Source organism: Gorilla gorilla, chromosome 6, assembly GCF_029281585.2.
Source record: "Gorilla gorilla gorilla isolate KB3781 chromosome 6, NHGRI_mGorGor1-v2.1_pri, whole genome shotgun sequence".
NCBI lineage: Eukaryota > Metazoa > Chordata > Mammalia > Primates > Hominidae > Gorilla > Gorilla gorilla.
The window spans coordinates 137584298-137692767 of NC_073230.2; the positions used below are offsets into that span (position 1 = coordinate 137584298).

At 44.3% G+C, this 108470-nt stretch overlaps 1 protein-coding gene across 1 annotated transcript; it reads left to right on the forward strand.

The window, feature by feature from the left end:
• Positions 1 to 8283: 8283 nt before the first annotated feature.
• On the forward strand, positions 8284 to 107754 carry LOC129534624 (collagen alpha-1(III) chain-like). The gene is made up of 14 exons (XM_063708071.1): positions 8284 to 8337; positions 11382 to 11446; positions 21619 to 22232; positions 22473 to 22910; positions 24746 to 24831; positions 66180 to 66251; positions 67599 to 67679; positions 68538 to 68581; positions 69647 to 69742; positions 78688 to 78855; positions 99966 to 100061; positions 100345 to 100382; positions 101342 to 101434; positions 107712 to 107754. Exons 1-10 carry the CDS (start codon positions 8284 to 8286, stop codon positions 78695 to 78697), a joined length of 1560 nt encoding a protein of 519 aa, XP_063564141.1. The 3' UTR covers positions 78698 to 78855; positions 99966 to 100061; positions 100345 to 100382; positions 101342 to 101434; positions 107712 to 107754.
• Positions 107755 to 108470: the final 716 nt, after the last annotated feature.

The window sequence follows — 108470 nt, forward strand, 5'->3', positions numbered from 1 at the left end:
TCCAAAGCAGGCAGATCACCTGAGGTCAGGAGTTCAAGACCAGCCTGGACACCATGGTGAAACCCCGTCTCTACTGAAAATACAAAAATTAGCTGGGCATAGTGATGCGCATCTGTAATCCCAGCTACTCGGGAGACTAAGGCAGGAGAATAGCTTCAACCTGGAAGGTGGAGGTTACAGTGAGCCGAGATCAAGCCATTGTGTTCCAGTCTGAGTGACAAGAGTGAGACTCCATCTCAAATAAATAAATAAATAAATAAATAAATAAATAAATTGTGAATTTCTTGGGGGACCGTTGTATTCTAAACACAGCAGACTACCAAAGCCCCTGGCCCATGGTCAGTGCCCAGTAAGTGGGGACTGAATGCCTGAATAGCTTCTTCCTACTCTGCCCACTGCCCCCCACCACTGCACAGACACCCCGGATACACAGTTTGTATTTAACTTAAAAACAAAATCATACAAGGTTGCAACTATCAACAGCTCAAGGTGGCTTAAACAAAAAACAACAGTAGAAGGGCACAGGGCGCCTCCTGGACCCCATGCTGGGAGGTGTGTGGTTGCCCTCACTCCTGCAGCCTCTTTAAGGACCACTTCTCTGCTCCTTAGTGCACTTGTGGGAGGCAGCTGTAACCAAGCTCCTGAGGTTTGATGTCTCTGTAAAATGGGTGTGCAGCATGTGCGTGTGTGTGTGTCTAGGCAGGCAGTTCCCACAATGGCAGGCAGAATCCCCAAAAAGGCATCCGTAAGAGCACGATTTCCTAGACTTCAGCTGGTTTATTTCATCTTCCCAAATATTGATATCCGAGTAGACCATTATGGAATCCTTTTACATTATATTTTTGGCCAGGCACAGTGGCTCACACCTGTAATCCCAGCACTTTGGAGGCCAAAGCAGGCATATCACCTAAGGCCAGACCAGCCTGGCCAACATAGTGAAACCCCATCTCTACTAAAAAAAAAAAAAAAAAAAATACAAAAACCAGCTGGGGGTGGTGGTGCTTGCCTGTAGTCCCAGCTACTCAGGAGGCTGAGGCAGGAGAATCGCTTGAACCCAGGAGGTGGAGGTTGCAGTGAGATTGTGCCACTGCACTCCAGCCTGAGTGACAGAGTGGGACTCTATCTCAAAAAACAAAAAAATTTTTTAAAAATTTATATTTTTACTTAAATGTGTTTATTTATTTGTTTTTATTATTATTTTTTGAGATGGAGTCTTGCTCTGTCACCCAGGCTGGAGTGCAGTAGCACGATCTCGGCTCACTGCAACCTCCGCCTCCCAGTTCAAGTGATTCTCCTGCCTCAGCCTCTTGAGTAGCTTGGGACTACAGGTGCGTGCCACCACGCCCAGCTAATTTTTTGTATTTTTAGTAGAGACAGGGTTTCACCATGTTGGACAGGATGGTCTCAATCTCTTGATCTCGTGATCTGCCCACCTCAGCCTCCCGAAGTGCTGGGATTACAAGCGTGAGCCACTGTGCCCAGCCTTAAATTTATTTTTAAGGGATTTTTTTAAAATCACTGCTATAAAGGTAAAGTAAGTATTAGTTGCCAAGAATTGAAAGTATTTTTGGGCCATGTGCAGTGGCTAACCCCTGTAATCTTAACGCTTTGGGGGGCCGAGGTGTGAGGATCACTTGAACCCAGGATGGCTTAAACCATTTGAGGAGTTTGAGGCAAGCCTGGGCAAGATAGTGAGGCCCCATCTCTATTTAAAAATAAATAAATAAAAATAAAAATGTATTTTAAAGATAAATACAATGAAAACAAAACGATATCTTAAGTTCCAGCTGGATGCCTTTGGGGCCAAAGACTTGGAGCACTAGGTCTGGAAACAGGAGTGAACACATCAGTCACACCTTTCCTGGAGCTGTCAAATTTGGACGAGGAGATTCCAACAATAAACCCATAAATCCTCTAACACGTGGGCATGTGCCAGGAAGAACCAAGCAAGCTAGGGAAAATAGAGAGGTGGCAGGGATCAGGAAAAAGGCACACTCTGAGGTTGGGAGTGGGGACAAGGAAGGCCTCCTGGAGAAGGTCACATCTCTCATGGAACATCTTCTCTGTGGAAGGAACAGCCAGTGCAAAGGCCTGAGGCTCATGGTGGATTCTCCACCCACCCAGTGTGGGGAACGCTGCATCATGAATCTTAAGCTTGGTACCATTGCTCACTCTCGTAATGAATGTATCTGCCTCAAGCACATTTTTTTTTTTTCAGACAGAGTCTTGCTCTGTCACCCAGGCTGGAGTGCAGTGGTGCAATCTCGGCTCACTGCAGCCTCAACCTCCTGGGTTCAAGCAATTCTCGTGCCTCAGCCTCCCTAGTAGCTGGGATTACAGGCATGCGCTACCACACTTGGCTAATTTTTTTGTATTTTTTGTAGAGACAGGGTTTGGCCATGCTGGTCTCAAACCCATGGCCTCAAGTGATCCTCCTGCCTTGGCCTCCCAAAGTGCTTGGATTACAGGCCTGAGCCACCACACCCAGCCCTAGCACAGTTTAATGAGTACTACCCAAGTGCATTAGGTACTGAGAAATGAGTGAGAATGATTGCCGGCTTCCAGTCAACCCTCGTGTGCAGGGTCTGGATTCTTCTCAGTTCATTTAGGAACTGTTAAAGCTATGAGGTCAGCCCCGCTCACAAGGGTCTGGATTATACAGCAAGATTATTTTGCTCTTCTTTATTTTTCCCCACCCCACTAATTGTGCTCCTAAAGCAAGATTATTGATCTGTAATCTGAAACGTAACTGACAAGCTGAGGGGATCTCCCCAGGAAGGGAAGCTACTTGAGAAACTGAATTTAGATCAGAAGTTGATTGTTCAGAATACAACTGAGCCCAGAGATTGGATGGCACCAAGGGAGGTTTCTGTCAAGCCGTCCCGTTCCGAGATGCCCCATCGCACCCACGAAGCAACTGCTGAGCAGGTTTGCACTAACACGAGCTGGCGTTTGTCCAGACCTTAAGACTCTTTAAATAGCTTTTCATATATTTAATCCTCACATTGCCTCTGTGAATATAAGCGTAATTATCTCCATTTTACAGATGAGGAAATCCGAAGTTCAAGGGGGGGTAAATGGTTTACCAAGGTCAGACTACCAGTGTTAATCGTGAGGTAATTAGCCTTAGATTAGGGAGAGGTAGTTTGATAGAAATGATATCTGACATAATATACGGGTTTAGACATTTTTGGCTCCAACCAATGATGCCAGTCCAGGAAAATGTTACACCTGCTCAGATGTTAACGCTGCTGCGGGCTGGAGGAGAAGGCACCCTCACCCCAACCCTCCCCAGGAGAAGAAAACCCTGCAGCTATCAGAAGTTTTAGTAAAAGAACTATCAACAGTCCATGCAATTGTCTACATAATTTGTGTTTGTGTTGCAACACTGTCCAAATTGCAACATTTTCATCAAAATAGAAAACTGAAATCCCCCATCTTTACCCTATGGGCCAGATCCTCCTGGGGTGAAGGGGGAGCTGGGATTTTTTTTTTTTTTTTTTTTTTTTTTTTGAGATGGAGTCTTGCTCTGTCACCCAGACTGGAGTGCAATGGCGTGATCTCGGCTTACTGCAAGCTCCGCCTCCCGGGTTCACGCCATTCTTGTGCCTCAGCCTCCCAACCCCCAACCAGTAGCTGGAACTACAGCTACCACGCCCGGCTAATTTTTTGAATTTTTAGTAGAGAAGGGGTTTCACCGTGTTAGCCAGGATGGTCTCGATCTCCTGACCTCGTGATCCGCCCACCTCGGCCTCCCAAAGTGCTGGGATTACAGACGTGAGCCACCGCACCTGGCCAGGGGGTGCTGGGATTCTAATCCCTCATGTTCAAGGGGTTCCGTGGAGGCTTCACAGACTGTGGCCTGTTGAGTTACAGAAGGGCCCATGCTTGATTTCATGCCCTTCCATTGCTGTCTTGAGATTCCTTCTCCTTGCTTCTTTCTTTTCCTTTTTTTTTTTTTTTCCGGTTGGTTGGTTTGTTTTTGAGACAGAGTCTCCAGTCTCACTCTGTTGCCCAGGCTGGAGTGCAGTAGCACGATCTCGGCTCACTGCAACCTCTGCCTCCTGGGTTCAAGCGATTCTCCTGCCTCAGCCTCCCGAGTAGCTGGGATTAGCCCGGCAAGAATTCATTTTCTTCTTTTCTTTTTCTTTTTCTTTCTTTTTCTTTTTCTTTTTTTTTTTTTTTTTTTTCAGACAGAGTGTCGCTCTGTCACCCAGACTGGAGCGCAGTGGTGCGATCTGGGCTCACTGCAACCTCTGTCTCCTGGGTTCAAGCAATTCTTCTGCCTCAGCTTCCCAAGTAGCTGAGACTACAGGTGCCCGCCACCACGCCTGGCTAATTTTTGTATTTTTGTTTTGTTTTGTTTTGTTTTGAGACAGGGTCTTGTTTTGTCGCCCAGGCTGGAGTGCAGTGGCAGAATCTTGGCTCACTGCAACCTCTGCCTCCTGGGTTCAAGTGGTTCTCCTGCCTCAGCCTCCAGAATAGCTGGGATTACAGGTGCCCGCCACCATGCCTGGCTAATTTTTGTATTTTTAGTAGAGATGGGGTTTCACCATGTTGGTCAGGCTGGTCTCGAACTCCTGACCTCATGATCCACCCGCCTTGGCCTCCCAAAGTGCTGGGATTACAGGCATGAGCTACCACACCCAGCCTAATTTTTGCATTTTTAGTACAGATGGGGTTTCACCATGTTGGCCAGGCTGGTCTTGAACTCCTGACCTCAAGTGATTCCACCCACCTCGGCCACCCAAAGTGCTGGGATTACAGGTGTGAGCCACCACACCCAGCCCAGAATTATTAATAATTATTTTTAACGAGGGGCCCAGCATTTTCATTTTACACTGGGTCTCGCAAAGAACCCAGCCAGTCCTGCTGCTGCCTCTTTCTTGCTCCTTCTTCCTCCTTTTTCTTCTCCTTCACAAAGAGCTGTCTGCTCTTGCCTTTTTTTTTTTCCTTCCTTCCTTCTTTCTTTTCTTTTTTTTTCTTTTCTTTCTTTCTTTTGACAGAGTCTGGCTCTGTTACCCAGACTGGAGGTGCAGTGGCACAGTCATAGGTCACTGCAATTTTAATTTTGAACTTCTGGGCTCAAGCAATCCTCCCCGCCTGAGGCTCCCAAGTAACTGGAATTACAGGTGTGTGCCACCATGCCTGTCTAATTTTTTTAAGAGACGAGAGACTGCGGTCTCACCATGTTGCTCAGGCTGATCTCAAAGTCCTGGGCTCTAGTGATCCTCCCGCCTCAGCCTCCCAAAGTGCTGGGATTATAGGTGTGAGCTGTAAGCCACTGTGCCCAGCTCTCTTGACTTTTTTTTTTTTTTTTAGACGAAGATCACTGCACAATCTTGGTTCACTGCAACCTCCTCCTCCTGGGTTCAAGCGATTCTCCTACCTAAGCCTCCCGAGTAGCTGGGATTACAGGCACCCGCCACCATGTTTGGCTAATGTTTGCATTTTTAGTATGCCAGGGGGACATTCCCTTCCCTTCTGATCCCCCTCCCTTTCTAAGCCCCTCCTCCACTCTCCTCGACCCCTGGGCACCTTCAAGCAGACCTTCTAGACATGCCAATCCTATACCCTCAGGCCTTGCCCGTCTAACAGTCCTTCCCTGACCTCCCACGACCCCTTGGTCCCACGGCGTCCCAGGGTTTGTCTTTCTTTCTTGATTGTCTCTCTCCCTCTCTCTTTCTTTCTCTTTCTTTCTTTCTCCTCTCTTTTCCTTCCTTCCTTCCTCTTTTCCCTTCCTTCCTCCCCTCCCTCCCTCCTTCTCTTCCTTCCTTCCTTTCTTCCTTAAGACGGAGTTTCACTTTTGTTGCCCAGGCTGGAGTGCAATGGCACAATCTCGACTCACTGCAACCGCCTCCCAGGTTCAAGATTCTCCTGCCTCAGCCTCCCAAGTAGCCGGGATCACAGGCGCCTGCCACCACGCCTGATTAATTTTTGTATTTTTAGTAGAGATGGGGTTTCACTATGTTGGTCAGGCTGGTCTTGAACTCCTGACCTCAGGTGATCCACCCGCCTCAGCCTCCGAAAGTGCTGGGATTACAGGCGTGAGCCACTGTGCCTGGCTTTGCATTTCTTATGACTCCTTAGCAGCATCCTTGTTCCTGCTCACTTCTACCTCCTGCCTCTAGACTATGGGCTTGCCCCTTGGGTCCGGGGACCTGGTCGATTTTGCTCACAGTTGTATCCTCAGTACCTAGATTTGCCTGGCACATGAAGGTGCTCAGTAAATATTTATTGGGTGGGCAAGTGCTTAGAATGTCACCTACAAGCCATGTCCCTAAGAGTGTCAGGCACCAAAGGGAGGAAAGACAAGTTTTGCCACCCGATCCAGCAGGAAACAGCAGGGCTGGAGATGGACCTCAAAACCTGCAGAAAGGAGGGGCTCCCTAAGTGTTCCTTCTAAGCCACGCATTCCTGGGAAAGAGCAGGACAAAAGAGCCAGCCGGGGAGCAAGCCTGTCATGGGGAGGAGGCTGCATCAAGATGGTTTAGATGTGTGGAAACAATTCTAGGCCCCACAAGATGACAAGAGTGAATGAACTGATCGACTTTGAATCTCTAAGTGCTACGAATACAAGAATAATTCCCAAATCTATATCACGAGCTCAGGATCTCTCTTGAGCCTTGAACTAGTTATCTAAATAACTCCTAGACATATCTCTCCCCTAGCAGGGCCCCAGGCACCTCAAACCCAATCTCTCCAAAGCAACCCCTAAGAGCAGGGGCTGGGGTTGAAACCCTGGAGTCACCATTTGTTCTCTCTGCCATATTGGCCAAGTTAAAGTTCTCTCATGCTGTTTTCCTCAACTGAAAATTGAGTATAAACAATAGAATAGGGCCAGGCACGGTGGCTCACGCCTGTAATCCCAGCACTTTGGGAGGCTGAAGTGGGTAGATCACTTGAGGTCAAGAGTTCAAGACCAGCCTGGCCAACATGGTGAAATCCCGTCTCTACCAAAAATACAAAAAATTAACTGGGCGTGGTGGACACGTCTGTAATCCTGGCTACTCAGGAGGCTGAGGCAGGAGAATTGCTTGAACCCGGGGGGTAGAGGTCGCAGTGAACCGAGATCATGTGCCACTGCACTCCAGCCAGGGCGACAGAGCAAGACTCCATCTCTCAAAAACAAAAAAAAAAACACACAAAAATTAGCTGGGTGTGGTGGTGAGCGCCTACAGTCTCAGCTATTCAGGATGCTGAAGCTGGAGAATCGCCTGAACCTGGGAGGTTGCAGTGAGCTGAGATAGAGCCACTGCACTCCAGCCTGGGCGACAAAGTGAGACTCCATCTGAAACAACAACAACAACAACAACAACAAACAATAGAATACAAATAATTAATTAATACAGCAGTCCTAGTGGCCCCCATAGTGAAATTCTAATGCCTTGCAGAGAACAGAATCAAATTGTCAACCTCTGTAGGCTATTCTGTATTCACAGATTCATTTGTAGAAGATGCATTTCATTATACATTGTGTTTTTAGCAGTTACAGTGATGGCATGTTCCTTGGCAACTTCAGCCTGGAGATGAGATTTGTAGCAGAAAGCACTCATCTGCATTTCTTGTCTTCCATCTCAAAGAGCAGTGAAGAGGCTGTAAGGCCGTCTGGTTTCCAAGGAACTTCAGCTTTACCCTCAGGCAGGTTCCACTGCTCCATCAGGCCTATGACACTGTTAGGGGCCCTGGAAACTGTTTTAATTAATTTTAAAATCAGAAGAAAATATGCATATAATAATAACGAATATTATGAGAATGAATCTAGACCAAATGATGATCCCTTACCCCCGCCCTTGTCCAGGTGAATGGAGAAGGCCATGCATGTGTCCTGAGCTGAGCCAGTCAGAGCCCCTGCCCCGGACCCCAGATGGAGAGGACAGCCTGCTCCAGGCAGCAGGATCTGGACAGTGAGCGCTGGGGAGTTCTGGGAGGCCAGGAAGGTGGAGGGGAGGCAGCCACGGGAGATTCCAGGGTGACAGCATGGCAGGCCAGGGTGAAAGCAAGTATAAAATCCCCAGGTAGGAAAATACCCGCATTCAAGCAGCTAAAGGCAGGCCCCGGAGGGTCCCCGGCAAGAATGGTGGAGGAGGCTGGAGATGAGATAGAGGCAGGGTTGGACCACCTGGGCCTTATAAGCCAGAGGGAGCTGAGATTTTTTTTTTACTCCAATGAGCAGCTATTAAAGGGTTTTAAGGGAGGGAGTGACCAGATCTGATTTACATTTTAAAGAGATTAGCACTGTGGAAAGTGTACTGTGGAGGTGGGGCAAGAGCTGAGAGCCGCATGGAGAGCCCTGGATACTTCTGGACTCTGAATGGGGGGCCAGGCTTCAGCGATGTAGGTGAGGATGGAGACGGGTGGGTCCAAGAGGACCTGTGGGTGGAGGGGCTGGAGGGGGAAAGGAAAGGCTGTTATCAAGGATAAATGGTGGTGATGGTCGTGCTGTTCTGCTCCTGAGCTGGGGAAGAAGGGAAGACATGAAGACTTCTGTTTAGACCCATTGAGGTACCCATGGCACACACACATGGAAGTGTGGAGAAGGCAGTGGAACATGTCAGTCTGGAGTGGGGGAGACAGGTCAGGGCTGGATGCCCCTGGATGCTGGAAGTGTGGGTGGCATCAGTGCACAACTGGTGTTTGAAGCCACAAATCTCTGAGTTAGGGAGGAAATGGGAATGTGCTGTGACCCAGAAACTCAGAGGAAACTGCCCTTGTTGAGTCCCTGCTGAAGACAGAGAATGAAGACAAGACAGAGAAGGATCCTTTCTTTTTTTTTTTTTGAGACGGAGTTTCGCTCTTGTTGGCCAGGCTGGAGTACAGTGGTGCCATCTCAGCCCACTGCAACCTCTACCTCCCAGATTCAAGCGATTCTCCTACCTCAGCCTCCTGAATAGCTGGGATTACAGGCGCCCACCATGCCCAGTTAATTTTTGCATTTTTAGTAGAGATGGGGTTTCGCCATGTTGGCCAGGCTGGTCTCTAACTCCTGACCTCAGGTGATCCGCCCTCCCGAAATGCTGGCATTACAGGCGTGAGCCACCGCGCCCAGCGAGAAGGATCCTTTAGATCTGGTAATGCAAGTGGCTCCTGACTTTGACCAGAGCCCTCTGGGTAGAGGGAGGAATCTGGAAGTCAAATTGGGATGGGAAGGAAGAGTAAAACAGCACGATCACCAGTGCCTGGACTCATCCCTGCCTGGGCTCTGGATTAAAAAACAGCTATGAGCCGGGTATAGTCCCAGCTACTTGGAGGCCAAGGCAGGAGGATGGCTTGAGCCCAGGACGTTGAGGCTGTGGGTGAGCTACAATTGCACCACTGCATTCCAGCCTGGGTGACAGAGCAAGACCCTATCTCTGAAAAAAAAATATTTATACTTAAAAAAATAGCTATATAGGACATTTTGGGGGCAAATGGGGAAATTGGAAAATGGACTCCATATTAAATAATACTTTTTTTTGTTGAGACAAGGTCTCACTCTGGCATGCAGGATGGAGTGTAGGGAGCTCACTGCAGCCTCAACTTCCTGGGCTCAAGTGATTCTCCAGCCTCAGCCTCCTAAAGTGCTGGGATTACAGGCGTGAGCCACCATGCCTGGCCTGTATTAGATAATATAGCAGCTCTGAATTTGTTGTGTGTGATAATGGTGTGTGGTAAGAGAGAAACTCTGTAGGAGACACACATTGTAGTATTTAGGGCAGAAAGAGTAGATACTTGAAACTTTCCAGTGCTCCAACAATAACAAAAAATTAAACACATACCCCATACACAGAGAAAGCACAGATGGCAAAATGCTAATTGGAAAAATCTAGGTGAAGAATATTTTAATATTTTTTCAACTCCTCTTTCAGCTTAATTATTTCCTTACAAAGTTGGGTGCAGTGGCTCACTCCTGTAATCCCAGCACTTTGGGAGGCCGAGGCGGGTGGATCACCTGAGGTCAGGAGTTCAAGACTAGCCTGGCTGACATGGTGAAACCCCGTCTCTACTAAAAATACAAAAAAATTAACCAGCTGTGGTGGTGCATACCTGTAATCCCAGCTACGTGGGAGGCTGAGGCAGGAGAATCACTTGAAACCCAGGAGGCAGAGGTTGCAGTGAGCTGAGATTGCGCCATTGCACTCCAGCCTGGGCAACAAGAGCAAAACTCCGTCTCAAAAAAATTTAAATAAATAAATAAATAAATAAATTAGCTGGGTGTGGTTGCGGGCGCCTGCCTGTAATCCCAGCTACTCCGGAGGCTGAGGCAGGAGAGTAGCTTGAACACAGGAGGCGGAAGTTGCAGTGAGCTAGATCTTGCCATTGCACTCCAGCCTAGATGATAGAGTGAGACCCTGTCTCCAAGAAAAAACTAAGTTGAGTGCGGTGGCTCACACCTGTCATCCCAGCACTTTGGAAGGTCGAGGCCGGCAGATCACTTGAGGTCAAGAGTTCAAGACCAGCCTGGCCAACATGGTGAAACCCCATCTCTACTAAAAATACAAAAATTAGCTGGGCTTGCCAGGCACGATGGCTCACGCCTGTAATCCCAGCACTTTGGGAGGCCGAGGCAGGCGGATCGCCTGAGGTCGGGAGTTCAAGACCAGCCTGGCCAGCATGGTGAAACCCTGTCTCTAATAAAAATACAAAAATTAGCCGGGCGTGGTGGCAGGCGCCTGTAATCCCAGCTACTTGGGAGGCTGAGGCAGGAGAATAGCTTGAACCCAGGAGGTGGAGGTTGTGGTGAGCCAGGATCGCACCATTGCACTCCAGCCTCGGCAACAGAGCGAGAATCTGTCTCAAAAAAAAAAAAAAAAAAAAAAAAGAGGCCAGGCGCGGTGGCTCACGCCTGTAATCCCAGCAGTTTGAGAGGCCGAGGCAGGCAGATCACCAGGTCAGGAGATTGAGACCATCCTAACACAGTGAAACCCCGTCTCTACTAAAAATACAAAAAATTAGCTGGGCATGGTGGCGGGCGCCTGTAGTCCCAGCTACTCGGGAGGCTGAGGCAGGAGTGGCATGAACCCGGGAGGCAGATCACGCCACTGCACTCCAGCCTGGGCGACAGTGAGACTCCGCCTCAAAAAAATTTTTTTTTAAATTTTAATTACAAAAAGGAAGGGTGACTAGCAGGGTCAGGAGAAAGTTTCATACAATTGATAAATTTTTTGAAGAATGGGAGCATGAGTGTGTGTTGAAAGCAACGCTCATGGAAGGGAGGAGGAGAAGGTGATTATGTCAGCCAGGGATGAGAGGTGCAGGGCAGAATCCTGGAGGAGCAGGTGGATGGCCCAGAGTGAGGGCCTGGAGGGTGGCCTTTGCCCAGTGTGGGCGGCCACACGTCAGACGGGCAACTTGGTGGAGGGCGTTCCTGTCTGATGACTTCCCCTCTCTCCTCTACGTAGGATATGAGGCTCTCTGCTAAGAAGGGCCCGGAGAGCAATGGGGAGGTTCCCGCAGGGAAAAACTGGTGAGGTTTGTGGGTTTGTGTTGACGATCTGGGTGAAGATTGTTTATTGGTTTAGGGAGGGAGACAAGAGGAAAGGTTAAGTCCCCACACCTCCAAGACTCAGTTTCTCCATCTGTAACATGAGGAGATTGAACTAGGAGATCTCAAAGGACTCTGAACTCCTGTACGCTCGTGGTCCCTTTAGGAAGTGATGGGAAGCATATACTGAATAGCACAAGCCTGGGTTATTTAAGAATTAAGGATAGCGGCTGCTCTGCCTATGGAGTAGCCATTCCTTTTTTTTTTTTTTTTTTTGAGACGGAGTTTTGCTCTTGTCACCCAGGCTGGAGTGCAATAGCGCGATCTCGGCTCACTGCAACCTCCGCCTCCCAGGTTCAAGCGATTCTCTGCCTCAGCCTCCCATGTAGCTGGGATTACAGGCATGCGCCACCACCACGTCTGGCTAATTTTTGTATTTTTAGTAGAGACGAGGTTTCACCATCTTGGCCAGGCTGGTCTTGAACTCCTGACCTTGTGATCCCTCCGCCTCGGCCTTCCAAAGTGCTGGGATTACCGGCGTGAGCCACTGCACCCGGCGGAGTAGCCATTCTTTTATTCCTTTACTTACTTAATAAACTTGATTTCACTTAAAAAAAAAAAAAGAATTAAGGATAGCTAGTAAAAACTAGACAATTGCCTAAGAGGTTTCTAATTGAGGATTAAAACCAATAAATACAAGAAGGCCAGGCATGGTGGCTCATGCCTGTAATCCCAGCACTTGGGGAGGTTGAGGTGGGCAGATCACCCGAGGTCAGGAGTTCGAGACCAGCATGACCAATATGGCGAAACCCTGTATCTAATAAAAATACAAAAATTAGCCGGGTGTGGTGGCATGTGCCTGTAGTCCCAGCTACTCAGGAGGCCAAGGCAGGAGAATTGCTTGAACCCAGGAGGCAGAGACTGCAGTGAGCCAAGATTGTGCCACTGCACTCCAGCATCCTGAGCGACAGAGTGAGACTCTGTCTCCAAAAAAAAAAACCCAAAAAACAAAAACAAACAAACCAATAAATACAAAGAGGCACGTGAAAGGCAGACTGCTGGCAAGGCACGGTGGCTCACGCCTATAATCCCAGCACTTTGGGAGGGCGAGGCAGGCACATCATGAGGTTGGGAGAGTAAGACCATCCTGGCTAACACGGTGAAACCCCGTCTTTACTAAAAATACAAAAAATTAGGTGGGCGTGGTGGTGGGCATCTGTAGTCTCAGCTACTCAGAGGGCTGAGGCAGGAAAATCGCTTGAACCCGGGAGGTGGAGGTTGCAGTGAGCCCAGATCTCGCCACTGCACTCCAGTCTGGGTGACAGAGCAAGAATCCTTCTCAAAAAAAAAAAAAAAAAGAAAAGAAAAAGAAAAAAAAGAGAGGCAGGTGTGGTGGCTCACACCTGTAATCCCAGCACTTTGGGAGGCTGAGGCAGGTGGATCACCTGAGGTCGGGAGTTGGAGACCAGCCTGACCAACATGGAGAAACCCCATTTCTACTAAAAATACAAAATTAGCCAGGCGTGGTGGCGCATGCTTGTAATCCCAGCTACTCGGGAGGCTGAGGCAGGAGAATCGCTTGAACCCGGGAGGCAGAGGTTGCAGTGAGCCAAGATCACACCACTGCACTCCAGCCTGGGCAACAAGAGCGAGGCTCTGTTAAAAAAAAAAAAAAAAAAGAAAGAAAGAAAAGAAAAAGAAAAGCAGACTGCTTAAGGCTTCAGAGCACCCCTGGGGGAGTGAGGTGGCCCAGAGGCCGAGGGCGCTGAGATGCATGACAAGGTGCTGTTTGGGTGAACACGGTGCGGGGTCCTTTTCAGAGTATATACTGCTTTCTCCTTGCTCTAGCTGAAGTTCACATCACACAGCATGAAGTGAAACAGCACATCAATGTGATGAACACGGTTAACACTGAAGAAACCTGTATGTGCGAGCAAATATAGCGTGAAAGGGTTCAGGGATTTCTTTCTTTCTTTCTTTTTTTTTTTTTTTTGAGACTGAGTCTCACTCTATTGCCCAGGCTGGAGTGCAGTGGCACGATCTCCGCTCACTGCAACCTCCCACCTCCCAGGTTCAAGCGATTTTTCCGCCTCAGCCTCCCAAGTAGCTGGGACTATTGGCACGTGCCATGATGCCTGGCTAATTTTTGTAGTTTTAGTAGAGTCAGGGTTTCACCATATTGGCCAGGCTGGTCTCAAACTCCTGACCTCATGATCTGCCCACCTTGGCCTCCCAAAGTGCTGGGATTACAGGCAGGAGCCACTGTGCCCGGCTGTCCTGTTTTTTGGTGTGTGTGTGTGTGTGTGTGTGTGTGTGTGTGTGTGTGTGTGTGTGTGCGCGCGCGCACACGCGCGCACGCGCGTATGAGAGGGAGTCTCCCACTGTGGTCCATGCTGGAGTACAGCAGTGCGATCTCGGCTCACTGCAACCTCTGCCTCCCAGGTTCAAGCAATTCTCCTGCCTCAGCCTCCTGAGTAGCTGGGATTATAGGCATGTGCCACCACGCCTGGCTAATTTTTTGTATTATTAGTAGAGACAGGGTTTCACTCTGTTGGCCAGGCTGGTCTTGAACTCCAGGCCTCAAGTGATCCACCTGCCTCAGCCTCCCAAAGTCCTGGTATTACAGCCGTGAGCCACCATGCCTGGCCAATAGTTTATTTTTATTTTTAAAGGGACGGGGTCTCCCTCTTTCACCCAGGCCGTAACCCTGAACTGCGAGGCTCAAACGATCCTTCTGCCTTAGCCTCCCAACTCCCAAGTAGCTAGGACTACAGGTGCACACCACCATGCCTGGCTAATTTTTAAATTTTCGGTAGAGATGGGATGCTGGTATGTTGCCCAGGCTGGTCTCAAACTTCTGGCCTCAAGTGATCCTTCTGCCTCAGCCTCCCAAAAGTGCTGGGATTACAAGCGTTGTGCCACAGTGCTCGGCCCACAATAGATTTATAATATCACTGAGGGCAGGGATTGTGAGTCATCATCAGCTCCCCAGTGACTGGCAGCATGCCAGGAATGGGGGAGGTGAGAGAAGGAAGGAAGGGAGGCTTCTCGGCCTGACAGTTCAGCCAAGTGCAGGCACTGTCATGTTCATGGCCACCAGGCACCTGCCAACGACCAGGCTCTGTGCTGCCCACTTTATACAGATGGTCTCACTTGGCCTTGATGACAACCTGTGGTGGTTGGTATTTTTTACTCCAAGAGGAAACTAAAGGCAGAGAGTTTAAATAACTTGCCAAAAGTCACATGGCAGAATCAGGATTTGAGCTCAGATATGTTAAACTGAAGCTTGTGCTCTTGACTGCCTGGCTGTGCAGTCTTCCAGAAGAGCACGGCATGGACTTCTGGAATTCTTGCAGCCACTCGACTCAAAAGCAGTTAGCATAGTGCTGAGCACAGGTAATAGGGCATTTGACAAATGCCAGTGACTGTAGACCGAATGATTGACAGTCTGAATGAATGAATGAGTGAAGTGACTTCCTGTCTTGTGAGGTCTTTCTCTTCAAATGGAAGATTTCCGCATAGCCTTTGAATGCTCAAACTAACTAAGGCAAAAAGACATCAGAGAATTGCAGGGCCTTTCCTTTATTAACTGTCAAGTCCAATCTGGAGGCTGTTTACGTGCCAAGGTCAGAGATCAGTCTTTAGCTGCTCTCCTCTCATTCATCTGGCCAACCTCAGAACATAAAGTTTATTGATGCAAAACTGATTGGCAGGCTGGGCTAACGAGCTGGCGGGAACAGGGAGTATCAGAAAGAGTTCTAAGCCAGCGTCGGCTCAGCTCAGCTCCTTTGCTGTCCTAACTTCCCTGTGCTCTAGGTTGCAGGGTTGCACCTTTCAGAAGTGAACCCCAGAAGAGTAGCAAATGCTGCCTGGCCTTTTGGCAGTTCTTATGGAGCACAATCAAGAGCAGGAGGGGAAGCAGTCCTTTTTCCTGGTTTTGTCTATTAATGTGGAAAGAGCGAGGCATGGAAGATTAGGTAGTATAGTCTTTTTTTTTTTTTTTTTTTAAGACAGAGTCTCGCTCTGTCGCCCAGCCCAGGCTGGAGTGCAGAGTGCAGTGGTGTGATTTCGGCTCACTGCAAGTTCTGCCTCCCGGGTTCGTGCCATTCTCCTGCCTCAGCCTCCCAAGTAGCTGGGACTACAGGCGCCCCCCACCACGTCCGGCTAATTTTTTGTGTTTTTAGTACCGACGGGGTTTCACCGTGTTAGCCAGGATGGTCTTGATCTCCTGACCTCGTGATCCGCCCACCTCGGCCTCCCAAAGTGCTGGGATTACAGGCTTGAGCCACCTCGCCTAGCAGTATAGTTTTAAGACTTCACAAATCAAAGCAATTCCCGTGTAAGCCTCGTCAGGCCTGGGGGTCGTGAAGAGGAAGGTAACTGTTATGCCTACAGTTTGCAGCCAACCCATCAGTAAGCAGCGCCTGTCTGTGGGGAGCTCCTGGCAGTGCCTCCTCCTCCATGCCCAGCAGGAAAGAGAGGCTGGGAAGGATGCATGGGCCACATGCCTGGCTCTACTTGCAGTGCCCCCAGGATAAAAGCCAGGAGGCCTGCCGGGCACGGTGGCTCACGCCTGTAATCCCAGCACTTTGGGAGGCCGAGGCGGGCAGATCACGAGGTCGGGAGATCGAGAGCATCCTGGCTAACACAGTGAAACCCCGTCTCTACTAAAAATATAAAAAAATTAGCTGGGCGAGGTGGCGCATGTCTGTAATCCCAGCTCCTCGCTAGGCTGAAGCAGGAGAATCTCTTGAACCCAGGAGGCCCAGGTTGCAGTGAGCTGAGATCGCACCACTGCACTCCAGCCTAGGCAATGGAGCAAGACCCCGTCTCAAAAAAAAAAAAAAGAAAAAGAAAAAGAAAAAGCCAGGAGGTGGGCAGTCAGGAGAGGCAGGTGGACCCGGGAGCTGTGGCTTCTTCTACTCAAGATAGGGAAAGTACAACTCCCCTGGTTATTATCAGGACCAATTGATTTTGCCTGATCTGAGAAAACATCCTGACCACAGGTCACTTGAAATGCCCTGTAATTCAGAAACAGTGGCTGTCCACAGCAGACAGCTATCTGGATTTAAGACCCCAAATTCACACACCACACCACAAATTGTCCACTTACAAGCAAAAAATAACTAACAGCCAAGCCCCCAACCCACTCTCATTTTATTCCCTTGGTTCCAGGTCTCCTCTGAGCAGGTCATGTCTCCCGGTGTGTTTGCGTACAGGCTGTGGGGCTGGGGGGGAGTCCTTTTTCCTCTTACCCCAGGCAGGACTGGCTCCAGGTTGCACAGAGCTCCACAGAGAAAACTGCTCACTGCAGAGAAGGGCAGGGTCCAGCCCAAGCTCTACTCTGATGAGCTCTGAGATCAGGGGTGGTGACTTCATCTTCTATCTATGGCTTGGAACAATGATGATGACCATGACCCTCCGGTTTCAGTTCAGTCAATGAATGGGGAGCAAATTGCTATTGTCAGGCACTAGGCTAGGGAGGTGATTCAGAAAGGCTCCCAGAGACCCACACACCAATCACTAAACTAATATAACACGCTAAATGCTACATCTACAGTAGGGATAAAGTGTTTTAGGTACACAAAGAAGGGAGTTGAGAAAAGCTTCAGAGGTTTTCAAAGTGGTTTCCAGACCATCATCAGCCAGCCTCACCTGGAAAGTTGTTAGAAATACAAATATCAGCCCCACCCCAGACTGGCTGAATCAAAAATTCTGGGGGTGGGGCCCAGCAATCTGCGTTTGAACAAGCCCTCCAGGTGATTATGATGCAACCTAAAGTCTGAGAATCACGTAGAGGTTGGAAAACTACCTTGCAACCAGCAACCTGTTTTTGCAAATAAAGTTTTATTGGAACACAGCCATAATCCATCATTCAGATATTGTTTGTGGCTACTTCCCTTTTAACCAGCAGAGTTGGTAGTTACGACAGAGACAATATGGCCTGCAAAGCCTGATTCTGCCAAATGACTAGACTAGATTTCCCATACTAGGGAGCATAGCCTAGATTTTTTTTCCTTTTCTTTTTTTTTTTTTTTTGAGACAGAATCTCACTGACACGCAGGCTGGAGTACAATGGTGGGTTCTCAGCTCACTGCATCCTCCACCTTCTGGGCTCAAGTGATCTCCCAACCTCAGCCTGCTGAGTAGCTGGGACCACAAGCATATGGCAACATGTGCAACTAACTTTTGTATTTTTTTTTTTTTTTGTTAATTATTATTTTTTGAGACCAAGTCTCGCTCTGTCGTCCAGGCTGGAGTGCAGTGGCGGGACCTTGGCTCACTGCAAGCTCTGCCTCCTGGGTTCACGCCATTCTCCTGCCTCAGCCTCCCCAGCAGCTGGGACTACAGACGCATGCTGCCACGCCTGGCTAATTTTTTGTATTTTTACTAGAGACGGGGTTTCACTGTGTTAGCCAGGATGCTCTCGATCTCCTGACCTCGTGATTCGCCCGCCTCGGCCTCCCAAAGTGCTGGGATTACAGGCATGAGCCACCGCACCCGGCCCTGCATTTTTTTTTAAAGATGTAATTTTTTTTTTTTTTTTTTTTTTTTTTGAGAGGGCGTCTAGCTCTGTTGCCTGGGCTGGAGTGCAGTGGTGCAGTCTTGGCTTACTGCAAACTCCACCTCCTGGGTTCATGCCATTCTCCTGCCTCAGCCTCCCAAGTAGCCGGGACTACAGGCGCCAGCCACCACACCCGGCTAATTTTTTTTTATTTTTAGTAGAGACTGGGTTTCATCTTAGGCAGGATGGTCTCGATCTCCTGACCTCGTGATCTGCCCGCCTCGGCCTACCAAAGTGCTGGTATTACAGGTGTGAGCCACCGCGCCCGGCCTAAAAGACATAAGTTTGCATGTTGCCCAGGCTGGGTCTCCAACTGCTGGTGTCAAGTGATCCACTGCCTCGGCCTCCCAATGTGCTGGGATTACAGGCGTGAGCCACCACACCTGGCCTCTTTTTTTTTTTTTTTTTAAGAGACAAGGTTTCAATATATTGCCCAAGCTAGACTCAAACTCCTGGCCTCAAGCAATCCTCCTGCCTCAGCCTCCTAAGAGGCTGGAACTACAGACAGGTGGACACCACTACGCCTGGCTCCTGTCTATGGCGGAGGTTGCAGTGAGCAGAGATTGTGCCATTGCACTCCATCCTGGGCGATAGAGTCAAACTTTGTCTCAAACAACAACAAAATCCCCTTAAGGCTCTTTCCTAGCAACCAAACGTTTTTCCATTTTGTTAGGAATGGGAAGAAGAGAGGAAATAACTGGGTAAGTAACTACTCTACATCAAGCACGGTTACAAGGCATTTTCCAACATTATTTCAATTTTAATGAAAGCTGCTCATGAAATTAGGTTTACTGGGTCACAGTTTTCAGATGAGGAACCTGGGACAGGTGAAGGGACAGAATTGGAACCCAGTTCTGTCACCACAGATGCCCCACCTGTTCTACACTGGCCTGTCAAGAATAACAATAATTATTATTATTTTAGAGACAGAGTCTTGCTCTGTTGGCCAGGTGGATTGCAGTGGCACGACCTCGGCTCACTGCAACCTTCGACTCCCAGGTTCAAGCGATTCTCCTGCCTCAGTCTCCCGACTAGCTGGGATTACAGGTGCCCGCCGCCAAGCCCAGCTAATTTAAAAAATATTTTTAGTAGAGATGGGGTTTCACCATGTTGGCCAGGCTGGATCTCAATCTCCTGACCTCGTGATCCGCCCGCCTTGGCCTCCCAAAGTGCTAGGATTACAGGTGTGAGCCACCGCGCCAGGCCCAATGATTATTTTAAATAATAATAATTTTTTTTGAGACGGAGTCTCGCTCTGTCACCCAGGCTGGAGTGCAGTGGTGTGATCTCGGCTTACTGCAACCTCCGCCTCCTGGGTTCAAGTGATTCTCCTGCCTCAGCCTCCCGAGTAGCTGGGACTACAGGCACCCGCCACCATGCCTGGCTAATTTTTTTGTATTTTTAGTAGAGACAGGGTTTCACTGTGTTAGACAGGATGGTCTCGACCTCCTGACCTCATGATCCACCCGCCTCAGCCTCCCAAAGTGCTGTGATTACAGGCATGAGCCACCACTCCCAGCCTTAAATAATTACTTTTATTTTATTATCATTATTTTTGAGACAGGGTCTCACTCTGTCACCCAGAATGGAGTGCAGTGGTGCCATCTTGGCTCACTGCAACCTCTGCCTCCCGGGTTCAAGCGAATTCTCCTGCCTCAAGCTCCCAAGTAGCTGAAAGTACAGGTACGTGCCACTATGCCGAGCTAATTTTTGTATTTTTAGTAGACACAGGGTTTCACCATGTTGGCCAGGCTGGTCTCGAACTGCTGGCCTCAAGTGATCCACCTGCCTTGGCCTCCCAGAGTGCTGGGATTACAGGCGTGAGCTACTGCACCCAGCCTAATTACTTTGAAAAATGGGATCACAGGCCAGGCGCGGTGGCTCATGCCTGTAATCACAGCACTTTGGGAGGCCGAGGTGGGCGGATCACGAGGTCAGGAGTTCGAGACCAGTCTGGCCAACATAGTGAAACCCCGTCTCTACTAAAAACACAAAAAATAAGCCAGGTGTGGTGGTGTGCGCCTGTAATCCCAGCTAGTTGGGAGGCTGAGGCAGGAGAATCGCGTGAACCCAGGAGAAAGAGGTTGCAGTGAGCTGAGATTGCGCCACTGCACTTCAGCCCGGGCGACAGTGAGAGACTCCGTCACCAAAAAAAAAAAAAAAAAAAAAAAAAAGATCCTCTAGCCCAAATCCCTCCATCACAGAAGCAGTTGGAGAAGCTTGAAAAGGTTAGATGATAGGCCCATGTAGCTTGTCTGTGGAAAGAGCTAGGCTGCAAGACACCTCTGACTCCGTTGAGTGCTTTCTCTTACTTTCCTTTCCCGATTTAAGACATTAAATCATTTAAGACATTAAATCATTTAAGACAGTGTCATTTGGTCGGGCGCGGTGGCTAACGCTTGAAATCCCAGCACTTTGGGAGGCTGAGATGGGCGGATCACCTGAGGTCAGGAATTCGAGACCAACGTGGCCAACATGGCAAAACCTCGACTCTACCAAAAAAAAAAAAAAAAAAAAAAAAATTAGCCGGGCCTGGTAGCGCGTGCCTGTAATCTCAGCTACTCAGGAGGCTGAGGCAGGGAGAACTGCTTGAACCCGGGTGGCAGAGGTTGCAGTGAGCCAAGATCGCACCACTGCACTCCAGCCTGGGCGACAGAGCGAGACTCTGTCTCAAAAAAAAAATTTTTTTTAAAAAAGACAGTGTCATTTGATGGAGTTGCTTTCTTGATCGCTGGCTGCAATGAAAGACCTAGCCTCACTGTCTTTTGTGTTGCCTTGGACCGGCTCTTAGGTTCTACCGCCCTAACAGGCAGTAGAGGCTGGCCTCGAGTTGTAGTCATCCATCTTGCCCTCTTTTCCTACCCTCTACCCCCAACCCCCGAGCTGCTCTCCTGTCTCCTTCCAACACTGTTCTCTTTGGGAATATGCATGTCCAACTTCCCAAGCAGTCTGGGATCTGGAGGAAGATGACTCTTGGTTTAATGGAGTTTTTCCACAGTGCTTGCATGTGCCCCAAGGGTTTGGAAGGTTGGAGAACTAACAAAAAGCAAAGCGCCATCCTGTGTCGTTTCGGCAGGTCTGTGTTCTGTTAAAATATGGAAGAATTAAGAGAAGAACGAAGAAATAAGGGCAGAAACTCCACTGGGGAGTACTTGTCTAACCCTGAAAAAGTTCAAGGCTGTTGTTCAAGGTCTGAATTTTTCCCTTGAGATTTGCTTGTAGTCCTTAAAGTCATCTTCAGATATCTGATCAAGGCAGCATCCGCGGAAAATTATAAGGTGGGTGGCTGCACTGGAGCCTGTCCTGGCTCAGGGGAGCCGGTGAAGAGTGATTTTTTTCCCTTGGCGTTGGGGGATCAGAGGGGGTGCCCTCTGCTATGCAGGAAGCCCTCCTTGCCCACTACATAGTTCTCATTCCTCAGGAGATACTCTGTGAGGGGCCGGCGTGTTTTCTTCATCTTGGCACTTACCCTCAGACCCTCCTAAATACCCGGGAGGGCCGTGTTTTTCATCGGAGGTTGAAATGGAACCTCCCCCTGGGTGCCCGGGGAGAGTACCTTGGGGGCAGCGCCCCTCCTTCCGGAGGGCAGCATCCCTCCGGAGGGGCGGGGGCTCGGCTTTGATGCCAGGGCACCTTTTGTTCCTGGAGACGCTCTGCCAGCCAGGTGCGTGGAGGGAGTGCAGCCCGCCCTCCGGGGCGACGCGCGGGGCTGGGGCGGGCCGGCGGCTCCGGGGAGTGGCGGCCGGGAGCCCGCGAACGCGGGTGGGCGCCGTCGCCTCACTAACCGGGCGCCTCCGGGAAATCCGGGCGGGGTCCGCCGCTCGCACATAGAATTAGCGTCCTCTAAACTCCATCCCTGGGAAAAGCCGCCGCACTTCTCACCCAAACTCGCGGAGCCGAGGGGTTGGGCAGGGGTTGGGAGGGCGCGGGGGCCGCCGAGGCGGATCCGGGAACGGGTGGACCCGGGCGGCCAAGCCTCTTCAGCGCCGGCCCAACAGCCCCGCCCGGGCCAGTCCAGCGGGGCGGGGGCTGGTGACACAAAGGCGGCGGCGGGTCCTCCGGGCCTCCGACCTCGGGCAGTCGCAGGGCGCCCCGGGCCGCCTGACCTTCCCTGGCGTCGCGGCCCGTCAGCCGGCGCCGCCCGTCGCCCGCCCTCAGCCGTACGGCGAGGCGTGGCCTCCTCAGCCGGCGCGGGGTGCCCTGGTTAACCCCTGCCCGGCAGCGCGGCCGCTGATTGGAGGAGGCGGGGCGCCGGGGCAGCGGGGACCCCCCACTCCCCACCTTCCTCGTCCCCTCCCCCTCCTCTCCCACTGTCGGCGCTTCCCCCACCACCCCAGGACCCCCCTGCCTCCCAGCTGTGCAAATCTCGCGAGGAAACACGCGGTTTCACTAGTGTGTTTACACCGATCACTACTAATCCGGACCGAACCGATCCGGATTAAGGGGCCGGAGGCGGGTCCTGGGCACCAGCGGTTCCGATCCCCCCCCGCCCTCCGCGCCGCACCCGAGTGGCCCCCAGCCGAACGGGCCCCCACCTCCTGGCCCGGCCTGGGCCCTCCTGCGCCTCCCTTGGCCTTTGTCCAGCGCCAGGAGGCCGGTCCCGCGCCGCCCGCGGCCGCCCGGGCCCGCGCCCGCGTCGGGCGCCCGGCTCTGTACGCGAGCCCGGGGATCTGCGGCCTTCGTGCTCCCCCCTCCCCCGCCCGCCCTTTCGTGGAGCCCGGCGCAGGCGGCTGCTGCCCGGGCGGGGGGTTGCGGCGCTCAGGGGAGGCCCCGGCTCCGCCCCGGGCCTGCCCAGGGGGAGAGCGGAGCGGCCCGCAGCCGGGTCGGGTCGGGGCCCCTCCCGGGAGGAGCGTGGAGCGGCGGCGGCGGCGGCGGCGGCAGGTGAGAGGCTGAGCCCCGGGCGGGGGAGGGCGCCAGGCCTGGGGCATTAACCGTCCGGGGGACCCCTTTGGCCTGAGGAGCCTGCGACCTGGGCCCAGCTCGGTGTCGGCTCCGGACCGCAGCTCTTGGGCGCTGAGGCGGAGGGGCTCCCTGAGGGCTGCGGGTCGCTGAGGGGCCGGGCAGAAGATGGGGGAGGCCTAGGCGGCCCCGGCCTGGGATTGGGGCCGGCGGCCGGAGGAGAGACGGGGGCCCCTCGGCAGCTGGAGGCCTCTGCAGCCTCCCGGGCGCCCCCGAGAGCCGGCCCTCCCTTCCTCCGTGACAGGTGGGCCTGGAGTTGGGGAAAGTTTGGAGCCGGCGAGGGGCGCCGGGACCAGGCCCCATCGCTCCTGCTTCCTGGCTGTGGGCTGCAGGGAGGATCCCAGTCCAAGGCCCCGCTGGAATTAGACGGAGTGGCTATTTCCTTAACATGAGTTGACATTAAACGGAATAACCGCCGGGGCGTCATTTTCCGGGCCGGGCCTGGGGAATGGAGGTTTGGGAAGTGTTGCGAGAGACCTTGGGGTTTGGGAGAGACTGCAGCCTCTGCCATTCCGACCTCGACCTCGATTAGGGCAGGGCAAGACGCAAGGAAGGCCACGGGGGAAACTCATTCTCCCAGTCTCTTTTTTTCCTTCTTTTTCTTTTTGTAAAGATGCATTTCAGCCTTTCTGAGAATTTCCTAATTCTCTCTCTAACCTGCACTTGCATGTGTGGGTGAAACTTTAATTTGTCACGTTTTCATTCCCCTTTGCCCCAGGCTCTCAATCCAGGAAGGGAAATGAAACTGAAGGACTTGTAAGGGGGTTGTTACTGGAGATTGTAGAGTTGTTGGATTGCAGAGGAGAATGTTCGATTCATCTTTTCAGTAACTTTAAAATCACACCAACCATTCCAACTACTTAATAATGTGTTCGAAGGGGTTCTGTGTAATGTTTCTTTTCCACTGTTAATATTAAAGAGAGGTTTTCAATGGGTTGTGTAGGAGTTGGTCTTTTGCAAAGGATGGACATATTTGCTGAAAGTAGCCTGTGCGTTAATTGGTTATGGAAGTTTAAAAATGGTGTCCTCCTGCCCCTCCCTGCTTGGAAGAAGGGCTAAAAGCAGATGTCCAGAATCAAGAGAAAACTACTGCAGGGAGTGGTCAGAAAAAGATTTTTTAAAGGGATTGTTATGGAGCTATATTAATTTACTGAGTGAATGGAGGTGGATGGTTTTACCATGGGCTCTCTATTAAATTTGAAATAATTCCTTTTCTCATGAGCTACTGTGAGCTCTTCAGAGAAAGGAGCTGTATAATAGTGTTTTTGCAGTTATTTGTAGCTTCTGATTCATCCTGTATTCTTTTGAAATTATTGTCAATGATTCATATTTTTAGTTTAAGGACTACTTCCTGAGTGGGAAATAAATATCTGAAGATACTTAGCTAGATTCGAAGGCTGATAGAAGGAATTTTCTTTTTGCAGGCTAGTTCTTGTTTTGTTCTTTCCCCTGTGCTCAACTTTTACAGAGATTATGTGAAGGGTTTGAGGGGTTTATTTTTGCTGTTAAAATCAAATCAGAACTAGGGAAGAATAAGTGGCTGTCACAGAAGAGGACTTCTGAGCTGCTTTAAAACTTTTAAATATATTACCGTTTGATGCAGCACATAGTAGTCTACCACTTGTATACTATATTTACTTGAGATTTACCTGCATTTGATCTTTCAGTGAAATAATTACTGTGAGTTTTGTTCTACAAAAAATTGCCTTCTCACATTTTAGTGTTTATGGTTTCACAGCCTACTTTTTCTTTTTCAGTAGAAATGATGGAAGAATTGCATAGCCTGGACCCACGACGGCAGGAATTATTAGAGGCCAGGTTTACTGGAGTAGGTGTTAGTAAGGTGAGTAAAATGATGATAATGAACACTATTCATATTCTAGTTTAAACACATTTTTTAAATGATTAAGAGCAGTTTGGGTAGGCCCTTCTGATAGTTTGCAGGGGACAAGATTTGGGTCTTAATTTCAGTGAACTTTTAGATCCTACTAGTCATTCCAGTAGTCATTTAACATAGTAGGTTTGAAAATGTTCTATATGGGAATATATGTTTCTTCTTCCTTTCTGGTATAGGAGAGGTTTCTCATGGTTCTTGTTACAAGGAAACTAACAGGATGTGTGTATAGATTCTATGCCATATTTTGTTAAAACTTGTCAGCCATTCAGAAAGAAAATTACAAGGCATTGCATAGCTTTGTTACATTGGACTTTGGAGGTAGTTACATGGCAGAGTATTGAAACATTGGCCTCTGTGAAGTCTGCAGACTCTTTACTGGTTGCACCCCCACACTGGTTTGTTGCTCTTCTCATTCTTCCTTCTTAGTTTTTATTTTTGTTGCAGGAGCATAATATTAGATTAGGCCCCCATTAACGGGCACGTATGAAGTTAAGCAATGTTATAGTTTCCTATGCATGTTTATGTACCCACTGGTCCACCCCTCTGCTCTCATAGGATGATTTTACAATGTGTAAAATGTTTGATTTTAATACAGTACGCAAAGTATATTTACAATATTTTATTTAAAAGCTTCATTGGTCCAAGATCATATTACTTGGGCTTGAGATGTGTGAACGTATGAGCTACTGAATTTTTTTTTTATTTTTTTTATTTTTTATTGAATTTTTTTTTTTGAGACAGTTTTCCTCTTGTCACCCAGGCTGGAGTGCAATGGTGTGATCTCGGCTCACTGCAGCCTCCACCTCCTGGGTTCAGGTGATGATTCTCCTGCCTCAGCCTCCTGAGGAGCTGGGATTACAGGCGCCCGCCACCACGCCCAGCTGATTTTTGTATTTTTAGTAGAGACGGGGTTTCACCATACTGGCCAGGCTGGTCTCGAACTCCTGACCTCAGGTGATCCACCTGCCTCGGCCTCCCAAAGTGCTAGGATCACAGGCAGGAGCCACTGTGCCTGGCTGAGCTTTTGATCTTTAACCAATGTGATACAACATTTCTTTCTGTGCTTTTCAAGAAATCCTGTCTCGTGGTAACCTGGGTGTTGATCTCATGCTTTAGTTAGTAGCTTCTCCAAGGAGAAGGCGTGTTGAGGTTTAGTTGGAAAAATGGGCTTCTTTGTTGGGTCTCACAGTTTTGGTGAGCTGGGATAGCTTGATAGGGTTTTTTTTTTTTTTTTTTTTTTGAGACAGCATTGCTCTGTCACCCATGCTGGAGTGCAGTGGCACGATCTCGGCTCACTGCAACCTCTGCCTCCTGGGTTCAAGCGATTCTCTTGCCTCAGCATCCTGAGTAGCTGGGATTACAGGCATGCACCACCATGCCTGGCTAATTTTTTTTATTTTTAGTAGAGGCAGGGTTTCTCCATGTTGGCCAGGCTGGGTCTCGAATCCTGACCTCAAGTGATCTGCCTGTCTTGGCCTTCCGAAGTGCTAGGATTACAGGCATGAGCCACCACGCCCAACCAGCTTGATAGTTTTTGTTTATTCAACAAATATTGAGCACCTGCTGTATGCTAGGCATTGTGCAAGGTGTTAGGGCTGATGCTTGAGTACAGTACCTCCACATCTGCAGTATGGGGAGAGAGAGATGACACCGTGATGAGATCTGTATTAGAGCTGTGACAAGGTGCTGTGGGAACACAGGATTTGTTACATATTCTTAATTTCTTTGGCCACTTAAACAGTTTACTTTTGTGGCACTTTAGAGTGGCTGTGCCCCTGGACGTTGTATATTGAAGTTACATTTACAAATGTAAACTCTCTGATCTAGGTGAAGTAGCTTCAAGTAGAAGTGAGCAATATATTTGAATACTAAATTGATCTATAAATGACCTCTGATATGTCTTTTTAACTTGAAGATTGAGCATAAGGCTAATTCCAGATCTGTCTGTTTAAATGGTCCCCCCACCCCCGCCTCCCGTAAGTCAGTAAGTTTGTATTCAAATTTTACATAGTTTAAGCTCACTGATCTTTGGATTAGGGTTGTTGTTCTGTTTTTAGGTTCGTGATGGCTGTATCCAAGTATACTTTTGATGGAGTAGGGCATAAGTGATAAGAATGAGTGACATTCAACATGTTGCTGTCTAGACCCAACTTAAAGTCATGTAACTAAGGTATCAGAAAACTTTAATGCAGTAACCTATCTGTTTAATAGGAAATTCTACCTTTAACATAGAAAGAAGTTCTCTGTACAGAAAAAGAAATTTACGTATTTCCAGTTTTTTTGTTTGTTTTTGAGAGGGTCTCACTCTCTAGCCTAGGCTGGAGTGCAGTGGCACGATCTCGGCTAACCTCAACCTCCACCTTCCAGTCTCAAGCGATTCTCCTGCCTCAGCCTATAGGTAGCTGGGATTACAGGCGTGCGCCATTACCACCCTGTTAATTTTTGTATTTTTAGTAGAGATGGGGTTTTACCATGTTGGCCAGGCTGGTCTTGAACTCCTGACCTCAAATGATCTACCTGCCTCTGCCTCCCAGAGTGTTGGGATTACAGGCATTAGCCACTGCACCCAGCTTTATTTCCAGTTGTTTTTATTCCATTAGTTTTTTTTTTTTTTTTTTTTTTTTTTTTTTTTTTTGAGACAGAGTTTTGCTCTGTCGACCAGGCTGGAGTGCAGTAGCACAATCTCGGCCCACTGCAATCTCTGCCTCCCGGGTTCAAGCGATTCTCCTGTCTCAGCCTCCTGAGTAGCTGGGACTACAGGCACCTGCTACCATACCCAGCTAATTTTTGTATTTTTAGTAGATGGGGTTTCACCATATTGGCCAGGCTGATCTCGAACTCCCGACCTTGTGATGTGCCTGCCTCGGCCTCCCAAAGTGCTGGGATTATAGGCATGAGCCACTGTGCCCGGCTTAAGTAGTCGTATGTTATTTTGATATTTCCAGTCATGGTAAGTATATTGATTACAATGAATTTGTTATTTGAGGACTAGCAGGAGAGTATTTTTTTTTCCATAACAAAGAAACTTGAAGAAAAAAATTAATTCTGTAGTTTGCAGAGCCGGGAAAAGAAAATCTCCATTTTGTATGACTTTTTTTTTTTTGAGACAAAAAGAGTTTCACTCTTGTTGCCCAGGCTGGAGTGCAATGGCGCGATCTCAGCTCACTGCAACCTCCGCCTCCTGGGTTCAAGCAATTCTCGTGCCTCAGCCTCCCCAGTAGCTGGGATTACAGGCACGTGCCACCACGCCCGGCTAATTTTTTGTATTTTTAGTAGAGATGGAGTTTCACCATGTTGGCCAGGCTGGTCTCGAAATCCTGACCTCAGGTGATCCACCCGCCTCGGCCTCCCGAAGTGCTGGGATTATAGGTGTGAGCCATCGCGCCCAGCCTTTGTATTACTTCTTTTACCAGTAAGACATTGTACCTCTCAGACTATTGATTTGAAATGGGGATGTGGAGGGGATGATGATACTGGGAGAAAAGGGTGCTTTTGGAAAACCGCCTCTCCCTGGCTTTGAATTCTCATTTCGGATCATTATTTCCCAATGAGAATATCACCGTGTTAGGGCCAGGCACGGTGGCTCACGCCTGTAATCCCAGCACTTTGGGAGGCTAAGGCAGGCAGATCACGAGGTCAGGAGATCGAGACCATCCTGGCTAACATGGTGAAACCCCATCTCTACTAAAAAATACAAAAAATTAGCCGGGCTTGGTGGCGGGTGCCTGTAGTCCCAGCTACCCGGGAGGCTGAGGCAGGAGAATGGCTGAGCAGCCCGGGAGGCGGGGCTTGCAGTGAGCCTGGGCGACAGGGCAAGGCTCCGTCTCAAAAAACAAAACAAAACAAAAATAGAATATCACTGTGTTGATGACAGCTTTGTTTTTCAAAGATCAAAAAAGATTTCAGCCCCTGCAGCTCCAAATAAGAGAGCAGAGTGACTTCCCTGTGATGGTGCCATCTAGTGGGACTGGTTCAGCCTCTTGGGCTGTCTCTGGAATTTCTTCTAACTATTCATAACATTTTTCAGTACTTTTTGATGTCCATAGAAGGAAGAAAGTCAGTGCCACTGTGGATTCTTTCCTAGTGGACAAGAGTGTTACAGGTAGCTACAGTCTTTGAACTTTCTGGTTGTTGTAAATCTTCTGTTGTATAACTTTCGAGTTTTTTCCACCTGCAAATTAGATATACAGTCCATTACTTAGACTAAAACAAAATGGCCAAATCTCCACATCTATTACTTATATTTAAGTTGCTCATTACCTATATTTAGGTTTTTAATTTTTTATTTCTAATTTTCTTGCATAGTGCAAATTTTTAATTTTCTTGCATAGTGTGTTTATAGGTAGGTACTCAGTTTCTCAGCATATTTACTTCAAAATAATGGTAAAACAAAAGTCATTTATTTTGGGCTTTGGGATGCACTATTTGGTTTTTGTTTAAAAGAGTGACATTTTCTGTCATGAACTGATGAGGGGAAAGTAGTGTAATGTGCACCCAAAAGTCTATAGCAGGCTCCCTAGTCTAGCTGCCCCTTTTTAGGAGGACCTGGAGCCATCGTCTTAGCAGTTTTGAGGTAATAAGGTTAAACTGGGTTGTGAACCTAGTAATTTTCTGGTTTTTTTTTGAGACAGAATCTCACTCTGTCGCCCAGGCTGGAGTGCAGTGGTGCAGTCTCTACTCACTGCAAGCTCCGCCTCCCAGGTTCACGCCATTCTCCTGCCTCAGCCTCCCGAGTAGCTGGGGCTGCAGGTGCCCGCCACCACGCCCGGCTAATTTTTTGTATTTTTAGTAGAGACAGGGTTTCACCGTGTTAGCCAGGATGGTCTCGATCTCCTGACCTCGTGATCTGCCAGCCTTGGCCTCCCAAAGTGCTGGGATTACTGGTATGAGCCACTGCACCCGGCTGCTAGTTCTTTATGTCTTGTTGACCTGACATGTGAGCTGTCCTACCTCTTTTTTTTTTTTTTTTTTTCTTTGAGATGGGGTCTCGCTCTGTCACCTGGGCTGGAGTGCAGTGGCGCGATCTCGGCTCACTGCAGCCTCTGCCTCCAAGGTTCAAGCGATTCTCTTGCCTCAGCCTCCCCAAGTAGCTAGGACTACAGGCGTGTGCCACTATTCTCAGCTGATTTTTATATTTTTAGTAGAGACGGGTTTTTGCCATGTTAGTTGGCCAGGATGGTCTCTCTCTCGACCTCGTGATCCGCCCGCCTCGGCCTCCCAAATTGCTGTGATGACAGGCGTGAGCCACCCCGCCTGGCCTGTCCTACCTCTTTTTTAAGACCTCTTCCTGTAAGCACTGGATAATCTACTTCTAGTAATGTGAAACTGACTATATCTTGAATTCATATGTTTTCAATCAACCTGTTGCAGTTTATATTTCACACCCTGCTCCCTTTTGACAGTTTAAGTACAGATAGTCTCAGCAGTTCTGGAGACCATGTAAAGTAGGCAGAATTTCACCCTTGCATGCATTGTTACTTGTACCTAGTTGAATATTAATGCTAATACAGTAGCAAATACTTATAATACTGTGTGCCAGGTACTGTTCCAACAGTACAACAAAAGCAATAAGAAGTGAATTTAGATCTTTTATAACAGGGATAATGGTTAACAAATCTGTACGTAATCAACTCACTGGATTAATAGGCATTCTCCATTCTCTCTTTATAAGCCATACTGACTGATGCTTATCACATTGCTCCCACCAGTTGAATTATAGCCATGTCAATGATCATTTTACAATAACTTAACACTTGTGTTGTAATTATTCAATTTAATACACAATTGCATAAAGCAATGAAATATGATTGCAGGCCGGGCGCAGTGGCTTATGCCTGTAATCCCAGCACTTTGGGAGGCCGAGGCGGGCAGATCACGAGGTCAGGAGATCGAGACCGTCCTGGCCAAAATGACGAAACCAGTCCCTACTAAAAATACAAAAAATAAGCTGGGCGTCATGGCATGTGCCTGTAATCCCAGCTACTCAGGAGGCTAAGGCAGGAGAATCACTTGAACCAGGGAGTCGGAGGTTGCAGTTAGCCGAGATCGTGCCACTGCACTCCATCCAGTCTGGGTGACAGAGCGAGACTCTGTCTCAAAAAAAAAAAAAAAAAGAAAGAAAGAAATATGATTGCAAAATGAAAGAATTGTTTCCAAGAGAACTAAGTTAACCGCCCTAGAAAGACCAGATAAGTCAGCACGCGCCTGTAGTCCCAGCTGCTCAGGAGGCTGAGGCAGGAGAATTGCTTGAACCCAGGAGGTGGAGGTTGCAGTGAGCCGAGATTGTGCCACTGCCCTCCGGCATGGGCAACAGGGTGAGACTCTGTCTCAAAAAAAAAAAAAAAAGTAAGTCAGCAAGGAGATATCTGTAAAAATTTATGATATTCTTTTAATCTGCAGGAATTCTTTACTTAAATCCTTGGCAAGTATCTTTTTTTGTTTTTGTTTTTGTTTTTTGAGACAGAGTTTCACTCTTGTTGCCCAGGCTGGAGTGCAATGGCGTGACCTCGGCTCACCGCAACCTCCGCCTCCCAGGTTCAAGTGATTCTCCTGCCTCAGCCTCCCAAGTAGCTGGGATTACAGGCATGCGCCAACACGCCCGGCTAATTTTGTATTTTTATTAGAGATGGGGTTTCTTCATGTTGGTCAGGCTGTTCTTGAACATCCGACCTCAAGTGATCCGCCTACCTCAGCCTCCCAAAGTGCTGGGATTACAGGTGTGAGCCACTGCGCCCGGCGGTAAGTATCTTTTAAGTTCTCACTTTTTTTTTTTTTTTTTTTTGGAGACAGAGTTTCACTCTTGTCGCCCAGGCTGGAGTGCAGTGGCATGATCTCTGCTCACAGCAATCTCCACCTCCCAGGTTCAAGCGATTCTCCTGCCTCAGCCTCCCGAGTAGCTGGGAGGTGCCCGCCACCATGCCCAGCTAATTTTTGTATTTTTAATAGAGACGAGGTTTTACCATGTTGGCCAGGCTGGTCTCGAACTCCTGACCTCAGGCGTTCACCCGCCTTGGCCTCCCAAAGTGCTGGGATTACAGGCGTGAGCCACCGTGCCCGGGCCAAGGAACTCTTTTTCTATCTTTTATAAATTTTTAAGTCTGATACATCACATTATGTAATCAAATTGACTTCTGAAAAGGTATTTAACTAACTGATACCTTTCTTTTCATGTAGTTCATTGCAGCAATTAGAAGCTTTCAGTCATGAATATCTAGTGTCAGCTTTTTCACATACCAAAGTCACTTTCATTTTTTAAAAATGTTTGTATGTCTTAGATTTAATTACATGCCTGACAATGCTCAATAAGTATGAATGCTGAGAAATGGCCTATACTTATACTGATGCATTTTAAGGAACTGTGGATTAATTTACTTTAGTATTTATTTGATTCCCTCCTTATTTCACATGTAGTCAAGTACCAACACGTGCCTCTTTCTCTGAAATTTCTGAAGTGTTTTTCTGCCCCCATTGCTACTGCCTTAATCCAGACTGTTTTTATTCATAACTCGAAATTCTAGTTTGGAAGTCTTGCACCCTTTCTGTTCTTCTATTGGTTACCACAGAAATTACAACACATATTTTTAACTTATAAAGGTTAATGTTAATACCTTTGTCTTCCTCTTGGTCAGTACAAGGGCCTTGAAGATTTTTTTTTTTTTTTTTTTTTTTTTTGAGATGGGGGGTCGCTCTGTCACCCAGGCTGGAGGGAAGTGGCATGATCATGGCTCACTGCAGCCTTGACCTCCTGGGCTCAGGTGCTCCTCCCGCTTCAGCCTCCTGAGTAGCTGGGCCTACAGGCACACATCACCACACTTGAATAATTTTTGTAGTTTTTCTTTTTATAAATTAAAAAAAAAATGCCTCCCATCAGCATCTTGCAAATTTTTGTATTTTTTGTAGAAACTTGGTTTTGCCATGTTGCCCAGACTGGTGACCTTGAAGATTTAACTCCATTTATTCCCCTCACAATTCACATGCTATTGCTGTTCTGTATTTAATTGTACGTGTGTGTGTGTGTGTGTGTGTGTGTGTGTGTGTGTAAATTTTTTTTTTTTTTTTTGAGACATGGTCTCACTGTGTCACCCAGGCTTGAGTGCAGTGGTGCGATCTCGGCTCACTGAAACCTCTGCCTTCTGGGCTCAAGTGATTCTCCTGCCTCAACCTCCTGAGTATCTGGGACTAAAGGCACGTGCCACCATGCCTGGCAAATTTTTCTTTTTTTGTGTTTTTAGTAGAGATGGGGTTTCACCATGTTGGCCAGGCTGATCTCGAACTCCTAACCTCAGGCGATCTGCCAGCCTTGGCCTCCCAAAGTGCTGGGATTACAGGTGTGAGCCACCATGCCCAGTCTGTATATTTTCTAGAGCACTTTTAGGTTTATAGAAAATTGAGCAGCTAATGCAGAGTACCCATATACTTCCTCACCCTACTTTCTCATTATTCACATTTTGCATTATTACAGGTGTGAGCTACCATGCCCAGGCTGTATATTTTCTAGAGCACTTTTAGGTTTATAGAAAATTGAGCAGCTAATACAGAGTTCCCATATACTTCCTTACCCTACTTTCTCATTATTCACATTTTGCATTATTAGTGTCTTTGTTACAATTGATGATACGTTATTAACTAAAGTCCATTGTTCACAGTTGTCTACTGGATTCCATTAGGCTCTGTATTTATTTTTATTTTTATTTTTTTGAGATGGAGTCAACTTGCCCAGGCTGGAGTGTGGTGGCGCGATCTCATCTCACTGCAACCTCTGCCTTCCAGGTTCAAGCAATTCTCCCTGTGTCAGCCTCCTGAGTAGCTGGAATTACAGGCGCCCACCACCACGCCCGGCTGACTTTTGTATTTTTAGTAGAGATGGGTTTCACCATGTTGGCCAGGCTAGTCTTGAACTCCTGACCTCAAGTGATCCACCTGCCTTGGCCTCCAAAAGTGTTGGGATTACAGGCGTGGGCCATCACACCCGGCCAGTTACAGAATATTCTCAGCCGTTATCTTGTCATATGTTGCTTCTGTCTTCTCTGGCATGCTAAACATATACTAGACCTTCTCATTGTGTTTTCTCTGCCTCTTACCCTGTCTCTTGTATTGCTTGTCTTTTTGTTTTCTTATCTAAATACTTGGTAGTTTCTTGTGAGCTATCTTCCACTTGATTAATTTTCTCTTTAGATTTGCCTAATCTACACAAACCTATACGTTGAAATTTTATAAGAGCTGAGTCACTCTTATCCTGAGGGTGTAGCCCATGGGTCTGCTAATGTATGGGGTGGCTTTCCCACACTCCCCTCATTGGGCAGGGCTGGGGCTTTGACTTTCTTCTCTCCCTGTACTCCCAGGCCTCTTAAATTATAGCTTAATTTCATAGATTTTTCTTTTTCTTTTTCTTTTTTTTTTTTTTGAGATGGAGTCTTGCTCTGTCACCAGGCTGGAGTGCAATGGCACGATCTCGGCTCACTGCAACCTCCACCTCCTGGGTTCAAGCGATTCTCCTGCCTCAACCTCCCAAGTAGCTGGGACTGTAGGCACGCGCCACTGCACCCAGCTAATTTTTGTATTTTTAGTATAGACAGGATTTCACCATGTTGGCCGGGCTGGTCTCGATCTCCTGACCTCAGGTGATCCACCTGCCTCGGCCTCCCAAAATGCTGGGATTACAGGCATGAGCCACCACGCCTGGCCTAATTTCAAAAATTTTTCTTTAGAATTTAATCTGCAAATGACTTCAAATTGAAATCATTTTTTATTTTTAAATTTTAACTTTTAGAGACAGGACTTCATCCCCAGGCTGGCCTTGAACTCCTGGGCTCAAGTGATTCTCCCACCTCAGCCTCCTAAGTAGCTGAGACAACAGGCATGTGCCATTGCACCCAGCAGAAGTGATTTTTTTGAGTTCTGGTCTTGTGTCTCTGGATTCTTGACTTCTTACAGAAGTAATTCTTTATTTCATTGCTTTGCACTCAATAATATAAAACTAACACTTAGTGTGTGTGAACTCTTGTGTCACTGTAAAGTTTACCTCCTTGTGACTTTCACTTCTCATCTGCTTCCTTCTTCCTTCCTGCCTATAAGTGGTTGGCATTGGCGTTGTCATCACTCTTGGCCTTTAAAGTCATTTATTTCCTGTCCTCTGTTTACTTTTAGTTAAATTCAGATTAAATGGAAAGATTTCTTAAAATTTTATTTTTAAGAAAGGCCATGAGAGGGAAAACAAATAAGGTATATTATCAGTGGTTTCTTATTTCATACCTGGGTCTAGGGATAATTTGACTTAGTTCTATTCTTCCTCTCTACCTTGTCTGGGTCTTAAATTGTTAGGTTCCTCCTGGTGGTATGTTTCACTTGATCCTGGCTACTACTAGATGTGATGGGATTAGTTTGGAATCTACTTCCTAGTATGTTGGCCATGGTTAGCTAAGTACTTCATATATTTATTTATTTATTTTTGAGACGGAGTCTCGCTCTGTCCCCAGGCTCGAGTGCAGTAGCGTGATCTCGGCTCACTGCAAGCTCCGCTTCCCGGGTTCAAGCAATTCTGCCTCAGCCTCCCTAGTAGCTGGGACTATAGGTGGGTGCCACCATGCCCTGCTAATTTTTGTACTTTTAGTAGAGATGGGGTTTCACCGCGTTGGCCAGGATGGTCTCGATCTCCTGACCTCATGATCCGCCCGTCTTGGCCTCCCAAAGCACTGGGATTACAGGCGTGAGCCCCCACACCCGGCCCCCATATCTTACTCTTAACATATCCTTTTTCTAAAAAACTGCATATATTGCAAAGTATTGGAGTAGGAATAATATAGCTTTGATACTAGAATCTGCTAAGAAGTTAGCTAGCTCTAGTTAACTTAGGAGTCATTTCAATTCTCTGGGCACTTCCAATTTAAGAATTTTATGTTTGATAAACTACAGAAAAAGAGGAAGCCAGATTTGAGATACAGGATAATAAATTCCAAAAATTCCAGTTAAGTATTAATAGTGTGAAAAAATGAGTGGTGGTATTAAAATATAAACCTTCAGGAACAAAGGTTCTATAGGATAAAATCTGCCAAAATTCTTTCCTTCGTTTTGTATATATATAGCCTTTTGGGAACATGGGTTGCATACAATAAAATAATGATATTAGAAAAATACCATAGGAGCAAGAAAAGTACCTTGTTTTGCCCATTAAATATACTTTGAAGACAGCAGTGAGGAAAATAAAGGTGAAACATTTTTCTAAAAATAGTCTCAGAATAAGGATGGTGTCTGTTTTCTAGTCCTAACTAGATGAGGGAGATAGAGATTTGTTATTAAACTGGTTTTTGTTTTGTTTTTTGAGACTCAGTCTTACTCTGTCGCCCAGGCTGGAGTACAGTGGCACGATCTTGGCTCACTGCGATCTCCGCCTCCCAGGTTCAAGTGATTCTCCTGCCTCAGCTTCCCGAGTGAGTAGCTGGGATTACAGGGACCTGCCACCTTGCCCGGCTAATTTTTGTACTTTTAGTAGAGATGGGGTTTCACCATGTTGGCCAGGCTGGTCTTGAACTCCTGACCTCTCAGGTGATCCACCCACCTTGGCCTCCCAAAATGCTGGGATTACAGGCGTGAGCCACTGCGCCTGGCCCAGACCTTTTTCATCTTCCCAAATCGTAACTCCATGACCATTAAATAATAACTCCCAGGCCAGGCACAGTGGTTCAAGCCCATAATTTCACTATTTTGGGAGGCTGAGGTGGGCAGATCACGAAATCAGGAGTTCGAGACCAGCCTGGCCGACATAGTGAAACCCCAACTCTACTAAAAATACGAAAAAATTAGCTGGGCGTGTTGGTGGGCACCTGTAATTCCTTTCTACTTAGGAGGCTGATGCAAGAGAATCACTTGAACCGGGAGGCGGAGGTTGCAGTGAGCCGAGATCATGCCACTGCACTCCAGTCTAGTCGACAGAGCAAGACTCCGTCTCAAAAAACAAAACAATGACAACAAAAAAACCTCCCAATAACTCCCCAGCCCCTGGCAACTATCATTCTGTTTTTCCATCTCTGTGAATTTGACTACTCTAGGTACTAATGTGAATGAAATCATAGCAGTATTTGTCCTTTTGACTGGCTTGTTTCACTTAGCATAGTATCTTCAAGGTTTATCTGTGTTGTAGTATATGTCAAAATTTCATTTCCTTCCTTTTTAAGGCTGAGTAGTATTTCATTGTATGCATATACCACATCTTGTTTATTCATTCATCTGTTGATGGACCCTCGGGTTACTTTTACCGTTTGGCTATTGTGAATAGTGCTATGAAAAAACAAATGCTGCTGCTATGAAAATGGCTGTAGTCTTGCAGTCCCTGCTTTAAATTCTTGTGGCTGCAGACCCAGAAGTTGAATTATTGGATCATATTAAACTGTACTCTTTTGTTGACCTCCTCTCAGGCCTTATTAATAAGGGACAGCTAGAAAATAGTGGTTCTTTTAATTCACATTCTACAAAAGCTTTAGAAGTCTTAGACATCCTATTAACATATGCAGATGAACTAGTAATGACAGTCAAATTGCAACTATTACAAATAGTATTATTGGCCCAGTAAGTAAGAACTAAGCTACCATGTAACTTGGCAAGTTACATAGGATAGCCTTTTTTTTTTTGAGATGGAGTCTTGCTCTGTCACCCAGGCTGGAGTGCAATGGCACAACCTCGGCTCACTGCAACCTCCACCTCCTGGGTTCAAGCGATTCTTCTGCTTCAGCCTTCCAAGTAGCTGGGATTACAGGTGACCACCACCATGCCTGGCTAATTTTTGTATTTTTAGTAGAGACGGGGTTTCACCATGGTGAGCCACTGCGCCCAGCCATAGGATAGACTTTCATGTTAGTCAAACCGTAGGTTACTTTTAGAATATCACACATTTGCTAATTTGCTGTACTAGAATTTTACTGTATTTTATTTTGTTTTGTTGTTGAGACAGGGTCTCACTCTGTTGCCTAGGCTGGAGTGCAGTGGTGTGATCTCAGCTCACTGTAACCTCCGTCTCCTGGGTTCAAGCGATTCTCCTGTCTCAGCCTCTCAAGTAGCTGGGACTACAGGCGTGTGCCGTCACGCCTGGCTAATTTTTGTATTTTTAGTAGATATGGGGTTTCACCATGCTGGCCAGACTGGTCTTGAACTCTTGACCTGAAGTGATCCACCCGCCTTGGCCTCCGAAAGTGCTGGGATTACAAGCATGAGCCACCACACCTAGCCAGAATTTTATTTTAAAATTGAGTATTGAATTTTATTTAATTTAAGAAAATTTTTTCTACAAAGGGAATTTTATTGATGGCCCTAGTTTATTCCCTCCCAAAAGACCAACTGCAACCAGATTAAGTGAACACAACCTCAAGATTTTATTGTCTTCATAATAAAAGATGATGCTTATTACTGGATCGCTTCAGCCCATGGAATGGAGGGAGCAGTGAGTCGAGATGGCCATTGCACTCCAGTCTAGGTGACTGAACGAGACCATCTCAAAAAAAACAAAAATGAGTATGGCCCCAAATAGTATTATAATCAGTCCTTTGAAGACTGGTAATGTTGCCTACGTAAAGATAACAAGGTGCTGGTATCCCTTGTAATGGATGTGATCTGTATGACTGATAACTTTGCTTCTACAAAAGGTATATATGTGACTTTTATTACATAAACTGCTGCCAGAGTTGTTGATCACTTAGTTCCTGTTCTACCTGACTCTAGAAGACTACTAAGGATTGATTGTGGAATTAAAATATAATCTGAAGGTACAGCTGATCTCAGGATCCTCCAATTCAGGATGTCTTCTGTTACTAACTTCAGCAACCACATTTAATGTTCAAATTTAGCAGTAGTTACTAGCATCAAACTAACTTATCCATATTATAGTAACAATTGACCAGCTAGAACAAACCACAGAATACTCAGTTAATTTCTTTTGAAAAGCCATTTGACCTGCTTGTGTCTGGATAAGATGAAGGAAAAGAGACATAATAGCTGTATCAATTTTTTTTTTTTTTTTTTGAGATGGAGTCTCGCTCTTTCACCCAGGCTGGAGTCTAATGGCTTGATTTCAGGTCATTGCAACCTCCGCCTCCCGGGTTCAAGCAATTCACATGCCTCAGCCTCCCGAGTAGCTGGGACTACAGGTGCTCGCCACCACGCCCGGCCATTTTTTGTATTTTAGTAGAGACAGGATTTTGCCATGTTGGCTGGGCTGGTCTCCAACTTCTGACTGCAAGTGATCTGCCTGCCTTGGCTTCCCAAAGTGTTGACATTACAGACATAAGCCACCGCACCTGGCTTACTTTTTGTATTTTTAGTAGAAACAAGGTTTCACCATGTTGGCCAGGCTGGTCTTGAACTCTTGACCTCAGGTGATCTGCCTGCCTCGGCCTCCCAAAGCACTGGAATTACAGGCATGAGCCACTGTGCCTGGCCTGTGTCAAAAGCTTAGTGTCCAAATTTTGCAGCAGTTGAGTTCAGCCAACTTTGATCACATCTATACTGTATTTAGATTGTTAGGGGAATTTAAAAAAATCAACCAGATGTACTGTATACTTTTTTTTTTTTGTGACAAGGTCTTTGTTGCCTAGGCTGGAGTGCAGTGGCACGATCATGGCTCACTGCAGTCTCGACCTCCCGGGCTCAAGTGATCCTCCCACTTCAGCCTCCTGGTACATGGGACTACAGGGACATGGCACCACCACCCCAAGCTAATTTTTTTGTTTGTTTGAGACAGAGTCTTGCTCTGTTGTCCAGGCTGGAGTGCAGTGGCATCATCTTGACGCACTGCAACCACCACCTCCCAGATTCAAGTGATTCTTGTGCCTCAGCCTTCTGAGTAGCTGGGGCTACAGGCGTGCATCACTGTACCTGGCTGATTTTTGTATTTTCAGTAGAGATGGGGTTTCACCTTGTTGGCCAGTCTGATCTCGAACTCCTGACCTCAAGGGATCTGCCTGCCTTGGCCTTTCAAAGTATTGGGATTACAGGCATGAGCCCCTGCGCCTGGCCAATATTTTTGATAGAGAAGGAGTTTCACCACGTTGCCCAGGCTGATCTCGAACCCCTGACCTCAGGTGATCCACCCATCTCAAGTGATTCACCTGCCTCGGCCTCCCAAAGTGCTGGGATTACAGGCGTGAGCCACCGTGCCTGGCCCAGATGCATTGTATAGCCTTGAGGCATTTATAATCAGACAAACAGGGACTCAGATGCCTATGGCACATAGCTGAGGATGGACATGCTGATGAGAAGGTATTATGAGCCCAGAATAAGGGAGTATAATTAACTTGTTCATTGTGTATTGCTCAGAAAGCAGAATTAAGATTACTGTAGTTTGGCTGGGTGTGGTGGCTCATGCCTATCATCCTAGCACTTTGGGAGACCGAGGCAGGTGAATCACTGGAGGTGAGGAGTTTAAGACCAGCCTGGCCAACATGGTGAAACCCCGTCTTTACTAAAAAATACAAAAATTAGCTGGGCATGGTGGTGGGCACTTGTAACCTCAACTACTTGGGAGGCTGAGGCAGGAGGATCACTTGAACACGGGAGGCGGAGGTTGCTGTGAGCCAAGATTGCACCACTGCGCTTCAGCCTGGGTGACAGAGCAAGACCCTATCTCCAAAAAAAAGGGAAACGATTACTGTAGATAAACAACCTCATGGCCGGGCATGAGGTGGTGGTGAGCCAAGATCACACCATTGCAGTCTAGCCTGCGCAACAGGAGGGAAACTCCATCTCAAAAAACAAAAAACTCAGAACAATTTTGATACAATATTATTAGGAATAAATTAAAGAATGATTAGTACAGGATAGCTTGGTTTTGAAGCTTAGCAAAAGAGTTTAGAGTCCAGGGCAGAGGCCTTTTTTATTTATTTTTATTTTTATTTTTAGATAGGGTCTCGCTCTGTCACCCAGGCTGGAGTGCAGTGGCACAGTCTTGGTTCACTGCAACCTCTGCCTCCCAGGCTCAAGTGATCCTCCCGCCTCAGCTTCCCAAAGTGATGGGATTACATGTGTGAGCCACCACGCCTGGCCGAGGCATGTTTTTAAATAATTAATCTTGATTAGTTTCCTTGAAGTCTAGGTATGTGGTAAAAAATTTTAAAAATTATATATATATATATTTTTTTTTTTTTTTTTTTTGGAGACGGAGTCTTACTGTGTCACCCAGGCTGGAGTGCAATGTCATGATCTCGGCTCACTGCAACTTCCACCTCCCAGGTTCAAGCGATTCTCCTGTCTCAGCCTCCCGAGTAGCTGGGATTATGGGCGCACACCGCCATGCCCAGCTAATTTTTTTTTTTTTTTTTTTTAGTAGAGACGGGGTTTCATCGTGTTGTCCAGGCTTTGGTCTCGAACTCCTGAGCTCAAGCAATCCACCCACCTCTGCCTCTCAAAGTGCTGTGATTATAGGCGTGAGCCACCATGCCTGGCCCCAAAATTAAAATTTTTTACTAGTTAATATATAGTACACAATTCAGAATCTTTCACAGATATACAGTGAAACATCTCTTCTACATTTCTCCCTTATCCACCTGGTTTCCTTCCTAGAGACAACTGTTACAAAGTTTCTTATATTTGAGAGATATATCTGCAAATATTTTTGTATATTCAACCCTTCCATTTTTAAAAAATGCAACTATATTATATAAACTATTGTGCATTTTGCTTCTTGTGCTTAAGATATTTCAGGAATTGTTTTACATTCATACATACAGAGCTTCTTTGTTCTGTTTTTCAAGGCTGCTTTGTATTTCATTGTATGGCTGAACCGTTTCCTGTTGATGGACACTTAGATGGACAGCAGTGTTTTGTTGATATAAATAGTGCTATAGTGAATAATCTTGTACATAATGTCATTTAACACACATTCAGATACATTTACGGGATAAATCCCTAGAAGTGGAATTGCTTTTTTCAAGGATATATGCATTTGTAATTTTAGTAGATATGGCCACATTCTTCTCCATGGAGAGGAGGAATTTGTCTCCCATAGTCAAGTATGGCAAGGGGTGGACAGGCATCAGGGTCCTTGAAGTCTGTGAAATGATAGGTAAATATTTGTGTGTGTATATACATGGATGTATATTTTTCTTTAGAAAGAGTCCATGGTTTTATTACGTTCTTAAAAAGTTGTTTGGGGCTGGGCACGGTGGCTCATGCCTGTAATCCCAGCACTTTGGGAGGCCGAGGCAGGTGGATCACGAGGTCAGGAGATTGAGACCATCCTGGCTAACATAGTGAAACCCCGTCTCTACTAAAAGTACAAAAAAAATTAGCTGGGCATGGTGGCGGGCGCCTGTAGTCCCAGCTACTCGGGAGGCTGAGGCAGGAGAATGGTGTGAACCCGGGAGGCAGAACTTGCAGTGAGCCAAGATCGTGCCACTGCACTCCAGCCTGGGCAACACAGCAAGACTCCATCTCAAAAAAAAAAAAAAGTTCTTTGGCCAGGCACAGTGGCGAGGCCCAGCACTTTGGGTGGCCGAGGCAAGAGGACCATTGAGCCTAGGAGTTTGAGACCAGCCTGGGCAAAGTGGTGAAACCCCATCTCTACAAAAAATACAAACAATTAGCCGGGCATGGTGGCATGTGCCTATAGTCCCATCTGCATCTGTCCAGGAGGCTGAAGTGGGAGGATCACCTGAGCCTTGGAGGTTGAGGTCAAGGCTAGAGTGAATTGTATTTGCACTTCTACACTTCAGCCTGGGTAACAGAGGGAGTCCCTGTCTCAGAAAAAAAAAAAAAATTCTGTGACTCAAAATAGGTTAAAGAAACCACTGACTTGTAGTTAGTTGAGCTGAATTAAGCACACTGCTTTGTTTTTCTCTACACAGTATTTTTCTCTTACAGGAAGTATTTGAGCAGAAGCTATGTACATAATTATTAGAGATGTTGTATGGAAAGTCATTGTGGAAGAGACTGGACTAAATCTAATTCCCAACCTTTTACTGTTATTCCTCCCACTCTTGAGACCATGTTTTAAAAGGCTTTTTCCCCCATTATTAGACTGAATTTATTAAGCAGTACTTTATTTCTCCAATTTTATTAATGAGAGCTTTAGATAGTTTGTGGTAAGTTTTACTACAGGGAGTTGAAATCCTTTCATCTATTAGGAGTTGATAAAAGTTGAGCTAAAGTCAAGCCAATCTGACATTTGTATTGTATTGTATTCTTTTGAGACAGAGTTTTGCTCTTGTTGCGCGGGCCAGAGTGCAGTGGCACGATCTAGGCTTACTGCAACCTCCACCTCCCAGGATCAAGTGATTCTCCTACCTCAGCCTCCTAAGTAGCTGGGGTTACAGTCCTGTGCCACCATGCCCAGCTAATATTTTGTATTTTTAGTAGATACGGGGTTTTACCATGTTGGCCAGGCTGGTCTCGAACTCCTGACCTCAGGTGATCCACCCACCTTGGCCTCCCAAAGTGCTGGGATTACAGGTGTGAGCCACCGTGCCCAGCCCAATCTGACATTTTAACTAGACTGTGTCGGTGAAAAATAATTCAGAGACCCTCATTATTACCTCTTGGACTTACTGAAGATATGAAGAACAAACCTTTATACCTGATAATGTCCATATTTCTTTTGAATTCTGTGTGTGTAAAATAGGTTTAAATGAGGGCTTACATTAAATTCTGCAAGTACTATTGCAAGGAAAATTTCATTCACCATAACAGATTCCTTAGGGCTTTCAGGTTTTGGGATATTGGAATTAATTTGTAATATACATATTATCAAAAGTTACAATTCCTGGTTTTTAGGTCTTGGAGAGAAAACAGTAGCACCATGTAATTAATTAGAAAGTTAAAAGATTTAGTTAACTTAAACATAGTTGATAGTGTTGTATAAAGCCCTGTCTTTTTTTTTTTTTTTTTTTTTTTTTTTTGAGACAAAGTCTTGCTCTATCGCCCAGGCTGGAGCGCAGTGGCACAATCTCGGGTCACTGCAACCTCTGCCTCCTGGGCTCAAGTGATTCTCCTTTCTCAGCCTCCCAAGTAGCTGGGATTACAGGTGTGCGCCACCACACCCAGCTAATTTTTTGTATTTTTAGTAGAGGTGGGGTTTTGCCATTTTGGCCAGGCTGGTCTCGAACTCCTGACCTCAGGTTATCCACCTGCCTTGGCCTCCCAAAGTGCTGGGATTACAGGCATGAGCCACTGGGCCTAGCCAAGCCCTGTCTTTTTTACTGTATTATTATTTGGTAGCTCATTTTGAAAGAGAATTTTTCTAGAGATGATTAGAATATTTTATGTGGGGAGAAGTGAGTTAGACCTGTATGTCTTGCTTGATACTGGAGCAAAAGTTAAAAGGTCTCAGCTCTTGAACAGCTATTTCTTTGGTTTATTTGTTTGTTTGTTTGAGACACAGTCTCTCTCTGTCACCCAGGCTGGAGTGCAGTGGCGCAGCCATGGCTCTCTGCAGCCTCAACCTCCAGGGCTCAGGAGACCCTCCCACCTCAGCCTCCCTGAGTAGCTGGGATCGTAGGCATGCGCCACTGTCCCCAGCTAATTTTTGTATTTTTTGTAAAGACGAGGTTGGCCAGGCGCAGTGACTCATGCCTGTAATCCCAGCACTTTGGGAGGCTGAGGCGGGTGGATCACCTGAGGTCATGGGAGGCTGAGGCGGGTGGATCACCTGAGGTCAGGAGTTCGAGACCAGCCTGACGACCACGGCAAAACCCTGTCTCTACTAAAAACATAAAAATTAGCTGGGCTTGTTGGTGTGCGCTTGTAGTCCCAGCTACTCGGGAGGCTGAGACAGGAGAATCGCTTGAACCCAGGAGGTGCAGTGAGCCGAGATTGAGCTTCTACATTCCAGCCTGGGTGACAGAGTAAGACTCCGTCTCACAAAAAAAAAAAAAAAAAAAAAAGTACGGTGTTTTGCCACGTTGCCCAGCCTCGTCTCGAACTCCTGGGTTCAAGTGATTCGCCCGCCTCAGCCTCCCAGAGTGTTGGGATTACAGGTGTTAGGCACCGTGCCCAGCCTATTTTTTACCTACTAATAGTGCTCAGTAAGGAAAACAAAGAAAATTGTTACATACTCTGGACCAGAACTCAAGGAGCCATTTGTTGTATAGTATTATTTGTTTGCCAGGCAAGGTGGCTTACGCCTGTAATCCTAGCACTTTGGGAGGCCGAGGTGGGTGGATTGCCTGAGCTCAGGAGTTTGAGACCAGCCTGGGCAACATGGTAAAACCCTGTCTCTACTAAAAATACAAAAAATTAGCCGGGCACGGTGGCGTGTGCCTGTAATCCCAGCTACTTAGGAGGCTGAGGCACGAGAATTGCTTGAACCTGGGAGGCAGAGGTTGCATTGAGCTGAGATCGTGCAACTGCACTCTAGCCTGGGCGACAGAGCGAGACTTAGTCTAAAAAAAAAAAGAAAAAAAGAATTATTTGTTGTGAAAAACTTATTTTAACAAGTTCTCCAAAGTTTTATTTATTTCTAAAATAAAAGATCAGAACAAAATTCTTATTATGGGCCATTCTTACAGAACTTTTTAGAGTGCCATTCGCTATAATGGGATCCTGCTTTTACTAGCAAACCTTTTATTACAATGAATTTCCTAGATCAGGTCGTTGTTGTTATTATTTTATTTTTTAAAGAGATGAGGGTCTCCCTATGTTGCCCAAGCTGGAGTGCAGTGGTATGATCATAGTTCACTGCAGTCTTAAACTCCTGGGCTCAAGTGATCCTCCCGCCTCAGCCTGCCAAGTAGGGAAGACTACAAGTGTGTACTACCACACCTGGCTAATTGTATCTTTATATTTAAAAGAATGGAAAAAGATACTGTATAAACAGTATCACTAAATATAAAAAAGCTAAGTATAAACACTAAGTATAAAAAAGCTAGAGTGATTTTTATTAGACAAATGAGACCTCAGAACAAGAAAAATATTGCTAAGAGTAATGAAGCACGATTCATCATGAAAGAAGGATCAATTTTTTGAGAAGACACAGCGGTCCTAAATGTATATGCATCCAGTAACAGAGTGGAAGCAAAAACTGACAGTTGAAAGGAGAAATAGACAAATCCACAATTACATTTGGAAATTGCAACATTCTTCCTCAATAACTGATAGAACAAGCAGGCAAAAAATCAGTAAGGTTATAGAAGATTTGGACAATACTCTCAATGGACTATACTTAATTGACATTTATAGAACACTCTGCCCACATTCTTTTCAAGTGCACACGGAACATTTACCAAAATAGACCATATGCTGGGCTACAAAACACATTTCAACAAATTTAAAAGGATTGAAATGTAGTGTCTACTCTGACTACAATGGAATTAAATTAGAAATGAAAAAGATATCTGGAAAATCTCCAAATATTTGAAAGTGAAATAACATACTTCAAAATAACCTTTGGGTCAAAGAACTCACAAAGGAAATTAGAAAATATTCATAACTAAATGAAAATGAAAACACAATATATCAAAATTTGTGAGATACTAGAAAATATTTGTGGGCCGGGCGCGGTGGCTCATGCCTGTAATCCCAGCACTTTGGGAGGCCGAGGTGGGCGGATCATGAGGTCAGGAGATCGAGACCATCCTGGCTAACATGGTGAAACCCCATCTCTACTAAATATACAAAAAATTAGCCGGGCGTGGTGGCAGGTGCCTGTAGTCCTAGCTACTCGGGAGGCTGAGGCAGGAGAATGGTGTGAACCTGGGAGGCGGAGCTTGCAGTGAGCCAAGATCATGCCACTGCACTCCAGCCTGGGTGACAAAGCAAGACTCCGTCTCAAAAGAAAAAAAAGAAAATATTTGTAATTAAATGAAAATGAAAACACGGTATATCAAAATTTGTGGGATACAGCTAATACAGTGCTTTAGAAGGAAACTTCAGCTTTAAAAGAAAGGTCTAAAATCAGTGACCTAACATTCTGCCTTAATAGAAAGAGAAATCTAAATAGAAGAGAAATAATAAAGAGCTAAAGTAAATGAGACAGAAAACAAGGCCGGGTGAGGTGGCTCACTCCTGTAATCCCAGCACTCTGGTTGGCCAAGGTGGGTGGATTGCTTGAGTCTAGGAGTTTGAGACCAGCCTGGGCAATATAGCAAAATACAAAAATACTAAAATACAAAAATACTGGAAGAAAAAACAAACAAACAAACAAAAAGAAAGAATGAGAATCTGAATAACCCCATATTTATTACAGAAATTGGATTAAAAATCTTCCCACAAAGCCAGGCATGGTGACTCATGGCTCTAGTCCTAGCACTTTGGGGGGCTAAGGCAGGAGGATCACTTGAGCCCAGGAGTTTGAGACCAGCCTGGGCAATATAGCAAGACTCATCTCTACAAAAAATATAAATAAATAAAAATTAGTCAGGTGTGGTGGTGCACGCCTGTGGTCCCAGCTACTTGAGAGACTGAGTTGGGAGGACTGCCTGAACCCAGGAGGTTGAGGCTGGAATGCAGTGGCACAATCACTGTCACAAACAAACAATCAAACAAAGTCTTCCTAAAAAGAAGAATCCAGACCTACATGGCTTTGTTGGTAAATTCTATCAAACATTTAAGGAAAAAATACCAATTTTTTTTTTTTAACAAATTTCACAAGACGTTTATGAGGCCAGCATTACCTTGATACCAAACCAGACCAAGACATTGGGAAAAAAGAAAACTGTAGCTCAGTATCCCTCAATATATATACAGAAATAATTAACAAAATATTAGAAAATTGAATCTAGCAGTGAATAAAAACATAACTAATTGGATTATCCCAGTTGCAAAGTTGATTTAGCATTAGAATTCATTGTAATTCACCATATTAACAGAATAAAGGAGAAAAGCTAAGTGGCTTTGTAATAGTTACCTAAAAAGCATTTGACAAACTTTTAACACTATTTGTGATAAAAGCTCTCAGCTAACTAGGAATAGAAGGGAACTTCTTTAATCTGATAAAAGGCATTTATGAAAAATATATAAGTAACATCATACTTATGGTAAAAGAATGAATGCTTTCTGTATAATACTCCAAACAAGTCAATGATAATTGTTTTCGCAACCTCTATTAAACATGTTCCAAAGGTCATAGCCAATGAAATAAGACAAGTAAAAGGAATAATCTTACAGATTACAAAGTAAAAGTAAAACTATTTATTCTTTAGATGTCATGATTGTACACATAGAAAGCCCTAAGTAAGCTATAAAAAAGCTAGTAGAATTTAAGTTTAGCTAGAATATAAATCAATTTGGAAGATCTAGTTGTATTTCTCATACTAGCAATGGACAATTGGCAGTTGAAGTAAAAGCAAAAAAAAAAAAAGCAAATCATTTATAATAGCATCAAATAATGTGCAATGTTAAAACATTCCCCAAGAACAGAAGAAATTATTTTATATTCTTGTTTCATGGATGAAGGCATTCAGGTGCAGAGGATTAAAGAACATTAATTTGTTCATAAGCATGTCTTTATAAACATCTATGTAGTAGATACTGTGCTAGGGATATAGTAGTGAATAAAAACATTGACCCGTGCCCTCATAAAATTTATAATCTAATGGAAATTGAAAGGAGAAATAAATGTAGGGCCTCAGTTTCCGGCTTTGGCTTAACTTTTTTTTTGAGACGGAGTCTTGCTCTCTCGCCCAGGCTGGAGTGCTGTGGCGCGATCTTGGCTCACGGCAAGCTCCGCCTCCCAGGTTCACACCATTCTCCTGCCTCAGCCTCCCCAGCAGCTGGGACTACAGGCACATGCTGCCACGCCTGGCTAATTTTTGTATTTTTAGTAAAGACGGGGTTTCACTGTGTTAGCCAGGATAGTCTTGATCTCCTGACCCTGTGATCCGCCCGCCTTGGCCTCCCAAAGTGCTGGAATTACAGGTGTGAGCCACCGCACCGGGCCTGGCTTAACATTTTTTATTTAGATGAGTGGTTCAAAGCTTTTACTTTTTAGTTATAACTTTTTTTTTTTTTTTTTTTGAGACAGAGTCTCACTCTGTCACTTAGGCTGGAGTGCTGTTGCACAATCTCAGCCCACTGCAACCTCTGCCTCCCGGGTTCAGGTGATTCTCATGCCTCAGCCACCCTAGTTGCTGGGATTATGGACGTGTGCCACCATGCCTGGCTAATTTTTGTGTTTTTAGGAGAGATGGGGTTTTGCCATGTTGGCCAGGCTGCTCTTAAACTCCTGGTCTCATGTGATCCTCCCGCCCCAGTCTCCCAAAGTGCTGGGATTACAGGCATGAGCCACAGCACCTGGCCTAGTTATATCTTTTTTTTTTCTTTTTTTTGAGACAGAGTTTCCCTCTTGTTGCCCAGGCTGGAGTGTAATGGCGTGATCTCAGCTCACTGCAGCCTCCCCGTCCCAGGTTCAAGCGATTCTCCTGCCTCAGCCTCCCGAGTAGCTGGGATTACAGGCATGTGCCACCACCCCAGCTGATTTTTTTTTTTTTTTGTATTTTTAGTAGAGATGGGGTTTCTGCATGTTGGTCAGGCTGGTCTGGAACTCCCGACCTCAGGTGATCCACCCGCCTCAACCTCCCAAAGTGCTGGGATTATAGGCGTGAGCCACCACGCTCGGCCAGTTATATCTTAAATATTGTGACTTGTTGAATAATTTGGCCCCCATGAGTGGCAAGTTATTTTGTTGTAATACATGCTTGGTAGTTCATAGGGTGGTTGAAACTGGTTGGTTGGTTAAAATTTCATGTTAAGGATGGTCCATGCAGGACTCCCATATAGGGGAAAAGAAGTAACTAATAATCTTCATTGAGCACCAACTATATTTCAGGCACTGTATTACCCTCATCCCCAACATATAGTACTGTTTTATTTAATCCTTGAAACATCCATAAAGTAGGTGGTTTTTACTCTTGAAATCCACAGATTTCAAGAAGAGCTAATAGAACTTCAGTGATTTGCCCAGTTTCATACAGTGGTTCAGAGATTTAGTCCCACACCTATTTGACTTTAAACTGTCAGGACCAACTGTTCTCTGTTGATCATACCCTTGGACCATCCCATGTGTTCCTAGTCAGGAGGAAATGCAAGTAAATGAGATTAATTTTTTAGGCAGGGCATGGTGGCTCATGCCTATAATCTCTGCACTTTGGGAGGCCAAGGTGGGTGGATCTGTAGAGCCCAGGAGTTTGAGACCAGCCAGGGCAACATAGTAGGACCCCATCTCTACCAAAAAATTAAATTTAAAAAAGCCAGGCATGGCAGCATGAACTTGTAGTCTCAGCTACTTGGGAGGTGGGAGGATTGCTTGAGCCTGGGAGGTTGAGGCTGCCAGTGAGCTGTGATGGCACCACTGCACTGAGCCTGGGCGACAGAGCGAGACCTTATCTTTAAAAGATGTATATATATAGTGCTAATTTTGAGTCTATTTTATTATTTATTATTTTGAGACTGAGTCTCACTCTGTCACCCAGGCTGGAGTATAGTGGCTTGATCTTGGCTTACTGCAACCTCCGCCTTGCAGTTTCAAGTGATTCTTCTTCCTTAGCCACCTGAATAGCTGGGACTACAGGCATGCGCCACCATGCCTGGCTAATTTTGGAAGTCTTAGTAGAGACAGGGTGTTGCCCAGGTCTCAAGCTCCTGACCTCAAGTGATACACTTGACTCAGCCTCCCAGAGTGTTGGAATTACAGGTGTGAGCCACTCTGCCTGGCCGTGATTTTATTTTAAAAGTATGTCACTCACAAGAAAAAACACTGTCAGGATTTCTTGTGATGCACCTCACAGCTGATATGTCAAAATGCCAGTTTTATTTCTCATTTTAAAATTTTGTTTTAGAGGCAGGATCTTGCTCTCTTGCCCAGACTAAAGTGCAGTGGTGCAGTCATAGCTCACTGCTAGCTCACTGCTGCCTCAAACTCCTGGACTTAAGTGATCCTCACAACTCAGCCTTGCAAGAAGTGAAGACTACAGTCATGCACTACCATACCCAGCTTTTTTTTTTTTTTTTTTAGTGGAGACCGGGTCTCACCACATTGCTCAAGCTGTCTTGAAGTCCTGGCCTCAAGTGGTCCTCCTGCCTTAGACTCCCAAAGTGTTGGGATTACAGGCATGAGCCACCACATGCAGCTCAAGACACCAGTTGTTTTTTTCTTCTTTTTTTCTATTTTTTTGTTTTTATTTTTGAGACACCATTTAAAAAATGCTTTTAATACACTTTGTTTTCAAATTTTTTTGAGACATATTCTTGCTATGTCACCCAGAATGTTGGGTGGAATGTTGACTCCTGCATCTTATTATTATACCAATTCCAGGCTGGAGCGCAGTGGTGCAATTAGGGCTCACTGCAACCTCTATCTCTTGGGCTCAATTGATCTTCCTACCTCAGCCTCCTTAGTAGCTGGGACTACGGGTGCATGCCATCATGCCTGGCTAATTATTTATTTATCTTTGTAGAGATGGGGTTTTGCCATGTTGCTCAGGCTGGTCTCAAACTCCTGGGCTCAAGTGATCCTCCTGCCTCGGCCTCCCGAAGTGCTGGGATTACAGGTGTGAGCCTCCGCACCCAGTCAATACACTTTAATCCAAGTCAGTGTCTATTTAAATTGTAAGTTAGTTTAACTCTGAACCATGAGCCTGTACCTTGGAAATACGTAATTTAGAGTCATAAGTAACAGTTATCTAGCTGAGAGTCATATGTGGGTTATACCAAATGTACTGCCATCATGTGATTATAGGTTAGTAGTGTAATTTTTGGAATTGGTAGATCTCAGATGAGATTGCTATGGCTTGGTGGAAAGCTCTCCCAACTGTCTTCTCCAGACACATAGGTAGAACCTGGAACCAGTGCTAGGACGTGGGTGTATGTAGGAGGTAGTCATTGGTGATATGAACTTAAAGTTGCTATCTTAACTTCTGGGCCTTGAGGGAAGGCCATATTAGTGACGTCTGCTTAGTTCTTTATAGTAAACTTGTTAACGCTTGTGCCACAGTCAAGAACCAGAACTGGAATGTTCACTCCTGCATCATCTTACACCAGTTCCAGTAGGAATTTTGTTATACAGTTTCTACTGGAGATGGCAGTGGGATTTTTTTTCTTTTTTTTCCTCATATGTGAAGTAATAGTCTCTTCACAACAGAAGAAGCCACAAAACTAAACTTATTGGTCACTGAATTTTCTTCAAGGTTACATACCTCTTGGGTATTTTAAATCTAGATTATGTTGATTTTTATATTTTTGTTCTCATTTTTCTATTTCTTTGTTTTCTTTACTGTGAATGTGCTCCAGGATTTTGTACAGAGCTTCTAGTTTCTGTCTGTAATTTAAATATTGAATTTGTTCTCGATAAAAGAGAACTTTTTAGCATAAAGAGAAAGCTAAAAACATAGATTATAGGCCCCATAATGAAATATGTAGTAGTTGCATATGGCTATTGCTTCTATGTGTATTGGAATTGTACTGTTTTCTCTTAGGATTTGTTTTTTCTTTAATGATTAATTTCCAGTTATATAAAGAATGTTTGCATACTTTTATAATAATGAGAACTGTAATAGCTCATTTTCCGCTCAGCAGATGATTTTGGAGATCTACCAGGTAGATGTTGATACATACAGACCTAGTTTGGGTCATTGTTCTTTAAATAATCATCCTGTAAACACATTTATTTACAATGTTTTGTCACTTATTGAAAGTGGGGTTTTTTTTTGGCGGGGCGCGGTGAGTCACATCTGTAATCCCAGCACTTAGGGAGACTGAGGCAGGAGAATCACTTGAACCCAGGAGGTGGAGGTTGCAGTGAGCCGAGATTGTGCCATTGTACTACAGCCTGGGCAAAAGAGCAAAACTCTGTCTCAAAAGAAAAAAAAAAGGTAAACTTTTTTTCACTTGACCTAGAACTCTTCTGTTTATACACATCAAGTAAGAACTTAACAGATTTCACATCTGTTTCACTTCTGGGAATGTTGTAAGGTCTCTGGGAGTCAAACTATTTTGATTGCTATTTTGACTCTGGTATGCTGTGAAAAGGTAGTACTACTAGTGACTAAAATAAAAAGCATAGAGACCTTTAGTTTTTTTAAATGGCGTTGTCTTCTTTACTGGAGTATGGGGTAGTTTGATTTTGTTGGCAGCTATGCTTCTTTATACCTAGGCAGGCTTAACTTTTGTCTTCTGTTCTCAGTCTCTTTTAAGTAGCCAATTTGGTCTAAGGAGGAAATGAAAACTTCAGAAACTCAGTAAATGTTGACATTTAAACTTTTACAGGAGTGAAAGATTAACCTATGGCCTCTATTCTACAAATTTTTCTTAGTTTATATGAGCCTCCTTCGTGGTGCTAAAGGGCTGGTAGTCAATATTTGCATCTTAACCTCAGTGTTCATGGATTTATAATTTATCCACAGAATTTTCTCTAGGCTTGTAACTAAAGTATTTTTTAAGATCCCCTTAGAAAAAAAAGTACATTTTAAGTATATTAGAAACATGTTTTATTTTTGCAAACTGTACTCTTTTAAAAACAAGAAACTTGACTCTTGTTCATCTTCTAAACTGTCCGTTTGATTTTTTTACTTAGAAATTATTATCAGCAGGAGATGGGAGGTAGTTTAAATGTTGTCATAGACAATAGAACTTTTATGGAGAGATCTTATCAAAATTAGTTTTGATTTAACAAATCAGACTAGTTAAATTTGTTTAAATTTGTGAAATTAAGAAATTTAAACTAGTAAATTAAAAAAATTTCCTGGTTTTTTTTTTTTTTTTTTTTTGAGTCTGTGGGTGGCTCTTTTAAAGGATAATTTTCCCTCCCAAGTGATATGGATATTAGTAAGCATTCTCCCAGATAGCTATTATATAGCAAATGACAAGTAACAGATTATTTTACTAAGAAAATAAGATAAAATGCCACATAGTTAAATAATGTGGACAAAGAAGCATTCAATGTTCAAGAGTATGAATTTACCATTCAATTTATGGTTTTAGGAAAACTAGAAAAGAGGAGGAAAAAACAGTAAATATGCAAGAAGAAATAAACACATTGCAAAACAGAAGAATGGGAAATAATCAAGAGTTGGAAAATTAGGAAACAAAAGGCAAAATGAAGGAGAGTACATCGGATATAACAAAAGGTACTGAGGACTTACAAAAAGAAAGTACTGGAAGTGAATGTTGTTATGTGAAAGTCTCAATGAATAAATAATTTCAAAGATACTAGGAATTAATTGATGAAATAAGACATAAAAATCAGAATAGGGGCCGGGCGCGGTGTTTCATGCCTGTAATCGCAGCACTTTGGGAGGCCGAGGGCAGGCGGATCACCTGAAGTCAGGAGTTTGAGACCAGCCTGGGCAACATGGTAAAACCCTGTCTTTACTAAAAATACAAAAATTAGCCAGGCGTGGTGGTGTGCGCTTGTAATCCCAGCTACTTGGGAGGCTGAGGCACAAGAATTGCTTGAACCCGGGAGGTGGAGGTTGTAGTGAGCCCAGATCGCACCACTGCACTCCTGCCTGGGCAATAGAGTGAGACTCCATCTCAACAACAACAACAAAACCAGAATAGACTCCTGTAACCAAGAAAAAAATTGAGGCGATTATAAAACTACTTCCTCCTCTCTAGGTGTTGGTGATTTCTCCTAACCTTTTATTTTATTTATTTATTTATTTATTTATTTATTTATTTATTTATTTATTTTTTGAGACAGGGTCTTGCTGTGTCACCCAGGCTAGAGTGCAATGGTACAAACATAGCTCACTGCAGCCTCGACCTCCTGGGCTCAGGCAGTTCCCCTACCTCAGCCTCCCAAGTAGCTGGGACCACAGGCATGGGCCACCACACCCGGGTAATTTTCTAATTTTTTGTAGAGATGGGATCTTGCTATGCTGCCCAAGCTGGTGTGGAACCCTTGGGGTCAAGTAATCTTCCCTCCTCAGCCTCCCAAATTGTTGAGATTATAGGTGTGAGCCACCACTCCTGGTCTCTCCTAACCTTTTAAGAAGCAGATACTTCTCATGTTGAATAATATGATAGAAGTAAACAACTCTGACAGCAAAATGACAAACATGAAAAAGTAAAAGTGAATGTATAGATGTTTAAAATAAAATAAAAATACTAGTAAATGGCCACAGCAGATTATTCCTTTGTTTTGTTTCAAGTAGTTTATCCTAGGAATGTCAAACAAGTTCGTGTTTAAAAACTCAGTAATATATCTAGAGTCAGTGCTGTGGTTTGAATGTGTCCCTTCCAAAATTCAGGTGTCGCCAGTGTATTAAGAGGTGATTAGGTAAAGAGAGCTCCTCGTCTCATGAATGGGACTAGGTATCCTTTTAAAGGCTTGATGGCGTAACCTTGTCTGTTTTTACACCTTGCCATGTGAGGACAGTGTCCATCCCCTCTTGCCCTTCTGCCTTCTACTTTGTGAGGATGTAGGATTCCTTCCCTCTGGAGGACACTGTTGAAGGCACCATCTTGGAAGCAGAGCCTGGATCCTCACCAGACACCTAACCTGCTGGTGCCTTGGTATTATACTTCCCAGCCTCCAGAACTGTCAGAAATTAAATTTCTGTTTTTCATAAATTACCCAGTCTGCTGGGTTCAGTAGCTCATGCCTGTAATCCCAGCACTTTGGGAGGTGGAGGCGAGCGTACTGCTTGAGCCGTTCGAGACCAGCCTGGGCAAAGTGGTGAAACCCCGTCTCTACATAAACACAAAAATTAGCCAGACGTGGTGGCATGTGCCTGTAATCCCAGCTACTTGGGAGGCTGAGGCAGGAGGATTGCTTGAGCCCAGAGGTCAAGACTGCAGTGAGCCAGGATTGGAACACTGCACTCCAGCCTGGGTGACAGAGCGAGACCCTGTCTCAAAAAAAATTACCCAGTCTCAGGCATTCTGTCATAACAGCACCTACAGACTAAGTATGGCTTAATGGTGAGAAGTACTTTTTTTGAACCAGATAGGCTTGGTTCAGATCTTGGCTTTGCTTCCTAATGACTGTGTGACCTTGAATGAGTTTACTGATCTTCTCTTATGCTTTCCTCATCTATAAGTGAGTAATAAGAGCAGCTACCTCACAAGGTAGGGCAACCATAACAGATACCACAGACTGTGTGGCTTAAACAGCAGAAATTTATTTTCTTATAGTTCTGAAGGCTAGAAGTACAATAGCAAGGTGTCAGCAGGTTTGGTTTCTTCTGAGGCCTTTCTCCTTGGCTTGCAGATGTCTGCCTCCTTCCTGTGGCCTCATATTGTAGTCCCTCTGTGTGCATACCTGTCTGTGCATGCTCACTTGCTCTCTCATTCTTTGCCCTGATCTCCTCTCATAAGAATACCAGTTTTATTGGATTTACGCTTCTATCTCCAAATACACTAAAGTACTGGAGATAAGGGCTTCAACATAGGAATTTTGGGAGGACACAGTTCAGCTCATAACAGGTTGTTATGAGGGTTAAATGCCCTGATATACCTGGCCCTAGCAAATGCTACCTAAGTGTTGGTTATCATTATTATTACTTTACGATAATAAGTAATACATAAAACCCCAAAAACTTTAGAGAAATCTTTTTTATTTCAGAGTAATTAGAGATTGGCAGGAAGTTGCACAAAATGTATAGGAAGGTTCTGTTCATGCACCGTGCATCTCTCCTCATGTATAATTCTAGTACATTATTAAAACCAAAAAATTGACATTGGTATAATCCATAGGACTAATTCACATTTCAAGCTATAAATGAATCATTTGTGTGTGTGTATTACACTTCTAGGCAATTTTATCACATGTGTAGCTTGTAACCACTACAGTCAAAATGCAGAACTACTTCATCACAAGGCTCTTTCCTGCTACGCGTTTGTAGCCACACCCACCCACTCTCCCTTAAAAACTTAATTCTCGACAACTACAGATCTATTTTCCTCTATAATTTCATTATTTCCAGAATGTAATATATATAAATGGAGTCACAAAGTAAACAACCTTTTATTTTGAGACAGAGTCTCACCCTGTCACTCAGGCTGGAATGCAGTGGTGCGATCTTAGCTCACTGCAGCCTCTGCCTCCTGGGTTCAAGTGATCCTCCCATCTCAGCCTCCAGAGTAGCTGGGACTACAGGTGCATACCACCACGCTAGCTAATTTTTAAATTTTTTGTAGAGACAGGGTCTCACTATATTGGCCAGGCTGGTCTTGAATTCCTGGGTTCAAGCAATCTTCCTGCCTTGGTCTCCCAAAGTGCTAGGATTACAGGTGTGAGCCACCGCACCCAGCCTTTGAGATTGGCTTTTTTCGCTCGGCATAATTTCCTTGAAGTTCCAAGATTTTGCATATATAAATAGGCCATTCCTTTTTATTGCTGTGCAGTGTTCCATGGTGTGGATATAATACACTTTGCTTAACCATTGCCTCCATGAGGATATTTGGTTTGTTTCCAGTTTTTGGCTATTATGAACAAAGCTACTCTGAACATTCTTATAGAGATTTTTACACCAACATGTTTTTGTTTCTCTGGAATAAATGTTCAAGAGTACAATTGCTGGGTCAAATGATAAGTTTTAAGTGCATTTTTAGTTTTAAAAGAAACCGTCAAAAAAGGCTTTACCTTTTTACATTGTCACCAGCAATACATGTAAGTGATTCAGTTTCTCTACATCCTTGACATCGTTTAGCATTGTTGCTATTTTTTATTTTAATCATTCTTAAAGGTGTGTAATGAAATCTCATTGTGGGTTAAACTTTTATTTCCCTAAAGGCTAATGTGTTGAACATCTTTTCTTGTGCTCATTAGCCATCTTTATATCACCCCTCCTTTTTTTTTTTTTTGAGATGGAGTTTCGCTCTTATTGCCCAGGCTGGAGTACAAATGGCATGGTCTCGGCTTACTGCATGCAACCTCTGCCTCCTGAGTTCAAGCAGTTCTCCTGCCTCAGCCTCCTAAGTAGCTGGGATTACAGGCATGCACCACCACACCTGGCTAATTTTGTATTTTTCAGTAGAAACGGGGTTTCTCCATGTTGGTCAGGCTGGTCTCGAACTCCCGACCTCAGGTAATCCGCCCGCCTCAGCCTCCCAAAGTGCTGGAGAGCCACCGCCCCCGGCCTACATCCTCTTTAGTAAAATGTCTGTTCATATTTTTTGCCAGTTTTCTAATTGGAATTCTTTAGATAGTCTAATCTCAAGTTCTTTGGTAGATGTGTGACTTGAAAATATTTTCTTCCAGTCAGTAATTTGTTTCCTCATCCTGTTTACAGGGTCTTACTCTGTACTTTTGATGAGCTTCCATTTATCAGTGTTTCCTTTTGTGGATTAGAGCTTTTGGTGTCAAGTCTAGGAACTGTTGGCTTAGTTCTAAGTTGTAGAGATTTTTCTCCCCTTTTTTCTTAACAGTTTTATGTTTTACATTTAAGTTCTTGATCTATTTTGTTTTTTCTTTTTTAAAAATTTATTTTTTATTATTATTATTATTATTATTTGAGATGAAGTTTCGCTCTCGTTGCCCAGGCTGGAGTGCAATGGTGCGATCTCAGCTCACTGCAACCTCTGCCTCCCAGGTTCAAGCGATTCTTCTGCCTCAGCCTCCCAGGTAGCTGGGATTACAGGCACCCGCCACCATGCCCAGCTAACTTTTTGTATTTTTAGTAGAGACGGGGTTTCACAATGTTGGCCAGGCTGGTCTTGAACACCAGACCTCAGGTGATCCACCTGCGTCGGCCTCCCAAAGTGCTGGGATTACAGGCATGAGCCACCACACCCGGCCGAGTTAATATTTTATAAGGTGTAAGCAAGGTGTTTTTTTTGTTTTGTTTTGTTTTTTGTTTTGCCTATGCATCTAGTTGTTCCAGTAGCATTTATTTAAAAGTCTCTTTTTTTCAATTTATGTAATTTATTAAATTGCCTTTTTTTTTTTTTTTTTTTTTTAAAGAGACAGGGTTTTACTCTGTTGCCCAGGCTGGAGTGCAGTTGTGATCATAATTCACTGTAACCTTGCACTCGCACTCCTGAGCTCCCGCCTGAGCCTTCTAATTAGCTAGGAGCTAGAACTACAGACAGTGCCACCGTGGCTGGCTGACTTTTTCATTTTTTTGTACAGATGGGATCTCGCTTTGTTGCCCAGGCTGGTCTCAAACTTCTGGGCTCAAGTGATCCTCAAGCAGTCCTCCCACCTCATGCTCTCAAAGTGTTGGGATCACAGGGGTGAACCCTATTAAATTGCTTTTATACTTTTGTAAAAAATCAGTTGGATATATTTATGTGGGTCTGCTTTTTTTGTTTTGTTTTGTTTTTGGGATGGAGTCTTGCTCTGTCACCCAGGCTAGAGTACAGTGGTGCGATCTTGGCTCACTGCAACCTCCACCTCCTGGGTTCAAGAAGTTCTCTGCCTCAGCCTCCTGAGTAGCTGGGATTACAGGCACCCGCCACCACGTCCAGCTAATTTTTTGTATTTTTAACAGAGACAGAGTTTCACCATCTTGGCCAGGCTGGTCTTGAACTCCTGACCTTGTGATCCACCCGCCTCAGTCACCCAAAGTGTCGGGATTACAGGCGTGAGCCCACCGCGCCCGGCCAAGGGTCTGTTTTTATAAGCTGTGACGATTAAATGTGCTAATATAGAATGTCTTGCCTGTAAAGTGCTACATTATGTGAGCTTTTGAGGATTGTGTTTAAAAAAAGTGCTATGTGTTAGTTATTATTGTTATTACTTTACAACACAGCAAATAAATAATAATTTTTTTTTTTTTTTTTGAGATGGAGTCTCGCTCTGTTGCCCAGGCTGGTGTGCAGTGGTGCGATCTCAGCTCATTGCAACCTCCACCTCCTGGGTTCAAGCGATTCTTCTGCCTCAGCCTCCCAAGTAGCTGGGACTACAGGTGTGTGCTACCATGCCTGGCTAAATTTTGTATTTTTAGTAGATATGTTTAGTAGATATGTTTAGTAGCCTGTTGGCGAGGCTGGTCTCGAACTCCTGACCTCAAATGATCCACCACCTCAGCCGCCCACAGTTCCAGGCTTACAGGTGTGAGCCACCATGCCCAGTCAATAATAATTAAAAAAAAAAAAATTGGATAAACTCAATAGTCATTCCTACTTTGTAATTTTAAAAACAATACAGTTTTAAAAACTTTTTAATTGTGGTAAAATACACATAACATAAAATTTACCATCTTAACCTTTTTTTTTTTTTTTTTGAGATGGAGTTTTGCCCTTGTTGCCCAGGCTGGAGTGCAGTGGTGCGATCTTGGCTCAGTGCAACCTCTGCCTACCGGGTTCAAACCATTCTCCTGCCTCAGCCTCCTGAGTAGCTGGGATTACAAGCACCCGCCACCACACCCGGCTAATTTTTGTATTTTTAGTAGAGATGGGGTTTCGCCATGTTGGCCAGGCTTCTCTCAAACTCCTGGCCTCACGTGATCCACCTGCCTTGGCCTCCCAAAGTGCTGGGATTACAGGCGTGAGCCACCGCGCCCAGCCCTGAGCCACCGTGCCCGGCCCACCATCTTAACCATTTTTAAGTGTACAGTTCAGTAGTAAATACATTCATATTGTTTGCATCCAATCTCCAGAACTTTTTTTACCTAGGAAAATGAAAACTGAAATGCCCATTAAACAACTCCTCATATCCACCTTCCTCCCCAACCCCTGGCAGCTACCATTCTACTTTCTGACTCTATGAATTTGACTATTATAGGTGCCTCATCTAAGTGGAATCACAAAGTATTTGTCTTCTTGTGACTGGCTTATTCACTTAGCATAATGCTCTCAGGGTTTATCCATATTGTAGAATGTAGAATTTCATGTATACACCACATTTTGTTTATCCATTCATTTGTTGATGGATATTTGAGTTGCTTCCACCTTTTGGCTATTGTGAATAATACTGCCGTGAACGTGGTTGCACAGCTATCTCTTTGAGTCCCTGCTTTCAACTCTTCTGGGTATATTCCCAGAAATGGAATTGTTGTATCATGTGATAATTCTGTTTTTGAGGAACTGCCATAGTTTTCCATAGTGGCTACACCATTTTTTTACATTCCCATCAACAGTGTGCAAGTATTCCAGTTACTCCATATCCTCACCAATACTTTGGTTATTTTGTAGGGTTGGTTGGTTTTTTGTTTTCTTGGTAGTGGTCACCTCAATGGATGTGAGGCGGTGTCTTTTTGTGAGTTGCAGTTTCCTAAAATTAGTGATTTTGAGCATCTTTTCATGTGGTCGTTGGCCATTTTTGTATCTTTGGAGAAATATCTGTTCAAGTCCTTTGCCCATTTTTTCATTGGGTTGTTTATTTTGTTGTTGTTGAGTTGTAGCAGTTATTCATATATTTGGGTTATTAATGCCTTACCATATATATAAATTACAAGTATTTTCTCCCATTCCATGGGTTTCCTTTTTATTCTGTTGATTGTGTCACTTAATGCACAGATTTTAAATTTTGATGTCTATTTTATGTATTTTTACTGTTTTTATCTCTGCTTTTGGTGTCACATTCGAGAAATCATTGCTAAATTCAATGCTGTAACACTTTCTCCCTGTTTTCTTCTTCTTCTTTTTTTTTTTTTTTTCTTTTTTTTGAGATGGAGTCTCTGTAGCACAGGCTGGAGTGCAGTGCCACGATTTCAGCTCACTGCAAACTCCTCCTCCCGGGTTCAAGTGATTCTCCTGCCTCAGCCTCCCAAGTAGCTGGAATTACAGGCGCCCGCCACCATGCCCAGCTAATTTTTGTAGTTTTAGTAGAAATGGGGTTTCATCATGTTGGCCAGGCTGGTCTCAAACTCCTGAACTCAGGTGATCCGCTCACCTTGGCCTCCCAAAGTGCTGGGATTACAGGCGTGAGTCACCACGCCCGGCTCTCCCTGTTTTCTTGTAAGAGTTGATTATAGTTTTAGTTCTTTTTTTTTTTTTGGCTGTAAGTTTATTCAATGCAAAAGAATCCTCTCCAGTTTTACTGAGGTGGCTGACCACATCCACGACCAAATCCGCCTCTAAACTAGAATTCGGTTGCTGACCCAGCCCCAGCCTTGGCTTTCTTGTCGGCTCCAGGTAGCACAGCACTCCTCACATACAGACCTTTAGGCCAAGGCCTGCCAGTCTCTGGACGGCTACGGGGTAGGGTGGCAGGCACAATCTCGGGGGCAGATGAAGGTAATCACGGAGATACTGGATACCCTCATTGGTAAGGTACCAGTAGAAATGTCTCCAGGCAAAGTGTTCCTTCACGTAGCCTCGGGACTTGAGAGACTGCATGGCCTTCATGACATGAAGGTTGGGCACATTCTTGTCTGCCAGCTCCAGGTGCTTAGGCATGTGGACATCCTTCTTGGCCACCATGACTCCCTCCTTAAAAAGGAGTTCATAAATGGCAATCCGGTTCTTCTTAGGCATCAACATCTCTGCGGCTGCAGGGTCCGGGGCCGGGGCTGGAAAGCTAGTTTTAGTTCTTATGTTGAGGTCTTTGATGTGTTTTGAGTTAATTTTTGCATGTAGTAATGGTCCAACTTTCATTTCATTTGCATGTACATATCCAGTTTCTCCAGCACCATTTTTTGAGACCGTCTCGCTCTGTCGTCCAGGCTGGAGTGCACTGGCAGTAATCTCAGCTCACTGCAACCTCAACCTTGCAGGTTCAAGTGATTCTCGTGCCTCAGCCACCCGAGTAGCTGGGATTACAGGCATGTGTCACCATGCCCAGCTAATTTTTCTATTTTTAGTAGAGGTTGGGTTCGCCATGTTGGCCAGACTGGTCTCAAACTCCTGACCTCAAGTGATCCGCCCGCCTCACCCTCCCAAAGTGCTGGGATTACAGGCGTGAGCCACCGCGCCAGCCTCCAGCACCAGGTTTTGAAAAAATTGACCTTCACCATTGAATAGCCTTGGCACCTTATCAAAAATCATTTGACCATGTATGTGAGGATTTCCTTCTGGCTGTCCATTCTTTTCCATTGATATATGTCTGTCTTTAATGCCAATACCACGATGTTTTGATTACTATAGCTTTGTAATTTTTTATTATTTATTTATTTATTTATTATTTTTTTTTGAGACGGAGTCTCGCTCTGTCGCCCAGGCTGGAGTGCAGTGGTGCGATCTCGGCTTACTGCAAGCTCCGCCTTCCGGGTTCACACCATTCTTCTGCCTCAGCCTCCCGAGTAGCTGGGACTACAGGCGCCCGCCACTGCACCCAGCTAATTTTTTGTATTTTTAGTAGAGACGGGGTCTCACCATGGTCTCGATCTCCTGACCTTGTGATCCGCCCGCCTCGGCCTCCCAAAGTGCTGGGATTACAGGTGTGAGCCACCACGCCCGGCCGAATTTTTAAAAATGTATTATTATTATTATTTTTTGAGACCGAGTCTCACTTTGTTGCCCAGGCCGGAATGCAGTGGTGCAATCTCAGCTCACTGCAACGTTCACCTCCCAGGTGCAAGCAATTGTCCTGCCTCAGTCTCCCGAGTAGCTGGGACTATAGGTGTGCACCATCCCGCCCGACTATGTTTTGTAATTTTAGTATAGATGGGGTTTCACCATGTTGGCCAGGCTGGTCTTGGAACTCCTGACCTCAGGTGATCCGCCTGTCTCGGCCTCCCAAAGTGCTGGGATTACAGGCATGAGCCATTGCGCCTGGCATGTAGTAAGTTTTGAAATCAGGAAGTGTGGGACCTCCAACTTAGTTCTTTTTCAAGATTGTTTTGTCCGTTTGGGGTCTTAGCCCATTTATGCTTAGTGTTTCATTATTGGGTTGCTAAGCTTGTGGGAGTTATTGATATCCTACTGTTCAGGGTCATCACCAAGGTCTGATTTTTCACAGAAAAAAATTTGCAACCTTGGGCATAAATGGGTTAATATAGTTTTTAATGGTAAAGCTTTAGAAGTGTTACCATGAAAATGAAGAACGGAAAAATGTTTTCTATGATTATTATTTCATGTTTTATTCAATGCAGTAAAATGTAAAACAAATGAGGTATAAATTATAGAAAGGAAGATAAAACCTTGTTATTTACAAATGCTATGATTTTATACCTAGACAACTAAATGGAAAGGAACAAACTGGGCCACACGCAGTGGCTCATGGCTATAATCCCAGCACTTTGGGAGTCTGAGGTGGGCGGATCACTTGAAGGCAGGAGTTCCAGACCAGCATGGCCAACATGGTGAAACCCCTTCTCTACTAAAAATACAAAAAAATTAGCCAGATGTGGTGGTGTGTGCTTGTAATCCCAACTACGTGGGAGGCTGAGGCGGGAGAATTGCTTGAATCTGGGAGGCAGGGGTTGCAGTGAGCTGATATCACATCTTTGCACTCCAGCCTGGGCTACAGAGCAAGACTCCGTCTCCAAAAAAAAAAAAAAAAAGAAAAGAAAGAAAGGAAAAGACTGAAAATGATTAAGAAGAACAATTCAGTAAAGTGACTGGCTAAATAAAAACCATGAAAATTAATAATTTCTGTATATCAGCAGTAACATAAAAATAGGAAAAATTGCTTTTAAAATTAAGTAATAAACGTGTTTTTATTTTACTCATAACTGTTTTGTTTTGAGACAAGGTGTTGGCTCTGTCACCCAGGCTGGAGTGCAATGTACGGTGGCGCGATCTTGGCTCACTGCAACCTCTGCTTCTCGGGCTCAAGCGATCTGCCCACCTCAGCCTCCAGGTAGCTGGCACCACAGGTGCACACCACCATGCCTCACTAATTTTTTGTATTTTTGGTAGAGATGGGGTTTCACCATGTTGGCCAGGCTGGTCTCTAACTCCTGAGCTCAAGGGATCCACCCACCTTGGCCTCCCAGAGTGCTGGGATTATAGGAGTGAGCCACTGCTCCCAGCCTGTTTTGAGTTAATTTTTATGTTGATGTGAAGGAAGGGTACAACTTCATTGTTTTGCCTGTGGCTATCTACTCCTGGCACCATTTGCTGAAAAGACTATTCTTTCCCTCGTTGAATTGTGTTGGCACCCTTGTCAAAAATCATTTGACCACAATTATGGATTTATTCCTGGACTCTCAGTTCTATTCCATTGATCTAACCTTATGCTAGTACTGTACTGTCTTGATTACTGTGGCTTTGTTTTTAGGTGATGAAGTATGAACCTTCCTACTTTTTCAGGATTGGTTCCTAGCAATTCCATATGCATGTTAGAATTTGCCTACCAGTTTCTACAAAGAAGTCAGCTGGGGCCGGGTGCGGTGGCTCACATCTTTAATCCCAGCACTTTGGGAGGCGGAGGCGGGTGGATCACCTGAGGTCAGGGGTTCAAGACCAGCCTGGCCAACATGGCGAAACAATAATAAATCATTATTGTTTATAATATAAAATTATTTCTTCCTCTTGATGCTTCTGTGTATGGAATTATTTTCTTCATTTTCAGATTGTTCATTGCAAGTATAAAAAAATGGATTTTTGTGTATCAGTCTTGTATTCTACAACCTTGCTGAACTAGTCAGTTATAAAAGGAAGGCTCCTTGTGGCTGTTTTATGCCCTGGGTCTCTCCTACAAACTAGCCAGTCTACAGTCTAGGCTGTATCTTCGTTACATCCAGGAACCTCTTTCCACTTGCCTAGTACCACAACCCCTATTGTTTTTGGGAACACCCTTAGACTGAAACTTGTCACACTCTTGCAAGTGAAGTTAGGTCATTTGAGACACTCTGTGTTCCTGCTTCTTCCCTTAGGCAAAGTATCTGAGCCAGGGTTCTAGTGGTAAACTAGGTGGGGACAATGGCAAGCTTTTCTGTGAATGCTACCCCAGCTCTAGGAGGGTATGGGGCAGGTCAGCAGCCTGGGGTCCTCTTGGCTTGTCTCTCCTGTTGTGGAACCACTGTCCCATGAGCTGGTAGAAAGGGTCATTGGATTCCCAGTATTCTCAGTGTGTCATGCCTATGAAAGAGCCCCTTTTCCACAAGTAGGGATTGACAGAAGAAGGGAGCCCCTGCCTCTGAGAGTACTTGCCTGAGACAGCCTCAGCAACAGAAAAGTCGGGGCAAGATGAGAAACGCTGAAGTCGCATTCTTCCCAGGAATAAAGAGAGCCCTCAGGGATGGGCGCGGTGGCTCACAACTGTAATCCCAGCACTTTGGGAGGTCAAGACAGGCGGATCACCTGAGGTCAGGAGACCGAGACCAGCCTGGCCAACATGGTGAAACCCCATCTCTACTAAAAATACAAAAATCAGCCGGGCGTGGTGGTGGGCACCTGTAATCCCAGCTACTCGAGAGGCTGAGGTGGGAGAATCACTTGAACCCAGGAGGCAGAGGTTGCAGTGAGCCGAGATCACGCCATTGCATTCCAGCCGGGGTGACAACAGTGAAACTCTGTCTGAAAAAAAAAAAAAAATCATCAGTCTGCTTCTTCAGTTTTGCTATCCTCTTAGGATTAAAATTTATTTATTTATGATTTTTTTTTTCTTTCAGGGACCACTTAATAGTGAGTCTTCCAACCAGAGCTTGTGTAGCGTCAGATCCTTGAGTGATAAAGGAGTAGAGGTAAGAAGCTATGTTCATGGCAGGACTTTTCATACTTGTACTTTTGGGCCAGGTTTGGTGGCTCAAGGCTATAATCCCAGCACTTTGGGAGGCTGAGGCGGGCAGATAGCTTGAGGCTGGGAGTTGGAGACCAGCCTGGGCAACATAGTGAGAACTCGTTTCTACAAAAAAACTTAGCAGGGTGTGGTGGTGCACACCTGTGGCCCCAGCTACTTGGAGGTGGGAAGATCGTTTGCACCCGAGAGAATGAGGCTGCAGTGAGCTGTGATGGCACCATTGCACTCCATCCTGGGGGACAGAGTGAGACCCCCATCTCACAGAAAAGATAGCACTGCTTAATTAACTCCCTGGGTGCTGTTAGACTGTGTGTAAATTGCTCCCCTTGGAGTTGTGTGCTCTTTGCATACGTACGGTTATGATGTGGCCCTCACGGGTTTTTATTATAATCATGTGTGGATCTTACATGTCTTAAAATTTTTGCATAGTTGCCATCAGTAAAGGATAGAAATTTGCAATATTGTTCCTGTTTAAATGGAAAATAAAATTGATTGACTGATTTTACTTTTACAACTTTTTTTGAGACATGGCCTCGCTCTGTCATGCAGGCTGGAGTGCAGTGGTGCAATCATAGCTCATTGTAACCTGACACTCCTGAACTCAAGCAGTCCTCCTGTCTCAGCCTCCTGAGTAGCTAGGTGCTACTATGCCTGGCTAATTTTTAAAAATATTTTTGGAGGCGGGGCCTCGCTGTGTTGCCCAGGCTGGTCTGGAACTCAAGCCATCCTCCCACCTCAGCCTCCGAAGTGCTGGGATTACAGACATGAGCCACAGTGCCTGGTGAAGATTTTTTATTCATTTGCTTAACTATTCACAGCCCTCATGCATGAGATTTTTTTTTTTATTTGGCGTATAACCTAGCTGCCTGTAGATGGGTCTAAGTGTAAGTCTGTAGCCACCTACTTTGTACTTTGCAGATCTCTCCTTTTTGGAAAAAAGATTGGATTTAAAGTAGAAGTAGTGTAACAGCAGTTTTCTGAGAACTTAACATATGGTGGACATTTGTCCTACATTTGTGCTCTATTAAATATCTTATGAAAGTTTTGTAGCAGCTCTGATTTACAGATGAATAAACTCAAGCTCTGATATTTTAAGCAGTTTGCCAAAAATTGTGTGGATGGTTTGATTCTAGACCCTAATACTCTTTGTTATACTTGGTTTTAAGAGGAAGACAGTGATTCAGGACTTCTGTGGGCCAGTTATATCTGTTTATATATTCAATATTTTGTGTATACTCACTGTTTTTCCTAACGTGAAAAATTTACCAAAATGCTAATTGTGACTTACAAGGTATTTAACAGACTCCCGAGAAAAAGCAGAATGACCAGCGAAATCGGAAAAGAAAAGCTGAACCATATGAAACTAGCCAAGGTAGTAATAATTTCGTATCAACAAAAGTACTCAATTGTAATGTACTTAGATAGAATTTTCTAACTCATACTAAATAATTAGTTTGTACACAGGGATTCCTGATAAAGGAGGTTTGTGTATCTTAAGGGAATATCAGACTGTTTATTACAGACTTGCCATTTGATATACACCTGACAAAACAGTGTTAGTTCTTCGGGGACTCTTTGTTTTCCCTGTTGTAAGCTAACAATCTTATTAACCACAGGTTTTTCTTTACACCAAGCATATATTGTACAAAAAAGAGGTTATGTCAGAGTTTTAACTCTGTCTTTTGTTAGATCAGTGATTTGTTAATGACAGCCAGCTGAAAGTGCTTCATTTACATTACTGTCCTTTCTGCCTACTGCTCTTCCATGGCAGTTGTTTAGTTGAATATTGGAACCCACTGGGATAAATCTGTAAACATGATGGTTATAATGCCAAATATCTTTATATAATCAAAGAAAGAAAAAATGGCTTGGCTTTTTTTTCTCCCATTCTAAGGAATAGAAAGCCCAGTCTTGTTGCATCCTTCTTATCTTTTAAAATCTACAGATAATTCATTTTGTCTTTGGGAGCAAAATTCTCCCAAAGTAACAAGAAAAATTACAGAATCTTAAACCTGTGAAAAATTCTTCCTTTCACTGCTTGTTCAGTCCTTTATTTTATGGAGGAAATAGTCTGTTCTTAGGCTAAGGTATTTTGGCTCATTTGTTACAAGTAAAGCTGACGCTTGGGTTTATAGCAATGTATGTAGTTACTGAATGTATAGTACATTTTAGTGAATGATGGTTTATGTGTGTATTGGAAAAACTGTATTTACTTTGGTTTCATTTTCAGGGAAAGGCACTCCTAGGGGACATAAAATTAGTGATTACTTTGAGGTAAGTTACATTTTTTGAAAAAACAAAAAAACAAAACAAAACAAAAAATCTCTATAGTGATTTTTTTTAAAAACCCTAAATCCTTGTGTTCATTTGAGGCTTTAGAAAGTAATATTTTGGCCAGGCAAGGTGGCTTATGCTTGTAATCCCAACACTTTGGGAGGCCGAGATGGGAGGATCGCTTGAACCCAGGAGTTCGAGACCAACCTGTGCAACATGGGGAAACCGTGTCTCTACAAAAAACAGAAAAAATTAGCCAGGTGTGGTGGCACACACTTATAGTCCTGGCTACTTGGGAGGCTGAGGTGGGAGGATCACTTGAGCCTGAGAAGTCGAGGCTGCAGTGAGCCATGATCTACTGCACTCCAGCCTGGGTGACAGTGAGACCCTGTCTCCAAAAAAAAAAAAAAAAAAAAGAAAGAAAGAAAGTAATGTTTTGCCTTTACTGTACTCTTCTTCCCTTTCTCCCCATCTTCATCAGTTAATGCTGCCCCATCTCTCAATAAGAGAAAACTGCTGCTGCCTTCCTAAATTTAAATTTATTATGTGTCTTGTCTGTGATGATATAAGAATTCACAAATGAGGTGATTTTTCTCTTGGCCAGACGAGGTTTTGTGTCTTACAAAGATTGAGGTGGAATGACTTGGACTCTTCTTTTGTCCTCCTCCCTTTAGTCCAGTGGAACATGTAGTGAGTTCCCTGACCCATCGTTAGTGGTTACTAAAGACACTAACATCCACTGCACCACTGCATTTCTGCTTCGTGTATTTTGAGACAAGAAGGGAAAACATTCTTCTCTCATGTCCTTTCAAAATCATGTATACCTTCAGCTTTCTAGCCATGTTTTCTTTATATCTTGGTATATTTCTGCTGGATCTCCTTCTTAAAAATCTCATTAAAAATTAGCAGAATTTGACTTGTGTGGCATTTTCTCTCTAAAGTAAGATGTGTTAACTTAAAGGGGCCATATAATTAAGATCTGTTTGTGTATTAATCTTTTACTCTCCTTATCTGAAGCATAGTACTGTTTTGAATTATTCATATCCGTTTTTCCCTGTTGGCCAGTTTGCTGGGGGAAGCGGGCCAGGAACCAGCCCTGGCAGAAGTGTTCCACCAGTTGCACGATCCTCACCGCAACATTCCTTATCCAATCCCTTACCGGTAAGCATTCATCTGGAGAAATTTGACACCTGTTGTAGGAGACAAGATGCCCAGAAACACTCAAGCAAAGTTTCTCTTTCATTAATTACCCACAGGGAATGAAGCATTAGGGAGAAAAGTTCATAGTTTTACCTATGAATCCCTTACTTTGATTCAAATCTGTTATCAGTAAATTAGCTTTTTACAGAAGAGCCAATCCTATTATCTCTATATAATAAATTACCTCTAATCCTACAGCTCAGTAGTCTATCAAAGAATTGATTCCAATAGAAACATTAGGTTTTTTCCCTTGCCAAATTTGTATGTTCCTGTAGGGTTTATTTTTATTTTAAAATTTGACCAGCTTCTGGCATAATTGAGTTACCTCCAGAGCTTACTCAGTAATATACTAGAAAAACTAATGCTATACAGATTTGTGATAGGTATGTTTCCAGCCTGTAAGAGAGATCTGAAGGTCTTAAAAACATTATACCTAAGTAAATGGTTCTCAGTTGGTGGCAGTTTTGCCCCTCAGGGACATTTGTCAATAACTGGAGTCATTATTGGTTGTCACTGCTCGGAGTTATGGGGATGACACTATAGGCATCTACTGGGCAGAAGTCAGGGATGCTGGTAAACATTCTGTAATGTTAGGACAGCCTCCCTGCAAAAAAAGAATTACCTGGTCCAAAATATCAGTGGTGCCAAGGTTGAGAATTCCTGAGTAAGCTAACGTAGGATTGTGTTTATTTGCTCCAGTGTCTTCGCATTATTTGTTGATACTGTGTAAGACCTCTTACTCAAGAGTGTGCTCTATCCCCTAATGCCTTAGGTATTGCCTCTGGGATCTTGGGAGACAGGGTCTCTGGGACAGAAGTTTTTATTTTAGATCACTGATTTTTAGGAAAGTTGTTTTTCTTTGCCTTGGTAGAGTTGTGTAATAGTACTCATTTCCTAAGCGATTTAGGCTTCTGTATTGTTAAAGTATTTTAAAATGTACTTTCTCCCCCTCTACTGTCTCATAAAAACCTTCATTAGGATTATTGTAATTATTAAAGCACTTATGAAAACATAAGTTAAACTTACGAAAACAACTAAGAAGTTTTGGCTATTACCGTGCCATCCTTGCCATATATATATAATTTTTTTTTTTTTGAGACAGTCTTGCTCTGTCACTCAGCCTCCCGAGTAGCTGGGACTACAGACAGGCGCCACCACGCCCAGCTAATTTTTGTATTTTTAGTAGAGACGGGGTTTCACCATGTTGGCCAGGATGGTCTCGATCTCTTGACCTCGTGATCTGCCCGCCTCGGCCTCCCAAAGTGTTGGGATTACAGGCATGAGTCACCGCGCCCAGCCTAGAATGTTAATCTCATAAGAATGGGGATTTTGCTTTGCTTTGTTTACTGCTGTCTCTTGTTACATAAAGGTGTAACTTTTAAACTAATTTCCCCCACTTGACATGTAAGCAATAATGTCTTACTTCATTTTCAGTCTCCAGCATCCAAAACAGTACTTGGGACACAATAGGTGTTCAAAATTGTGCTGACAGGGAAGAATAGATGGATAAAAAGTTGTTTTCACCTTTTTTCCTATAAAAGATTATTTTGTATTTGTGTTAAATATAAAAAATAAAGTATGTAAAACATGAAAGTTTTCATGCAGGAGTTGGCAGAAGGTCACAGCTGGCAAGCTAGGAATGATTTTTATTTTTTTAAATTTATTTCATTTTAATTTATTTTATTTTTGGAGACAATATAATAAGTCTCACTCTATCCCCCAGGCTGGAGTGCAGTGGTGCAATCTTGGCTCACCCCTAACCTCAGCCTCCCGGGTTCAAGCGATTCTCCTGCCTCAGCCTCCTGAGTAGCTGGGATTACAGGTGTGCACCACCATGCCTGGCTAATTTTTGTGTTTTTAGTAGAGACGAGGTTTCGCCATGTTGGCCAGGCTGGCCTCTAACTCCTGACTTCAAGTAATCCACCCGTGTCAGCCTCCCAAAGTGCTGGAATTACAGGCGTGAGCCACGGCGCCTGGCAAGCTCGGAATGATTTTTAGATTTTTAAAAGGTTTTAGAAACGAAGGATATATGACAGAGACTGATGTGGCCTGCAAAACCTAAAATATTTCTATCTGGTCCTTCACAAAAAAGCTCCCAGAAAATCACTATAAAGTTAACTCTATGTAATTGTTACATAGGAAGGTAGACTATTTCCAGCAGCTGGAAACCTACATGCTGTTCCCTGATCACAACTCCCACTACCCTAGAAGTGATCACTTGGCTAGTTTTTGTGGTAATCATTTTCGTTTTCATGTAGTTTAAACTATCCATGTATGAATCCATAAACAAAATAGTTTAGTTTTGCCAGTAGGTAAACTCAGTGTTTAAATCTTAGGTATTTTTATTTTTGGCTGTTCTATCAATTATTAAGAGCGGTGTGTATATTCATATCTCTCGCTGTGATTGTGGAAGTTGGCTGTTTCTTCTTATATTTATATTAAATTTTGTTTTATGTATTATGACTCTTCATCTCTTTAAAGCTCTTTGCTTTATTTTTTAATTTTAATTTTTATTTTTGAGACAGGTTCTCGCTCTGTTGCCCAGGCTGGAATTCAGTGCACAATCTCGGCTCACTACAACCTCCGCCTCCTGGGTTCAAGTGATTCTTGTGCCTAAGCCTCCCAAATACCTGGGATTACAGGCATGCATCACCATGCCTAGATAATCTTTTTGTATTTTTAGTTGGGTTTTCTCCATGTTGGCCAGGCTGGTCTGGAACTCCTGGCCTCAAGTGATCTGCCTGCCTTGGCCTCCCAAAGTATTGGGATTACAGGTGTGAGCCCCCGAGCCTGGCTGAAGCCCTTTGCTTTAAATATGGTTTATCTGATATTTAATATATCCAAACCATTGTGAGGTATAACTATTTCCATTCTTAATACTGTCAAATTTGCATTGTTATGTTTTCTATCTTTGGCAAATACCATATAATTAGATTTTTTTCTCTTAAGTCAAAAATTTTTTATTATTCTATTTATATTCAATATAATTACCACTACATTCAGTTTAGATATATCATTGTTTAATGTGTTTTTTATTTATCCTGCCTGTTCTGTGTTCCTTTTTCTTTAATTTCTTGCTTTCGTTCAAATTGAATTTTTTTTTTTTTAAGTCATTTTCTGTTTTCCTCCTCTGCTAGTAGCTAGGCTGTCTTTGGTGTTTCTCTTAGAAAGTACCACATACGGCCGGGCGTGGTGTCTCACACCTGTAATCCTAGCACTTTGGGAGACCTGGGGACCCACATGAGAGGATTACTCGAGCTCAGGAGTTCGAGACCAGCCTAAGCAATATAGTGAGATACCTGTCTGTACGAGGCAGGCAAATCATGAGGTCAGGAGTTCGAGACCAGCCTGGCCAACGTGGTGAAACCCTGTCTCTACTAAAAATACAAAAACTTAGCTGGGCTTGGTGGCAGGTGCCTGTAATCCCTGCCACTCAGGAGGCTGAGGCAGGAGAATCTCTTGAACCCAGGAGGCAGAGGTTGCAGCGAACCGAGATCGCACCACTGCACTCTAGCCTGGGTGACAGTGCGAGACTCTGTCTCAGAAACAAACAAACAAACAAAAAACAGCATTTAAAAATTAGCCAGGCATGGTGGCATGCACCTTGTAGTCCCAGCTACTCAGGTGGCTGAGGCGAGAGGATTCCTTGAGCCTAGGAGGTTGAGGCTGGAGCGAGCCATGATCACACCACTGCGCTCCATCCTGGAGCATAGAGTGAGACCCTGTCTCAAAACCCCCAGAAAAGAAAAAATAAAAATAAATTACCACATGCCAAAATTTGAAGTCAGTTGTTTCTTCATCCTCTACCAAATAAAATCATGTCCCCAGAACACTGTTTACTCTGCTACTGATTTGGTGGTAGTGGTGTATGTTTTTATTTTGCCTTTTTTTGGTCTCATAAAATATTATTGTTCAGTGCTATCAGTGTTCGTTTAGGTTTATCTGTATATTTACCTCTTTGTACTTCTTTCCTTTTTACATCCTACACCTTCCACCTGGGGTCACTTTCCTTCGGCCTAAGTATTCCTTTAGTATTCTTCTAGAATATATCTGCTAGGGATTAACTCTCTAGGTTTTTGTTTACTGAAATAACTTTATTTTGCTCTTATTCCTGAAAGGTATTTTTGGCTGTGTATATTTTTAGGTTCGCTTTCTTTTTTTTTTTTCTTTTAACACAATTGAGCAGTAATTCATTACCATGTTCTAACCCTCCATTGTTACTATTAAGAAATCAGCTGTCATTTGCCTGTTGTTTCTTTGAAGGTATCTGCTTTTTTTCCCCTGGCTGCTTTAAAAGTCTTTAGCTATGGTGTTCTGTAGTTTTATGATGATGTGTCATTTCATTTCTCTTGCTTGTGATTTCTTGGACTTCTGAAATTTGTGGGTTGGTGTCTTTCATCAGTTCTGAATAATTAGCCATTGTCTCTTTGAATATTATCTCTGACTTGTTCTTTTTTTCCTTCTCTTATGAAATTCTAATTAACCATACATTATACTTTCTAATTTTATTACCATGGCTTTTGACTTCTTTTTTTGTATTTTTGTTCTTCTTGTCTTTATATACTCCATCATGGATAATTTCTTCTTGCCTTTCAGTTCCCAGATCCTGTTTTATTGTTTCTAATTTGCTATTACCCTATTGAATTGGTTACTGCCTTTTGAAGAAAAAGAATTACATTTCCTGCAGATATTTTCAAGCCTGTCTTTTATTTTTTAAAATATGGTAGACACAATTATTTTATAATCTGTTTGATAATTCTAGCATCTGAAGCTTTTATGAATCTGTTTCTGGTGTCTCTTGTTTTTCTTAGTTGTTGTTCATGGCTTTATTTCTTTTATGCTTTGTTTTTTAACTGTGTACTCCTCATTGTTCTTGAAAAATTTTTTGGGGGGTTTCTTCAAGATCTAGGATGAATGAAGATGTGTTACTCCAGGGAAAATTTTTATTTGCTCCTTCCGAGTTCCCGGAGATTTTACCTCTTTTATATACCACTTTAGTGAATTTATGGCTTATATTTAGTTTGTTTATTTTGTTTGCTTATTTCAACTACTAGGAAAATTGATTTGGATTGTGTCAACATTTCTCAAGAGAACCCCCAACTCTTACACTGCCAAGGCAACTTCCTGGCAGCCATCTGAGGGTGGGGGTAATTTTTGTTCTGGTTTACCCTTTCCTTGAGAATGTAGGTAGCTCTTTGGAGGCCCAGCTTGAAGTGGGAAGGGTTTCCTATTGAACCCTCTCCCTTGGGTGGGCTTTGGTCTGTGACTATCTACTTGATACCATGTTGCCCTGAAAATGGAAATTCAAGATCTGCAGGTGCCCTTAGGCCATATGTGGCTTTGGTGCTTCTTTTACCTGTCTTATGTTCCTAATTTCCCTTAGATTTTGCCGTGGCAGATCCCTAATACTTTATCAACTCTTCAATGCTTTTAATGTTTTTTTGTTGTTGTTGTTGTTCGCCCATATTTTATCCTATCTGTATAGTTTCCCCCGCTCCCCAGGGAGAGGTTGGTTCAAACAGGAAAGGCTATAGCCTACATAGGATATTTACAGAAATGTTTTTAAAATCTTTCAATCCTTGGCAGGTATTTATTGAATATATGGCAGAAGGTTTAATTTTACTGTTGCAGCTCATTCTCCCATGCAGTGAGAATGTTGTCATCAATGAGTATCACAGGTGTTCTGGAGCCTGGGTTTAAACTGTTACATTTGCTGGGGTAGGACTCTACCCATAGATTCAAAAACTAATTTCTTTGTCAGGATCATTTTACTTTTATTTTTTTGACATGAAAATGTTAAAGAATTATTCCTGATTAAGGAAAATTATTTCCTTTATTCATGCGGATTATGAAAGTTCAACAATTCAGAAATGGTGAAATAAAAAATTCCCTCCAAAAGAACTGTTATTAGGGAGTATGGTGGGCAAATATTTCTAGACTTTTTGAGATATACATGTATGTTTATATAATAGGTTTTCTTATTTCCATTGTATTAGTTTATTTAACCAGTATCTTGTAAGCATTTGTATTCTATAAATAGTGCTGTAATGAACATCCTTATACATACTTATTAACTTATGCATTTTTCCCAGATAAATCCCCTAATTGTAATTCCCAGGTCAGAATATGATCATTTAAAAATGTCATCACATAAATTGCTAGAAGGTTATTAGCAGTTTGAGAGTACCAATTTTTTCACACCCTGCTATATGGGTTGTGTGTGTGTGTAATTTTTTTTTGAGACAGGGTCTTGCTGTGTAGCCCAGGCTGGAGTGCAGTGATGTGATCTTGGTTCACTGCCAGCCTCTGCCTCCCGGGTTCAAGTGATTCTCATGCCTCAGCTTCCCGAGTAGCTGGGACTACAGGCATGTGCCACCATGCCCAGCTAATTTTTGTATTTTTAGTAGAGACAGGATTTTGCCATGTTGGCCAGGCTGGTCTCAAACTCCTGACCTCAAGTGATTTGCCCATCACCGCCTCCCAAAGTGCTGGGATAACAGGCATGAGCCACTGTGCCCCGCCCATGGTTTATATTTTTAATGTCATGTTTAAAAAGTCCTTTACCACTGGAAAATTCTAAAAGCATTTGTTTATTTTTTCTTCTTGTAATTTTTTATATGTGATAAAAGGTAGGAATCTACTTTTCCCTTTTTTTCTAATATCTGCACAAATGTCCTACCATCTTTTTAATAAGTTCCCGCTAATATGAAATGCACATTAATCACAACTTATATATCTATATTATATAGATCTGTTTCTGAATTCTGTATTCTGTGCCACTGGTCGATCTGTCTGCTTCTGTATCTGTATGATACTGTTTTAGTTAATGTAACATTGTAGTATGTTTCAATATCTGGTCGTTTCCCTGATACTTTTTCTGAAAAATTATGTGGCTGATTATGATTATTTTTTTAAGTGAACTTTAGAATTTATTGTGAAATTCTCCAAAAACAACTGCCCAAGAAAGCATGAGAGAGAACCTAGATGACCACTATACCACCATAAGACTATCCCTTGGAAGAGAAAAAGGCCAAACACAAAATTAAAAACATTAAACTTGGGTTTTAGAGAAATTTGATGTTTGTAGAATCTGAACCCAGGAACATGATATTACCGTTTAACTTAGATCATCTTTTATATTCATCTGTGAAGCTGTATAGTTTTTCTTCATAGTTGTTCTGCATGTTTCTTAAGTTTGCTTTCAAGTATTTTACAGATTTTTGTTTGCTACTTTGAATCTGCTTTTCCTTCTGCTACATGCTCTGATTAAAATCAGTTGGGGAAGCTATCAATTTTAGTGTATTTATTTTGTATTTGGCCATCTTACTGAACTCCTTTTAATTGTTATAGTAATTTTTCCATTGATTTGCTTGGTTTCCTTTGTGAATGGTTATATCATCCAAAAATGACACTAAAAATCTTTAATTTGTAATATTTTTACGTCTTTTTTTTCTTTTTTACATTGGCTGAAACTTTCATAATAACGTTTAATATGAGAATGTGTTACTTTTGTCTTGTTTTCTAGCTTTAATGAAAGGGTCTCCAGTCTTAGCACCATTAATTATGATATTTTAATTTTTGAAAAACATACTCTTTCATTGCATTAAAAGTGGATAATTCCAGTCTTTTTTTTTTTTTTTTTTTTTTTTGAGATAGAGTCGCGCTCTGTTACCCAGGCTGGAGTGCAGTGGCGCAATCTGGGCTCACTGCAACTTCCGCCTCCTGGGTTTAAGCGATTCTTCTGCCTTAGCCTCCCGAGTATCTTGGATTACAGGTGCCCACCACCACGCCTGGATAATTTTTGTATTTTTAGTAGAGATGGGTTTCACCACGTTGGCCAGGCTGGTCTTGAACTCCTTACCTCAAGTGATCCGCCTGCCTTGGCCTCCCAAAGTACTGGGATTACAGGCATGAGCCATCGTGCCTTGCCAATTCCAGTCTTTTAAGAGTTGCCTAACAGTGTGCATATCCTTTTTGGTATCCAACAGGAAGAATCTTAATTTATCCCTCCCTAAAGTTAATGTAATGAATTACATTAGTAGATTTGCTAATGTTGAATCATTTTTAGGTTTCTGGAGTAAGTTATGCGTAATTGTGGTGTATTATCCTTTTACTATACTGTGGAACTTGTTTTGCTTGCATTTATTTTAGATTTTTGCATCTAAATATAGTACAGTGAGAATAGAATTGAGAGTGAAATAAGCTTCACCTATAAAGTCATGTGACAGGCCAGGCACGGTGGCTCATGCCTGTAATCCCAGCACTTTGGGAGGCTGAGGCGGGCAGATCACCTGAGGTCAGGAGTTCGAGATCAGCCTGGCCAACATGGTGAAACCCCGTCTCTACTAAAAATACAAAAAAAATTAGCCAGGTGTGGTGGCAGGCACCTGTAATCCCAGCTACTTGGGAGGCTGAGACAGGAGAATCGCTTGAACCCAGGAGGCAGAGGTTGCATGCAATGAGAGCAGAGACTCTCCATTGCACTCCAGCCTGGGCAACAAGAATGAAACACCATCTCAAAAAAAAAAGAAAAAAGACAAAAAAGTCGTGGGACAATGTCTCAATTTTCATTTACCTACAGGATAGAAATAATATTTCCTGTGTAGGGTTGAGGGCATTATGAAGTTGATTTGTAGAATTCTACAAAGTAACATGTAAATTCAGACTCTCATAAATATAGAACCATTAAAATATAATGTCAAAGAATTTGAGTAAGATAGTCACATTTTTAGATAGGTTATAATACGATGATAATGTTGGTATGCTCTCCATAATTATTTTTAGAGAGGCCTTTTTAAAGAAACCATTCATCTTATGTTTGATAACTGTTTTTAACCCGTTGCATGTTTGGGCAGTATCAGATTATCTTTCTCATGTCATTTGTGTGTTTCTTTACTGTTTTCCAGCGACGAGTAGCACAGCCCCTCTATGGTTTAGATGGCAGTGCTGCAAAGGAGGCAACAGAGGAGCAGTCTGCTCTGCCAATCCTCATGTCAGTGATGCTAGCAAAACCTCGGCTTGACACAGAGCAGCTGGCGCAAAGGAGAGCTGGCCTCTGCTTCACTTTTGTTTCAGTGAGTACAAAGCCTAAGTTAATTCAGATCCTTTCCATTGCCCTAGCGCTCCTTGATGAGGTTGGATTAATTATTTTGATAGAGAGATAAGGACATTTCTAATACTTTTTTTTAAAATGTGATCTCCTCTTATCATCATTCCCAAACGTGTCTAATTCTACATCACTTCTAAATATATTGTGTTTTTCCCAGTCTCCCTTGGTTCAAGCTCCTGAGGGAGACTGCTTTGTCAAAGCCTGAACCCACAATGGGAAGGAAGGAAAGCATAATCTTAGATTGACAAGAAAATACAGATCAAATTCCATTAGTAACCAAGATATAATTAAAAATAGACTCTCCAAGTTCCAGCCATCATCTATGTAAGTTAATACTCAAGTCAGTACAGTTTTAGTATGTAGGCAGGCATTCTCACAGCAAGTTACTGGTCATTTACCCCGTGTAGTATTTGGGCTATGTACACGCTTGCTTTCTCACCCCTTCAGAGTGTTGGTACACTTAACCTTTCTCAAGAATATTTGGCTACCTGTTCGCTCCTTTCAGCTTACTTCTTTCTCTATCTTTGAAGAACAAGAATTTGAGTATTATGAAAGTTTGACCTCATTTCATAAGGTGCTGTGAGTGCAATTTGAACCAAATGTTACTTTTCCTGGTTTCTGGGCTCTACCGGGTCACCTGTTTGTTGCCAAGGGTGCCAGAGTAACAGAAAGCCCCATCGCCCTATGCCTATTCCACTTTCAGGGGCATCTTTCAGAACTAAGTCACCACTCATCCAAATTTTGTCCCTCTTACTGGTTCATTTTGTCCAGTTATAATCTAAGTTTCCTGTTTATTTGCCCTATGGTATCTATAAGTCTTCAATCCACACTCCACCAACTGTGTTCAAAAAGGTGCTGAAAATGGTGGGTGTCTTAAGGAAAGGAAATAGAAATAATAAAACAGTTAACCAGATAGGAAGCTATTGTGCATGATATGGAATGTTTTCTTATAGTTATGATAGCTTTACCTTAAGAAAGAGATACAACGCTCCTTGAATAACATCATTTCATTCAACATGGTTTCATGATAGTGCTAATTAGACATTGTGAGTTGACACCACTGTCTGTGTGGAGTTCGCATGTTTTCTCCATGTCTGTTTGGGTTTTCTTAGGGCACTCTGGTTTCCTCCTGTATCCCAGAGATGTGTGCATTAGGTTCATTGGTGTGTCTGCGGAGTCCCAGTCTGAGTGAGTGTGGGTGTGTGTGTGCAACAGAATGGCTTCCTGTCCAGGTTTGGTTTCTGCTTGCACCCTGAGCTGCCTGGGATAGGCTCTGGCTATTCACCACTCTGTACTGGAATAAACAGATAAATCATTGTCTTACTTGTTTTTATTAATCTTACTTAAATGTATGTACAGCTTACTTTTATTTCAGTGTTTAATGTTAGAAGTGTTTTGATCTTTAATCATCAAAGGAATGGGGAAACTTCTTGTGTGAAGACAGTATAGTCCTATCCCCAGGTAACAAAGGAAATATACATACTTTAAAAATGGGAGAATTGACCCGTATAATATTGTGAGAGGGACTGACAGCAGTATGGAATAGTTCCTTTGAGAATGCAGTATGCTATAGTATTGTTCTAAAGAATATATGTGTGTCATTCACACATTTCGAGATTGTTAATGTTTATCATACACTTATGTTTGTTAAATCTTTGTTTTTTTTTTTTGAGACGGAGTCTGGTTCTGTCGCCCAGGCTGGAGTGCAGTGGCGTGATCTCGGCTCACTACAAGCTCTGCCTCCCGGGTTCACGCCATTCTCCTGCCTCAGCCTCCCGAGTAGCTGGGACTACAGGCACCCGCCACCATGCCTGGCTAATTTTTTGTATTTTTATTAGAGATGGGGTTTCACCATGTTAGCCAGGATGGTCTCGATCTCCTGACCTCGTGATCCGCCTGCCTCAGCCTCCCAAAGTGCTGGGATTACAGGCGTGAGCCACCACGCCTGGCCTTTGTTAAATCTTTATCTTGGATCTTACTTTTCCAGGAAAAACCTTTGATAATTAGGGAGTTATTTGTCTTTTGGTCATTTTTAAGGCATTAAAATGACCTCTTTTTCACTTGAGAGGAGTTCCCTTTGTTTACTCCACAAATACATACTGAGTGCCCACCGTGTAATGAGCGCATAGTTAAATACACAAGATTTGGTCAGCAAGAACTTGTTCCCCTTTCCATCTTCTGTAAAAAGTATGGTTATGTAGGCTTGTGGTGGATGCACATGAAGGCCCACCTACTCAGTCCTATCAGCTGACGCACTCCGTTATCAGAGGAGTAGCAGATGCTGTAGCCACGTTGTTTTCATGTGGAAAGAGGTGGCAGAGATGAGTAACAAAATGATCATGTATGAAGGAGGAACATGGAAACAGTATGAAAACCAAAAGTCTAAATGCTCTGGTACAGTTTTGTTTCTCTTTGCTTCTCAGCAGTACCAGCCAGCATATAAGCTTAGTAGTATAAGGAAAGAAAATAGGAAAAGGGTTAGTATTAATATACAAGTGTAAATCAGCAAAGGAAAGCAGATTCCTAGAAAAGTAGGCAAAGACTGTTTTTGAAAAGAAGGCAAGTGGCTAATGACATGAAATACCACTCAATTTTGGCCATAGAGAAGTGGAAAATAAAACAAGATAACATTTTTGACCCAGCAAATTGGCAAGGATTAATAAGTTTGATAGTTCTTGGTGTAGGTGATAGTTTAGAGATACATTCAGTTTTATTCTGTCTATAAATTGTTGAAGTCATGTGGACAACTTGTTAATGTATCTCAATGTTAAGTTTACATATCCTTGGGTCCAGAAATTCCATTCCCATAAAATTACACAAAGATACTTATTGAGATATTGTTTATTGTTGCAAAAAATCTGGAAGCAGTTTCCCTTCCAGTATTTCAGAGGATATGTCCTTCGCATCAGAACTCATCTGACGTAATTCATTAGCGACTGTTGATCACTTCTTTCTTCTCTAAGCATACGGTCTTCACTCGGCTTCCACTCTTGATTTTTCCTCACATCCTCTATCTCTGAACATTAGAGTGTTCCAGGGCTCTGTCTTCAGACTCATTTATCTACCTTCATTTTCTTCTTAACCTCCCTCTCTCTCTTTTTTTTTTTTTTCAATTGAGACAGGGTCTCACTCTGTTGCCCAGGCTGGAGTGCGGTGGTGCAATCTCAGCTCATTCCAACCTCCATCTCCTGGGCTCAAGTGATTTCCCCACCTCAGCCTCCCAAGTAGCTGGGAGTACAGGCGTCTGCTACCACGCCTGGCTGATTTTTGTTTTTAGTAGAGACAGAGTATTGGCATGTTGGCCAGGCTGGTCTCAAACTCCTGACCTCAAGTGGTCCTCCCGCCTCGGCCTCCCCCAAAGTTCTGGGATTACAGACGGGAGCCACCACACCCAGCCTTCTTAATCTCATCTAGTTCCTTTGTTACTAAAACTTAACTCCTATGTGCAGAGGATTTCCAAGTTTATGCGTCTAGCCCAGAGCTCTGCCCTGAATTTCAGGCCTGTGTCTGTTGCCTCCAGTCATTTCCTTTTTATGTCTAACAAACATATCAAATGTAACATGTTCAAAACTGAACTCTTCCTTCTGTTCCCCACCCGAAACCCATTTCTCCTACAGCCGCCTTTCTCCTCCTCCTCCTCCTCTTCCTCTTCTTCTTCTTTCTCCTTTCTCCTTTTTTTTTTTTTTAAATAGAGACAGAGTATTAGTGTGTTACCTAGGCTGTTCTTGAACACCTGAACTCAAGTAATCCTCCCACTTTGGCCTCCCAAAGTGCTGGGATTTTAGGTGTGGGCCACCGTGCCACAGCCTTCTACATCTCAATAACTGTCAACTTTTCTCCTTCTAATTTTTACAGCTAAAATCCTTGGAGTCATTCTTGTCTTTCTCTTCTTTTTATATTATATGCCAAATCCAAATCTGATCAGTAAAGCTTATTGATTTTACCTTCAAAATATGTTCAGATTTTTTTTTTCTTTTTTTTTTTTTTTGAGACAGAGTCTTGCTTTGTTACCCAGGCTGGAGTGCAGTGGTGCAATCTGGGCTCACTGCAGCTTCCACCTCCCAGGTTCAAGCCGGTTCTCCTGCCTCAGCCTCCCAAGTAACTGGGATTACAGGCGCGTACCACCATACCCAGCTGATTTTTGTACTTTTAGTAGAGATAGGGTTTCACCATGTTGGCCAGGCTGGTCTTGAACTCCTAACCTCAGGTAATCCACCCGCCTTGGCCTCCCAAAGTGCTGGGATTACAGGCATGAGCCACTGCATGTGGCCTATGTTCAGAATTTTACCACTTCTAATTCTCTTCACTACTGCCACTCCAACTTAAACCATTGTCTCCCACTGAGATAACTGGACCCATTGCTTTGACCTTTGTTTTCTTTTCATCTGTTCTTAACAAAGCAGAGTGATTGTGTTGAAACATAAGTCCAGTCATGCCACTCCCCTGTCGAAAAGTCCTTAAAGTGGCCCTGCATGGTTTGTTTTCCTCCACCCTGACATGTTTTACTACTATCTCCCTTTCTCATCAGATTCCATGCACGCTAGCCACCTTGTTTTCTCAAATACTCTCTCTCAGTGATGCTCTCACCTCGGGGCCTTTGCGCTGGCTGTTGCCTTTGCCCTAACATTCTTCACCCATATATCATCATGCCCCGCTCTCTCAGTTCCCTCTGGTTTCTGCTTATATTTACTCTATTAGAGAGGCCTACCCTGGCTACACTATAAAATAGCAACTTCTCCCCACCCACCCCACCTGTTATTGAGCTCCTAGGCCCTGTGTTGTTTTTCTCCTTAGTCTACACCAGCTGACATACTATGATGGACTTTTGTCTGACTTCCCCCCACTGGAATGTAAGCTCCATCAGGTCAAGGACTTTACTTTGTTCACTTGTGTATCTGCAATGCCCAGAACGGGACCTGCTCTAATAGACACTCAGTGTAATTATATGTTGCATGAGTCAGTAAAAGCATTCCTTATAGAGGAACTGGTTAAATGAATTGTAATACATTTGTACAGTGGAATGCTATACAGCTGACAAAAGAAGTGAGGTAGCTGTATATACACCAATGAAAGATTTCTAAATATGTGTTGATAAAAATAGCAGGTGGCAGAATATTAAGAATTTGATCTTTTAAATGTTTATTACATAATTGTGTGTTTTAACATAGGAAATTTGAGGTTTTATTTTTAAGAGAGAGGTCTCGCTATGTTGCCCAGGCTGGGGTACAGTGGCTATTCACAGGCGCAATCATAGCATTATAGCATACTATAGCCTTGGAACTTCTGGGTTCAAGCAATTCTCTTGCCTCAGTTTCCAGAGTAGCTGCAACTAGAGATTGCACCACAGTAGCTGCAACTAGAGATTGCACCACTGCACTCCAGCCTGGGTGACAAAGTGAGACTCAGTCTCAAAGAAAAAAAAAAAATTAGTATTTGGCCTCACAGTCTAGTGCTCATTCTGTACCACCACACTAGCTCCCAGTATGAAGACTATCTGTTTGTACAAAGACAATATATATCAGGCTAGAGAATAAGATATCTGAGCTGACCTCTCACTTTTAACTTTATGACATTACAACATACATAAAGATCCAGGAAGAAGGGAGATGTAGAGGGATTAGAAAAAGGTCATTTCCTCTTCTATTGGTGAGAATGTTGTCAGGGAAAATCATAAGCAAATAGTTTCCTAAATTATGAAAATAGAACATGTACCTGACCCGCAAGAAATTGAGGAGATGGAGAAGAGTAAAATTCTTCCCTTGGATTTCTGAGAGAGAGAACTACTGTTAACAGTTTGTGTTTTGGATTTTCTAAGGATTACCATTTTAATGTCAAATAATGTGTTCCTTATTTAATCTTATTCATTCATTCATTTATTTATTTATTTATTTATTTATTTATTTATTGATTGATTGATGGAGACAGGGTCCCACTGTGTTGCCTAGGCTGGTCTTGAACCATCCTCCTGCCTTGGCCTCTCAAAGTGTGGGGATTACAGGCTTGAGCCACTGTACCTGGCCTTATTTAATCAACTTTAAGTAAGATCTATTTACTCCTTGTTATGAAGGACAAATTTAACATAACTTTCACCCAGTCTTTCTTTCTTTTTCAGTTGTTTAGTTATTGTTACAATATGAGTGTTTGATATTTAGTTTGTTATTTTAACTACAATTGAGTCTTTTCTGCTTTGTAAATTATTCTAAGACTTGAAAACAAGGAACATGTACAATATTATGATTGTTTCATTGTTGGGCATTGCAAAACCAAATGATTTTATTGGACTCACTGAAAAGAAGAGAGACATTGAATTAGTTTAGATTGTAACAGTTCTAGTCGTCAAGGTCTACTGGATCTTTTTTTCCCTTAATGGCAAGTCTGTTGTTTCCTTAAAACTCGTGTCTTTTAACATTATGCAGATGTTCTTCAAAACTTGATTTTTTAAAAAGGTAGTTTCCTTTTTTTATGCCAAAGTATTTTAAAATACAATTCAGAAATCTTGACCTCCTGTCTCTAAATAGTTAAATAGGCATTTTAAAAAAACATGTTAACATTTTGCTAGATAGCGAAATTAGCATTATAACGTATTTATTAGCATCTATAAAATAGAACTTTCTTCTCATCATCTGTGCCTGTTGCTCTACACTGACATACAGTTCTACTAGAAAGACAGGCTAAATGCTTAGTTCTTTCCTTTTAATTACTAATGAGGCTTTTACATTTTTTTTTAACTTTTAAAGTAGGGAGTTGTTCGATAGCTGTGCCAAATGGTGACAAATAGCTTTCTCTTCTTTGATTATCATGGCTTCATGGATTTTCATGGGTGTACATCAGTAAATAGAATCATTCTTTTTTGGTGCCAGTTGGTCACGGCTTTATCCTTTTACCAGTCGACAGACATTTAGGTTGTTTCCACTTCTTGGCTATTATGAATGATGTTGCTATGAACATTCATGTATAAGACTTTGTGTAGACATACGTTTTAGTTTCTTTTGGATATATGCTGGAGAGTGAAATTGCCAGGTCATATGGTAACTGTTTTTGAGGAACTGCCAGACTCTTCCACAGCAGCTGCACCATTTTACATTCCCCGCAGCAGTACATTCCAGTTTCTCCATGTCCTTGCCAGTACTTGATATTGTCTCTCTTTTTCATTATAGCCATCCTAGTGGGTGTAAAGTAGCATCTCATTGTGGTTTTGATTTGCATTCCCCAAAAAACTGGTGATGTTGAGCATTTTTTCATTTGCTAATTGGGCTTTTGTGCATCTTCTTTGGAGAGATCACTATTCAAATCCTTTACCCATTTTTAAATAGTGTTGCCTTTATTGTTCTAAGCATTCTTTATATATTCTGAATATTAGATCTTTGTCAACCATATGATTGGCAAAGGTTTTCTATTCTGTGGGTGGTCAGTTTACTTCTTGACAGTGTCCTGTGAAGCACAGAAGTTTTTAATTTTGAGAAAAGTTCAATTTATTTGTTTTTTTTCTTTTGTTGCTTATGCTTTTAGTGTTGTAGCCAAGGCTTTACCTAACCTAAAGTCAAGAAAATTTACTCTTATATTTTCTTCTATGTGTTTTATACTTTTAGCTCTTACATTTAGGTCTTTTTTCCATCTTGTGTTAATTTTTGTGTGTGGTAGAGGAAGAAGTTCCAACTTCATTTTTTTTGCCTGTGTATATCCTATTGTCCCAGCACCATTTGTTGAAAATACTGTGCTTTTACCATTGAACTGTCGGCACCATTTTCAAAAATGAACTGACTTACAGCAAGAGGTTTATTTATGGACTCTAAATCCTGCTCCATCTATATGTTTGTTATATTAGCCCATTCTCACACTGCTACAAAGAACTACCTGAGACTGGGTAATTTATGAAGAAAAGAAGTTTAATTAACTCATAGTTCTGCAGGCTTAACAGGAAGCATGACTGGGAGGCCTCAGGAAACTTACAATCATGGGAGAAGGTGAAGAAAAAGCAAGCACCTTCTTCTCAGGAAAGAGAGTGAGAGAGTGAAGGGGAAAGTGCCATGCAGTTTTAAACCATCAGATCTTGTGAGAACTCACTCACTATCATGAGAACAGCAAGGGGGAAATATGCCCTCGTGATCCAATCAGCTCCCACCAGACCCTTCCCCTGATATATGAGGAGTACAATTCGACATGAGATTTGGGTGGGGACACAGAAAAAACCATATCACCTGTCTTTATGCCAGGACCACACTGTCTGAATAACTGTAGCTTTGTAATAAGTCTTGAAATTGGGAAGTGCGAACCTTCCAACTTTGTTGGGTTTCAAGATTGTATTGGCTGTTTGGGATCTGTTGCATTTCCCCGTGATTTTTAAGATCATCCTTTCAGTTTCTATAAATAAACCAGATAGGATTTGATAGCAATTGTGTTGAATCCGTAGATCAATTTGAGAAGTATTGCCTTTTTAACAGTATTAAGTCTTTCAATCCATGAACACAAAATATCTATTTAGGACCCTTTGATTTCTTTCAACAATGTTTTGCAACTTGCAATATATAGTCCTATATTTCTTTTGTTAAAATTATTCCTAAGTATTTATTCTTTTTACGCTATTGCAAATGGAATAGTTTTCTTAGTTTTATTTTCAGATTGCTCACTGCTAGAGTATAGAAATACAACTGATTTTTGTATGTTGATCTATCATGATGGAGTCTTGCTCTTTCACCTAGGCTGGAGTGCAGTGGTGTGATCTGAGCTCACTGCAACCTCCGCCTCCCGGGTTCAAGCGATTCGCCTGTCTCAGCCTCCCGAGTAGCTGGGATTATAGGTGCCTGCCACTACGCCCAACTAATTTTTTGTATTTTTAGTAGAGATGGGGTTTCACCATGTTGACCAGGCTGGTCTCGAACTCCTGATCTTGTGATTCACTCACCTCAGCTTCCCAAAGTGCTGGGATTGTTTTAAAGGTTTAAGCAAGTTTTAAAACGTTAATTGTAAAGAAAATTCTGTGTGTAAACATATTAGCTAAAGTTAAAAAGGTATCATCCAGTTTTTCTGGGACATCCTTGTCTTTCTTGTTCATGATTTTTAAGGGAAAATATGAGGTCTTTAAAAATAAATATTACATTAGCCAGGCGTGGTGGTGTGCACCTGTAATCCCAGTTATTTGGGAGGCTGAGGCAGGAGAATTGCTTGAACCCAGGAGATGGAGGTTGCATTGAACTGAGATTGTGCCACTGCACTCCAGCCTGGGTGACAGCACGAGAGACTGTCTCAAAAAAAAGAGAAAAAGTATGTTTACTGTATGCTTTTCAGAGGTGGTCATTTTTTAGGTTAAGAAAGTTCCTCTTTTTTTTGTTGTTGTTGTTGTTTTATTTTATTTTATTTTATTTTATTTTTTATTGATCATTCTTGGGTGTTTCTCGCAGAGGGGGATTTGGCAGGGTCATAGGACAATAGTCGAAGGAAGGTCAGCAGATAAACAAGTGAACAAAGGTCTCTGGTTTTCCTAGGCAGAGTGTTTGTGTCCCTGGGTACTTGAGATTAGGGAGTGGTGATGACTCTTAACGAGCATGCTGCCTTCAAGCATCTGTTTAACAAAGCACATCTTGCACCGCCCTTAATCCATTTAACCCTGAGTGGACACAGCACTTGTTTCAGAGAGCACAGGGTTGGGGGTATGGTCATAGATCAACAGGATCCCAAGGCAGAAGAATTTTTCTTAGTACAGAACAAAATGAAAAGTCTCCCGTGTCTACCTCCCTCTACACAGACACAGCAACCATCCGATTCCTCAATCTTTTCCCCACCTTTCCCCCCTTTCTATTCCACAAAACCGCCATTGTCATCATGGCCCGTTCTCAATGAGCTGTTGGGTACACCTCCCAGACGGGTGGTGGCCGGGCAGAGGGGCTCCTCACTTCCCAGCAGGGGCGGCCGGGCAGAGGCGCCCCTCACCTCCGGGACGGGGCGGCTGGCCGGGCGGGGGGCTGACCCCCCCACCTCCCTCCCAGACGGGGCGGCTCGCCGGGCGGGTGGCTGACGCCCCCACCTCCCTCCCGGGCGGGGTGGCTGGCCGGGCGGGGGGGCTGACCCCCCCCCACCTCCCTCCGGGACGGGGCAGCTGGCCGGGCAGAGGGGCTCCTCACTTCCCAGTAGGGGCGGCTGGGCAGAGGCGCCCCTCACCTCCCGGACGGGGTGGCTGGCCGGGCGGGGGGCTGACCCCGCCACCTCCCTCGCGGACGGGGCGGCTGGCCGGGCGGGGGGCTGACCCCCCCACCTCCCTCCCGGATGGGGCGGCTGGCCGGGCGGGGGGCTGACTCCCCCACCTCCCTCCCGGACGGGGCGGCTGGCTGGGTGGGGGGCTGACCCCCCACCTCCCTCCCGGACGGGGCAGCTGGCCTGGCGGGGGCTGACCCCCACCTCCCTCCCGGACGGGGTGGCTGCTGGGCGGAGACGCTCCTCACTTCCCAGATGGGGTGGCAGCCGGGCGGAGGGGCTCCTCACTTCTCAGATGGGGCGGCTGCCGGGCGGAGGGGCTCCTCACTTCTCAGACGGGGTGGCCGGGCAGAGACGCTCCTCACCTCCCATACGGGGTCGCGGCCAGGCCAAGGCGCTCCTCACATCCCAGACGGGGCGGCGGGGCAGAGGCGCTCCCCACATCTCAGACAATGGGCTGCGGGGCAGACACTCCTCACTTCCTAGATGGGATGGCGGCCGGGAAGAGGCGCTCCTCCCTTTCCAGACTGGGCAGCCAGGCAGAGGGGCTCCTGGCATCCCAGACGATGGGCGGCCAGGCAGAGACGCTCCTCACTTCCCAGACGGGGTGGCGGCTGGGCAGAGGCTGCAATCTCGGCACTTTCGGGGGCCAAGGCAGGCGGCTGGGAGGTGGAGGTTGTAGCGAGCCGAGATCACGCCACTGCACTCCAGCCTGGGCACCATTGAGCACTGAGTTAACGGGACTCCGTCTGCAATCCCAGCACCTCGGGAGGCCGAGGCTGGCAGATCACTCACGGTTAGGAGCTGGAGACCAGCCCGGCCAACACAGCGAAACCCCGTCTCCACCAAAAAAATACGAAAACCAGTCAGGCGTGGCGGCGCGCGCCTGCAATCGCAGGCACTCGGCAGGCTGAGGCAGGAGAATCAGGCAGGGAGGTTGCAGTGAGCCGAGATGGCAGCAGCACAGTCCAGCTTCGGCTGGGCATGAGAGGGAGACCGTGGAGAGGGAGAGGAGGGAGAGGGAGAGGAGCTTTTGTTGTTTTTTAAAGACAGGGTCTCATTTTGTCACCCAGGCTGTTGGAGTGCAGTGGCCTAATTGTGGCTCACTACAGCCTCCACTGCTTGGGCTCAAGCCATCCTCCCACCTCAGCCTCCCCAAATAGCTGGGACTATAGGTGTATGCCACCACACCCGGCTGATTTTTTGTTTGTTTGTTTGTTTGTTGAGCAAAGTCTTTGTCACTGAGGCTGGAGTGCAGTGGCATGGATCTCGGTTCAGTGCAACCTCTGCTTCCCGGATTCAAGCATTCTCCTGCCTCAGCCTTCTGAGTAGCTAGGATTACAGGCGCACACCACTGTGCCTGGCTAATTTTTGTATCTTTAGTAGAGACGGAGTTTCACCATGTTGGCCAGGCTGGTCTTGAACTCCTGACCTCAAGCGATCTGCCCGCGTTGGCCTCCCAGAATGCTGGGATTACAGGCATGAGCCACCACACCATGCCCTGATTTCTTTTGTAGAGACAGGGTTTTGCCATTTTGGCCAGGCTGGTCTGGAACTCCTGAGCTCAAGCTATCAGCTCGCCTTGGCCTCCCAAAGTACTGCGATTATAGGCGTGAGCCACTGCACCCGGCTGAGAAAGTTCCCTATTCTGAGTTTGTTGATTGTTTTTTTTGTTTGTTTGTTTTTTTACATAATGAAAAGGGTTTTTTATTTCAGAGAAATTTTGTTTTACTGTTTCTTCGATTATTTCATTTCCTCTGTTCTTTTCTGTAGAAAGCCATTAGATAGTTTCAGGGTCTCTGTGCTATTCATGTTTCTTTTCTTTTCTTTTTTTTTTTTTTTTTTTTTTTTATTGATCATTCTTGGGTGTTTCTCGCAGAGGGGGATTTGGCAGGGTTACAGGACAATAGTGGAGGGAAGGTCGGCAGATAAGCAAGTGAACAAAGTTCTCTGGTTTTCCTAGGCAGAGGACCCTGCGGCCTTCCGCAGTGTTTGTGTCCCTGGGTACTTGAGATTAGGGAGTGGTGATGGCTCTTAACGAGCATGCTGCCTTCAAGCATCTGTTTAACAAAGCACATCTTGCACCGCCCTTAATCCATTCAACCCTGAGTGGATACAGCACATGTTTCAGAGAGCACAGGGTTGGGGGTAGGGTCACAGATCAACAGGATCCCAAGGCAGAAGAATTTTTTCTTAGTACAGAACAAAATGAAAAGTCTCCCGTCTACCTCTTTCCACACAGACACGGCAACCATCCAATTTCTCAATCTTTTCCCCACCCCTCCCCCCTTTCCATTCCACAAAACCGCCATTGTCATCATGACCCGTTCTCAATGAGCTGCTGGGCACACCCCCAAGACGGGGTGGTGGCCGGGCAGAGGGGCTCCTCACTTCCCAGTAGGGGCGGCCGGGCAGAGGTGCCCCTCACCTCCCGGACGGGGCGGCTGGCCGGGCAGGGGGCTGACCACCCCCACCTCCCTCCTGGACGGGGCGGCTGGCCGGGCAGAGGGGCTCCTCACTTCCCAGTAGGGGCGGCCGGGCAGAGGCGCCCCTCACCTCCCGGATGGGGCGGCTGGCCAGGCGGGGGGCCGAACCCCCACCTCCCTCCCGGACAGGGCGGCAGGCTGGGCGGTGGGCTGACCCCCCCACCTCCCTCCCGGACGGGGTGGCTGGCCAGGCGGGGGGCTGACCCCCCACCTCCCTCCCGGACAGGGCGGCAAGCTGGGCGGTGGGCTGACCCCCCCACCTCCCTCCCGGACGGGGCGGCTGGCCGGGCTGAGGGGCTCCTCACTTCCCAGTAGGGGCGGCCGGGCAGAGGCGCCCCTCATCTCCCGGACGGGGCGGCTGGCCGGGCGGGGGGCTGACCCCCCCACCTCCCTCCCGGACGGGGCGGCTGGCCGGGCGGGGGGCTGACCCCCCCCCACCTCCCTCCCGGACAGGGCGGCTGGCCGGGCGGGGGGCTGACCCCCCCACCTCCCTCCCGGATGGAGCGGCTGGCCGGGCAGAGGGGCTCCTCACTTCCCAGTAGGGGCGGCCGGGCAGAGGCGCCCCTCACCTCCCGGACGGGGCGGCTGGCCAGGCGGGGGGCTAACCCCCCACCTCCCTCCCGGACGGGGCGGCTGGCCGGGCGGGGGGCTGACCCCCCCACCTCCCTCCCGGACGGGGCGGCTGGCCGGGCGGGGGGCTCCTCACTTCCCAGTAGGGGCGGCCGGGCAGAGGTGCCCCTCACCTCCCGGACGGGGCGACTGGCCAGGTGGGGGGCTAACCCCCACCTCCCTCCTGGACAGGGCGGCAGGCTGGGCGGTGGGCTAACCCCCCCACCTCCCTCCTGGACGGGGCGGCTGGCCGGACGGGGCGGCTGGCCGGGCGGGGGGCTGACCCCCCCACCTCCCTCCCGGACGGGGCGGCTGGCCGGGCGGGGGGCCGACCCCCCCACCTCCCTCCCGGACGGAGCGGCTGGCCGGGCAGAGGGGCTTCTCACTTCCCAGTAGGGGCTGCCGGGCAGAGGCGCCCCTCACCTCCCGGACGGGGCGGCTGGCCAGGTGGGGGGCTAACCCCCCACCTCCCTCCCGGACGGGGCGGCTGGCCGGGCGAGGGGGCTCCTCACTTCCCAGTAGGGGCGGCCGGGCAGAGGTGCCCCTCACCTCCCGGACGGGGCGGCTGGCCAGGTGGGGGGCTAACCCCCCCACCTCCCTCCCGGACGGGGCGGCTGGCGGGGTGGGGGGTTGACCCCCCCACCTCCCTTCCGGACGGGGTGGCTGGCCGGGCGGGGGGCTGACCCCCCCACCTCCCTCCCGGACGGAGCGGCTGGCCGATCAGAGGGGCTCCTCACTTCCCAGTAGGGGCGGCCGGGCAGAGGCGCCCCTCACCTCTCGGACCGGGTGGCCGGCCAGGCGGGGGTCCGAACCCCCACCTCCCTCCTGGACAGGGCGGCAGGCTGGGCGGTGGGCTAACCCCCCCCACCTCCCTCCCGGACGGGGCGGCTGGCCGGGCGGGGGGCTGACCCCCCCACCTCCCTCCCGGACGAGGTGGCTGCCGGGCGGAGATGCTCCTCACTTCCCAGACGGGGTGGCTGCCGGGCGGAGGGGCTCCTCACTTCTCGGGCGGGGCGGCTGCCGGGCGGAGGGGCTCCTCACTTCTCAGACAGGGCGGTTGCCAGGCAGAGGGTCTCCTCACTTCTCAGACGGGGCGGCCGGGCAGAGACGCTCCTCACATCCTGGACAGGGCGGCAGGGCAGAGGTGCTCCCCACATCTCAGATGATGGGCGGCCGGGCAGAGCCGCTCCTCACTTCCCAGATGTGATGGCGGCCGGGAAGAGGCGCTCCTTGTTTCCTAGATGGGATGGCGGCCGGGCAGAGAGGCTCCTCACTTTCCAGACTGGGCAGCCAGGCAGAGGGGCTCCTCACTTTCCAGACTGGGCAGCCAGGCAGAGGGGCTCCTCACATCCCGGACGATGGGCGGCCAGGCGGAGACGCTCCTCACTTCCCAGACGGGGCGGCAGCCGGGCAGAGGCTGCAATCTCGGCACTTTGGGAGGCCAAGGCAGGCGGCTGGGAGGTGGTTGTAGCGGGCCGAGATCACGCCACTGCACTCCAGCCTGGGCACCATTGAGCACTGAGTTAACCAGACTCTGTCTGCAATCCCGGCACCTCGGGAGGCCGAGGCTGGCAGATCACTCGCGGTTAGGAGCTGGAGACCAGCCCGGCCAACGCAGCGAAACCCCGTCTCCACCAAAAAAATACGAAAACCAGTCAGGCGGGGCGGCGCGCGCCTGCAATCGCAGGCACTCGGCAGGCTGAGGCAGGAGAATCAGGCAGGGAGGTTGCAGTGAGCTGAGATGGCAGCAGTACCGTCCAGCTTCGGCTCGGCATCAGAGGGAGACCGTGGAAAGAGGGGAGAGGGGAGAGGGGAGAGGGGAGAGGGGAGAGGGGAGAGGGGAGAGGGGAGAGGGGAGAGGGGAGAGGGAGAGGGAGAGGGAGAGGGAGAGGGAGAGGGAGAGGGAGAGGGAGAGGGAGAGGGCTTCACCTCTTGATAGACCTTGCTTTGTTTTTCCATGTTTCTTTTCTTTTATGCTCCATTTAACCTTTTGTTTTATCTTCTGGGAGATTTTCTTATTTTCTTTTCTTTCTTTTTTTTTTTTGAGACTGAGTCTCGCCCTGTCACCCAGGCTGGAGTGCAGTGGCGCGATCTTGGCTCACTGCAACCTCTGCCACCCAGGTTCAAGTGATTCTTCTGCCTCAGCCTCCAGAGTAACTGGGACTATAGGCACATACCACCACACCCAGCTAATTTTTAAAAATATTTTTAGTAGAGACCCGGTTTCACCATGTTGGCCAGGCTGGTCTCGAACTCCTGACCTCAGGTGATCCACCCGTCTCGGCCTCCCAAAGTGCTGGGATTACAGGCGTGAGACACTGCACCTGGCCTCTTCTGGGAGATTTTCTTGACCTTCTCTTTTAGGTTACTGGCTGTGTATTCAGCTGTGTCCATTTTGATATTTAACCCACCTATTAAATTTTTAAACTTTGATAATCATATTTTGTCAATTTGATTATTCGTGTTCTTTACTTTTTTAATTTTTGTAGCTACAGTATCCTTTTGATCCTCTCTGGACCTATTTTATTTTTTTTCATCTTAAGAACCTTTAATACAGTTATCTAAATGCAGAGTTTCAGTTTATGAAATGAACCAAAGCAGTTTGTCATTTCATGCTATAAAATATTGAAAATCAAGTGCTAAACTGATACTTTAGTTTTAAAGTTGTTTATTGAATTATCTGTTAACTCTTATGAGTAGGTATTTTTTTTTGTCTTGGATTTTTCCTTTTGTGCTGTTGGGGTTGTCTTGAAAATGTATTTAGCTTAGCGGAATGAGGGATTAGAGTGATTAATATTGGTTGTTGGCATGGATTTTTTTTTTTCTTTTTGGTAACATAGTCTCTTTGTTTTCCAGTTTTGCACTTCTAGATTTTAACACAGGACCAGGCACAGAGGGTCACATTTAATGTTGAATGAATGATCAGTTACAGCATTTTTTTCTCTAACGGATCTGAGCATTGTCACATGAGATCCCTATATTGTGTAGTACCTTTTACCTTTTGAAAACATTGTTTTCATTTTCATGAGGATTTTCTGCTTCCCGACTAAGGAATTTCCTAACTGCCTACGTCCTCAGTTAACTTTTGCATTTTTACTTATCAATGAGCTATTTATATGTTTATTTTTACAGAAAGCTTTAATTTGGAAACATCACACTGAATCACTTTCTAACACCCTTAGTTTGCTGGAAGACAACTTAGAATCAGAAATAAGCATATTTAAACCCATATACCATATATCAAGAAATCTGTAAAGGGCCTTTTAGATCCCTCTTCTATGGGATCTGGCAACACAGAGCCATTCCTACAACTCCCAAAAGCAGATCTCTATCCAGCACAGACAGACCCGGGTAGGCTGATGATCAATAACCAGTGGAGGGGTATATTTGCTGCATAGGAATAAATGCTAACCTTAGATAGTCTATGATTCCCCTTTGTCTTCTCTATTTCTCTGTTGGTATCTCATTGTTTGTATTATATTCAGAACTTGCATTATGGGTAATTAAAGTCCTTTGGAACGTGCTTTAAGTTTTTGAGGCTTTTCTTTACCCTTCTAGTGTATTGGAGTAGAAATGCTTATACTGCAGCATGGTGTTAAGGAAAGTGCGCACACTGTTTTTTGTTTATGGTATTCCACGGAAGTTAAGTGCACACACTTTGAACTTCCTAACTGCCTACTTCCTCAGTTTACTTTTGCATTTTACTTATCATTGGGCCATATATATATATATGTGTGTGTGTGTCTTTTTTATTTTTATTTTTATTTTTATTTTTTTTGAGTCAGAGTCTCACTCTGTCATCCAGGCTGGAGTGCAGTGGTACGATCTCGACTCACTGCATCCTCTGCCTTCCAGGTTCAAGCGATTCTCCTGCCTCAGCCTCCCAAGTAGCTGGGACTACAGGCACGCACCACCATACCTGGCTAATTTTTTATATTTTTAGTAGAGACGAGGTTTCACTATATTGGCCAGGCTGGTCTTGAACTCCTGACCTCGTGATCTGCCTGCCCTGGCCTCCCAAAGTGACAGGATTACAGGCATGAGCCACTGCACCCGGCCCTATGTGAGCTTTAATTTAGAAATATCTCACTAAATCACTTTCTAACACCCTCAGTTTGCTAGAAGAAAACTTAGAATCAGATATAAGCATATTTAAACCAATATACCATATATCTAGAAATCTGTAGAAGTGTCTTTTAATCATTTGATTATTTTTTTTATTTTTTTTATTTTTTATTTTTTGAGACGGAGTCTTGCTCTGTCACCCAGGCTGGAGTGCGGTGGCATGATCTCTGCTCACTGCAACCTCTGCCTCCTGGGTTAAAGCAATTCTCCTGCCTCAGCCTCCCGAGTAGCTGGGATTATAGGTACCTACCCCCACGCCCAGATTATTTTTTTTGTATGTTTAGTAGAGACGGGGTTTCACCATGTTGGCCAGGCTGGTCTTGAACTCCTGACCTCATGATCCGTCCACCTTAGCCTCCCAAAGTGCTGGGATTACAGTCGTGAGCCACTGCACCCAGTCTAATCATTTGATTCTTATTGGCTCTTATTATAAATATAGTTCAGACAGTCATTTGTATAGAAACACATTGTAGGGCCGGGCGCGGTGGCTCACGCCTGTAATTCCAGCACTTTGGGAGGCTGAGGTGGGCGGATCATGAGGTCAGGAGATCGAGACCCTCCTGGCTAACACGGTGGAAACACAATCTCTACTAAAAAAAAAATTCAAAAAATTAGCCGGGAGTGGTGGCGGGCGCCTGTAGTCCCAGCTACTCGGGAGGCTGAGTCAGGAGAATGGTGTGAACCTGGGAGGCAGAGCTTGCAGTGAGCTGAGATCGTGCCACTGCACTCCAGCCTGAGCAACAGAGCAAGACTCCGTCTCAAAAAAAAAAAAAAAGTAAAAATAAAAAATAAAAAAATAGAAACACATTGTAAAAGGAGAGAATTGTAAAAGCAATCAAATGATAACTGAAGGAAAGAATGCTTGTATCCTAGTGCATTATAATACTTGAGGTTCATAATGGTGACCCTTAATTAGTAAGGAAAGATTGGATTTGCTGCATCCTAGAGTAGAGAACATTTTTAGTTATTTGGAATTATATAGACTTGGCGCTCCCCCCGAGACCCCCACCGCAAGATGGAGTCTTGCTCTGTCACCCAGGCTGGAGTGCGGTGGTGTGATCTCAGCTCATCGCAACCACTACCTCCCAGGCTGAAGCGATTCTCCTGCCCCAGCCTCCTAAGTAGCTGGGATTACAGGCGCCCACCACCACGCCCGGCTAATTTTTTTTGTTTTGTTTTTTTTTTTTTTTTTTTTTAGTAGAGATGAGATTTCACCATGTTGGCCAGGCTGGTCTTCAACTTCTGACCTTAGCTGATCCACCTGCCTCAGCCTCCCAAAGTGCTGGGATTATACGCCTGAGCCACCGCACCCAGCCTCAAATCATAAACTTTTTTTTTTTTTTTGAGACGAAGTCTCGCTCTGTTGCCCAGACTGGAGTGAAGTGACACAATCTTGGCTCACTGCAAGCTCCGCTTCCCAGGTTCAAGCGATTCTCCTGCCTCAGCCTCCCCAGTAGCCGGGATTACAGGCGTGCGCCACTGCGCCTGGCTAATTTTTTGTATTTCCAGTAGAGATGGGGTTTCACCATGTTGGCCAGGCTGGTCTTGAATTCCTGACCTCAGGTCATCCACCCGCCTCGGCCTCCCAAAGTGCTAGGATTACAGGCATGAGCCACTGTGCTCAGCCTCAAATCATAAACTTTTTAAAGGTTTATCCCTGACCCTCTAAATTAGGTTATGTGCCTTGTTATATGCTCTTTTAGCACTTCTCCTAATTGTGATTGTGTATTTATTATATGATTGTTTATTCAACAGTTTCTTTCAACAAATATTTACCAAGTGTTTAGTAAATCTTCTTTTGGATTGTAAGCTTCATTAAGGCAGAGTAAGGACTGAGTCTATGGTTTCTCTGGGCCATGTGCACCTAGCACCTAGCACAGTGCTTAGACATAGGGAGTACTTAATAAATAGTCATTGAATGGATACATTAAAATGGCGTTAATAATGCTGCCTATCTGATAAGGCTGTTGTGAGCCTTCAATGAAATCGTGTGTAGGAAGTGCTAGTTTGCTCACAGGTTGGTGGTAACAGTCTACTGTGGTCATTGAGAGCAGTTATTGTGGACACAACCCCCAGTTCTGGTCACCCCACCCACTAGCTCTGTGAACCCACATAGGTACTTAATATCTCTGATTTTTATTTTATTTATCTGTAAAATGGAACTAATAATTACAACCACCTTATAGGACAGAGTCTTGGCTCTGTCACCCAGGCTGGAGTGCAGTGGTGTGATCTTGTCTTACTGCAACCTCCGCCTCCCAGGCTCAAGCAATTCTCCTGCCTCAGCCTCCTGAGTAGCTGGGATTATAGGTGTGCACCACCGTGCCTAGCTAATTTTTGTATTTTTAGTAAGATGGGGTTTTGCCATGTTGGCCAGGCTGGTCTCAAGCTTCTGGCCTCAAGTGATCCACCTGATTCAGCCTCCCAAAGTGCTAGGATTACAGGTGAGCCACCTGACCCAGCCTCCTTATAGGATTTTGTAAGAATTAACCTGTGACAATGACAGTGAAACATTTAGGTTACAGTAACTTGTTGAATAGATGGTGGTTATACCATTGTTAATATGTTAATGAGTAAGAACAGTAATCAAAAGAATATGTAGAAAGTGTCAGAAGAAATTCACTTGTGGAAATGCTGTATTCTCTGATGAGATAGTAGTACTGTATTTTTACTATTCCATGATCCTCAGAATATTGAATATTTTCTACTTACGTCTGTGATGGGTCATACTTTGTTAGCTGCAGTTTTACCTTGTTTTAAAAAGTACTATTAGGCTAGGCGTGGTGGCTCACGCCTGTAATCCCAGCACTTTGGCAGGCCGAGGCGGGTGGATCACAAGGTCAGAAGATCAAGACCATCCTGGCTAACACAGTGAAACCCCGTCTCCACTAAACATACAAAAAATTAGCCAGGCATGGTGACGGGTCCCTGTAATCCCAGCTACTTGGGAGGCTGAGGCAGGAGAATGGCATAAACCCGGGAGGCAGAGCTTGCAGTGAGCCCAGATCGCGCCACTGCACTCCAGCCTGGGTGACAGAGCGAGACTGTCTCAAAAAAAAAAAGAAAAAAAAAGTACTACTGAGAATATAATATAATTAACCTGAATAGGTTAATAACCTGAATAGGTTAATTATATTATGGAACCTAAACCATATAAATTTAAAATGCCTTAGAATGTCCAGTCAGCAAGTGACAGTATTAGAAATCAACCTGGATTTTAGACCGCTGTGAGTTCATGGATAATGTTTGTGTGTTTAGGAGACTATTCTGAATAGTGTTTCACAGTCCTTTACGTGCATCCCCTGTGCATTGGATGCTTCACTAGCCTTTTCTGACTAAAGCATATGAAAATACAAGTGAAAAAGGCAAGTTATTACAGGAATAACTTTTCATTTTCTCTAATTTTCATATTTTAAAAATTCATTTGTAAGCATTTGATACTTTAAACCTGTTTACAGGAACTTGGTATAAACCACCATGTCCAGCCCTTTGTCTCATATTTGAATTGTTTTACTTTCTTCTTGGCCACGTGGCCCTGACTTCTCACTTTCATAAGAAGGGTTTTGTATTGTGGAGATACAAATTATGGAGTTGTTTGCATTAATACAAGTGTTTGTGGAAAAAGATGCCAAGCTTTCCTGTGATTGGTAATGCACCTTTATTGTAGGCTCAGCAAAACAGTCCCTCATCTACGGGATCTGGCAACACAGAGCATTCCTGCAGCTCCCAAAAACACATCTCCATCCAGCACAGACAGACCCAGGTAGGTTGGTGATCGATAATCAATTGAGGGGCATACCTGCTGTGTAGGAATAAGGGCTAACCTGTGTAGTCTGTTATTCTTCTCTGACTTCTCTGTATTTCTCTGACCACCTCATTATTTGTGTGTATTATATTCAGAACTTGCATTATGGGTATTTAAAGTCCTTTGGAAGGTGCTTTAACTTTTTGAGGCTTTTCTTTACTTTTCCGGTGTATTGTAGCAGAAATGCTTATGCTAAAGCATGATGTTAAGGAAAGTGCACATTTTTTTTTTTTTCCTACAGTATTCCACAGAAGAAAAGTACCTACACTTTGAAGGCCTGTAAGTTCAGATTTTGGCACTGTGGCCTAAGTTCAGATTCTGGCCTGGGCCTCAGTTTTTCTTAGTACAAATCATCTGTGAAAATGTGGTTGATTCTCATGATCTCAGACAGTGTATACGAAATGTTTATTAGTAGTGTACTTGTAGTAGGCTTTCAATAAATGTTAATTCCCTAATTTATGAAAGTAGTTAATGTATTCCTTTTCCTGCTTACTTATTTATACCTGGCTAAACTTCTCTCAGATGTGAGATACCAACATGGTTTACTCCTTAAATTGTGTTCAGAAACTCTTTAATTTAGGAGTGTTCTGAACATTTGAGGATTGTATCTGCAAAGGATGGTGGCTATAGCTTCCATTTTGTAGTTTTGAGTATACTGGGTTTTCTTGAAGCCTCTTTTGATACTGTATATATTATCTTCAAGACACGATCGTTGGCAATCTAGGAGAATTTCTTAAATCTCAAGAGGTATACAACTCCCTGGAGCACATTTGAATTTTATCTAAATCACCAGCTCTTGTACAGTTCAGTTAGATAGTTGAGCACTCAGGTAGCTTCTTCTCTTCCCTTCTGATTGCTCTCTGTTTCCACCAGATGGCGCATTTGTTCCTTAGAGAGTTGTGTCAAGTCTCCTGTGAGATCGTTTTCTATTCAAAGTTAGTTTCATTTCTGGAGTAACGTGTTTCTACATTGTTCAGTGCACAGTAGTGAGAATTCATACATTTGATTCCAGAATTAACATGTGTTTGAAGTGTAGGTGTAGTGGGACGTAAGGAACCCAGCAGAGGACTTGAACAATGAGATGAGACAAGCAGATTTCATTTCTTAAGCCATGTGATTCTAGGCCATTTGTGTGAGCAAGTGCTTTTTTTTCCCCCCAAGAAAGGTAACGAGAAGAGTGTGATGACATATAACATGTTGAGACTAATCCTAAATTTGTTTTACCTTTGTCTCTGTAGTCCAACCTCACAATAGAAAAAATATCTGCACTAGAAAACAGTAAGAATTCTGACCTAGAGAAAAGGGAGGGAAGAATAGATGATTTATTAAGAGTAAGTATTAAAATGTGGTAAGATATTTTATAGCAAGCACCATTTGTTATATATATTTGGATTATGTACATATCATAGAAGTAATTACTATAGCCAAATAACAATGAAATAATAAACATTTGGGTATTTTTCTTTAATTGAGGGAATCTGAGTAGGAACCAGGTTCCTGCATTCTAAACACTACCTTTAAATTGGAAATCTTATACTGTAGTATTTTAATGATTGAATTTATATTGGAGAAATAGATATGTGGAGTGTTATATTTCATCTAGAACTGTGGGAATAAGTATAAAGTGTTGTTTTCCCATTCCAGAGAAATTATTTTAATATTGTTGAATTTTATAAGCTATTTCAAAGGACTTTTTAGCCCATTTTGCTTTTTGTACCTTTTATAACCTACTCACCCAAACTTTTTTGTGCTTACAAAAGAAACCTTTAAAATGCTTCATCTGGAATTAAATAGATATCACTAGAAAATACTTTATCAATATGTTTTGAACATGCAATTTGACATGACTGACTCATAGTTTTTAAAGAGTAAAAAGGGCCGGACATGGTGGTTCACACCTGTAATCCCAGCACTTTGGGAGGCCAAGGCAGGTGGATCACTTGAGGTCAGGAGTTTGAGACCACCCTGGCCAACATGTTGAAAAGAAACCCTGTCTCTACTAAAAAAATATAAAACATTATCCTGGTGTGGTGGCAAGCGGCTGTAGTCCCAGCTACTTGGGAGGCTGAGACAGGGGAATTGCTTGAGCCTGGGAGGCGGAGGTTGCAGTGAGCCGAGATTGCGCCAGTGCATTCCAGCCTGGGCGACAGAGTGATACTTCGTGTCAAGAAAAAAATAAGAAAGTAAAAAGGACCGGGCATGGTGGCCCATACCTGCCACTTTGGGAGGCTGAGGCAGGAGGATTGCTTGAGATCAGGGGTTTGAGACCAGCATGCATGACTCAGCAAGACCCCATTTCTATAAAAGAATACAAAATTTGCCAGGCATGGTGGTGTGTCTGTGGTCCCAGCTACTGGGAGCCTGAGGTGGGAAGATGCTTGAGCCCAGGATCTCTAGGCTACAGTGAGCCAAGTTCATGCTGCTGCGCTCCAGCCTGGACAACAGAGCAAGACCCTGCCTCAAAAAAAAAAAAAAAACCATTATACATGCTCTTCACAAAATACAGAAAAATATGTCACTCATAATTCCATTAATTGGGATTAAACATTTGGTACATTTTTTTTTCAGTAATTTTGAGCTGTTTGAAGTAGATATGTGTGTATATATATATACACACACACACACAAATGAATATATACATAAATGTTACTGATTTACGAATAACATTGGCTAGAATTTTTCTCTTCTCTAGTGATTTAGAAGGTATAGGTTTGATCCTTATTTCTGCTAATGTGGTAGTTAATCTGACTCTTTAGGGTCCTGAAACCTCCAGGGCTACTGTGACACAGCAAGATGGGGATCGGCAACCTTGCCTTTGTCAGTCTTTCTTATTAGGCTTTGGGTACAATTTTCTTTGAATATATGTTTAATAATGCAGATTATAAAAGTCACTGTACTCATGATGATCTGACCTCCAAAATTTTTTTACTTTTATTATATTTCTGTACTTAATAAAAACATAAGGTAAAATAGTGTATTTTGACTCCTTTTTATATAAAACCTGGAATTCAGCACATAGCTAAACTAAGTCGGGCCTTTATTAGTAAAGTCTGGTGTGTTTATATTATTATTAATTTTTTTTTTTTTTTTGAGACAGAGTCTTGCTCTGTTGCCCAGACTGAAGTGCAGTGGCGTGATCTCAGCTCACTGCAACCTCCGCCTCCCAGGGTCAAGCAATTCTCCTACCTCAGCCTCCTGAGTAGCTGGGATTACAGGTGCCCGCCACCATGCCCAGCTAATTTTTGCATTTTTAGTAGAGATGGTGTTTCACTATGTTGGTCAGGCTGGTCTCGAACCCCTGACCTTGTGATCCACCCACCTCGGCCTCCCAAAGTGCTGGGATTACAGGTGTGAGCCACCGCGTCCGGCTATTATTATTAATTGTATATATTTATTTTGAGACAGGATCTCATGTCACCCAGGCTGGAGTGCGGTGGCGCAGTCTTGCAAGCCGTGCCCTCTCCAGTCCCCACCTGATGTGATCATCCCACCTCGGCCTCCCAAGTAGCTGGGACTATAGGCATGTGCCACTACATTTGGCTGTTTATATTATTAATTAATTAATTAATTTTTTGAGACAGAGTCTCACTTTGTCACCCAGGTTCAAGTGATTCTCCTGCCTCTGCCTCCCAAGTAGCTGGGATTACAGGCATGCACCACAATGCCTGGCTAATTTTTGTATTTTTAATAGAGATGGGTTTTTGCCACATTGGCCACGCTGGTATCGAATTCCTGACCTGCAGTGATCAGCCTGCCTTGGTCTGCCAAAGTGCTGGGATTACAGGCGTGAGTCACTGCGCTCGGCCTATATTATTATTATTAAATTACTATTTTTACTGCTATATATAACACTAAGTTCTTATGTATAGAGTATAGGCAGAGGCAGCTTTATGACCAAATTTGTAGTCATTGTTAGACTGGTTTATTCAACTGATTTCAAAGCTTATCAACAGTATTTTTTTTATTTATAGTTCTTGTTTTATCTGTTGATGGTGGTACATTTTTAAGTGATTATTTTTCAGCAAGGATTTGTCAGTGTTAAATTTTCTCTTCCTTGCAGACCTGAGAATTCTCTCTTTTGCCCTCCCATGGAAAGACAACAGTGTGTGCAGGATTTTTGTGTCATAACCCCTTGTTCTGTTCGTTCTGCTTCTCAAATATAACACACATTCTCTCTCTCTGTTTCTCCTTCAGTTTTTCAAGCATTTTGTATTTCGGAGAGGTTCATGACCAAAGCAGCAAACACCATAATTTGTTAAATATTACCCCAGGGTGTATCTATATGTGGGTTTATATATTTTTATTTGGAAAATGTGTGATTATGTCTAACTATGCTTTTATCCCTCTTTATATTGGTTTCTTCTTGACTCTTAGCTTGAATCTCTGATTTCTCTCCTTTATTTCTAACATGTTATGTCTCATTTTAATATGATTGCCCCTTCTGAGTCTCATTAAACACTGTCTTCCATATATTTCTGGCATTTACTGCAGCTCATGTGAATTTTGATTTTATTGTTTACATTTTTATTTTTTGAGACAGTGTCTTGCTGTCGCCCAGGCTGGGTGCAGTGGCACCATCATGGCTCACTGCAGCCTTCATCTCCCAGGCTCAAGCAGTCCTCTCACTTCAGCCTCCTGAATAGCTGGGACTACAGGCATGTGCCACTGTGCTTGGCTAATTTTTTTATTTTTTGTAGGAACAGGGTCTCACTATGTTGCCCAGGCTGGTCTTGAACTCTTGGGTTCAAGCAATCCTCCTACCTTGGCCTCCCAAAGTGCTGGGATAACAGACGTGAGCCACCGTGATAGGCCTATTATTTACATTTTAAATTTCCCTGCTTTTTTCCCTCATCTAATATACTTTCTTACCCCATCCTGTATATTCTCTAGGGTTTTTGGTTCCTATTTCCTAGATATCATGTCTTTTTGCATTTTATGAAATATGACAAGAAGTATTCTAAAATGTTCTTTTGATTTCTATGGGTGATAATTTTCATTGTTTTCAAGCTGATTTTCTGTATTCCTTGGGCCTATTTTTGTTGTTGTTGTTTTTATTTACTATTGTTATTTTTGTTTCCTTTTCTCCATCTTTGAATGAGGAGACCCATATGTGTAGTCTCAGCACTGTGTTGTATTTTTCATTGTTCAGATATGTATACTTGCATGGAGTTGCTCTTATTCCTGTTTTTATTCATTTGGGTGCTGGTTGAATTGCCATCAAAGATTTATAATGAAATGGTTTGTGGGTGTAAAAAGCTCCTTGCCAAATTCCAGTATCTGTCAGGGTTTTGTACAGAGAAGCTCTGCTGTACTGAGAAAGAATTGTGGGCGTGCCTTTCTCCATCATCTGACTCTTGAAGATTGAGGTGACAGAGTATGAGAAAAACTTGAATCCTAACTTGGTACTGCTTTAGGAGTTTTAAAAAAATGTTTGCTTATGTTTTCTAAGAAGCAATATGTTTCCTTCACTCACCACTGCCCCTTCTACTCTGTCGTCTTCAGACTGTTGCAGTCTTTATTTGTATGTAGAGCAGTACTAAAGGAGTAGATAAATAAAAAAGGAAGACACCGAGGGCAGCTGCCTTGTTTTTAGGTTGATTAGAACTTGTGCTTCTAGAAGATCTAGAGGATCGATAGTGAGGGAAAGACTACATGTCTTGTATATTCTTTCAGACATCATTCATTGAATTTTGCCATTTTAGTAAGATGTTGGGTATGGCTGCATTGGGGGCTACTAGCCATCTGCTTTTTTTTTTCTTTTTTTTTTAATTTTTAAAAAAAGGACACAGTGTCTTGCTCTGTCTCCCAGGCTGGAGTGCTGTGATGCAATCACAGTTCACTGCAGCCTCGACCTCCCAGGCTCAAGCAACCCTCAGCCTCCCGAACAGCTGGCATCAGAGGCGCATGCCACCACACACGGCTGATTTTCAAAATTTTATAGAGACAAGGTTTTGCCATGTTGCCGAGGCTGGTCTTGAACTCCTGGGCTCAAGCGATGCTCCTGCCTCGGCCTCCCAGAGTGCTGGGATTATAGGCATGAGCCACGCGCACCAGCCACCAGCTGTTACTTTAAACATGAACTCCTCGAAGACATTAGCGTCAGAAGCCACAAAAACTTAGAATTCTTAAAATTTTAAATAACTGCCAAGAGGTTGATTGATTTCATACATTTGATTATAGATTTCAAGGGAACACTCACCTTATGAGTAGACTGGGTTTTCCATAAACATTAAATGATCTTTGCTTGGTAGATTCTTTAGTATGAATTTGGTAATCACACTTACCCAAATGTAGTTACACTCTGCCTTTGATAATATGGTTCTGTACAAAAACTAACAGGAAGAAATTATGCTATGGGGAGAGGAGAAACATTTGGAGACAGAAGCTGTTTCTCATGGGTTACTTTAAAAATGATGCTATATTATACAAAAGAAATGATAAAAATTTTTAATGAAGCTACAAAGTCTCAAAAATTGAGTATCGTGTGATATCTTCTGTTTGTGCTTTTTAGTATTTTAGAAACACGTAACAGGTTTTTCTTTTTCATAATTTAAGTGAGTTTTTATGAGGTAACATTATTTGCTAGAAGAGCTGAGATCTTTTTTTTTTTTTTTTTTTTTTTTAACACAAAAGGACTAAATTCAGGACTTGCAAGTCAAATTCGTCCTTGGGTTAGTGGTTCTTTCCTTCTCTGTTATTGCACGAGGCTTTTAAGTTTTTAGTCCACACTGTAGGCTTCTGACCACAGCTAAATTAGCTGTGTATTTACATTCTGGCATTCTTGAACTAGGACCTTGTTTGTTTGTTCTGTCTTTTGTGGGCATGGGCGTGCCTGGCTTCTCTGGTGAGGAACATTTATGCAAATTTATCTTTCTTAAATACCACTAGAAAAAGAACAAAGCAAACATAAAATTCAGTAATTTTTTTGTATGTGCTTAATCACTCTTTGTATTTTAAACATTCATTGTAGTTTATTTTTTTATTTTTTGAGATGAAGTCTCACTCTGTCACCTAGGCTGGAGTGCGGTGGCGTGATCTTGGCTCACTGCAACCCTCGCCTTTGGGTTCAAGCGATTCTCCCGCCTCAGCCTCCTGAGTAGCTGGAATTACAAGCTCCCGTCACCACGTGTGGCTAATTTTTTTATATTTAGTAGAGATGGGGTTTGACCACGCAGGCCAGGCTGGTCTTGAACTCCCGACCTCAAGTCATCTGCCTGCTTTGGCCTCCCAAAATGCTAGGATTGCACGCATGAACCACGATTCCCAGCTTTAACATTTTTTTAATTATTATTTTGTGATAGCTTAGGTGTTTGTGATGACAAGAGTAGCTGTAACTGGTTATTGGCAGGAGCAAAATATGATCAGTAGAAAAAGATGCCCAAGTTAGTAATTCAATTTATCATTTATAAATAGATGATATGTTATGAGAGAATAAAGGAATGAATTATTTACTTTTTCTAAGACATAGTTACTTCTTACCTGTTTGAACTTTAATTTTGCTTTTGATAAAACAACATATAGAAATGATTTTTTTTTTCTCTCCCTAGAAACTGCTTTTCCATTAATCTTCTTCCTTGGAGCTAATTAAAAATTTTTTTCTCATTGAAGGCCAACTGTGATTTGAGACAGCAGATTGATGAACAGCAAAAGATGCTAGAGAAATACAAGGAACGATTAAATAGATGTGTGACAATGAGCAAGAAACTCCTTATAGAAAAGGTCAGTGAATAATGTTGGTCTAAACTCTGTATCCCAAGATACTCAATGTGTGTCATTGTGTGGCTTCTTATTCCTTACTTGAGATGAAAGTATTTAAAAGTAGAGCTTTTTAGGAACATGATTTGACAATTAGAATTTTTTCCTTGCGTGGACACCAGACCAAGCATCCAGAGTGTTAATTTGGGATACGCTTTGTTGCTGTGCATTGCTTTGAGTGTGATATTGAACAGAGACAGCTTGTCCTAGTTGAATTTATTTGGGGTATTGCTCTCCTAAATTCTTATATTCATTCTATCAATTGAAGTGAGTATCCTATTACTATTAGAATCATTAACAATAGTTGCATTTTTGTTTCAGAGATGGCATTTAGAATAACTTATGTATATAATAATGTGATAATTAATGCTTTGTGCATTAAAAAATTAAAGTTGCCATATACCTGTATATGATTACTTAACTGGCTGATGTCCTGTTTATTATCTTCATTGGTTAATTATCACTTACCTCTGTTAATAGGTATTAGTAACTATTAGAAGTTTTTTTTTTTTTGAGGCTGAGTCTCGTCCAGGCTGGAGTGCCGTGGCATGATCTCAGCGCACTGTAGCCTTCGCCTCCCAGATTCAAGCGATTCTCCTGCCTCAGCCTCCT

Bases quoted from the DNA above. Each gene is read 5' to 3' on its own strand.
- LOC129534624 (XM_063708071.1), top strand. From the start codon at position 8,284: ATGGAGAGCCCTGGATACTTCTGGACTCTGAATGGGGGGCCAGGCTTC. The intron at 8,338-11,381 runs GTAGGTGAGGAT...TCCTCTACGTAG, and splicing joins GGGGGCCAGGCTTCAGCGAT to GATATGAGGCTCTCTGCTAA. The intron at 24,832-66,179 runs GTGAGTAAAATG...TTTTTCTTTCAG, and splicing joins CTGGAGTAGGTGTTAGTAAG to GGACCACTTAATAGTGAGTC.